The sequence below is a fragment of the Salmo salar genome, unplaced genomic scaffold (assembly GCF_905237065.1).
Source record: "Salmo salar unplaced genomic scaffold, Ssal_v3.1, whole genome shotgun sequence".
Taxonomy (NCBI): Eukaryota; Metazoa; Chordata; class Actinopteri; order Salmoniformes; family Salmonidae; genus Salmo; species Salmo salar.
In genome coordinates, this window is record NW_025548422.1 from 61,877 (window position 1) to 206,055 (window position 144,179).

The window sequence follows — 144,179 nt, forward strand, 5'->3', positions numbered from 1 at the left end:
CACAACACCCAAATGGATACTGTCATTAACGCAGTTCTTCAATAATTACACATAATACTTAATTCAGTAGCTGTTCACATGTTCAACTATCATCAGCTGATCCAGGAAATCATTTTCTGAATGTCACGTTCGTCGTTCAAGGAAGACCAAGGCGCAGCGTGTGTATCGTTCCACATTTTATTTAAACTGTGAAACTATGCAAGACATACAAATAAACTACTAAACAAAATAACAAACCGTGACGAAGAGGTGCAACATGCACTACCTCAAAATAATCTCCCACAAACCCAGGTGGAAAAAACAACTACTAAATATGATCCCCAATTAGAGACAACGATAACCAACTGCCTCTAATTGGAGATCATCACCCCAAAAAACAACATAGAAAAACAGAAACTAGAACCACACAACATAGAAAATATAAACTAGACAAAACGCCCTGTCACACCCTGACCTACTCTACCATAGAAAATAAAAGCTTTCTATGGTCAGGACGTGACACTGAATGCCAGTCAAATGTGCTTCATTCATTACACCGGTAAAGACAATAATGCCGTGCTCCACGTTGGATCCAACATCCCTAATGAATTGATGTTTATAATGTGTTGTTGTCTGCTTGATTTATAGTAGCGTCTCATTACTCTGTTTGGACACGGAGATACTTAGCTCATAATGTGTAGAGAACTGTTCCTTGATGGATAGGCTATTGTACAACACACAGAGCTATTTTCCTTCATTCAGGACATTTAGAATGACAACACATCACAGAGTAGCCTAGTGGGATTATTCACAAAATTATCTGGTGATCAGGTTATGAAATGTCATGACAGACATTTTAGTTTCCAAGTTTCACCTGAAATATTAAATGATATATAGTCCTAGGTCTATGTTATTGTTAGGTGAAGTTATGGGTCCTCCAGTAGGTCTATGTTATTGTTAGGTGAGATTATAGACCATTTTGGCATACACTTAGTTGACAAACCCTCATTGTCAGGCTGATGGAAAACTAACCAAAGAGCATTTTACTGGTTCAAGTCATTTTTAAATATAAAGTAGTACATTTTCGACAATAACATAAACATTATATTAATCAGGACATTCAAACGAGTCTTACAATTATAATCCAAAGTAGTGTGCAATGCACTCATAAGCAACATGGAAATGGAGGCTATATTTGCTGTCAGCCTATGAGAACTCCCCTGAGTTTTCCCCCACGGTGGTGAATTAGTGAATAGACACAGAGCTTAATGTGGGTTTCCTTGAGCAGCACTCCTGATCTTGCACTGATAGTGTGTTGTAATATTCAGAATACATTGTGGAAAAACTAAAATCTTTGCTCACCATTTTTGCTCCAGGCAGATATACAACATCCATAATTAGTGGTTTCCTCATTAGCAGGGAGGAGTTTCTGCAACCAAATTGCGTGTGCATCGCCCTTGTCGCAATTTTAGCAAACACAGGAAGGGGCCTATATTGGAGACCAAAAGTCATCTGGCGCAGTGCTTAGGATTTCAACAACTTTTACTTTTTCCTAGCCTAAAATCATTGATTTTACTACTAACGTGAAAACAAGACTAAATATGACTATTGTTGATCACTTGACTGTCTTAAGACAATTGTCAAGTAATTTTAACATTCATTACAGATGTCAATTGTTATACAACATCATGGCTATGCTGTTAGCATCACCTTTTACCGTGGATTTCTGCTGTTGTGGGCCTTTCACCATCTGTCTGACTTGTTGTTCACACAGGAGAGAGACGTGACTATCGTGGATCCTCTGGGGAGCCTCAACATCATGATGCTAACGAGGCAGAGAAGAGTCTCTCCAGATCATATCACCTCAAGAAACACCAGCAGAGACCCACAGGGAAGAAATCTCATTGCTGCTCTGACTGTGGGAAACGTTGCAAATCTTCATCAGAACTTAAAATACACCAGCGAGTACACACAGGAGAGAAATCTCACCACTGGTTTGAGTGTGGGAAGAGTTACTTAAGATCAGAATCGCTAAAAGTACACATGAGAATTCACACTGGAGAGAAATCTTATAGCTGTGATCAATGTGGGAAGAGTTTTACTACATCTAGCCATCGGTTTGTACACCAGAGAACACACACAGGAGAGAAATCTTATAGCTGTAATCAATGTGGGAAGAGTTTTACTCAGTCAAGCAGCCTGGTATTACACCAGAGAACACACACTGGAGAGAAGCCTCATAGCTGTGATCAATGTGACAAGAGATACTCTGATAAAAGATCTCTGATCAAACATCAGAAAATACATACATGAAGGTTTTTTTTCATGATATCAATGAAATTATGTCACAATGTAGAATGTTTTAACATTGTAGTAGGAGTATTTTAATGATGTCACAATGTAGAATATTTTAACATTGTAGTAGGAGTATTTTAATGATGTCACAATGTAGAATGTTTTAACATTGTAGTAAGAGTATTTTAATGATGCCACAATGTAGAATGTTTTAACATTGTAGTAGGAGTATTTTAATGATGTCACAATGTAGAATGTTTTAACATTGTAGTAGGAGTATTTTAATGTAGAATGTCACAATGTAGAAGCCTAATCGTTTTCCCCCTGTTCTATGAGCCTCATCAGTGGAAAAATCTTTGTACTTTGCTCCGTTCATCTTTCCCTCGATCCTGACTAGTCTGCCAGTCCCTGCCACTGAAAACCATCCCCACAGCATGATGCTGCCACCACCATGCATCACCATAGGGATGGTGCCTGGTTTCTTCCAGGTCTGAGAGTCCTTTAGGTGCGTTTTGGCAAACTCCAAGCGGTCTGTCATGAGCCTTTTACTGAGGAGTGGCTTCCGTCTGGCCACTCTACCATAAAGGCCTGATTGTTGGAGTGCTGCAGAGATGGTTGTCCTTCTGGAAGGTTCTCCCATCTACACAGAAGAACTCTGGAGCTTTGTCAGAGTGACCATCAGGTTCTTGGTCACCTCCCTGACAAAGGCCCTTCTCCCAAATGTATGTAGTTCTGTCCTTGAGCTGTTCTTGTCTATTGAGCTGTATTATGTCATGTTTTGTGTGGATCCCATGAAGAGTAGCTGCTGCTTTTGCAACAGCTAATGGGGATCCTAATAAAATACCAAAATTGCTCAGTTTGGCCGGGTGGCCAGCTCTAGGAAGAGTCTTGGTGGTTCCAAACTTTTAAATTTAAGAATGATGGACGTCACTGTGTTCTTGGGGACCTTCAATGATGCAGACATTTTTTTTGTACCTTTCCAATTCTTTCTTGGTACCTTTTCAATTCTTTCTAATTGTAGTTGTAAAGACTTAAATACAGACTCTTCTTCTTTCTAATTGTAGTTGTAAAGATTTAAATACAGACTCTTCTTCTTTCTAAGTCTAGTTGTAAAGACTTAAATACAGACTCTTCTTCTTCAGATAGATTCTCTTTCTTTAGAAAACTGTCAACCTTGCTCATCAACTCTTTTTCTCTAAGGGTCTTTAAGTGCATTAGCACTTTGGCACATTTAATGGCTACAACTCTGAATTTATATTTGAAAAATTCCCATCTACTTCCATGACCCAAGTCTTTTCTTGCAAAAATAACTTTGGCTAACGATTTGATGTTTCCAATGAGAGTAGGATCTTTAAGAAGTGTGTTGTTTAATTTCCAATATCTTTGAGTACCTTTAGATTTTGTAGTAGCTTGTAAATTCAGGGTAATCAAGTGATGATCAGAAAAGGGAGCCAACTGGTGATCTACATCTATAACAAATTGTAACAAAAAGGGGGAAATTAGGAATACATCTATTCTAGATTTACGTGACATAATTTTGTTGGTCCAGGTATAACCCTTTGCATCCGGATGGAAATAACGGCAGGCATCATCAACACAGAGATCCTTGCATAATGTAGTGATGATATTGCTATTTTGAAGGCTTTGACTCGTTTTAGGAGGAAAACGATCAACAGATGCATCAGGTGTTTCATTAAAATCCCCTGAAATAATTAGAAAAGCCTCTGAGTATTTGTTGCTTAAATCCTGTACTTTACTGGTAAATTGGGTAAAAAGGGTCTTATTTTGAGCATGTGAGTTATGTCCATATACATTACAGATGATGAAAATAGCATTGTCAAGTTTAACAGTTACTATGACCCATCTGCCATCTGGTGAAGATGTGGATTCTAGAATGTCACCTTTAAACTTGTGAATAAGTGTCAAAACAGCAGCAGAATGGTTTGATCCATGACTGAAATAGGCCATGTCTCCCCATTGTGATTGTTAAAGTTGCGTCAATTCGATCTGGTATCAGAACAAAATAGTCAGCACATAGTAACTTCTGATTTCTTTGTACTTTAATTAATGCAAACACTTGAATGGTAAATGTGTGGTTCGTATATACGGGATCTCTGTAACACCACGCAGGGCAGACAGAGAACTCTAAATGACATCATAAGTTCTTCATTAAATACTCTGACAGAGATAGTTCCTGCTCACTGCTGGCCTGTCAGAGTAGAGGCTTGGGTGTGGTTTAGACTTACTCCAGCCTATCGTTGACGTGCAGGCTGGTCCCAGCCTCCAGACGCATCTTTGTTGCCAGGCATAGTTGTCTTCTAGCTTATCTTCGTGTGTGTAACCGAGAGTCAGACACCCAAGGACAGTGCCTGTTCTTGTGCTACAGTTATCTTCCATTCTACCAGCCCCTCCCGTACACCTGTCCTTGAGCGGCCCCTCAATCGGGCATTGTGTGTGTGTGTCACTTGTCTACTCAGCCTACACTCCTACTAGCCAGCAACCCTCCAGTTAGTCATGTCTATTATATGTCGCTCAATCTATGTTAATACAATATAAACCTCTTATGTTTAGCATTAGTATTCATAAGTTATGCACCACAACTAATTTTATTATATAGGTTTAAATAGTTGTATTATATTGGTTATGCAAACAAATAGTTGGTCAAAACCTAACATGATTTACAATATTTCAAATCACTTTCACCCGAATGAGTTTCCTGAAGGACAAAATCTGCTTTACTGTGTTTACAATAGAAAAATAAGGCTTCCCTTTTTGTAGGATCTCTCAAACCCCTAGCATTCAGACTAACGATATTGAGTGAGTTGAAAAGGAACTCCTGCATTGAAAAAAGAAAGAACACAAATTAGATAACAGAAGTAGTAATGTGAACCATATTGTTTGACATACCGTATACTGACTTTGAGAAGGCATTGCGTGACGATTAGCTTAGCAACCACGTGACGTAGCATGACAACCTGAACGTGATTGGTCAACAGTCTGTTGGGAAGGGTGTTATACATTGTTTCATTATTGGATTCCTACCTCCTTTCTATAATATCTCTGGCAAAGGCACCATGCAATGCAACCTGGACTAAAGAGGCAGACAAATAGGAGAAACGTGTTAGACCCTCCGTTAAATTACCAATTTCCCAAGGCAGGAATATCACAAAAATATGAGCAATGGCTCATTTGAGAGAAGACCTCCTGAGTTATATCGTCCAGTATTGAAATCTGACGTGTATGAATAACGTTTTGGCGATCTAAAAGTCATATTCCTATTAACTACCAGTGTAGTGAGACTTTATCATGATGCTACATCATACCGGACATATTTCTGCCTGCTTGAAGGCAAATAATTCAGATACACATGAAAACATGAAATGACGCAGGGAATCGATAGAACATCACTCAGAAATGAACAAAAACAATACAATATTTAACTTTACCTGAAGGCTGCACTGCTGATTGGACAGCGCCTCCATACAGGAAGACAATGCATAGTGGGGCTCTGTGGCCTGTGGTTGAATGGACAACGTTTCTGTCTAGTAGCCAGCTACAAATATTCAGTTTGTGGGCAGTTAAACATTTTTTGGGCACAGTTGAGTAGCGTAAAATGCTTATATGGAAATAATTACAGTCACGCAGATCTTTAGAAATGGTAGGATCAATTGTAAATTGGCACTCATGAAAAACGTTGCCGAACCCCTGCTATAATGTATATGTTCATATAGTGTTTTTTGTCAAAAGAAGTACAACATTACAGATATTTTCAGAGATGTGAGATAATTAACTTGCTCTCTGTAGTATCGTATAGCTTTGGAATCGTGACAGTACGTACTTTTGATGAAAATAGGCCTTTTCTCGACATAAAGTACACTGACTTTGAGAAGGGATTACGTGACGATTGGTTTAGCAACCACGTGACGCAGCATGACAACGTGAACGTGATTGGTCGACAGTCTGCTGGGTGGGGTGTTATACAGGCACACAGATCTTTAGAAATGGGAGGATCATTTGTAAATTGAAAAACGTTGCCGCCCCCCTGCTATAATGCATATGAAGTCCTTGTGGAGCGGTTCGTATAGTGTACTATGACAATTTTATTGTCTCGTGTGCTTCCCAACAAAATTGTTGCTTTGCATTCAGAGATGTTCATTATGATGTCTGCACCCAGCTCATTATGTATCTGCCTGTCTGCATTATTCACCAGGGAAAGGAAACATTCTGTGAATACTGAAGCATTGCATCAACAAGGTGGCTCTGATAATATTGAAACATTGTATAAATGAGCGAGGCGGCTCAGAGAAACTGAAACATTTAGTATCAACAAGACAACTCTGAGAATATTCATATTGCAACATAGTAGCCAACGCGGAGGCAGCACGGGCCAGCTTGTCAGTCTGATATTATTGTGTTGCCTACGCAGCATCTGGGTGCTCATTATATACTAAAACCAGCCCTACATCCACACTATAGCTAAATAACTTAGCAATATTTAATGACGTTATGCCAGCAATATTGATCTGTTCATCTTTTAATTCAGGAAGATGGACAAGCAACACTGATGGAGTGAGAGGTGGAAATGCATTATACCAGAGGTAGGTAAACTACAGGTAGGAATTAGGATGCAGACAGAGCAACACTGATGGAGTGAGAGGTGGAAATGCATTATACCAGAGGTAGGTAGACTACAGGGAGGGATTAGGATGCAGACAGAGCAACACTGATGGAGTGAGAGGTGGAAATGCATTATACCAGAGGTAGGTAGACTACAGGGAGGGATTAGGATGCAGACAGAGCAACACTGATGGAGTGAGAGGTGGAAATGCATTATACCAGAGGTAGGTAGACTACAGGTAGGGATTAGGATGCAGACAGAGCAACACTGATGGAGTGAGAGGTGGAAATGCATTATACCAGAGGTAGGTAGACTACAGGTAGGGATTAGGATGCAGACAGAGCAACACTGATGGAGTGAGAGGTGGAAATGCATTATACCAGAGGTAGGTAGACTACAGGTAGGGATTAGGATGCAGACAGAGGATGATGATGTTGGCCTATTTTTTATTTTATTTTACTAGGCAAGTCAGGTCAGAACAAATTCTTATTCACCTCTTATAGAATATTGGCTTAACCTTCCAGCACCTAAATATAAACAGTACCAGCACCCAAAATGAGTACTGATGAGGTCTCATGTTAGAGCAGGAGAAGGGGGGATGTGGTGTAGAAGCTAGAGGTCTGTTACCCAAGTCAACTCAACAGGTCTGATGCTATATGTCAGGGTCAGGCTGGACTGGGACAAGAGAGGAACAGGTTACCGGTTATGATGACATCACTGGTGAGAAGTCAGTGATAAAAATATGAAGAGGAGAGGGGGGAGAAGAGGAGAATAGGAGAGGGGAGAGAAAAGAGGAGAGGGGGAGAAGAGGAGAGGTGGAGAGGAGAGAGAAAAGAGGAAAGGGTGAAGAAAAGAGGAGAGGGGGAGAAAAGAGGAGAGAGAGAAGAGGAGGATGGGAGAGGAGGTACAGTTTGTCTCCCACCGTTCCACTCAGAGGACTCTACCTTCTGTTATCAAGTGGGCGTTTCCAATTTATTTAGTTTACCAGTCATTTCAGTGAATGGAACAAGTTCACACTTTAGGAGAAATGAGAGATAATTGGTGCAATGCTTCTTTCTAGTCTACAGTCCTGCGTCTGTGACACCAGATTACCACCTAGTGGTCATAAGAGGAACTGTCCAGTCAGTGTGTTTTTACTGCTGGCTCAAAACAACACATGACCTGCATACATGATATGATTCATGTGTGAGTACTAAAAGCATATGAATATAGTATATTATAGTATATTTGTTATATATGTGGGTCTGATAAGTAAACACTCTTAATGTTTGCTGTTTTATCACTAAGAAGAACATTGGTCACTATGTAACCAAACACATGTGAAACCTCATGATATGAGTGATAAGAAGTGTTAAAAAAGGTGAGTTCGGAACCCTGTAGACTACTGCACTACTTCTGAAGAAGACCAGAGTCATTTCAGAATGAAGACTGCTATAGTTCTGATGGTGTTGCTGTTCTGTCTGGGGCCTGGACTCAGGGAGAGAGTGGAGGGGTGACTAGTAGTTCTGTCTGTCTGTCTGTCTGTCTGTCTGTCTGTCTGTCTGTCTGTCTGTCTGTCTGGGGCCTGGACTCAGGGAGAGAGTGGAGGGGTGAGTAGTAGTTCTGTTTGTCTGTCCGTCCGTCCGTCTGCCCTGACATTACAGAGTATTGTGTGTAGATCGTTGACAATTAAATACATTTTAATCCCACATTGCAACAATCAAATGTGAAGAAATTCAAGGGACTTTCTGTGGGCACTGTAATGTAATTTAAGCAAACGTGATTTTTTTGTTTTTTATTTATTACGGATAGCCAGGGGCTGCAACACTCAGACATAATTGACAAACAAAGCAGTTCAGTTTAATTCCTATTCTAAGTTTATCAAAATGTTTGTGAGATATAATAAGTACATTTTTTTCATTTTGTCAGGTGATGACCTTGAATTGCAGGAATTCATTACATTCATGAATTCCAGCAGTCCATTAAATGTACGTTAGTATCTGATAAAGAACATGTTTTTGGGATGTTTTGGTTAAGAAAGATGACAATGGCACACTGAGGTCTATAGAACAGAACGGATAGAAATGCCTTTCTTTATTTCAATACTTATCAATACTACACCTTCATAAACAAACGGTTCACCATATAGCCAACTCTTTCGCATTCGGTGCATTTGTGACTCTGATGAATCGTTTGATGGACATGGCAGAGATTAATGTAAACAATTCAAAACCAGAAGGTATAAAGAAGATTTATTGGACAATTGCCTAAAGAGAGTAAGACAAACTGAGCGGAATGCATTATGCATATCTCCTCGCTCTGCAACTTTACAGTCCCATTTCAATGTAGCGCTGTTCTGGTGACCATATTACCGCCACACCAGCCGGTCACGAGTCATGACGGCAGTCAAATTCCACGTGACCATTTAGTCGCTGTAATTAGGATTCTCCGAGCTCTGTTTCTGTGGATGGTCATTAGTCGCCTACCAAACCAAAACTGCCTGGTACTCAGCACTCTATTGTCCCTCTAATCACTCTGACATCAATGCAAATGTAGGAGAAAATCGAATCAAACACTTCATGAGAGCTGATGTTGTTCAACATTTCTATAGACATTTACATTTTAGTCATTTAGCAGACACCCTTATTCAGAGCAACTTACAGTAGTGAATGCATACATTTCATTTCATGCATTTTTTTTGTACTGGCCCCCCATGGGAAACAAACCCACAACCCTGGCGTTGCACACACCATGCTGGTGTTGCAAACACCATGCTCTACCAACTGAGCCACAGGGAAGGCCCTGTGGAATCACGTGAGAAAACAGAGTGATGGCCTCTACTAAAAAGAGGAGGATCACATCAGCTTTTTATAGACTACTATATTTACATCTCAACTTTTCTAATATTAAGCACATTGCTTGTCTATACAACAGAAGTATAGCCTACCTGACTGGCCTGAAAAAATGTCTTTTTTTCTGCTGCCCCTGTTTAGAGACAGGTGCATGATAATGGTCCGTTCAAAATCCAAACAAAATTCACACATATATTATTCAGTATGTAAAGACAATATTACATCAAGAATAGCCTATCGCTTGTGAGTGAGACATGATCACTTATGAATGATACCCAGTTTAAAACAAAAAATGCTTTTTTCAAATCCTAGTTGCGCACCTCATGTAGTCTAGCCCATAGGCCTGTATGTTTTGATAAGGTTTGTATCACAACTAAAGTGGCCAAATAACTTCTTAAAATTAAGCACATGAATCCGTTTTACAACTGGTGTAGAGCCCAACTGGCATACATACACAGGCATGAGTTTCAAGTTTGGGGACGATAACTTTCCCCATAAAAATGGACCTTTATAATAACAGCATTAGATGCATAATCACATTTGTGGTCACTTTTGATTATTGTGTTTTCCTGCTAATGGAACATTCACACTTATAGCCTACTACCATGTGCACATTGCTGCTCTTATAATGTGAAGAAATAGCCTATTAGTTGATCAACATTTTAAGCTAAATGTTCTCACCTGTTGCGTCAGGATCATTGATTGAAATAGTTTTTAAGATGCCAGTGGTTGTATTTTTTGGGATCTATCACATCCAGTGGAGGCTACTGAGGGGAGGACGGCTCATAATAATGACTGGAATGGAATGATATCATATAAACCATGAAAACCATGTGATATCATATAAACCATGGAAACCATGTGATATCATATAAACCATGGAAACCATGTGATATCATATAAACCATGGAAACCATGTGCTATCATATAAACCAAGGAAACCATATGATATCACATAAACCATGAAAACCATGTGATATCACATAAACCATGGAAACCATGTGATATCATATAAACCATGGAAACCATGTGATATCATATAAACCAAGGAAACCATATGATATCATATAAACCATGAAAACCATGTGATATCATGGAAACCATGTGATATCATATAAACCATGAAAACCATGTGATATCATATAAACCATGGAAACCATGTGATATCATATAAACCATGAAAACCATGTGATATCATATAAACCATGAAAACCATGTGATATCATATAAACCAAGGAAACCATGTGATATCATATAAACCATGCAAACCATGTGATATCATATAAACCATGGAAACCATGTGATATCATATAAACCATGAAAACCATGTGATATCATATAAACCATGTCTTTGATGCCATTCCATTCACTGCATTCCGGCCATTGTTATGAGCTGTCCTCCCCTCAGTAGCCTCCACTGATCGCATCCCACAACTGTCCCAGAATATGTTTGGAATATTTATTTTTTGCACAGAATAGAATAGGTTATCTTTTGTAATATGGGGAATAGTGGATTGACTTTTGCTGTTCGTTAGGCCTACTCATCTTGTTGGCTGACGAAAAGTAAATGTTGACAGTTCTTCCAATATCTTCAATATGCGTCTCAGAATTGGATAAGGACTCACGCAGTTGTGTCCCCAATATGTCTATCTTCACTTGTAGCCTGTGAGAAAGACCCGATCACGTGATGGAGAGCCATGTGAGTGAGAGGTGTTCAACATGCAGCCGGGGAAGGGAATTATAATTATTATATTCAGCCCAAGGGTACAACGGCCACTGGCCGCAAAAGGCCTGGATTTATTTAGTGGGTATTACAGCCACACAAAGGGGATGCAGCCTGGAAATTCGAAGCAGGAGCAAGTGTTTGTCAAATTGTGAATGAGAGACTGATGAAGTGTGTACAGCCTGCATAAAAAACTAAGAGCTCATATCTTATCCTTTCTATTTTGTTCAATTGTATTCTTCATACTATAAAATAATATAAAATAATGCCACTGAATTCTAAGTGAATCTTGTCTGATAAATTAACTAGTGTAGCCCACAGCCATATGGCATAGCCACATCAGGGCCAGTATGCTATTCCTTTCTTCTGAAATGGACTACATTTTCTTCATAACATGTTTCTTTAGACCTGTCTAAAATAAGTAATGGATTTAGTGTGATGGTGTAGGCAATATTACATGGATTTATTAGACTTTCTAAAATGTAGATGTTCTCAGTGGCTTGTAGGCTGTGGAAGCCAGGAGATGCTAAATGTGGCTGTCATAATGTCATGACCGCCAGATTTCAAGGTCAATCAAGGATGTGGTTAATAGACATTGGAACATATTACACTGCGACCCCAGCTTTGGTAAAGCCTTCGAATCCCCCCCAATATACCCTCAAATTGGTTTGTTTAGTAAAGTCAGCTTTGACTGAGAAAAAAGCATTGGATTTCATGTCTATCATTCCTGATGGTAGTGACCCTTGTCACAACTACATCTACTGTTATGCCATGATCAGAGAGAACTCTCTTATCCATCCCCATTCAGGTGAAAGGATAAAGGTTTGACGTAGAATAATATAACACAAAATGGGTTGTATATCTCTTTAAGTGTTCCTGTACTTGCATTATGTGGGTAAGACCTTACCTTATATGTTCATTGGATTGGTGAAGACATCACAAAGGGGAGGGGATAGGGATAAATTACCTCTCCAAAGAGAGACATATTGGGTAGAACGCTTGGTCACTCTTGTCCCAGCAGGCCTTAATGAAGAATGCTATTTTTCTTGTTTTTTTTGGAGTAGGTTCAAAATAGCCCAAACATTTAGGTAATGACATCCTAAAGACAGGTAATGATGTCATAATGACAGGAAATTACATCGTTTTGACAGGTACATCATAGTAGTATTTGTATTGTCTATAAACAGTATATTTATGTGTCCTCCACAGCGCCCTCTGCTGGGATCACTTGATAGGGCCAATACTGAATGTGAATTTCTAATTATGCCCACTGGTGTGGTATTGTTGTTGTGACATTGATTGCCATTGACTTGGATGCTGAAGAAGAGCTATTATCTGAAACATTTGTGCAGCAATAAATATGTCAATTTAAGTGTATTTACCGGAGTGCTGTCATATTTCAGTTCTTTAGTTTAGTGAGTCCACCAGATCAGAGGCAGTGGTGATGACTGCACATTCTACCAGTAAGTGCCTGAGTTGGACCATTTTTCTGTACTGCTAAGCATTCAAAATGTAGCAAGCAATTTTGGGTGTCATATAAAATGTTGCAAAGTATACAGTATATATATATATTTTAGGAATGTACTGGAGAAAAAGTTGTCAAATATAAATAGGAAAGTAAAGTACAGATGCACCAAAAATGACATAACTATTACTTCAAACATATTTTTACTTATTTACTTTACAGCACTACACACACACACACACACACACACACACACACACACACACACACACACACACACACACACACACACACACACACACACACACACACACACACACACACACACACACACACACTTAATTGAGCATGAATCATTATATGAGCTCAGCAGTTTAACAGCTTGTTAGTCTGGATCAGTTATCAGTGTTGTCATTATGTCTGCCTTCTATTGCCAATGTAGTAAAAGGTTGTGCACTATGTGATTTACGTTATAATATGTGGGCGGTTCCAATATTGGGAACCCTACTGAATGACTGGATCTGGTTCATTTGGACTCCACCCCTGAGCCACAGTAAGACATTCTATTTCCACTACCCACATCTCACCTCTAGGAGGCAGCAGACGTCACCCCAGAGCCACAGTAAGACATTCCTTTTCCCCTACCCACATCTCACCTCTAAGGGGCAGCACACTTCACCCCAGGGCCACAGTAAGACTGTCAATTTCCATTACCCACATCTTACCTCTAGCCTGGACCAGGTACTTGGACTACCAGGATGGGTTACGTTCCAAATGGCACCATATTCCCTATATAGTGTGCTACTAGTGACCAGGGCCCTATTCCCTATATAGTGAACTACTAGTGACCAGAGCCCTATTCCCTATATAGTTCACTACCGTTGACCAGGGCCCTATTCCCTATATAGTGAACTACTTTAGACCAGGGACCTATTCCCTATATAGTGAACAACTTTAGACCAGGCCCTATTCCCTATATAGTTCACTACTGTTGACTAGGGCCCTATTCCCTTTATAGTGCACTACTTTAGACCAGAACCCTGGTTGTGCACTAGATAGGGAATATGGTTATTTTTGGTCCACACCCGTGGTCAACAAGTGACTGATTGATCCCAGATATGTGGGATTGATATCAATCAATCAATCAATCAATCAATCAATCAATCAATCAATCAATCAATCAATCAATCAAATGTATTCATAAAGCCCTTTTTACATCAGCTGATGTCACAAAGTGCTATACAGAAACCCAGCCTAAAACCCGAAACAGCAGCATCGCGGAGGACCTGAGCCCTAGGACCATGCCTCAGCACTACCTGATACTAGTCTGATGACTCCTAGCTGTCCCCAGTCCACCTGGTAGTGCTGCTGCTCCAGTTTCAATTGTTCTGCCTGCAGCTATGGAACCCTAACATATTCACTGGACGTGCTACCTTGTCCCAGACCTGCTGTTTTCGACTCTCTCTCTCTCTCTCTCTCTCTCTCTCTCTCTCTCTCTCTCTCTCTCTCTCTCTCTCTCTCTCTCTCTCTCTCTCTCTCTCTCTCTCTCTCTCTCTCCTTCTCTCTCTCTCTCTCTACCCACACCTGCTGTCTTGACCTCTGAATGCTCGGCTATGAAAAACCAACTGACAATTACTCCTGACGTACTGACCTGTTGAACCAGAGAGTTGAACAGAGGCAGCTGCTGTCAGAGTGTGTGTGTTGCGGTCTTTCTCCGAGTTGTAAAAGCAAGCAGTGCAGAAACTGGCTACTCTTTAGTTGACTGATGTAGCTGGCAAGGTAACTGCTGTTTAACTTAACAAAAAAATAGAAACTATTATTTATTCCCAGTGCTGAGGTAGTATTGAGGTGAGTATTATACCCAGTATTATTCCCAGTGCTGAGGTAGTGCTGAGGTAGTATTGAGGTGAATGAATTTGCTAACAAGTATTAGCTATCACAGCCAGTTCAGCTCTAGCCTCTAGCTATCTGTCAGATAGCGATATGGTGTGTCTTAGCAGGATCAGATGGTGACAGGTGCCAACGCTGTCTTAGCAGGATCAGATGGTGACAGGTGTCTATGCTGTCTTAGCAGGATCAGAGGGTGACAGGTGTCTATGCTGTCTTAGCAGGATCAGATGGTGACAGGTGCCAACGCTGTCTTAGCAGGATCAGATGGTGACAGGTGTCTATGCTGTCTTAGCAGGATCAGATGGTGACAGGTGTCTATGCTGTCTTAGCAGGATCAGATGGTGACAGGTGTCTATGCTGTCTTAGCAGGATCAGATGGTGACAGGTGTCTATGCTGTCTTAGCAGGATCAGATGGTGACAGGTGTCTACGCTGTCTTAGCAGGATCAGATGATGACAGGTGTCAATGCTGTCTTAGCAGGATCAGATGGTGACAGGTGTCTATGCTGTCTTAGCAAGATCAGATGGTGACAGGTGTCAACGCTGTCTTAGCAGGATCAGATGGTGACAGGTGTCTATGCTGTCTTAGCAGGATCAGATGGTGACAGGTGTCTATGCTGTCTTAGCAGGATCAGATGGTGACAGGTGTCAACGCTGTCTTAGCAGGATCAGATGGTGACAGGTGTCAACGCTGTCTTAGCAGGATCAGATGGTGACAGGTGTCTAACCTGTCTTAGCAGGATCAGATGGTGACAGGTGTTTACGCTGTCTTAGTAGGATCAGATGGTGACAGGTGTCTATGCTGTCTTAGCAGGATCAGATGGTGACAGGTGTCTATGGTGACAGCATCAGAAATTAGAGCTTTAGCACAAGGAATGGGAAAGAGAATGTGCAGCCAGACAAGATATTTGGTCAAAACAAAAAAACATGTAAAAAGTGGTTGTTTTGTCTTATGAGAGACCGCCAGTGTTTACATTGGAGAATGTGATGCATTTAAGGAGTGACACATTTTAGTTGATCATGTTGTGAAATGGAAGTTGTTTTCTGTTGGTTTTGAGCAAACTTGTCCTACTAAAACATGCAATATATTTGTTGTCTTAAGGGGGGAAGGTGCTACGGGCGTTGGTTATTTCCATTTCTATTTCGAGGTTGGACATTAGCACATTTGGCACACTGATTGGTGTCACCTCGTTACTCAGTATGTGTTACATGTGTGCTGACACAGGTGATATTTAAGAGAGGCTGGCCCACTGCTCCTTTTGGCTTGAGTGATGTGGAGGGTTAACACCTTTAGTTGACTTTCCCTGTTTGATTTAAAGCAAAACAATCCTCTATCTGATATTCTGTTTTCATTTGGCTCCACTTTTTGGTTGTCATGGGGAAACTAAGCTCTCTTGAAGCATTGAGCATTTCCAGACAATTGTATCGAAAAATTGGTTAATCACTCGAGGCTTTCATCAACACAGTGTACACTAGTGACGCCTGCTGGTCAAAATAATTATAACAGACAAATTATTATAGACGACGTAGCTCGTGCACAGGGTCGCCTTGTCTTCTACCAAAACCAACATCAAACCAATCAGGTGGTTGTTCGATGATATAAAGCTTTGGACACCATTGACGTGCTTCGGATAAAGAGGAAAAAGCATAGGAATACTGCTTCCAAATAAACTTCTTAGCGATTTCAATGCCTAAGAGCTGCTCTGGTATCAAACTTAACATCACTACATTGTGTCTTGCTTCCTGTCTTTCAGTTTGGTGGGTGTTTCATTTAGTTTGGTCCTCATGGCGGGCCCTCATACTGGGCCCTCATGGTGGGCCATCATGGTGGGCCCTCATAGTGGGGGTCTTTTAGGTCCCAGTTGTTGTTAGTCAACTTTAGTGTATTTCAGAACCCCTCCTAGAACCTCATCTGTTAGTGACTCTTCGTTACTTCCCCCATTGTCACGTCCTGACCAGTAGAGGGTGTAGTTGGGTCAGGACGTGGCAGAAGGGAGTGTGTGTTTTTTATTGTTTCATTGATTTTGGCCGTGTGACTTCCAATCAGGCACAGCTGTAGAGGGTTGTGGTTGATTGGGAGTAACACATAAGTTGCCTACGTTTCCTTTGTGTTTCGTAGGTAATTGTTCTTGTCATTGTGGTTGCACCTGACTGGACTGTGTTGGCTGTCAGTTTTGTTGTTTTGTGAATTGCCTGGTGTTCGTTTAATTAAATATGACGAACCCTAACTCCGCCGCATTTTGGTCCACTTCTTCCTCAGACATCCGTTACACCCATTCTGTTTGAGCAACATTTTTGGTTTCTTGTCTGGGAACGTAACAAAACGGGAAGATTCAATGACGCCACAGATGAGCAAATATTTAAACGCAACTCTGTTTTCATGTTCGATATAAAACGGGATCATAATATCTGTTAGCACAGAGGCTTGTTGTCCAATATTCAATATTCAAATAAACCTGTTAGCAACCCATACAAAACGTCACGTGATATTCTTAAAGCAACAGCATTCAATACTCAACTTTCTTCATCCTTAAAGCTTGATAAGCCTTCCCTGTAGCTCAGTTGGTAAAGCATGGTGTTTGCAACGCCAGGGTTGTGGGTTCGATTCCCACGGGGGGCCAGCAAAAAAAAATGTATGAAATTGTATGAAATGTATGCATTCACTACTGTAAGTCGCTCTGGATAAGAGCGTCTGCTAAATGACAAAAAAATGTAAATGTAATGATTTGAATCAGCTGTCTACTGCTAGGTCAACACCAACAATGTGCACCCTTTGGGTCCCCAGGACCATGTTTAAGAAATCCTGCAGTCAAATGAATATAAAAAAACACATTACCGAACAAAAACAAAGTGGACTGGGTTCAATTTAGTTCATCTCAATAACTGCTGGTAAACCTGTCATGGCCCTGATCCAACCAGTTCCCATCACCATGACTGTCTGGGTGCGCCCACAATGGAGCCCTATTCCTTATATAAGTCACTGTTTCTAGAAGTAGTGCACTATGTAGGGAATAGAGTGCCATGTTGGACAGAGATTCAGTTTATTTAACTTGACCCTGTTCCTGCTCCCCACTCACTCCTCCCTCTCAGTTAAACAAATAGAGACGTCCGTTCACTATCAGTTCATTGGTAAACACCACCATGAGTGTCCTCAGCTACGTGTCCAGAAATACATATTCAGAACTTTGTTATTCCTCCTCCTCAGACCCCTCCCCTTATTCTGGACCACACCTTGGTCTGAACTGGTTATGATCATGTGTGTCGTCCCAGTGATTGAGAAGTGAACAGGAGTTATTTTTAACCCAAAGATCCTGATGAAATTCATTAAGTGGGAAGCAACCGAGGAGGAGGAGGAGTGAGGAGGAGGAGTGAGGCTTGACTAGTTTAGTGTTGCAACATGACTAGGGGGATGGGTGAATTCTGAATCAGTGTGTATATAAGGGTAAGCAATATTCAGACCTCCAGTTCCATTATCAAGCTGTGATTGTGATATGAAGATGCAGAAGTCTGTCTCTGTTGTTCCTCTGTTGTTGCTCCTCTGTCTGTCTGTGGTAGGGGTCACCAAAGGTCAAGGGGTAGAGGTCACCAAAGCTGTAGAGTTCAAGACGGAAAACGAGGTGGTCACAACACCAGCAGATGGAAAGACAGATGGACGGACAGACTCTGAGCCGGACCTCTGGGCTGAGCTGAGAGCGCTGAGAGACATGGTGGTGGAACAGAGAGTGGAACTGGCTGTCACTCAAAGTCAACTGGAGGATATGAAGACACAGAATTCAGGTAATAAGTGCAAAAAAATGTCAATCTTACCTAGATGTTTTGTAGTGTTTTGAGATAATGAAGTTACATGTTCTTGTTTTGAGTCGGTCTCACTTTCCCAGAAAATGTATTTACTTGTTTTGTGTTCATTTCTCTTTCCCAGACAATCAAGATGATTTGTCTTGTTTTACAATATTCTGACTTCTTTCAAGCCTTATTATGTTAAAATAAGCAAAACAATCTGCCATTGTACTAAGATAGTTTACATTGGTAAGATGTCAATGCATTCTGATGGTAAGAGAGATCTAGGTAAGGTATCACACTCAACACAGCACATTGAATATAGCACGGCAAAGGAACATACAGACACAATGTGGACACTGGAGCCAGATAGGAGACACACTGTTAAAACCAGTGGCAGAAAAAGTACCCAACTCTCATACTTGAGTAAAAGTAAAGATAAATTAATAGAAAGTTACTCAAGTAAAAGGGAAAGTCACGCAATAAAATACTACGTAAAAGTCTAAAAGTATTTGGTTTGAAATATACTTAAGTATCAAAAGTATAAATCATTTCAAGTTCCGTACATTAAGCAAATCAGACGACACAATTTTATGTTTATTTTTTTCATTGACGGATACACAGGGCCACACTCCAACACTCAGATATAATTTACAAACTATGCATTTGTGTTTAGTGAGTCGGTCAGATCAGAGGCAGTAGGAATCACCAGGGATGTTCTCTTGATAAGTGTGTGAATTGGACCATTTTCCTGTCATAATGTAACAAAAATATAAATAGTAAAGTAAAGTACACATATCTTTTTAGGTATAGGGGGCAGTATTTTCATTTTCGGATGAAAAGCGTGCCCAGAGTAAACTGCCTAATACTCGGGCCCAGAGTCAAATATTTGCATATTATTAGTATTTGGATAGAAAACACTCTGAAGTTTCTAAAACTGTTTGAATGATGTCTGTGAGTATAACAGAACTCATATGGCAGGCAAAAACCTGAGAAAAATCCAACCAGGAAGTGGAAAATCTGATACTTGTAGTCTTTTCAAGTCATTGCCTATCTAACACACAGTGACTTAGGGTTCATTTTGCACTTCCTAAGGCTTCCACTAGATGTCAACAGTCTTTAGAACCTTGTTCCAGGCTTTTGCAGTGAACAGAGAGCGAACAATAAGGCCGGGAAGTTGGTGACTCAGAAAATGACATGACTTCAGTGGTGCACTTTCACGTGATGAGGTAGCTGTGTTCAATAACATTTTTCAAGACATTGGAAACGTCCGGTTGGAATATTATTGAAGTTTTATGTTAAAAAGGCCCTAAAGATTGATGCTATACAACGTTTGACATGTTTCTACGAATGTAAATATAACTTTTTTTGACTTTTCGTCGTGAAATTTTCGGCACGCTTCCTACATTTGGAGTAGCTTACTGAACGCGTAAACAACAAGGAGGTATTTGGACATAAATTATGGACTTTATCGAACAAAACAACATTTATTGTGGACCTGGGATCCCTGAGAGTGCATTCTGATGAAGATCATCAAAGGTACGTGAATATTTATAATGCTATTTATGATTTTAGATGACTCCAAAATGGCAGGTATCTGTATTGCTGGTTTGGTTTTCTGAGCGCCTTACTCAGATTATTGCAAAGTGTGCTTTCCCCGTGAAGCTTTTTTGAAATCTGTCACAGTGGCTGCATTAACCTGTCTGGGCTAGGGGACAGTATTGTCACGGCCGGATGAAAAACGTACTCATTTTAACCTGTTAGGGCTAGGGGGCAGCATTGACACGGCTGGATAAAAAACATACCCGATTTAATCTGGTTACCACTCCTACTCAGTAACTAGAATATGCATATACTTATTACATATGGATAGAAAACACCCTAAATTTTCTAAAACTGTTTGAATGGTGTCTGTGAGTATAACAGAACTCAAATGGCAGGTCAAAACCTGAGAGATTCCTTTACAGGAAGTGGCCTGTCTGACCATTTGTTGAACTTCTTTTCCATCTCTATCATTTACTAAGGATCTCTGCTCTAACGTGACACTTCCCACGTCGTCCATAGGCGCTCAGAGCCCGGGAAAAAACAGAATGTCGTCATTCCAGCCCCAGGCTGAAACACATTATCGCCTTTCTCAAGTGGCCGATCAAGAGACACTAGTTTATGCGCGTGACCCCGACCGCCCCGCCTTTGGGATTTTTTCCTCTGTTTGCCGAAAAGGAGATTCCCTGTCGGAATATTATCGCTTTTCTACGAGAAAAATGTCGTAAAAATTGATTTTAAACAGCGGTTGACATGCTTCGAAGTACGGTAATGGAATACTTAGAATTTTATTGTCACGAATTGCGCCAAGCGCGTGACACTTCTTTACTATTTCGGATAGTGTCTGGAACGCACGAACAAAACGCCGCTATTCGGATATAACGATGGATTATTTTGGACCAAACCAACATTTGTTATTGAAGTAGCTGTCCTGGGTGTGTATTCTGACGAAGACAACAAAAGGTAATGAAATTTTTATAATAGTAAATATGATTATGGTGAGTGCTAAACTTGCCGGGTGTCTAAATAGCGAGCCCGTGATGCCTGGGCTATGTACTTAGAATATTGCAAAATGTGCTTTCACCAAAAAGCTATTTTAAAATCGGACATATCGAGTGCATAGAGGAGGTCTGTATCTATAATTCTTAAAATAATTGTTATGCTTTTTGTGAACGTTTATCGTGAGTAATTTAGTAAAATGTTAGCGAATTCCCCGGAAGTTTGCGGGGGTATGCTAGTTCTGAACGTCACATGCTAATGTAAAAAGCTGGTTTTTGATATAAATATGAACTTGATTGAACAAAACATGCATGTATTGTATAACATAATGTCCTAGGGTTGTCATCTGATGAAGATCATCAAAGGTGAGTGCTGCATTTAGCTGTCTTCTGGGTTTTGGTGACATTATATGCTGGCTTGAAAAATGGGTGTCTGATTATTTCTGGCTTGGTACTCTGCTGACATAATCTAATGTTTTGCTTTCGTTGTAAAGCCTTTTTGAAATCGGACAGTGTGGTTAGATTAACGAGAGTCTTATCTTTAAATGGCTGTAAAATAGTCATATGTTTGAGAAATTGAAGTAATAGGATTTTTAAGGTTTTGAAAATCGCGCCACAGGATAGCCGTGGCTGTTACGTAGGTGGGACGAATTCGTCCCGCCTAGCCTAGAGAGGTTAAACAGGTTACTACTCTGGGCCAGAAACTATAATATGCATATTATTAGTAGATTTGGATAGAAAACACTCTAAAGTTTCCAAAACTGTTTGAATGATGTCTGTGAGTATAACAGAACTCATATGGCAGGCAAAAACCTGAGAGAAATCCAACTAGGAAATTAAAATCTGGTTCCTGTAGTTTTCTCAAGTCCTTGCCTTTCTGACACACAGTGAGTTAGGACTCAAATAGTACTTCCTAAGGCTTCCACTAGATGTCAACAGTCTTAGTAAGTTGTTTGGGCCTTTTGCGGTGAACACAGACCGAAGGAGAACGCTGGTAAGCAGGTAACCAGAAATTCCCTTGAGTTCATAGGGCGCGTTCACGTTAGATGGGACCTAATGTTCCAAAACCTTTTTCAAGACATTGCAAACGTCCGGTTGAAATATTATTGAAGTTTGAACTTAAAATGGCCCTAAAGATTGATGCTATACAACGTTTGACATGTTTGAACGAACGTAAATAGTACTTTTTTTAAACTTTTCGTCGTAAAGTTTCCCTCGCGCTACCGTACATTTTGAGTAGCCTGCTGAACGTGCAAACAACATGGAGTTATTTGGACATAAATTATGAACTTTATCGAACAAAACAACATTTATTGTGGACCTTGGATTTTGTGGACCTATTGTGGACCTCGCATTTATTGTGGACCTTTCTTTTACTTTTCGTCGTAACATTTTCCGGCGCACATTTGGAGTAGCTGAACTGAACGCGCGAACAACAATAAGCTATTTGCACATAAATTATAGATTTTATCTAACAAAACAACATTTGTTGAGTACCTGGGATTCCTGGAAGTGCCTTCTGATGAAGATTATTAAAGGTAAGTGAATATTTCTTATACTATTTATGCGTTTAGATTACTCCAAGATGGCCGGTGTCTATAATTGTCTGCTGTTTTTTCTGAGCACAGTACTCAGATTATTGCAAAGTGTGCTCTCCCAGTAAAGTTATTTTTAAATCTGTCAACGCGATTGCATTCAGGAGATGTTAATCTATAGTTCTTTGAATAACAGTTTAATATTTTATCAACGTTTATAATGAGACATTTTGTAATTTGTTGTGCTGGTTCACCGGCATTTTTGGAGGCAAAATATTTTCTGAACATCACGCGCTAATGTAAAATGCTGTTTATGGATATAAATATGAACTTGATAGAACAAACAATGCATGTATTGTCTAACATAATGTCCTAGGAGTGTCATCTGATGAAGATTGTCAAAGGTTAGTGCATCATTTTAGCTGGTTTTGTGCTTTTGGATGAATACCGTTGCTTTGAAAATGCTAAGAAAATGGCTGTGTTGTTCTTTGGCTGTGGTGGTATCCTAACATAATCTAATGTTTTGCTTTTGCTGTAAAGCCTTTTTGAAATCGGACAACGTGGTTGGATTCAGGAGATGTTTATCTATAAAATGGTGTAAAATAGTTGATGTTTGAGAAATTTGAATTATGACAATTTAGTTGTTTTCTAATTTGGCGCTCTGATTTTTCACTGGCTGTTGAATAGTGTGTCCCGCGGGTGGGACGCTGACGTCCCACGTAGCCCATAGAAGTTAAGGAGATGTTTATCTATAATTCTTTGAAAAACAGTTTAATATTTTATCAACATTTATGATGAGTATTTTTGTAAATTGTTGTGCTCATTCACCGGAGGTTTTGGAGGCAAAATATTTTCTGAACATCATGCGCCAATGTAAAATGTGGTTTTTGGATATAAATATGAACTTTATCGAACAAAACATACATGTATTGTGTAACATTGAGTCCTAGGAGTGTCATCTGATGAAGATCGTCAAAGGTTTGTGCTTAATTTTAGCTGTATTTCTGTTTTTTGTGACGCCTCTCCTGCTTGGGAAATGGCTGTGCGGTTTTTCTTGTTGACGCTCTGTCCTAACATAATCTAACTTTATGCTTTCGCCGTAAAGCCTTTTTGAAATCGGATAATGTGGTTGGATTAAGGACAAGTGTATCTTTAAAATGGTGTAAAATAGTTGTATGTTTGAGAAATTTGAATTATGAGATTTTGTTGTTTTGAATTTGCCGCCCTGATATTTCACTGCCTGACGCTAGCGTCCCACGTAGCCCATAGAATATATCCACAAAAACGTCTTAAGTAGTACTATAAAGATTTTTACTTGAGTAATTTATACTATCAGATTGTGATCTGTTTTTCATAAACATTTAATCCAAATCAAAATGATCCTCTGTTGTGCTCAATTCTGCTCCTTCAGATGTGGTCCTTGTTTCTGGATGTAGAATTAAGTATTATGACGTTTTAAGACAAAACTGAATCAAAATTCTCACATAACACATCATACACTCCAACAAAGACATTTGGTTGAAATATTGTCTTTATCTTTGTAAAGTGAAGGGGGACTGAAATTGAATGGAGGACCATGATTGAGACAGCACAATATTATTTAAATCTGGATTTCATGTAAAAAAAAAAAAAGTCTTTAGAAATAACGTGCTATGTACAAATTCTATACTATGTAAACATTATATACTATGTAAACATTATATGCTTCGTAAACATCCTATGCTTCGTAAGCATTCTTTACTATGTAAACATTCTATACTATGTAAAGATTCTGCACTATGTAAACATTCTATGCTATGTAAACATTATATGCTATGTAAACATTCTATGCTATGTAAACATTATATACTATGCAAACATTGTACACTATGTAAACATTATACACTATGTAAACATTCTATGCTAACATTCGATGCTATGTAAACATTCAATGCTATATAAACATTATATACTATGTAAACATCCTATGCTATGTAAACATCCTATGGTATGTAAACATTCTATACTATGTAAACATTCTATACTATGTAAACTTTATATGCTATGTAAACATGCTATGCTATGTAAACATTATATACTATGTAAACATTCTATGCTATGTAAACTGTTTATACTATGTAAACATTATATACTATGCAAACATTATACACTATGTAAACATTCTATGCAATGTAAACATTATTTACTATGTAAACAGTATATACTATGTAAACATTGGGGCAAAATATACAATACTCCTTGTGTTATTTCTTTGATTTGCTTTTCCCTGCCTTATCCATGATATCTTGCAGATCTGACCAGAGCTCAAGGACGCTAGTCGGAAGCTTTAAAATGTGTCTTTGAGCTGAACAATAACTAATAACATTCATGCTAGGATTGTTTTAGGGCAACAGTGTTGAGAGCTAACTTCCGTTGATAGGAATCAAAGCACAAGACCCATATTATTACCAGGTGTAAATGGTCAATAAGAGTTGTTGTGGTTCTTATTCCAGAGATGCAGTTCAGGCTGAGAACTGCAGAGAACCAGGTGAAGCTACTGAAGGCTGAGATTCAAGGTAAAACAAGAGACTTTGGTGAATCTGTGATTTGGGTAATATATTTGAACCAATATTATGTATTTATTTATTGGTCATTCCGTATGATTTCAATCACATTCTGATTGCACCCCCTTTGATTTGAACAAACATTCCATGTTTGCCCATGGTGGAAGTGGTCAGAAAGGGACACGTTGAACCTGAATGCCAAAACATTCAGGTCATAGAGGTGTTCCAAGTTGACCCATGTTGCATACCCCACCCTACCATGAGACTTCCATGTCTTCATCACTGAAAAACAATCATGGAGGACTTTGAAATAATTTGAAAGCTGACAAACAGGGTTGTTAAACTATTTTATGATTTATTTTATTTTTATGTTTAACGTTGAATTTTAGAGAAGTTAGAGAATACAGATAGAGGAGAAGAAGAGAGAACACAGATAGAGGAGAAGAAGAGAGAGAACACAGATAGAGGAGAAGAAGAGAGAGAACAGAGGTAGAGGAGAAGAAGAGAGAGAACAGAGGTAGAGCAGAAGAAGAGAGAGAACAGAGGTAGAGGAGAAGAGAGGGGAAACGTAGAGGAGAAGAGAGAGAGAACACAGGTAGAGATGGAGGATGAGCTGAAGAGAGAGAGAAAAGGTATAGGTAGAGGAGGAACTGAGGACAGAGAACAGGTAGAGGAGGAGCTGAGGACAGAGAACAGGTAGAGGAGGAGCTGAGGACAGAGAACAGGTAGAGGAGGAGCTGAGGACAGAGAACAGGTAGAGGAGGAGCTGAGGACAGAGAACAGGTAGAGGAGGAGCTGAGGACAGAGAGCAGGTAGAGGAGGAGCTGAGGACAGAGGACAGGTAGAAGAGTGGAGGAGCTGAGGACAGAGAACAGGTAGAAGAGTGGAGGAGCTGAGGACAGAGAACAGGTAGAGGAGGAGCTGAGGATAGAGAACAGGTAGAGGAGGAGCTGAGGACAGAGGACAGGTAGAGGAGGAGATGAGGACAGAGAACATGTAGAGGAGGAGCTGAGGACAGAGAACAGGTAGAGGTAGAGGAGGAGGAGTAGCTGAGGACAGAGAACAAGTAGAGGAGGAGCTGAGGACAGAGAAAAGGTAGAGGAGGAGCTGAGGACAGAGGACAGGTAGAGGAGGAGCTGAGGACAGAGGACAGGTAGAGGAGGAGCTGAGGACAGAGAACAGGTAGAGGTAGAGGAGGAGCTGAGGACAGAGAACAGGTAGAGGAGGAGCTGAGGACAGAGAACAGGTAGAGGTAGAGGAGGAGCTGAGGACAGAGAACAGGTAAGGAGGAGCTGAGGACAGAGGACAGGTAGAGGAGGAGCTGAGGACAGAGAACAGGTAGAGGAGGAGCTGAGGACAGAGGACAGGTAGAGGAGGAGCTGAGGACAGAGGACAGGTAGAGGAGGAGCTGAGGACAGAGAACATGTAGAGGAGGAGCTGAGGACAGAGAACAGGTAGAGAAGGAGCTGAGGACAGAGAACAGGTAGAGGAGGAGGAGTAGCTGAGGACAGAGAACAGGTAGAGGAGGAGCTGAGGACAGAGAACAGGTAGAGGAGGAGCTGAGGACAGAAAACAGGTAGAGGAGGAGCTGAGGACAGAGGACAGGTAGAAGAGTGGAGGAGCTGAGGACAGAGAACAGGTAGAAGAGTGGAGGAGCTGAGGACAGAGAACAGGTAGAGGAGGAGCTGAGGACAGAGAACAGGTAGAGGTAGAGGAGGAGCTGAGGACAGAGAACAGGTAAGGAGGAGCTGAGGACAGAGAACAGGTAGAGGAGGAGCTGAGGACAGAGAACAGGTAGAGGAGGAGCTGAGGACAGAGGACAGGTAGAAGAGTGGAGGAGCTGAGGACAGAGAACAGGTAGAGGAGGAGCTGAGGACAGAGAACAGGTAGAGGAGGAGCTGAGGACAGAGGACAGGTAGAAGAGTGGAGGAGCTGAGGACAGAGAACAGGTAGAGGAGGAGCTGAGGACAGAGAACAGGTAGAGGAGGAGCTGAGGGCAGAGAACAGGTAGAGGAGGAGCTGAGGACAGAGAACAGGTAGAGGAGGAGCTGAGGACAGAGAACAGGTAGAGGAGGAGCTGAGGACAGAGAACAGGCAGAGGAGGAGCTGAGGACAGAGAACAGGTAGAGGTAGTGGAGGAGCTGAGGACAGAGAACAGGTAGAGGAGGAGCTGAGGACAGAGAACAGGTAGAGGAGGAGCTGAGGACAGAGAACTGGTAGAGGAGGAGCTGAGGACAGAGAACAGGTAGAGGAGGAGCTGAGGACAGAGGACAGGTAGAACAGTGGAGGAGCTGAGGACAGAGAACAGGTAGAGGAGGGGCTGAGGATAGAGAAAAGGTAGAGGAGGAGCTGAGGACAGAGAACAGGTAGAGGAGGAGCTGAGGACAGAGGACAGGTAGAACAGTGGAGGAGCTGAGGACAGAGAACAGGTAGAGGAGGGGCTGAGGACAGAGAACAGGTAGAGGAGGAGCTGAGGACAGAGAACAGGTAGAGGAGGAGCTGAGGACAGAGAGCAGGTAGAGGAGGAGCTGAGGACAGAGGACAGGTAGAGGAGGAGCTGAGGACAGAGAACAGGTAGAGGAGGAGCTGAGGACAGAGAACAGGTAGAGGAGGAGCTGAGGACAGAGGACAGGTAGAGGAGGAGCTGAGGACAGAGAACAGGTAGAGGTAGAGGAGGAGCTGAGGACAGAGAACAGGTAGAGAAGGAGCTGAGGACAGAGAACAGGTAGAGGTAGAGGAGGAGCTGAGGACAGAGAACAGGTAGAGGAGGAGCTGAGGACAGAGAACAGGTAGAGGTAGAGGAGGAGCTGAGGACAGAGAACAGGTAGAGGTTGAGGAGGAGCTGAGGACAGAGAACAGGTAGAGGAGGAGCTGAGGACAGAGGACAGGTAGAAGAGTGGAGGAGCTGAGGACAGAGAACATGTAGAGGAGGAGCTGAGGACAGAGAACATGTAGTGGAGGAGCTGAGGACAGAGAACAGGTAGAGGTAGAGGAGGAGCTGAGGACAGAGGACAGGTAGAGGAGGAGCTGAGGACAGAGAACAGGTAGAGGTAGAGCTGAGGGCAGAGAACAGGTAGAGGGGAGGAGCTGAGGACAGAGAACAGGTAGAGGAGGAGCTGAGGACAGAGAACAGGTAGAGGAGGAGCTGAGGACAGAGAACAGGTAGAGGTAGAGCTGAGGGCAGAGAACAGGTAGAGGAGGAGCTGAGGACAGAGAACAGGTAGAGGTAGAGGAGGAGCTGAGGACAGAGAACAGGTAGAGGAGGAGCTGAGGACAGAGGACAGGTAGAGGAGGAGCTGAGGACAGAGAACAGGTAGAGGAGGAGCTGAGGACAGAGGACAGGTAGAACAGTGGAGGAGCTGAGGACAGAGAACAGGTAGAGGAGGGGCTGAGGACAGAGAACAGGTAGAGGAGGAGCTGAGGACAGAGAACAGGTAGAGGAGGAGCTGAGGACAGAGAGCAGGTAGAGGAGGAGCTGAGGACAGAGGACAGGTAGAGGAGGAGCTGAGGACAGAGAACAGGTAGAGGAGGAGCTGAGGACAGAGAACAGGTAGAGGAGGAGCTGAGGACAGAGGACAGGTAGAGGAGGAGCTGAGGACAGAGAACAGGTAGAGGTAGAGGAGGAGCTGAGGACAGAGAACAGGTAGAGAAGGAGCTGAGGACAGAGAACAGGTAGAGGTAGAGGAGGAGCTGAGGACAGAGAACAGGTAGAGGAGGAGCTGAGGACAGAGAACAGGTAGAGGTAGAGGAGGAGCTGAGGACAGAGAACAGGTAGAGGTTGAGGAGGAGCTGAGGACAGAGAACAGGTAGAGGAGGAGCTGAGGACAGAGGACAGGTAGAAGAGTGGAGGAGCTGAGGACAGAGAACATGTAGAGGAGGAGCTGAGGACAGAGAACATGTAGTGGAGGAGCTGAGGACAGAGAACAGGTAGAGGTAGAGGAGGAGCTGAGGACAGAGGACAGGTAGAGGAGGAGCTGAGGACAGAGAACAGGTAGAGGTAGAGCTGAGGGCAGAGAACAGGTAGAGGAGGAGCTGAGGACAGAGAACAGGTAGAGGAGGAGCTGAGGACAGAGAACAGGTAGAGGAGGAGCTGAGGACAGAGAACAGGTAGAGGTAGAGCTGAGGGCAGAGAACAGGTAGAGGAGGAGCTGAGGACAGAGAACAGGTAGAGGTAGAGGAGGAGCTGAGGACAGAGAACAGGTAGAGGAGGAGCTGAGGACAGAGGACAGGTAGAGGAGGAGCTGAGGACAGAGAACAGGTAGAGGTAGAGAAGGAGTTGAGGACAGAGGACAGGTAGAGGAGGAGCTGAGGACAGAGAACAGGTAGAGGTAGAGGAGGAGCTGAGGACAGAGAACAGGTAGAGGTAGATGAGGAGCTGAGGACAGAGGACATGTAGAAGAGTGGAGGAGCTGAGGACAGAGAACAGGTAGAAGAGTGGAGGAGCTGAGGACAGAGAACATGTAGAGGAGGAGCTGAGGACAGAGGACAGGTAGAGGAGGAGCTGAGGACAGAGGACAGGTAGAGGTTGAGGAGGAGCTGAGGACAGAGAACAGGTAGAGGAGGAGCTGAGGACAGAGGACAGGTAGAGGAGGAGCTGAGGACAGAGAACAGGTAGAGGAGGAGCTGAGGACAGAGAACAGGTAGAGGAGGAGCTGAGGACAGAGGACAGGTAGAGAAGGAGCTGAGGACAGAGGACAGGTAGAGGAGGAGCTGAGGACAGAGAACAGGTAGAGGTAGAGGAGGAGTTGAGGACAGAGAACAGGTAGAGGAGGAGCTGAGGACAGAGGACAGGTAGAAGGGTGGAGGAGCTGAGGACAGAGAACAGGTAGATGAGGAGCTGAGGACAGAGAACAGGTAGAGGAGGAGCTGAGGACAGAGAACAGGTAGAGGAGGAGCTGAGGACAGAGAGCAGGTAGAGGAGGAGCTGAGGACAGAGAACAGGTAGAGGAGGAGCTGAGGACAGAGAACAGGTAGAGGAGGAGCTGAGGACAGAGAGCAGGTAGAGGAGGAGCTGAGGACAGAGATCAGGTACAGGAGTAGAGGTTAGGCTGCCGTGGTAACTAAAGCATTACACAAAGTGTCTTGTTGGTTTCTGACCAGTGTTTGTTTTTGTTTGTTTCCTCTTAGAAGGGAATGTAGCGTTCTCTGTTACTTTGGGAGTTGGGGGTTACTATGGTGGTTACTATGGACCCACATCCAATACCCTGGTCTACAAGGACATCCTGACAAACATCGGCAATCACTACAACCCAACTAATGGTGAGTTACAATGTATGCTTTGCTGCAGTTTCTTACTCTTGAACTGATCTGTGGAGAGTCTTCAACTGAACTATCTATAGAGAGTCTTCAACTGAATTATCTATGGAGAGAGATAGTTCAGTCTATCTATAGAGAGTCTTCAACTGAACTATGTATGGAGAGTCTTCAACTGAATTATCTATAGAGAGTGTTCAACTGAATTATCTATAGAGGGTCTTCAACTGAATTATCTATTGAGGGTCTTCAACTGAATTATCTATGGAGAGTCTTCAACTGATTTATCAATAGAGAGTGTTCAGCTGAATTATCTATAGAGAGTCTTCAACTGAATTATCTATGGAGAGTCTTCAACTGAATTATCTATAGAGAGTGTTCAGCTGAATTATCTATAGAGAGTCTTCAACTGAACTATGTATGGAGACAGACTCACATGTTTCATCTCTTTCCCAGGTCACTTCACAGCCCCAGTGAGGGGAGTGTACTACTTCAGAATCGCCTTGTTCGGAATCGTAGAAAGGAACAGCGGCATACATTGCAACCTCCGCACAAATGGCAATGTAACCCTGAAGGCAGGTCTTTGGGAATACATTGCAAAATCCCAGCACCATGTAGCTAATGCTGCCTCTCTGCTGCTAGAGCAGGGAGATGTAGTTGACGTTCAACTGGGTGGAACCACAATCTATGATGATCATCACAAGAGAAACACCTTCAGTGGCTTCCTGCTCTTCCCAGTGTGAGATGATAATCAGTGAACCACAATGGAAATAAGCCTTCAGCCAACGTGTGTTTATCCTCTATATTTGTTTTTATTGATTGCAATGTTGTGTCTGGCTGGAGCACCCTTCTCCTTTTGATTCTAAAATAAATTAAATCGATTGATCGATCAATAAATAAATCAACCAAGCAATCTGTCAATCACTATGAATCTTTCTGTAAGTGAAAATGAAAGATTAACAACATATTTATTCCCATGTATGTTGTGGACTCAAGATCATTCAATACTTATTTTCATTCTATATCTATCTATAGACATCCTCTGAAGTAGAGATCTGTAACGGCTGTCGGGAGAGAGAGTAGACTAAGGCGCAGCGGAGTTAGTGTTCATCATGATTTTTATTTAATAAAGAACACTACACAAAACAAAACAAGAAAACTGACAGCCAAACAGTCCTGTCTGGTTCAAAACACTCAACAGAAACAATTACCCACAAAACCCAAAGGAAAAACATGCTCCTTATGTGTGACTCCCAATCAGCAACAACGAACTTCAGCTGTGCCTGATTGGGAGCCACACACGGCCCAAAACAAAGAAATACAAAAAACCTAGAAAACGAACATAGAACGCCCACCCAACACCCTGGCCTAACCAAAATAAAGAACAAAAAACCCCTCTCTATGGCCAGGGCGTTACAAGATGTTTACTGTAAATGAGTTGATAATACTATGCTCTGCTGGTAGAGCAGTGATTCAGCTGTTAGGTATGGTAGAGCAGCTGTTAGGTATGGTAGAGCAGCTGTTGGGTATGGTAGAGCAGCTGTTAGGTATGGTAGAGCAGCTGTTAGGTATGGTAGAGCAGCTGTTAGGTATGGTAGAGCAGTTGTTAGGTATGGTAGAGCAGCTGTTAGGTATGGTAGAGCAGCTGTTGGGTATGGTAGAGCAGCTGTTAGGTATGGTAGAGCAGCTGTTAGGTATGGTAGAGCAGCTGTTAGGTATGGTAGAGCAGCTGTTAGGTATGGTAGAGCAGCTGTTAGGTATGGTAGAGCAGTTGTTAGGTATGGTAGAGCAGCTGTTAGGTATGGTAGAGCAGTGTTTCAGCTGTTAGGTATGGTAGAGTAACTGTTAGGTATGGTAGAGCAGCTGTTAGGTATGGTAGAGTAGTGATTCTGCTGTTAGGTATGGTAGAGCAGCTGTTAGGTATGGTAGAGTAGTGATTCTGCTGTTAGGTATGGTAGAGCAGCTGTTAGGTATGGTAGAACAGCTGTTAGGTATGTTAGAGCAGCTGTTAGGTATGGTAGAGTAGCTGTTAGGTATGGCAGAGCAGTGATTCAGCTGTTAGGTATGGTAGAGCAGCTGTTGGGTATGGTAGAGCAGCTGTTAGGTTATGGTAGAGCAGTTGTTAGGTATGGTAGAGCAGCTGTTAGGTATGGTAGAGCAGCTGTTAGGTATGGTAGAGCAGTGTTTCAGCTGTTAGGTATGGTAGAGTAACTGTTAGGTATGGTAGAGCAGCTGTTAGGTATGGTAGAGCAGTGTTTCAGCTGTTAGGTATGGTAGAGTAACTGTTAGGTATGGTAGAGCAGCTGTTAGGTATGGTAGAGTAGTGATTCTGCTGTTAGGTATGGTAGAGCAGCTGTTAGATATGGTAGAGTAGTGATTCTGCTGTTAGGTATGGTAGAGTAGATTTTAGGTATGGTAGAGCATTTGTTAGGTATGGTAGAGCAGCTGTTAGGTATGGTAGAGCAGCTGTTAGGTATGGTAGAGCAGCTGATAGGTATGGTAGAGTAGCTGTTAGGTATGGCAGAGCAGTGATTCAGCTGTTAGGTATGGTAGAGCAGCTGTTAGGTATGGTAGAGCAGCTGATAGGTATGGTAGAGTAGCTGTTAGGTATGGCAGAGCAGTGATTCAGCTGTTAGGTATGGTAGAGCAGCTGTTAGGTATGGTAGAGCAGCTGTTAGGTATGTTAGAGCAGTTGTTAGGTATGGTAGAGTAGCTGTTAGGTATGGCAGAGCAGTGATTCAGCTGTTAGGTTTGGTAGAGCAGCTGTTAGGTATGGTAGAGCAGCTGTTAGGTATGGTAGAGCAGCTGTTAGGTATTGTAGAGCAGCTGTTAGGAATGGTAGAGCAGCTTTTAGGAATGGTAGAGCAGCTGTTAGGTATGGAGGAGTAGTGAATCTGCTGTTAGTTATGTTAGAAAATCTGTTAGGTATGGTGGAGTAGCTGTTAGGTATGGTAGAGCAATGATTCAGTTGTTAGGTATGGTAGAGCAGCTGTTAGGTATGGTAGAGCAGCAGTTGGGCATAGTAGAGCAGCTGTTAGGTATGGTAGAGCAGCTGTTAGGTATGGTAGAGTAGTGATTCTGCTATTAGGTATGGTAGAGCAGCTGTTAGGTATGGTAGAGTAGATTTTAGGCATGGTAGAGCAGTGATTCAGCTGTTAGGTATGATAGAGCAGCTGTTAGGTATGGTACAGCAGCTGTTAGGTATGGTAGAGTAGTAATTTTGCTGTTAGGTATGATAGAGAAGCTGTTAGGTATGGTAGAGCAGCTGTTAGGTGTGGTAGAGTAGTGATTCTGCGTTTAGGTATGGTAGAGCAGTTGTTAGGTATGGTAGAGCAGCTGTTAGGTGTGGTAGAGCACCTGTTAGGTATAGTATAGTAGATTTTAGGTATGGTATAGCAGCTGTTAGGTATGGTAGAGCAGCTGTTAGGTATGGTAGAGCAGCTGTTAGGTATGGTAGAGCAACCCCACCACAATAGTACCTCACATCAACCGAACTACAATAGGACATCACATCAACACCACTACAATAGGACATCACATCAACCCCACTACAATAGCATATCACATCAACCCCACTACAATAGGACATCAAATCAACCCCACCACAATAGGACATCAAATCAACCCATCAACCCCACTACAATAGGACATCACATCAACCCATCAACCCCACTACAATAGGACATCACATCTACCCATCAACCCCACTACAATAGGACATCACATCAACCCCACTACAATAGCACATCACATCAACCCCACTACAATAGGACATCACATCAACCCCACTACAATAGGACACCACATCACCCCACTACAATAGGACATCACATCAACCCCACTACAATAGGACACCACATCAACCCCACTACAATAGGACATCACATCAACCCCACTACAATAGGACATCACATCAACCCCACTACAATAGGACTTGGGCTGACTGAAAATGGAGTCTGGAAAGAGCTCACCTTTGGCCCTTTTTAGTCAATGACTAGGCTTAATCTGTGTCCATGAAACCAGCACTAAATGCAAACACTCAGAGAGGTTTCCGACCTTTTATATTGATAAACTGTAATGCTTTCCCTAGATTGAGTCATGCAGAGGAGGAGTCAGTTTTGTGGTCCTTACCGTTTTCTATAGATTAAGCCAGGCAGAGGAATCAATATGGGAATGCTAAACATTTTCTCTAGATTAAGCCAGGCAGAGGAGTCAATATGGGAATGCTAAACGTTTTCTCTAGATTAAGCCAGGCAGAGGAGTCAATATGGGAATGCTAAACAGTTCTCTAGATTAAGCCATGCACAGGTGGAGTCAGTATGGGGTACTAAACATCTTTTGTGAAAACGCAGCTCCTGTGTTTATACTATAAAAAAATGGATATAGGTGGCATCATAGCAGAGATGTTAGAAAAATAGTTTGTATTATTGTAACGGCCGTCAGGAGAGAGAGTAGACCAAGGCGCAGCGGAGTTAGTGTTCATCATAGTTATTTAATTAACGTAAGAACACGATACAAAAAACAAGAAAACCGACAGCCAAAACAGTCCTGTCAGGTGCGAAACGAAACAGAAACAATTACCCACAAAACCCCAACGGAAAAACAGGCACTTATGTGTGACTCCCAATCAGCAACAACCAACAACGGCTGTGCCTGATTGGAAGCCACACGGCCAAAATCAATGAAACAGACAACATAGAAAATTAACATAGAACGCCCACCCAATCTAACACCCTGGCCTAACCAAAATAAAGAACAAAAACCCATCTCTATGGCCAGGGCGTTACACTTTATTCACATACATTAGATCTCCTTCACCATCTACTGTCTAACTAAACCTCTTCATCACCATCTACTGTCTAACTAAACCTCTTCATCACCATCTACTGTCTAACTAAACCTCTTCATCTACTGTCTAACTAAACCTCTTCATCACCATCTACTGTCTAACTAAACCTCTTCATCTACTGTCTAACTAAACCTCTTCATCACCATCTACTGTCTAACTAAACCTCTTCATCACCATCTACTGTCTAACTAAACCTCTTCATCACCATCTACTGTCTAACTAAACCTCTTCATCTACTGTCTAACTAAACCTCTTCATCTACTGTCTAACTAAACCTCTTCATCACCATCTACTGTCTAACTAAACCTCTTCATCACCATCTACTGTCTAACTAATCCTCTTCATCACCATCTACTGTCTAACTAATCTTCTTCATCTACTGTCTAACTAAACCTCTTCATCTACTGTCTAACTAAACCTCTTCATCTACTGTCTAACTAAACCTCTTCATCACCATCTACTGTCTAACTAAACCTCTTCATTTACTGTCTAACTAAACCTCTTCATCACCATCTACTGTCTAACTAAACCTCTTCATCTACTGTCTAACTAAACCTCTTCATCACCATCTACTGTCTAACTAAACCTCTTCATCTACTGTCTAACTAAACCTCTTCATCTACTGTCTAACTAAACCTCTTCATCACCATCTACTGTCTAACTAAACCTCTTCATCACCATCTACTGTCTAACTAATCTTCTTCATCTACTGTCTAACTAAACCTCTTCATCTACTGTCTAACTAAACCTCTTCTTCACCATCTACTGTCTAACTAAATCTCTTCATCACCATCTACTGTCTAACTAATCCTCTTCATCTACTGTCTAACTAAACCTCTTCATCTAATGTCTAACTAATCCTCTTCATCACCATCTACTGTCTAACTAATCCTCTTCATCACCATCTACTGTCTAACTAATCTTCTTCATCTACTGTCTAACTAAACCTCTTCATCTACTGTCTAACTAAACCTCTTCATCTACTGTCTAACTAAACCTCTTCATCACCATCTACTGTCTAACTAAACCTCTTCATTTACTGTCTAACTAAACCTCTTCATCACCATCTACTGTCTAACTAAACCTCTTCATCTACTGTCTAACTAAACCTCTTCATCACCATCTACTGTCTAACTAAACCTCTTCATCTACTGTCTAACTAAACCTCTTCATCTACTGTCTAACTAAACCTCTTCATCACCATCTACTGTCTAACTAAACCTCTTCATCTACTGTCTAATTAAACCTCTTCATCTAATGTCTAACTAAACCTCTTCATCTACTGTTTAACTAAACCTCTTCATCACCATCTACTGTCTAACTAATCCTCTTCATCTACTGTCTAACTAAACCTCTTCATCACCATCTACTGTCTAACTAAACCTCTTCATCACCATCTACTGTCTAACTAAACCTCTTCATCACCATCTACTGTCTAACTAATCCTCTTCATCACCATCTACTGTCTAACTAAACCTCTTCATCACCATCTACTGTCTAACTAAACCTCTTCATCTACTGTCTAACTAAACCTCTTCATCTACTGTCTAACTAAACCTCTTCATCACCATCTACTGTCTAACTAAACCTCTTCATCACCATCTACTGTCTAACTAATCTTCTTCATCTACTGTCTAACTAAACCTCTTCATCTACTGTCTAACTAAACCTCTTCATCTACTGTCTAACTAAACCTCTTCTTCACCATCTACTGTCTAACTAAATCTCTTCATCACCATCTACTGTCTAACTAATCCTCTTCATCTATTGTCTAACTAAACCTCTTCATCTAATGTCTAACTAATCCTCTTCATCACCATCTACTGTCTAACTAATCTTCTTCATCTACTGTCTAACTAATCTTCTTCATCTACTGTCTAACTAAACCTCGACATCTACTGTCTAACTAAACCTCTTCATCTACTGTCTAACTAAACCTCTTCATCACCATCTACTGTCTAACTAAACCTCTTCATCTACTGTCTAACTAAACCTCTTCATCTACTGTCTAACTAAACCTCTTCATTTACTGTCTAACTAAACCTCTTCATCACCATCTACTGTCTAACTAAACCTCTTCATCTACTGTCTAACTAAACCTCTTCATCACCATCTACTGTCTAACTAAACCTCTTCATCTACTGTCTAACTAAACCTCTTCATCTAATGTCTAACTAAACCTCTTCATCTACTGTTTAACTAAACCTCTTCATCACCATCTACTGTCTAACTAATCCTCTTCATCTACTGTCTAACTAAACCTCTTCATCACCATCTACTGTCTAACTAAACCTCTTCATCACCATCTACTGTCTAACTAAACCTCTTCATCACCATCTACTGTCTAACTAATCCTCTTCATCACCATCTACTGTCTAACTAAACCTCTTCATCACCATCTACTGTCTAACTAAACCTCTTCATCTACTGTCTAACTAAACCTCTTCATCTACTGTCTAACTAAACCTCTTCATCACCATCTACTGTCTAACTAAACCTCTTCATCACCATCTACTGTCTAACTAATCTTCTTCATCTACTGTCTAACTAAACCTCTTCATCTACTGTCTAACTAAACCTCTTCATCTACTGTCTAACTAAACCTCTTCTTCACCATCTACTGTCTAACTAAATCTCTTCATCACCATCTACTGTCTAACTAATCCTCTTCATCTATTGTATAACTAAACCTCTTCATCTAATGTCTAACTAATCCTCTTCATCACCATCTACTGTCTAACTAATCTTCTTCATCTACTGTCTAACTAATCTTCTTCATCTACTGTCTAACTAAACCTCGACATCTACTGTCTAACTAAACCTCTTCATCTACTGTCTAACTAAACCTCTTCATCACCATCTACTGTCTAACTAAACCTCTTCATCTACTGTCTAACTAAACCTCTTCATCTACTGTCTAACTAAACCTCTTCATTTACTGTCTAACTAAACCTCTTCATCACCATCTACTGTCTAACTAAACCTCTTCATCTACTGTCTAACTAAACCTCTTCATCACCATCTACTGTCTAACTAAACCTCTTCATCTACTGTCTAACTAAACCTCTTCATCTAATGTCTAACTAAACCTCTTCATCTACTGTTTAACTAAACCTCTTCATCACCATCTACTGTCTAACTAATCCTCTTCATCTACTGTCTAACTAAACCTCTTCATCACCATCTACTGTCTAACTAAACCTCTTCATCACCATCTACTGTCTAACTAAACCTCTTCATCACCATCTACTGTCTAACTAATCCTCTTCATCACCATCTACTGTCTAACTAAACCTCTTCATCACCATCTACTGTCTAACTAAACCTCTTCATCTACTGTCTAACTAAACCTCTTCATCTACTGTCTAACTAAACCTCTTCATCACCATCTACTGTCTAACTAAACCTCTTCATCACCATCTACTGTCTAACTAATCTTCTTCATCTACTGTCTAACTAAACCTCTTCATCTACTGTCTAACTAAACCTCTTCATCTACTGTCTAACTAAACCTCTTCTTCACCATCTACTGTCTAACTAAATCTCTTCATCACCATCTACTGTCTAACTAATCCTCTTCATCTATTGTATAACTAAACCTCTTCATCTAATGTCTAACTAATCCTCTTCATCACCATCTACTGTCTAACTAATCTTCTTCATCTACTGTCTAACTAATCTTCTTCATCTACTGTCTAACTAAACCTCGACATCTACTGTCTAACTAAACCTCTTCATCTACTGTCTAACTAAACCTCTTCATCACCATCTACTGACTAACTAAACCTCTTCATCTACTGTCTAACTAAACCTCTTCATCTACTGTCTAACTAAACCTCTTCATTTACTGTCTAACTAAACCTCTTCATCACCATCTACTGTCTAACTAAACCTCTTCATCTACTGTCTAACTAAACCTCTTCATCACCATCTACTGTCTAACTAAACCTCTTCATCTACTGTCTAACTAAACCTCTTCATCTAATGTCTAACTAAACCTCTTCATCTACTGTTTAACTAAACCTCTTCATCACCATCTACTGTCTAACTAATCCTCTTCATCTACTGTCTAACTAAACCTCTTCATCACCATCTACTGTCTAACTAAACCTCTTCATCACCATCTACTGTCTAACTAAACCTCTTCATCACCATCTACTGTCTAACTAATCCTCTTCATCACCATCTACTGTCTAACTAAACCTCTTCATCACCATCTACTGTCTAACTAAACCTCTTCATCTACTGTCTAAACTAAACCTCTTCATCTACTGTCTAACTAAACCTCTTCATCACCATCTACTGTCTAACTAAACCTCTTCATCACCATCTACTGTCTAACTAATCTTCTTCATCTACTGTCTAACTAAACCTCTTCATCTACTGTCTAACTAAACCTCTTCATCTACTGTCTAACTAAACCTCTTCATCACCATCTACTGTCTAACTAAACCTCTTCATTTACTGTCTAACTAAACCTCTTCATCACCATCTACTGTCTAACTAAACCTCTTCATCTACTGTCTAACTAAACCTCTTCATCACCATCTACTGTCTAACTAAACCTCTTCATCTACTGTCTAACTAAACCTCTTCATCTACTGTCTAACTAAACCTCTTCATCACCATCTACTGTCTAACTAAACCTCTTCATCACCATCTACTGTCTAACTAATCTTCTTCATCTACTGTCTAACTAAACCTCTTCATCTACTGTCTAACTAAACCTCTTCTTCACCATCTACTGTCTAACTAAATCTCTTCATCACCATCTACTGTCTAACTAATCCTCTTCATCTACTGTCTAACTAAACCTCTTCATCTACTGTCTAACTAATCCTCTTCATCACCATCTACTGTCTAACTAAACCTCTTCATCACCATCTACTGTCTAACTAATCCTCTTCATCTACTGTCTAACTAAATCATCTACTGTCTAACTAAACCTCTTCATCCATCTACTGTCTAACTAAACTTCTTCATCTACTGTCTAACTAAACCTCTTCATCTACTGTCTAACTAAACCTCTTCATCTACTGTCTAACTAAACCTCTTCATCACCATCTACTGTCTAACTAAACCTCTTCATTTACTGTCTAACTAAACCTCTTCATCACCATCTACTGTCTAACTAAACCTCTTCATTTACTGTCTAACTAAACCTCTTCATCACCATCTACTGTCTAACTAAACCTCTTCATCTACTGTCTAACTAAACCTCTTCATCACCATCTACTGTCTAACTAAACCTCTTCATCTACTGTCTAACTAAACCTCTTCATCTAATGTCTAACTAAACCTCTTCATCTACTGTCTAACTAAACCTCTTCATCACCATCTACTGTCTAACTAATCCTCTTCATCTACTGTCTAACTAAACCTCTTCAACATCTACTGTCTAACTAAACCTCTTCATCACCATCTACTGTCTAACTAAACCTCTTCATCACCATCTACTGTCTAACTAATCCTCTTCATCACCATCTACTGTCTAACTAAACCTCTTCATCACCATCTACTGTCTAACTAATCCTCTTCATCTATTGTCTAACTAAACCTCTTCATCTAATGTCTAACTAAACCTCTTCATCACCATCTACTGTCTAACTAAACCTCTTCATCACCATCTACTGTCTAACTAATCTTCTTCATCTACTGACTAAACATCTACTGTCTAACTAAACCTCTTCATCTACTGTCTAACTAAACCTCTTCATCACCATCTACTGTCTAACTAAACCTCTTCATCTACTGTCTAACTAAACCTCTTCATCACCATCTACTGTCTAACTAAACCTCTTCATCTACTGTCTAACTAAACCTCTTCATCACCATCTACTGTCTAACTAAACCTCTTCATCTACTGTCTAACTAAACCTCTTACACATCTAATGTCTAACTAAACCTCTTACATCTACTGTCTAACTAAACCTCTTCATCACCATCTACTGTCTAACTAATCCTCTTCATCTACTGTCTAACTAAACCTCTTCATCACCATCTACTGTCTAACTAAACCTCTTATCACCATCTACTGTCTAACTAAACCTCTTCCATCTACTGTCTAACTAATCCTCTTCATCACCATCTACTGTCTAACTAAACCTCTTCATCACCATCTACTGTCTAACTAAACCTCTTCATCACCATCTACTGTCTAACTAATCCTCTTCATCTATTGTCTAACTAAACCTCTTCATCTAATGTCTAACTAATCCTCTTCATCACCATCTACTGTCTAACTAATCCTCTTCATCACCATCTACTGTCTAACTAATCTTCTTCATCTACTGTCTAACTAATCCTCTTCATCTACTGTCTAACTAAACCTCTTCATCTACTGTCTAACTAAACCTCTTCATCACCATCTACTGTCTAACTAAACCTCTTCATCACCATCTACTGTCTAACTAAACCTCTTCATCTACTGTCTAACTAAACCTCTTCATCACCATCTACTGTCTAACTAAACCTCTTCATCTACTGTCTAACTAAACCTCTTCATCACCATCTACTGTCTAACTAAACCTCTTCATCTAATGTCTAACTAAACCTCTTCATCACCATCTACTGTCTAACTAATCTTCTTCATCTACTGTCTAACTAAACCTCTTCATCTAATGTCTAACTAATCCTCTTCATCACCATCTACTGTCTAACTAATCCTCTTCATCACCATCTACTGTCTAACTAATCTTCTTCATCTACTGTCTATCTAAACCTCTTCATCTACTGTCTAACTAAACCTCTTCATCACCATCTACTGTCTAACTAAACCTCTTCATCTAATGTCTAACTAAACCTCTTCATCTACTGTCTAACTAAACCTCTTCATCACCATCTACTGTCTAACTAAACCTCTTCATCACCATCTACTGTCTAACTAAACCTCTTCATCACCATCTACTGTCTAACTAATCCTCTTCATCACCATCTACTGTCTAACTAAACCTCTTCATCTACTGTCTAACTAAACCATAAAATAGAAGAAACTAAGTAACCAGTAAGGGTCAGAGAATAAGAAGAGAGGAGAGAGTCTTAACAGTTCAGTATTTTTAATGGTTGGAGTACAGCATGACAAAGCATAGGCGGACATCACTCATTCAGTCATTCACATACAGCAGTTAGTTAGTTATTTCCCTGATGTTTAAAAGATGCAGTTCTGGTTTAGTAGGGCATGCTTAGTGAGCAGAAAGTAGGAATTCCAGCAAAATTCCAGAAACTTTATTTCCCCCAAAATTCCAAGGTTTTTCCAAAAACTCAGGTTGAAAGATTCCCAGAATCTGAATGTATTAAGCAGGGAATCTGGAATCCTTCAACTGGGATTTCTAGAAAATTAACCGGAATATTGCAAGCATAGCAGAGAGGGCATAAAAACACATTTCAGCCTTTATTTTAGGATTAAAGTATAATAGAACGGAAGCAGTATGTGAACATCAACGTTGGGTTCCATTCCACTTCAATTCCAGGCAATTCATATACTACACTGAAATTCCAATTGTAATTCCAATTCTCGTCAATGCTTTTAAATGAGGAACATTTGGAATTGGAATTTGGTTTACTTTCTGAACTAACTGCAAACTGAAATTGAATTCATCACAACCCTGCTGGACAAACAGTAGTTGTGAAACTATTTTGTCTAAATTGGCTTTTGATCAGCAAACTTTTCCCCAACAGGAAATATGAATATGTAAAATAAGATATTTTTTCCCATGACAAACAGTTACCTAAACATTTAACATATAGAAATGTGCTGTATGAAATCAGGTTGCACATGAAATCAGGTAACACATGAAATTAACATATAGAAATGTGCTGTATGAAATCAGGTTGCACATGAAATCCGGTTACACGTGAAGTCAGGTTACACGTGAAGTCAGGTTACACGTGAAGTCAGGTTACACGTGAAGTCAGGTTACACGTGAAATCAGGTTACACGTGAAATCAGGTAACACATGAAATCCGGTCTCACACGAAATCCGGTATCACATGAAATCCGGTATCACGTGAAATCCGGTATCACACGTGAAATCCGGTATCACACGTGAAATCCGGTATCACACGTGAAATCAGATTACACGTGAATTCAGGTAACACGTGAAATCAGGTAACACGTGAATTCAGGTAACACATGAAATCAGGTAACACGTGAAATCAGGTAACACGTGAATTCAGGTAACACATGAAATCAGGTAAAACGTGAAATCAGGTAACACATGAAATCAGGTAACACATGTATGTGTGTAGTGTTCAAGTTGGAAACAATCCTAATTTCTGAACAGTGAACATGCAGATTGAATGAGTTTGACAGCTCTTTCCAGAAACTAAGTGTGGATAGAAAAACTGCAACTGCCTACCAACTAGTAAGCTTACTATTCCCTATGCAGTGCACTACTTTTGACAAGGGCCCATGGGGCTCTATGGGGAACAATCAAAAGTAGTTCCCTATACTGGGAATAGGCTTCCATTGGGACACAGTTTGTAAATATAAATGGCCACCATTTTTTTACAACCACATAATGGTAGGTTTGTGTGCTAATTCAAAGTGTACACTCCCCGCGTCACCCCCCCAACTCCCCCATTTAAAAAAGTAATACGCAGACATCAGCATTCAGCTACTAGGTTTATAAAATATCATACACAGTGATGAACCTTTATACGGTCCGTCTAGATAGTACAACTCTAAGGGAAGGGCACTATTCCCTACGTAGTGCACTACTTTTGACCCGAGCCCTATAAGCCCTTGTAGTGACTATGGAGGGAAAAGGCCATTTGGGATATCATTTCCCTCCTTTTTTGGTTTTGTAAACTGTTGACATTCAGAGCCCCGCCCCTCATCTGAGGGTTGGTCATGTGACCAGACCGCCTGTCACGTATTCAGAGATGTGGAGAGAGAGAGAGAGAGAGAGAGAGAGAGAGAGAGAGAGAGAGAGAGAGAGAGAGAGAGAGAGAGAGGAAAACAGAGTATTAGTAGTTGTCAGAAATCTGTATTAGAAGTATCAAATAAAACCTTCCACTGACTGATCAGCCAGCCAAATAATAACACAATCAACATGATTGTACCTTTCAGCCAACTCTGGAGTGTGTGTGTGTACCTACATGGATCCTCCTTTTGTAAACACAACCATTCCCTCGACATTCCTCTTTTTCACACCCCACACCAATACCATACAGAATCAATAATGAAAGCGATAACATCACAAATAAATAATACATCAAAACAAATAAATAATGAATGACAAGAAATAAATTATGAATGAAAACAAAAAATAATGGACTTTCAAATATAATAGTTACTTAAATGCTATATCAAAGCAAGCAGGTTGGCTTTGAGTGCGGAGATTGTCATTGCGTGAGGCTTCTTGCAGTTTGGTGATGATGCTATGTATGTCCAGTTTGTCCCTCGTTGTGTGGTTGCAGTACTTGCACAGCATACTGTAGGTTACTGTTAAAAAAACTTAACAGTCATTTGGGACCTGTTATGACATCACTCTTATGTCTTCCAGCGTGTCACACGTTCTCTGTGATGTCACACAGGCGCTTTGTGATGTCACAGAGGTTCCTTATTTATGATGCCACAGAGGCTCTCTATGATGTCACAGGAGATTAGACCCGTCTTGTTTCATCCATCTCATCTCTCTCTCCTTTCAATTGTGCTTCTACTGTTTTTTTTCACTACGTGGACTTGTTGCAGTTCACACATTCATTCCCCACTCAGCCTGGTGACTGACTGATTGGCTGGCAACCCTGTGTAGTGGGTCTAGAGGTCAGAATTGAAAGGTCAACCTATTTGTTGTTATAGGGGTCAGAGTTCGTTGGTTCAGTTCAGAGGGCGGTGAGTGTGCGGAACAGCTGTGTGAGGCAGAAGACGGAAGCAGTGAGGGCAGTACACTGCTTGGCAAGAAGCTTGGTGCTGAGGTCATGACAGCTCCGCCTCCCGCTCGCCCTCTCCGCTGCCAGCACAAACTCCCGGTACGTTCTGGCCACGTCCGCCAGCCCCGCTAGTGCCTCGGCATTCCTCCGGTCGCACCGGTCGCACCCGGAGAACCACAGGCACATGCCGGCCATGCCCACCAGGGTCCTGAAGCTGTCAGAGAGGGAGAAGAGCATCTCATCCGGGGTCTGCCCCACCCGGACCACCTTCTGACAGCCGGCCATCAGCCTCCGGGCCTCCATGTGGAGAAGACGCTTGTTTTCTGAGAAGTGGGTGGCGCAGGTCTCCCTGGGGTGCCTCCCCCCTTTCCCCCCCATCCTCCCCCCCTGCAGGAGGGTGAGAAGCTCGTCCACGTCACTCCGGATGGTCTGGAACCCTGCGGGGGGCGGTGGGAAGCGGCGGTGGCGTAGTCGGCTGATATCATCATGGAGACTTGACTGGGACAAGAAGCAGTTGGACGGGGAAAGGAGTGGGGAGAGGAGAGGGGTGAGCTCCATGGAGGAGGAGGGGGGCAGGATGGAGCGAGGAAAGGAGGGAGAGAGGAGGGGGGAGGAGGGAGGGGAGGAGGACAGGAAAGAGGAGAGAGGAGGAGAGGTCGTGAGAGGGAGGGCCAGCGCAGAGGAAGAGGGTTGGGAGGCGGGAGGAGAACTTGTCCGGCAGGAGAACTCGTAAACTGTCAACTCATCGTCGAAGCTGTCACCCCCGCTGAAACAGTTGGTACAAACCAGCGGTGGCGGACACCTGCATGCCTCCAGGGGCGTCTGCACCCCCTCCAGGACCGTCTCGCACCCTGATGCCAGCACCGAGCTACACCCAAAATCAGGCTTTGCTGGGGAATAGGATTCCATGTGGGCCTGGTTGGGCTGGGTCTCACAGGTGGAGGTGAAGACCCCACAGCCTGTAGTCAGAGTGTTCAGCAGGCCTGCCTCCTCACCTGGGGGTTTACAGAAGCTGTTGTTCCCAAATGGCCGTCCTCTCATGTTATAACCAGGGAAGCTGAGCCCCGGTCCGTTCAGACTCTGTGTGGTCACCACTATAGCAGAGGGGCAGGAAACCAATGGAGCGGACATTTTGGGGCCTGATAGGGGTTCAGGGCAAGGCTCTGGCTTGGGTTCTACTCTGATGGGGGAGGATTAGAAGAAGAGAAATTCAGACTCTGTGTGGTTACCACTAAAGCAGGGGGATAAGTAGACGACAAGGCGGCCATTTTGGAGCGTATGGATAGTGGTTCATGGTCTGGTTTGGGCTCTACGCGTATGGGCACGGGGAGAGGAAGGACAGGAAGTTAATGGGGCGGGCATTTTGTGGATAGTGGGGCCTGGGGAGAGTAGTTCAGTGACTAGTTTGAGCTCCAGACAGATAGGTGCAGGAGCCATAGGAGGGGCAGTTTCCACTGTAGCAATGGGACAGGTAGGCAACTTGACAATCATTTTGGGATGATCTGGTTTGGACTCAAGAGAGATGGGTGCTAAAGGGGGAGGAAGGGAGGATCCGTAGACCATCACAACCTTCTCGACCACCTCCTTGACCTCCGAAACCGTCAACCTCGTGATTTCCGCCCGGCCGTCTCCACAACAACCTCGCCAACCTCCGATTCTGTCAGCGTAACCTCGGAATCATCCGACTCTGCCAACGCCACCCCGGAATCTTTCAAATCCTCCACTGTCACCAATTTTGTGACATCGTCGTCCTTGGTGGTTTCGGTGGTGACCATTACCTCAGTCTTGTTGCTGGTGGTCTCCGGAGAAGGGTTCCTGTTGGGGCTTCCCACCCCAGAGAGGGTGAGGGTTTCCTGGGAGCGAGATAAATAGAGGGGCAGGTTCTGGATCTTCCCCCGTAATGTGGAGGCCGAGAGGCTTTGCCCGATGATGCCCGGTGAGCAAGGCCGGAGGAGGAAGCCTGTTGTAGGTGATATGGGAGACTCTTTGGGAATGTTAGCCATAGCTGAGTTAGTGTTAGCTGAATTAGCATTAGTCATAGCTAAGTTAGCATTACCTGTAGAATCTTTGCTAGTTGTAAGGGAATACATTATAGCATTAGCTTCACTGTTAGCCGTAGCAAAATCGGCATTAGCTATAGTGTTAGCCGGAACAGATTTGATGCTATTTGTATCTTTGTGATTAGCAGTGCCTAAATCAAAATCAGAGCTAACTGTAGTCTCAGTGTTAGCCATGACAAAATGAATGTTGGCTGTAGCTGCAATGTTAGCCGTAGCAACATCAGTGTTATCAGTAACATAATTAGTGCTAACTATAGCTTCATCATTGTCAGTTTCTGCTTGCCCTTGGCTTGTCAGGTCTTGGTGACTGATAGTGAGTTTTCTATGGACTTGAGTCAAGCAGCTAATGTCCTTCTCTCCGTCTGAGTGTGTGAAGGGTTTGGGTTGAGACCCCACATTCCCATCCTTGCTATCCCTCTCTCCCCTCTTTGTGTGGGGGGATGGAGGGGGCTGGGAAGGGTGGCAGTGGAGAGGTGGGGGAGGAGGAGCAGAAAGGGGAGTCACGCTCTCCTCACCACCAGCCACGCCTTGTTCACCCCCATGTCCCTCCCATACACACCTGGATGGGAGATACTTATTTGGGGTACGAAAGAAGCTACCTGATCCTCGTCTTTCGTTAGACACAGAGGTCGTCTACTAAACTGGGACCCCCTAACAGAGGATGGATCTTCAGAAATGAGAGAAAGCTGTCTCTCCTCTCTGTCGCTCTCCCCCTCCTCCCCTGTTTCCTCCCCCTCTGCCCCTCCTCCTCCTTAATCTCAGTCAGAAACATGTGACATGTGAATGGTCCTGCTTCTCCGCCCCCCTCCTCCTCCTCCATCTCTCCCTCCACCTCCTCCCCGTCTCCTCTCCGATCAGTGCTCTCCTTGCCGTCTGGTTCTACTCTACAGCGGACAGCCGTGATGGAGAGGGAGGCTGCCGTCACCAGGGCAGTGACCGATTTGGACTCCATCACGTCAGGCTCCGTCTCCATGGACTGCCGCCTGCTCCTGGAGCTCCTATGGAGGTTAGCCTTCGGGTTATCAGGCGCCCGTGGATCTCCTTTTGGGTTACCAGGCACACATGGCTCTCCAGGTCCCCGATGGGACCCCTCTGGGCTGGGCTTGGTGAGGATAGGCTTGGACTCGAGCTGGGACGCCTCCCCCTCGGCGTGGCTCAGAGAAGAGACAGTAGGACATGGGTTCTGGCTCTGCTCAGAGGGTTCTGGGTCCAGACTCAGCTGCTGGCTTTCATCTGAACTCTCTGTCCGGTTCTGTGCCCGGTCCGGATACTGATCAGGAATGTGATCTGGGTTCCAGTCCCTGTTCCGCTCCTGGTTTTGGTCCGGTCCAGGGTAGGAGACTGTTGAGGTGAAGTCGGTCTGCATGAAGGAACGCCGCTTCTTCGATCTTTTCCTAGAGAGCCTGGAGAACATCTCTCTCCCTCCTCCTCCTTCGTTGGTCTCTCCCTCTCTACCCTCCTCTCTTTCATGCCTCGTTCCTTCAGCCAGGCTGATTCTGATGTCACTCAGGCTCACAGTTTGCTGCGTCATTCCACTCATCATCTCGGCTGAAAAATCTGGAAAAAATGAAAACTTTATGTGACGAAAGAAATCAGAACAGACCTTACATAATTAAATGCTTTCCAGATATCTATTGACCTCAGATCATCAGGAATTAGAACCTTTCATCCATTTAATCTCATTAATCTCTCTTTATACATCACTAATTAACTGGAGAATACGCACTATGCTTCTCACAGTTTTATCTAATATGACCAGTTTCAGTTCTTCAAGTAAACACTTAAAAACTAAAGCTGTTAAGTTAACACCATAACGGACCTAGTGCAATTAAGTTCATAACCCCACCAACCTCTGGACACCTAATAGGGAACTAACTCTTACACCTTACAGTACAGTAATAACCCTGACACACCTCGGGACACAGTCCCTGATGTTGGGTCTTCAGGCGAGGCAAACCGATCCCTCGCATCAAAGAACTCCTCGTCAGAACTGCTGTCCCCGAACCCTGGAGGCGGCTGGAGGATGGGCACAGGCTCCAGGGTTAGGAGCGCCCCCTGCTCTTCCTCCTCACCACCACCCTCCTCTTCCTCAGTCTCAGGGTGAGGGTGGGTGAGGCTGCGGGTGCGGGTGCTGTCAGGGGTAACATTAGGGCAGATATTGTAGTAATGCCTTGCGTCTCTCTGCTCGAATGTAAACACACAGTCCATAAGTGAGGAGGAGGAGGAACGGGGACGTCCGGATAAGGAAAATTCCTCCTGTCCAGTTCCTTCATTACTCCTCCTCATCTCTTCCCTCTTCTCCTCCTCGTCCTCATCGTCACTCGCCTCCGGAGGACTGGGGAGGTACTCCAGCATGAGAGAGAGCTCAGCATAGTTCAGGTTCTCAGAGGGGTCAACCACGGGGGTCACAGGTTCAGAGTTCATGGAGTCAGGGGTCATGGGAGAATGGTGAGTGTTGACCCAAGCTCCGTTGCCCGATCCCCTCCCTCTTCCCCCTCCTCTGCACTCTCCTCCCCCTCCTCCTCCTCTCCACTCTCCTCCTCTCCACTCTCCTCCTACCCCTCCTCTCCACTCTCCTGACACCTCTCCACCTCCTTCTCCTCTCCACTCTCCTGCCCCTCCTTGGGGTGAGGATGCACCCCCTCGTGGGTGAGGCTGGGGATGGGGGGCTCCACTGTGAGGCGGAAGGGAGGGTGAGGGTGAGGGAGGGAGGAAGAGCAGGCGATCAGGTCATCTTCCTCCAGAGCATCCAGGGAGTCACTGGAGATGCTGGTCATGAAACGAGAGTCAGTACGACACGAGTCTGACGCCTCCTCTGATACGGACGGGTGCTCTTCTGTCGTAGCTCCCCGAACCTCCCCTCCTCCTCTCTCCTGCTCTGCTTTCCTCTCCCCTCCACCTCTCTCCTCCTCTCCTTTCCTCTCCCCTCCTCCTCTCTCCTCCTCTCCTTTCCTCTCCCATCCTCCTCTCTCCTGCTCTCCTTTCCTCTCCCCTCCACCTCTCTCCTCCTCTCCTTTCCTCTCCCCTCCACCTCTCTCCTCCTCTCCTTTCCTCTCCCCTCCACCTCTCTCCTCCTCTCCTTTCCTCTCCCATCCACCTCTCTCCTCATCTCCTTTCCTCTCCTCTCCTTCTCTTTCCTTCTTTGCGCTCTCGTCCTCTCTTTCTCTGTCGTCTTCCTGCAGTCCTCTGTTCTCTGCACCTCGTTGTTTCTCGGACTTCGCCTCTCCCCCAGTGTCTTTCTTTCTCTGGTCCCCAACTCCTCCCACCTTCTCCTCAATTCTCTCCTTCTCTCTGTTTTTTCTCAGTGGAGACATAGTTCCGTATTTCATATTTTTCTCTTGTTCTCCTTCTCCCTTCTTTTTCCTCTCCTCTCTCTCCTTCCTCTCTTTCCTCTCCTCTTCCTGCAGTCCTCTGTTCTCTGCACCTCGTTGTTTCTCGGACTTCGCCTCTCCCCCAGTGTCTTTCTTTCTCTGGTCCCCAACTCCTCCCACCTTCTCCTCAATTCTCTCCTTCTCTCTGTTTTTTCTCAGTGGAGACATAGTTCCGTATTTCATATTTTTCTCTTGTTCTCCTTCTCCCTTCTTTTTCCTCTCCTCTCTCTCCTTCCTCTCTTTCCTCTCCTCTTTCCTCTCCTCCATAATCCGGCGTAGACCGACAGGGTCTGATGTGGTTCGCTTGTTGTTATGGGATACAAGGGAGATGAGAGTGTCCATGTCCATGTCGGAGGAATCGTCCGAGTCACTGCCACACCGCGACACATAACCTATAAACACACACACATCATGACAACATGAAACCTGTAACACATAACCTATAGAAACACACCATGACAACATTAAACCTGGAACACATTACATCATGAAAAAACAGTTCCGCAACTTGATTTTCATGATAGGTTTACTTATCTATCTGCTTACAGTATATACTGCACTATCTGACACACAGATACAACCTAGTTCTACTGTCTGACACACAGATACAACCTAGTTCTACTGTCTGACACACAGATACAACCTAGTTCTACTGTCTGACACACAGATACAACCTAGTTCTACAGTCTGACACACAGATACAACCTAGTTCTACTGTCTGACACACAGATACAACCTAGTTCTACTGTCTGACACACAGATACAACCTAGTTCTACAGTCTGACACACAGATACAACCTAGTTCTACAGTCTGACACACAGATACAACCTAGTTCTACTGTCTGACACACAGATACAACCTAGTTCTACTGTCTGACACACAGATACAACCTAGTTCTACTGTCTGACACACAGATACAACCTAGTTCTACTGTCTGACACACAGATACAACCTAGTTCTACTGTCTGACACACAGATACAACCTAGTTCTACTGTCTGACACACAGATACAACCTAGTTCTACTGTCTGAAACACAGATACAACCTAGTTCTACTGTCTGACACACAGATACAACCTAGTTCTACTGTCTGACACACAGATACAACCTAGTTCTACTGTCTGACACACAGATACAACCTAGTTCTACTGTCTGAAACACAGATACAACCTAGTTCTACTGTCTGAAACACAGATACAACCTAGTTCTACTGTCTGAAACACAGATACAACCTAGTTCTACTGTCTGACACACAGATACAACCTAGTTCTACAGTCTGACACACAGATACAACCTAGTTCTACTGTCTCCTTCTTTTCTCTTCAACTATCTAATTATTTAAACATTCTAAACTGATATTATTACATTGGCAGATGTCAACTCAACAATTCAAAATCTTTATTGAAAATACATGGCACTTTTCAATTCCTTAAATGACTGAAAGGACCCTGTCCCTGTTGTGAATAGCCTGGTAGTGGGGTGGTATCGTACCTTCCTCAGCAGAGACTTGGTGTGTGTGTGTGTTTGTGTTCGTCTGTGGTAGCATACCCTCCTCGGCGGACACACGGTGCTGCTTGGCGTCCTGTGTCCAGGGGAAGATGATGAGGCTGGGGTCCACTAGGGCACGACAGTACCCTGCCACCAGACAGGACAGTTCCTTAGCTGCTACTGACTCCAACAACAGGGTGATAGGCTGGGGAGAGGAGGAGAGGAACAAGGGACAAGAGAAGAGGAGGAGAGGATAGGAGGGGGAAGAAAGAGAGGAGGGAGGGAGAAGAGAGAGAGGGGGAGGGGAGTAGAGGAGAGCAGAGCAGAGCAGAGGAGGTCAGGGGAGAGAAGACGATGCTTCAGTGATAAAAACACGTCTTTCAGTAGTAAGAAAATAGCTTTTGGGGAAATTGGCTTTGTAGCGTGTGTCTGTGTGTGTGTGTGTGTGTGTGTGTGTGTGTGTGTGTGTGTGTGTGTGTGTGTGTGTGTGTGTGTGTCTGCTAGTGCGTGCATGCATGTCTGTGTTTGTGTATCATACCATACCTTGATGTCCTGTAGATATATCTTGACCAGACTAACACGGTCAGACTCTGGCAGCAGCTCTATGCGTGTGATACTGCTGAACTCTGTGAGTGTGGTCATGATGCTCAGTTTGTGGTTCACCACCTGACTGATACCGTGCCGCGACCCCACCAACAGGGTCACCATCGACTCTCTGTCCTGGAGCTATGGAGAGAGAGAGAAAGAGGGGGAGAGAAGAGAGGGAGAAGAGAGGGAATGAAGTTCTCATAGACAGTTGAGGTCAGTTGAGCGTTTTTCTCGACTAGATCTGTGGGTAAGGGAGGTGCATCGTGTTAGTACTGAAGATCCATGTGGTTTCTCCCTTAGATCTCTGGGTAAGGGTGGTGCATTATGGGAGTACTGAAGATCCAGGTGCTGTGGCCACCTAATTCCCGCTCCAACAACCAGCACTTCCCAACTCAAGGTGTAACTTTGGCCTGAAAACATGGCACTCCCTGGCCACACCACCAGGGGGTGCCAAAATAGAATAATTAATAGCTCTGTCATGCCCACTGAAACCCATCATATCCTGTCAGTAGACAGAGATGAATAGAGAGGTACTGTAGCTCTGTCCTCCCCACTGAAACACATTATATCCTGTCAGTAGACAGAGATGAATAGAGAGAGAGAGAGAGAGAGACACCATGACAGGGATACGTTGGTAGAGATAAATAGCAGTAGAGATGAATACATCATCCCAGCACTGACAAAGAGAAATAGAGAGATAATATAATCCTTCAAATTGGTGCTAAGCAACTACCATCATGATATAGACAGAAATAACTAGAGATAGATAGAGCTAATCTCTCTCCTACCATCATGATATAGACAGAGACAACTAGAGATAGATAGAGCTAATCTCTCTCCTACCGTCATGATATAGACAGAGATAACTAGAGATAGATAGAGCTAATCTCTCTCCTACCATCATGATATAGACAGAGACAACTAGAGATAGAAGGAGCTAATCTCCTACCATCATGATATAGACAGAGATAACTAGACAGCGGTAATCTCTCCTCTACCATCATGGCAGAGTTACAGAGACAACCAGATAGAGGTAATCTCTCTCCTACCATCGTGGTAGAGATACAGAGACAACTAGATAGAGGTAATCTCTCTCCTACCATCATGGTAGAGATACAGAGATAACTAGATAGAGGTAATCTCTCTCCTACCATCATGGTAGAGATACAGAGATAACTAGATAGAGGTAATCTCTCCACTACCATCATGTCAGAGATACAGAGATAACTAGATAGAGGTAATCTCTCCACTACCATCATGGCAGAGATAGAGATAACTAGATAGAGGTAATCTCTCCTACCATCATGGTGGCGCTGAAGGACTTCCCGCCAAAGGACTTGAGGTCACACAGCTCCTCCAGGTAGTTAATCTTCGCCTGATTGGCCGACAGCACCTTCTGCTTTGGCTCCTGTGATTGGCTCTTCTTCATGTGATAGCCAATGGCCTTTCTCAGATCCTTCTCCCTCATGTTCCTCAGGAGGGTTGAAGAGATAAAGTTCTCAATGCCCCAACTTTTCCTGTAGAGAAGATAGAGGGAATATGATCAGCTGTAATGTTCAGTTCTAATAGAGGGAATATGATCAGCTGTAATGTTGTGTTCTAATAGAGGGAATATGATCAGCTGTAATGTTCTGTTCTAGTAGAGGGAATATGATCAGCTGTAATGTTGTGTTCTAATAGAGGGAATATGATCAGCTGTAATGTTCTGTTCTAATAGAGGGAATATGATCAGCTGTAATGTTGTGTTCTAATAGAGGGAATATGATCAGCTGTAATGTTGTGTTCTAGTAGAGGGAATATGATCAGCTGTAATGTTGTGTTCTAATAGAGGGAATATGATCAGCTGTAATGTTGTGTTCTAATAGAGGGAATATGATCAGCTGTAATGTTGTGTTCTAATAGAGGGAATATGATCAGCTGTAATGTTGTGTTCTAATAGAGGGAATATGATCAGCTGTAATGTTGTGTTCTAATAGAGGGAATATGATCAGCTGTAATGTTGTGTTCTAATAGAGGGAATATGATCAGCTGTAATGTTGTGTTCTAGTAGAGGGAATATGATCAGCTGTAATGTTGTGTTCTAGTAGAGGGAATATGATCAGCTGTAATGTTCTGTTCTAATAGAGGGAATATGATCAGCTGTAATGTTCTGTTCTAATAGAGGGAATATGATCAGCTGTAATGTTCTGTTCTAATAGAGGGAATATGATCAGCTGTAATGTTGTGTTCTAATAGAGGGAATATGATCAGCTGTAATGTTCTGTTCTAATAGAGGGAATATGATCAGCTGTAATGTTGTGTTCTAATAGAGGGAATATGATCAGCTGTAATGTTGTGTTCTAATAGAGGGAATATGATCAGCTGTAATGTTGTGTTCTAATAGAGGGAATATGATCAGCTGTAATGTTGTGTTCTAATAGAGGGAATATGATCAGCTGTAATGTTGTGTTCTAATAGAGGGAATATGATCAGCTGTAATGTTGTGTTCTAATAGAGGGAATATGACCAGCGGGACGTGAGGGACGTACGTGATGATCTTGAGTTTGGTCCGAGGTGACTGTCCACAGCTGGCTAGTCTCTCCTGTATGTGCAGGGCTGCCAGACGCAGGGCCGTGTTGCAACGCATCTCCACCGCAAAACGCTCCTGTAGCACATCATTTATACCCTACACACACACACACACACACACACACACACACACACACACACACACACACACACACACACACACACACACACACACACACAGTGATGTTACACACACAAACAAACACACACACACACACGGTGATGTTACACACACAAACACACAAACACACAGTGATGTTACACACATACACACACAGACACACACACACGGTGATGTTACACACACAAACACACACACACACACACACACACACACACACAAACACACAGTGATGTTACACACAGACACACACACACACACACACACAAACGGTGATGTTACAAACACACACAAACAGACACACACACACAGTTAGTGATGTTACACACACGTACTCACATATATTCACATCCATGTTATGCAACCTCCACTCCTCACTCACACACACACACACACACACACACACACACACACACACACACACACACACACACACACACACACACACACACACACACACACACACACACACACACACACACACACACACACACACACACACACACACACACACACACCTACCTGCAGGTAGAGGTACTGGAAGGCAGTGGGGTCGTCTTGTAACAGGTGCTCAGGTTCTCTGGGTATAAAACACACTCTGAACAGACACCTGTAGTCATGGACTTCCTTCTGATGAACCACCTGGAGATGGACAGAGGGAGGGGGGCGGGGTTGGATACAGGGGCGTGTGAGTATAACGGATGTATCCTGTCCTCTTTATGGAGTAACAGTAGTTTAGTGATGCTATCCTTTGCGCGTGTGTGTGTGTGTGTGTGTGTGTGTGTGTGTGTGTGTGTGTGTGTGTGTGTGTGTGTGTGTGTGTGTGTGTGTGTGTGTGTGTGTGTGTGTGTGTGTGTGTGTGTGTGTGTGTGTGTGTGTACCTGTTGTATCCTCTCCTCTTCATGTAGTAACAGTAGTTTACTGATGCTATACTTCTGTTCCAGAACCAGAGAGAAGTGTTCGATACGAGACAGAGACAGTTTCTCCTTCAGGGTCATCACTATGTCCTGGGAGGAACCAGAGAGAACAGGAGACAGGGTCATCACTATGTCCTGGGAGGAACCAGAGAGAACAGGAGACAGGGTCATCACTATGTCCTGGGAGGAACCAGAGAGAACAGGAGACAGGGTCATCACTATGTCCTGGGAGGAACCAGAGAGAACAGGAGACAGGGTCATCACTATGTCCTGGGAGGAACCAGAGAGAACAGGAGACAGGGTCATCACTATGTCCTGGGAGGAACCAGAGAGAACAGGAGACAGGGTCATCACTATGTCCTGGGAGGAACCAGAGAGAACAGGAGACAGGGTCATCACTATGTCCTGGGAGGAACCAGAGAGAACAGGAGACAGGGTCATCACTATGTCCTGGGAGGAACCAGAGAGAACAGGAGACAAGACACTGATTTGTTAGGCCAGTTAAACTATATGGTTGAGGTCAATTGGGATTTCAGTTGACTTGCTGAATGGACTACATTGAAAGGTCTGTAGAATAGGGTGTAACAGTATACAGTATGTACACAGTCAGTCAGTAAGTCTATTGTCTGAGCCAGGACGGCCTGTAGAGGAGGAGTCTATTGTCTGAGCCAGAACGGCCCATGGAGGAGTCTATTGTCTGAGCCAGGACAGCCTGTAGAGGAGGAGTCTATTGTCTGAGCCAGGACGGCCTGTAGAGGGGGAGTCTATTGTCTGAGCCAGGACGACCCGTAGAGGAGGAGTCTATTGTCTGAGCCAGGACGACCCGTAGAGGAGGAGTCTATTGTCTTAGCCAGGACGGCCTGTAGAGGAGGAGTCTATTGTCTGAGCCAGGACAGCCTGTAGAGGAGGAGTCTATTGTCTGAGCCAGGACGGCCTGTAGAGGAGGAGTCTATATGTTTCTGTAGCATGAGGCAGCTTGATGTTCATGTTCACCCCTGGACAGGACACTAATTGACAGTATTTTTAAATAGTTTTTTCTCATTTAACTAGGCAAGTCAGTTAAGAACAAATTCTTATTTACAATGACGGCCTACCGGGGAACACTGGGTTAACTGCCTTGTTCAGGGGCAGAACAACAGAGTTTTATTTTGTGAGCTCGGGGATTCGATCTAGCAACCTTTCGGTTACTGGCCCAACGCGCCCCAGTATAGTTCCTTAACAAATCAAATCAAATTTTATTGGTCACATACACAAATTTAGGAGATGTTATTTCGGGTGTAGTGAAATGCTTGTGTTCATAGCTCCAACAGTGCCGTGGTATATAACAATTCACAACTATACACACAAATCTAAAAGTAAAATAATGGAATTATATAATAAATATTTGGTTGAATATGGTGTCGAAGCAGTGTGGTATCATATAGTAAAATAAAGTTATCTTAACAAGGGTGTTGGGCCTTGGTCTGTCTATTATATTAGTAGTATCATCAGGATTATACTTATAATATGATACTGTAGTATGTGTATGATATAGTTACCTTGACAGTGGTGTTGGGTTCAAACTTGAAGGCCTTGGTCTGTCCGTTCTCCAGATACACCTTTAGAACGTTGGGGAGGAAGAGCAGCGAGTTGCCCTGGAAACCAGAATAATCAGGAAATAAGGGTGTGTTATTATTAGCTAAATACTTTACTGATATCAGATAAATATTAGAGAAGGGGGGGACAAATAAGTGTTTTGAAAGGTAAGCTACCTGAGCTTGTGGTGATGACAGCTCAGCTAACATTAAACACTCTGAATGACTCCCAAATGGCACTCAATAATGGTTCTTCTAAGTTCTTCTAAGTTCTTGGAACAACCTTAGGGTTCTTGGCACTGAAAATTGCCCCCAAAAGGTTCTTCCAAGAACCCCATAGGAGGTGGGGTTCATCGAGGAACCTCATTAGTTGGTGGGGGTTCTTGCAGGAACCTAACTGCCCAACTGAAACGTTTGGATTTGAATTTGAAAGGACAGCATGTGTAGGAACTTAATTGAACAATGTAAAGATCTCCTCAATTTAAGGTATTGATATTGTTTTATGATGATACCATCTATCTTTTCATATTTGTTTATGTCATTTTAGGATCATAATAAACACTAAAAACTAAAATATTGTGTTACTGTTGTGCGTATTATTATTAATAATAATAGTATTTTGTTGTTGTTGTTGAGGATCCATTAAAAGGGGTTATATGAAGAACCCCTAAAGGACGCTCCAGGAACCTTTACGTTTTAGAGTGGATGTCTGCCTCTCTCTCTGTCTCTCAATTTCTATTTCACATTAAGGGCTTTATTGGCATGGCAAACATATGTTTACATAGCCAAAGCAAGTGCAATAAATAATAAACAACAAAAAATGAACTGTAAACATTACACTTACAAAAGTTCCAGAAGAATAAAGACATGCATCATTTGGTGTTTTACGTTGTACATTTTAGCAGAATTCTGCATGCAGAGTGTCAATATGGTGTTTGTCCCATTTTGTGAATTCTTGTTTGGTGAGCGGACCCCAGAGCTCACAACCATAAAGGGCAAAGGGTTCTATAACTGATTCAAGTATTTTTAGCAAGATCCTTGGTATGTCGAATTTTATGTTCCTTTTGATGGCATAGTAGGCACTTCTTGCCTTGTCTCTCAGATCGTTCACAGCTTTGTAGAAGTTACCTGTGGTGCTGATGTTTAGGCCGAGATTTGTAGAGTTGAAGTCGGAAATGTACATACACTTAGGTTGGAGTCATTAAAACTCGTTTTTCAACCACCCCACAAATTTCTTGTTAAACAAAGTATAGTTTTGGCAAGTGGGTTAGGACATCTACTTTGTGCGCACGACACAAGTCATTTTCCCAACAATTGTTTACAGACAGGTTATTTCACTTCAAATTCACTGTATCACAATTCCAGTGGGTAAGAAGTCAACATACACTAAGTTGACTGTGCCTTTAAACAGCCTGAAAAATTCCAGAAAATTATGTCATGGCTTTAGAAGCTTCTGATTGGCTAATTGAAATCATTTGAGTCAATTGGAGGTGTACCTGTGGGTGTATTTCAAGGCCTACCTTCAAACTCAGTGCCTCTTTGCTTGACATGATGGGAAAATCAAAAGAAATCAGCCAAGACCTAAAAAAAATTGTAGACCTCCACAAGTCTGGTTCATCCTTGGGAGCAATTTCCAAACGCCTCAAGGTACCAAGTTAATGTGTAGCAACAATAGTAAGCAAGTATAAACACCATGGGACCACACAGCCGTCTTACCCTTCAGGAAGGAGACGCGTTCTCTCCTAGAGATGAACGTACTTTGGTGCGAAAAGTGCAAATCAATCCCAGAACAACAGCAAAGGACTTTGTGAAGATGCTGGAGGAAACAGGTACAAAAGTATCTATATCCACAGTAAAACGAGTCCTATATCAACATAATCTGAAAGGCTGCTCAGCAAGGATGAAGCCACTGCTCCAAAACCTCAATAAAAAGCCACACTACGGTTTGAAACTGCACATGGGGACAAAGATCATACTTTTTGGAGAAATGTCCTCTGTTCTGATGAAACAAAAATAGAACTGTTTGGCCATAATGACTATCTTTATGTTTGGAGGAAAAAGGGGGAGGCTTGCAAGCCGAAGAACACCATCCCAACCTTGAATCACGGGGGTGACAGCATCATGTTGTGTGGGTGCTTTGCTGCAGGAAGGACTGATGCACTTCACAAAATAGATGGCATCATGAGGATTGAAAATTATGTGGATATATTGAAGCAACATCTCAAGACATCAGTCAGGAAGTGGGTCTTCCCAATGGACAATGCCCCTTTCATTCTCTCGTTCCGCTCCCTCCCTTCACCCTTCTCTCTCTCTATATATATATACATCCACTCCACCCAACGTTGTGGCAAAATGGCTTAAGGACAAGAAAGTCAAGGTATTGGAGTGACCATCACAAAGTCCTGAGCTCCATCCTATAGAAAATTTGTGGGCAGAGCTGAAAAAGCATGTGCGAGCAAGGAGGCCTACAAACTTGACTCACTTACACCATTACACCAGCTCTGTCGGGAGGAATGGGGCGAAATTCACCCAACTTATTGTGGGAAGCTTGTTGAAGGCTACCCAAAATGTTTGACCCAAGTTAAACAATTTAAAGGCAATGATACCAAATACTAATTGAGTGTATGTAAACTTCTGACCCACTGGGAATGTGATGAAAGAAATTAATGCTGAAATAAATCATTCTCACTACTATTATTCTGACATTTCACATTCTTAAAATAAAGTGGTGATCCTAACTGACTTAAGACAAGGAATTTTTACAAGGATTAAATGTCAGGAATTGTGAAAACTGAGTTTAAATGTGTTTAGCTAAGGTGTATGTAAACTTTCGACTTCAACTGTATAGTTTTTGTGTGATCTGGGGCAACAATGTCTAGATTGAATTTGTATTCGTGGTCCTGGGACCTTTTTGATTTACAGTCAGAGTCCAGGTCTGACAGAATCTGTTCAGAAGATCTAGGTGCTGCTGTAGGCCCTCCTTGGTTGGGGACAGAAGCACCAGATCATCAGAAAACAGTAGACATTTGACTTCAGATTCTAGTAGGGTGAGGCCGGGTGCTGCAGACCCCTTGCCAATTCATTGATATATATGTTGAAGAGAGTGGGGCTTAAGCTGCATCCCTGTCTCACCCCTGGCCCTGTGGAAAGAAATGTGTGTTTTTTCCAATTTTAACCGCACACTTGTTGTTTGTGTACATGGATTTTATAATATTGTATGTTTCTCCCCCCACACAACTTTCCATCAATTTGTATAGCAGGCCTTCGTGCCAAATCGAAAGCTTTTTTGAAATCAACAAAGCATGAGAAGACTTTGCCTTTGTTTTGTTTGTTTGTCCCACTGTAGCTCAGTTGGTATAGCATGGCACTTGCAACGCCAGGGTTGTGGGTTTGATTCTCACGAGGGGCCAGTATGTAAAAATGTATGCACTCTACTGTAAGTCGCTCTGGATAAAAAAGTCTGCTAAATGACTAAAATGTGAAAAAACATTTTTGTCAATTAAGGTCTGCAGGGTGAATATGTGGTCTGTTATTTGGTAATTTGGTAAAAAGCAAATTTGACGTTTGCTCAGTACATTGTTTTTGCAGAGGAAATGTACGCGTCTGATGTTAATCATAATGCAGAGGATTTTCCCAAGGTTTCTGTTGACGCATATCCCACTGTCTCTCTCTCTCTCTTTCTCTCTCTCTCTGTCTATCTGTCTCTGTCTCTCTCAATTCAATGTAAGTGATTTATTGGCATGGGAAACGTACAGCTGAAGTCGGAAGTTTACATACACCTTAGCCAAATACATTTAAACTCAGTTTTTCACAATTCCTGACATTTAATCCTAGTAAAAATTCCCTGTTCTAGGCCAGTTAGGATCAACACTTTATTTTAAGAATGTGAAATGTCAGAATAATAGCAGAGAGAATTATTTATTTCAGCTTTTATTTCTTTCATCACATTCCCAGTGGGTCAGAAGTTTACATACACTCAATTTGTATTTGGTAGCATTACCTTTAACCTGTTGGGGCTAGGGGGCAGTATTTTCACGGCTGGATAAAAAAACGTACCCGATTTAATCTGGTTACTAATCCTACCCAGTAACTAGAATATGCATATACTTATTATATATGGATAGAAAACACCCTAAAGTTTCTAAAACTGTTTGAATGGTGTCTGTGAGTATAACAGAACTCATTTGGCAGGCAAAACCCTGAGACATTTTCTGACAGGAAGTGGATACCTGATGTGTTGAATTACCTTTAAGCCTATGCCATTGAAACACACAGGGGTTGATTAATGTTTTGGCACTTCCTATTGCTTCCACTAGATGTCACCAGCCTTTACAAAGTGTTTTGAGTCTTTTACTGTGAGATCTGACCGAACAAGAGCCATGGAACGGTGATGGCCGATTAGACTCTGGCGCGCAAGTTGATGTTGGGTACCCTCGTTCCAATACGTTATAAAAGAGAATGCATTCGTCCACCTTGAATATTATTCATGTTCTGGTTAAAAAAAGGCACTAATGATTCATGCTATACAACGTTTGACATGTTTGAACGAACGTAAATATATTTTTTTCCCTCGTTCATGACGGAAGTCCGGCTGGCTTAGATCATGTGCTAACAACACGGAGCTTTTTGGATATAAATGATGAGCTTTTTTGAACAAAACTACATTCGTTATGGACCTGGGATTCCTGGAAGTGACATCTGATGAAGAGAATCAAAGGTAATGGATTATTTACATAGTATTTTCGATTTTAGATCTCTCCAACATGGCCGTTTCTCTGTATAGCAAAGCGTATTTTTCTGGGCGCAGTGCTCAGATTATTGCAAAGTGTGATTTCCCAGTAAGGTTATTTTTAAATCTGGCAAGTTGATTGCGTTCAAGAGATGTAAATCTATAATTCTTTAAATGACAATATAATATTTTACCAATGTTTTCTAATTTTAATTATTTAATTTGTGGTGCTGACTTGACTGCCGGTTATTGGAGGGAAACAATTTCCTGAACATCAACGCCATAGTAAACCGCTGTTTTTGGATATAAATATGAACTTGATAGAACTAAAAATGCATGTATTGTCTAACATAATGTCATAGGAGTGTCATCTGATGCAGATTGTCAAAGGTTAGTGCATCATTTTAGCTGGTTTTATGGTTTTGGTGACGCCTGTCTTTGAATTGACAAAACATTACACACAGCTATTGTCAATGTACTCTCCTAACATAATCTAACTTTATGCATTCACCGTAAAACCTTTTTGAAATCGGACAACGTGGTTAGATTAAGGAGATGTTTATCTTTCAAAGGGTGTAAGATAGTTGTATGTTTGAAAAATTGAATTTTGACATTTATTTGGTTTCAAATTTGCCGCTCTTGAAATGCACCTGCTGTTGATAGGGTGCACCACGGGTGGCACGCTAGCGTCCCACATAGCCCCAAGAAGTTAAATTGTTTAACTTGGGCCAAACGTTTCGGGTAGCCTTCCACAACAAGTTGGGTGAATGTTGGCCCATTCCTCCTGACAGAGCTGGTGTAACTGAGTCAGGTGTGTAGGCCTCCTTGCTCCCACAAGATTTTTCAGTTCTGCCCACACATTTTCAATAGGATTGAGGTCAGGGTTTGTAATGGCCACTCCAATACCTTGACTTTGATGTCCTTAAGCCATTTGCCACAACTTTGGAAGCATACTTGGGGTCATTGTCCATTTGGAAGACCCATTTGCGACCAAGCTTTAACTTCCTGACTGATGTCTTGAGATGTTGCTTCAATATATCCACATAATTTTCAATCCTCATGATGCCATCTATTTTGTGAAGCGCACCAGTCCCACCTACAGCAAAGCACCCTCACAACATGATACTGCCACCCCTGTGCTTCAAGGTTGGGATGGTGATCTTCGGCTTGCAAGCCTCCTCCTGTTTCCTCCAAACATAATGATTGTCGTTATGGCCAAACAGTTACATTTTTGTTTCATCAGACCAGAGGACATTTTTCGAAGAAGTATGATCTTTGTCCCCATGTGCAGTTTCAAACCGTAGTCTGGCTTTTTTATGGAGGTTTTGGAGCACTGGCTTCTTCCTCGCTGAGTGGCCTTTCAGGTTATTTTGATATAGGACTCGTTTTACTGTGGATATAGATACTTTTGTACCTGTTTCCTCCAGCATCTTCACAAGGTCCTTTGCACTGAGTTTCAAGGTAGGCCTTGAAATACACCCACAGGTACACCTCCAATTGACTCAAATTATGTCAATTAGCCTATGAGAAGCTTCTAAAGCCATGACATAATTTTCTGGAATTTTCCAAGCTGTTTAAAGGCACAGTAAACTTAGTGTATGTTGACTTCTTACCCACTGGAATTGTGATACAGTGAATTATAAGTGAAATAATCTGTCTGTAAACAATTATTGGAAAAATTGCTTGTGTCATGCACAAGGTAGATGTCCTAACCGACTTGCCAAAACTATAGTTTGTTAACAAGAAATTTGTGGAGTGGTTGAAAAACCAGTTTTAATGACTCCAACCTAAGTGTATGTAAACTTCCGACTTCAACTGTATGTTAACATTGCCTAAGCAAGTGAAATAGATAATAAACAAAAGTGAAATTAACAACTAAAAATTAACAGTAAACATTAAACTTACACAATTCCAAAAGAATAAAGACATTTCAAATGTCATATTGTCTATAAACAATGTTGTAATGATGTGCAAACAGTCAAATAGTTAAAAATAAATAAACATAAATATAGGTTCTCTTTCTCTCTCTCTCTCTATATATATATATATATATCTGTCTTTCTCCATCTGTCTCTCTCTCTATATATATATATATGCCTCTCTGTCTTTCTCCATCTGTCTCTCTGTCTATTATACTGTGTTTTTCATGTTCCTCCTCTCACCCCCTTTCTCCTCTTCCTCCCCCCTTTCAATACATTATTCTTCTGTAATCACAGCTGTTCTGAAGGGAATCAGACTGGCATTGATCCAACCACTCAATCTCTTCCTGTTGTTCTCTCTCTCTCGCTCCACCTCCCCTCTCATCTCTCTTTCATTCTCCCTCCACCTCTCTCTCTCGCTTTCTCTCTCTCCCTCCAACCCTTTCTCTCTCTCTCTCTCTCTCTCTCTCTCTCTCTCTCTCTCTCTCTCTCTCTCTCTCTCTCTCTCTCTCTCTCTCTCTCTCTCTCTCTCTCTCTCTCTCTCTCTCTCTCTCCCTCCACCCTTCTCTCTTTCTCTCTCTCTCTCCCCCTCCACCCTTCTCTCTCTGCTCCCCTCTAATCGTTAATAGTGTGTTTACACTGAGTATACAGAACATGAACAACACCTTCCTAACATTGAGTTGCACCCTCCCTTTGCCCTCAAAACAGCCTCAATTTATCAGGTTATGGACTCTACGATGTGTTGAAAGCGTTCCACAGGGAGGCTGGTCCATGTTGACAACAATGCTTTCCACAGTTGTTTCCAGTTGGATGGATGTCCTCTGGGTGATGAACCATTCTTAATACACACGAGAAACTGTTGAGTGTGAAAAACCCAGCAGCGTTGCAGTTCTTGACACAAACTGGTGTTCCTGGCACCTACTACTAAACCCCGTTCAAAGGCACTTAAATCTGTTGTCTGGCCCATTCACCCTTTGAATGGTACACACACAATCCATGTTTCAATGGTCTCAAGGCTTGAAAATTATTCTCACCTGTCTTCTCCCGTCATCTACACTGATTGAAGTGGATTTAACAGGTGACATCAACAAGGGATCCTATCTTTCACCTGGATTCACCTGGTCAGTCTATCTCATGGAAAGAGCAAGTTTTCCTAATGTTTTGTACACTCAGCGTATTCTTCTGTAATCAGGGAATCATCCAGCCCTCGATACGACCACTCTGTCTCAGGTTGAGTCCCAAATGGAACCCTATATCCTATATGCCAAAGTTCTGGTCAACAGTAGTACACTATATAGGGAATAGGGCTCTGGTCAACAGTAGTACACTATATAGGGAATAGGGCTCTGGTCAACAGTAGTGCACTATATAGGGAATAGGGCACTGGTCAACAGTAGTGCACTATATTGGGAATAGGGCTCTGGTCAACAGTAGTGCACTATATAGGGAATAGGGCTCTGGTCAACAGTAGTGCACTATATAGGGAATAGGGCTCTGGTCAACAGTAGTGCACTATATAGGGAATAGGGCTCTGGTCAACAGTAGTGCACTATATTGGGAATAGGGCTCTGGTCAACAGTAGTGCACTATATAGGGAATAGGGCTCTGGTCAACAGTAGTGCACTATTTAGGGACTTGAGATGCAGCCTCTGTCTCTGATCACTAGCGGAAGCTTGTGGTCCACCCCCGCCCCCCTTATCTCAACCGTTCCTTTCTGTATGGAGTCCTCCAGGGAGAACCTTCCTCCTCACGTGTATTTACAGGAAAGGGACAGGACATCTAAATCACCGTGAACTGGGTTTCCAAGCCAAGCAGTGAGGATAGGGAGGAATATAGGGTTGTTACATGGCTGAGAGATAAACCACTTGTGACTAGCTACATACAGCAGTCATGTCAGCTCCATAAAGCATTTACAGACATGTCCATCTGGTGCTTTAAAAGTCACTACATAGAGTAGATTATACATGAATCCTGGACAGATATGACACAACAGCTTCATAAAGGGCTTATAACACGTCATGCATTGACAATAGGGTGTCATAAGAGTCTGACGTACCTGAGAGTGACTGTTGACTTCAACCTCCTCAGCAAAGCGAACTTTGACTGGGTTGGACCGGAGTTTAGCTCTCTTCTCTGGGGTGATGAAGGAAGACTTGGGTCCCTGAGAAACCACAGGAGGAGAAATTAGGACTTGAGTCCCTGAGAAACCACAGGAGGAGAAATTAGGACTTGGGTCCCTGAGAAACCACAGTAGGAGAAATTAGACAGAGTTTCCAAAAGGCACAAGGGTACAGACTGCAGAGCCTGTGGTTTACCTGTAATGCTCCCAGCATAGACAAATAACATACTCCTCTCCCTACCTGGGTTCACACCCCTTCTCCTTCCTTCATGTTGTGTCTGCCTCCTTCCTGTATCTCCATCTGTTTCTATACCTATCTAAATCAAGTGTCAGTAAACCCTAAAAAATCTAGATCTGAAAACTAACAGGTAGTGGATATACAACAGAACCTCAGAGACACTAATCTGACTGATCAACCCAACAGGCTGATAAACAACAGAACCTCAGAGACACTAATCTGACTGATCAACCCAACAGGCTGATATACAACAGAACCTCAGAGACACTAATCTGACTGATCAACCCAACAGGCTGATAAACAACAGAACCTCAGAGACACTAATCTGACTGATCAACCCAACAGGCTGATAAACAACAGAACCTCAGAGACACTAATCTGACTGATCAACCCAACAGGCTGATATACAACAGAACCTCAGAGACACTAATCTGACTGATCAACCCAACAGGCTGATATACAACAGAACCTCAGAGACACTAATCTGACTGATCAACCCAACAGGCTGATATACAACAGAACCTCAGAGACACTAATCTGACTGATCAACCCAACAGGCTGATATACAACAGAACCTCAGAGACACTAATCTGACTGATCAACCCAACAGGCTGATAAACAACAGAACCTCAGAGACACTAATCTCAGACAAACCTAAATGTTACTTTCATGTAAACTGAAAACTTAATCACTAATATTGTTACTGTTGTGGTTATGAAGTGGTTTCTCCACTGTAGATAACGCCAACCACTGCAACACATCCAGGGAGTGTTCCTAATGGATACAACTGTGTGGGGGTTGTTGAAAAGAGTCAGTGTTCCTAATGGATACAACTGTGTGGGGGTTGTTGAAAAGAGTCAGTGTTCCTAATGGGTAAAACTGTGTGGGGGTTGTTGAAAAGAGTCAGTGTTCCTAATGGATACAACTGTGTGGGGGTTGTTGAAAAGAGTCAGTGTTCCTAATGGGTAAAACTGTGTGGGGGTTGTTGAAAAGAGTCAGTGTTCCTAATGGATACAACTGTGTGGGGGTTGTTGAAAAGAGTCAGTGTTCCTGATGGATACAACTGTGTGGGGGTTGTTGAAAAGAGTCAGTGTTCCTGATGGATACAACTGTGTGGGGGTTGTTGAAAAGAGTCAGTGTTCCTGATGGATACAACTGTGTGGGGGTTGTTGAAAAGAGTCAGTGTTCCTGATGGATAAAACTGTGTAGGGGTTGTTGAAAAGAGTCAGTGTTCCTGATGGATACAACTGTGTGGGGGTTGTTGAAAAGAGTCAGTGTTCCTGATGGATAAAACTGTGTGGGGGTTGTTGAAAAGAGTCAGTGTTCCTGATGGATAAAGTGTGTTGTTAAAAATATCTGTAGTTGCCCATTCATCAACACGCAAGCAAGCAGACACACACACACACACGTCAAGTCCACACTACTAGGTCATAATAAAGGTTGTGACAACACTCTGCTGCCTGTGGGGAACCATGATGGAGCACCTGGGGGTGTGTGTGGTTTCTCTGTTGGTGAAGAGAGCAACTGCTAACTGAAGGAAGAATACAACATGGAAAACATAGTGACTCACCGCTGAGTTTCTGAGGACCGTTATCATCACAGAGTACTGACACTCCCTAGGGGGAGGGAGAGGAAGAGAGAGAGAGGAAGAGAGAGAGAGAGAGAGAGAGAGAGAGAGAGAGGGGGTCAATATGAGGAATAAATGCTGTTGTGTTTGTGAGTGTGTATGCATGGATGTGTGTGTGTGTTTGTGCGTGTGTGTTATTGTACCTGATGAGGTCAGCCGCTTGCTCTGGGGTCAGGTCGTCGACGGCCACATTGTTGATCTTTACGACCTGGTCGCCAGGGACTAGCCTTCCATCAGCCGGCCCCGCTACCCACACACACAAACATACACACAGATTCCTCTTCCTCATCATCTTGATCAACAGGGTATATAACAGATCATTGCTGATAAAGGCTTCCAAAGATCTATTTATTTCCAAAACACCAAGAGACCTCTCTGTCTCTCTGTCTCTCTCTCTCTCTGTCTCTCTCTTGCTCTCTCTCACTCTCTCACTCTCTCACTCTCTCTCTCTCTCTCTCTCTCTCTCTCTCTCTCTCTCTCTCTCTCTCTCTCTCTCTCTCTCTCTCTCTCTCTCTCTCTCTCTCTCTCACTCATACTCTCACCCTCACTCTCACTCTCTCTGTCTCTCTCTCTCGATCTCTCAGGGTTTATGAGTCAACAGGAGAGAGGGCAGAGCAACAGGGACAGAGAGACAGAGACAGATGGTGGTATTACTGAGATCAGTGCCAGAGAGCCCAGACTCAGGGGGCCACTCACACCCCGGCCGTTACTATCTGTAGTATGTGTGTGTCCATCTGATGTGGTGCAGATAAACAGCAAACGTGGTTTCAAAAAACAAATAAAGCAACACCTCATGGCACAACGCCTCTCCCCAATGTGACCTACTGGTTGTGTGTATGTACTGACATGTGACCTACTGGTTGTGTGTATGTACTGACGTGTGTGTAACTGATAGATGCACACACACTACATGCTAATGTTATTCAATGTATGTAAATTGTAAAGTCTTTTGTCTGTAATTTCTTTCACATTATGTGTCGGAACCCAGTAAGACTAGCTGTCCCCAGTTAGACTAGCTGTCCCCAGTTAGACTAGCTGTCCCCAGTAAGACTAGCTGTCCCCAATTAGACTAGCTGTACCCAGTTAGACTAGCTGTCCCCAGTAAGACTAGCTGTCCCCAGTTAGACTAGCTGTCCCCAGTTAGACTAGCTGTCCCCAGTAAGACTAGCTGTCCCCAGTTAGACTAGCTGTACCCAGTTAGACTAGCTGTACCCAGTTAGACTAGCTGTCCCCAGTAAGACTAGCTGTCTCCAGTTAGACTAGCTGTCCCCAGTTAGACTAGCTGTCCCTAGTAAGACTAGCTGTCCCCAGTTAGACTAGCTGTACCCAGTTAGACTAGCTGTACCCAGTTAGACTAGCTGTCCCCAGTAAGACTAGCTGTCTCCAGTTAGACTAGCTGTACCCAGTTAGACTAGCTGTCCCCAGTTAGACTAGCTGTCCCTAGTAAGACTAGCTGTCCCCAGTAAGACTAGCTGTCCCCAGTTAGACTAGCTGTCCCCAGTTAGACTAGCTGTCCCCAGTAAGACTAGCTGTCCCCAGTAAGACTAGCTGTCCCCAGTTAGACTAGCTGTCCCCAGTTAGACTAGCTGTCCCCAGTTAGACTGGCTGTCCCCAGTTAGACTAGCTGTCATCATTGGAGTGGGCTAATGGGGATCCTAATAAACTCAAATACTGTCCATTATCTGACTGATATTTTTCTCTGTTGGGCATATGATTGGCCAATATGATGTATCTAATGTCTGATATGGCTATTGTTCACAATTGCAACTATATACAGTAGGTCTGTGAGGGTAGTCTATATACAGTAGGTCTGTGTGGGTAGTCTACATACAGTTGGTCTGTGGGGGTAATCTATTTACAGTAGGCCTGTTTGGCCCTGTCCGGGAGTATCGTCGGATGGGGCCACAGTGTCTCCCGACCCCTCCTGTCTCAGCCTCCAGTATTTATGCTGCAGTAGTTTATGTGTCGAGGGGCTAGGGTCAGTCTGTTATATCTAGAGTTTTTCTCCTGTCTTATCCGGTGTCCTGTGTGAATTTAAGTATGCTCTCTCTAATTCTCTGTCTCTCTTTCTCTCTCTTTCCCGCTTTCTTTCTCTCTTTCTCTCTCTTGGAGGACCTGAGCCCTAGGACCATGCCTCAGGACTACCTGGCATGATGACTCCTTGCTGTCCCCAGTCCACCTGGCCGTTCTGCTGCTCCAGTTTCAACTGTTCTGCCTGCGGCTATGGAACCCTGACCTGTTCACCGGACGTGCTACCTGTCCCAGACCTGCAGTTTTCAACTCTCTAGAGACAGCAGGAGCGGTAGAGATACTCTGAATGATCGGCTATGAAAAGCCAACTGATATTTACTCCTGAGGTGCTGACCTGTTGCATCCTCGACAAACACTGTGATTATTATTATTTGACCCTGCTGGTCATCTATGAACATTTGAACATCTTGGCCATGTTCTGTTATAATCTCCACCTGGCACAGCCAGAAGAGGACTGGCCACCCCTCAGAGCCTGGTTCCTCTCTAGGTTTCTTCCTAGGTTCTGGGCTTTCAAGGGAGTTTTTCCTAGCCACCGTGCTACTACTCCTGCATTGCTTGCTGTTTGGGGTTTTAGGCTGGGTTTCTGTACTGCACTTTGTGACATCAGCTGATGTAAGAAGGGCTTTATAAATACATTTGATTTGAGGGTAGTCTATATACAGTAGGTCTGTAAGGGTAATCTATTTACAGTAGATATCTGAGGGTAGTCTATATACAGTAGGTCTGTGAGGGTAATCTATATACAGTAGGTTTGTGAGGGTAGTCTATATACAGTAGGTCTGTGAGGATGGTCTATATACAGTAGGTCTGTGAGGGTAGTCTATATACAGTAGGTCTGTGAGGTTAGTCTATATACAGTAGGTCTGTAAGGGTAGTCTATATAAGGTAGGTCTGTCAGGGTAGTCTATATACATCCATACACACAGGGCCCTACTGTAGGTACTATTTGCATATGACGATAAACCCTTTGTTGTCCTATTGATCTCCCATTAACCGTTCCTCTCATTACTGTAACCACCACCACACACACACCAGCGATACTTCCACTAGCTCAGCAACATTCCCCCTCCTCTCACTGCGTCCCAAATGGCACCCTATTCTCTATAGGGCACTACTAGGACTCTGGTCAAAAGTAGTACACTATATAGGGAATTGGGTGCCATTAACGACTCACCCTCAGTCTCCACCTGGGCTTAACAACACAAACCCTAATGGAGCCTATGGAACAACACAAAACCCCTCAACCCTTTTCTGTACAGCCTGTCAATGAAAATCAATCTCAATGACATCACAATCGGATTCTACAATTTGATCATAGATGTGGTAAAGGAGTCAATGGAACGTTCCATTGACCAGAATGCAGACGTTCCATTGACCAGAATGCAGACGTTCCATTGACCAGAATGCAGACGTTCCATTGCCCAGAATGCAGACGTTCCATTGCCCAGAATGCATACGTTCCATTGCCCAGAATGCAGACGTTCCATTGACCAGAATGCAGACGTTCCATTGACCAGAATGCAGACGTTCCATTGACCAGAATGCAGAAGTTCCATTGCCCAGAATGCAGACGTTCCATTGACCAGAATGCAGATGTTCCATTGACCAGAATGCAGACGTTCCATTGACCAGAATGCAGACGTTCCATTGACCAGAATGCAAACGTTCCATTGACCAGAATGCAGATGTTCCTCCCTCTTCTCTTACCCATCATTCCTAGTTTCTCCTGGCATCTTTCAGTCTTTCCTCCTCTGTGGACCCCCTCCCTCCATCAAATCCCTCCCTCGACACACTCATGCACACCAGCCCCTCAAACACAGCCCCCAGTGAGAGATGGATAGGGGGATGAGAGAAAGGAGAAGGAAGAAGAGGAGTGTCCCAGGTTTTTGGAGAGGTACATGGGGTCTGAGATGATACATGATCTCCTTAAGGCCCAATGGTCCACCTCCTCCTCCAGGGTAAAGAAGGGACACTCAGACCCCACCTTACCCAGGCTCGGGGGCACCACCCTAGGCCTTGATGCTGCCATCACCCCCTGACCCTCCAGGCCCTACAGAGCCAACTGTGCCTCTCCTGGAGGAGAGAGCTGGATGGAACCACCACCAAAGAGGCTGAGGGGACTCAGGACGGAGCAGAGTGTCTGAACAAGCCAGAGAGGCTGGACAAGCCCAGAACGGAGCATCGCAACTGGAGTTTAGATAATGATGGTGAGGGTGATGAGGACCAGGGTGAAAACCAGGGTGAGAACCAGGAGGGGGGTCTGGCTCTGAGGGTGATCCGAGCGTGAGTCAGGCTCTGGGGTGGATCAGGGAGGCGGAGGGGTACCTCATCCACCCAGACTATGATGCTCTGGAGGATGTAGTTGGATCCTGTACCTAATGGAGTAATAACTAGCAAGACTGCCAGGATCTCAGTTTTGCAAAGGGTGATTGGTCAAAAGACTGCCACGTGAATTCAACAGCATAACTAATTGGTCTGATTTCTGCCACCCAACCAACCAAATTATTAAATCAAATCTTCAAGTGACTCTGAAACCATATGTTGTTTTCTTTCCCTTGCTGTTTTTCTCATCAGATGTTGATTGTTAACCTGTTGGGTCTAGGGGGCAGCATTTGCACGTCTGGATAAAAAAAATGTACCCGATTTAATCTGGTTACTAATCCTACCCAGTAACTAGAATATGCATATACTTATTATATATGGATAGAAAACACTCTAAAGTTTCCAAAACTGTTTGAATGGTGTCTGTGAGTATAACAGAACTCATTTGGCAGGCAAAACCCTGAGACATTTTCTGACAGGAAGTGGATACCTGATGTGTTGTATTGACTTTAAACCTCTCCCATTGAAAAACACAGGGGTTTAGGAATATTTTGGCACTTCCTATTGCTTCCACTAGATGTCACCAGCCTTTACAAAGTGTTTTGAGTCTTCTGGAGGGAGATCTGACCGAACAAGAGCCATGGAACGGTGATGTCCCATTAGACACCTGGCGCGCTACTTCATGTTGGGTACCCTCGTTCCAATACGTTATAAAAGGCTATGCATTCGTCCACCTTGAATATTATTCATGTTCTGGGTTAAAAAAGGCCCTAATGATTTATGCTATACAACGTTTGACATGTTTGAACGAACGGAAATATATTTTTTCCCCTCGTTCATGACGAGAAGTCCGGCTGGCTTACATCATGTGCTAACGAGACGGAGATTTTTGGACATAAATGATGAGCTTTTTTGAACAAAACTACATTCGTTATGGACCTGTGATACCTGGAAGTGACATCTGATGAAGAGAATCAAAGGTAATGGATTATTTACATAGTATTTTCGATTTTAGATCTCCCCAACATGACGTCTAGTCTGTATCGCAACGCGTATTTTTCTGGGCACAGTGCTCAGATTATTGCAAAGTGTGATTTCCCAGTAAGGTTATTTTTAAATCTGGCAAGTTGATTGCGTTCAAAAGATGTAAATCTATAATTCTTTAAATGACAATATAATATTTTACCAATGTTTTCTAATTTTAATTATTTAATTTCTGACGCTGACTTGACTGCCGGTTATTGGAGGGAAACGATTTCCTCAACATCAATGCCATAGTAAAACGCTGTTTTTGTATATAAATATGAACTTGATAGAACTAAAAATGCATGCATTGTCTAACATAATGTCCTAGGAGTGTCATCTGATGGAGATTGTAAAAGGTTAGTGTATCATTTTAGCTGGTTTTATGGTTTTGGTGACCCTGTCTTTGACTTGACAAAACATTACACACAACTCTTGTAAATGTACTGTCCTAACATACTCTAAATTTATGCTTTCGCCGTAAAACCTTTTTGAAATCGTAAAACGTGGTTAGATTAAGGAGATGTTTATCTTTCAAATGGTGTAACATAGTTGTATTTTTGAAAAATTTGAATTTTGACATTTATTTGGATTCAAATTTGCCGCTCTTGAAATGCACCTGCTGTTGATGGAGTGCACCACAGGTGGCACGCTAGCGTCCCACCTAGCCCCAAGAGGTTAACCTGTTATGGCTAGGGGGCAAACTCATGACAATGTAGTCCTATGTCAGGGTTATGATAGCTCTATGTCATGTTTGTCCTGTTGAGGGTAGTGGGCAGTATTTGCACGGCCGGATAAAAAAACGTACCCGATTTAATCTGGTTATTACTACTGCCCAGAAATATGCATATAATTATTGTCTTTGGATAGAAAACACCCTAAAGTTTCTGAAACTGTTTGAATGGTGTCTGTGAGTATAACAGAACTCATATGGCAGGCAAAAACCTGAGAAGATTCTGTACAGGAAGTGCCCTCTCTGACCATTCCTTGGGCTTCTTGACTCTCTTTATTGAAAATTTTGGATCTTTGCTGTAACGTGACACTTCCTACGGCTCCCATAGGCTCTCAGAAGGCGGAAAAAAGCTGGATCATGTCTTTGCAGCCCCTGGCTGAAAAACATTAGCGCCTTTGGTAAGTGGTCTATCAGAGGACAATGAGACTGAGGCGTGTGCACGAGGCGACCCCATGTTTTTATTTTCTCTCTCTTTGTACTAAAACAGGGTTTCCCGGTCTGAATATTATCGCTTTTTTATGAGAAAAATGGCATAAAAATTGATTTTAAACAGCGGTTGACATGCTTCGAAGTACGGTAATGGAATATTTCGAATTTTTTTGTCACGAAACGCGTCGGGCGCGTCACCCTTCTTTACACTTCGGATAGTGTCTTGAACGCATCGAACAAAACAGAGGATATTTGAACATAACTATGGATTATTTTGAACCAAACCAACATTTGTTATTGAAGTAGAAGTCCTGGGAGTGCATTCTGATGAAGAACAGCAAAGGTAATCAAATATTTCTTATAGTAAATCTGACTTTGGTGAGGGCTAAACTTGGTGGGTGTCTAAATAGCTAGCCCCTAATGGCTGGGCTATCTACTCAGAATATTGCAAAATGTGCTTTCACCGAAAAGCTATTTTAAAATCGGACATAGCGAGTGCATAAAGGAGTTCTGTATCTATAATTCTTAATATAATTGTTATGTTTTTTGTGAACGTTTATCGTGAGTAATTTAGTCAATTCACCGGAAGTTTGCGGGGGTATGCTAGTTCTGAACGTCACATGCTAATGTAAAAGCTGTTTTTTGATATAAATATGAACTTAATTGAACAAAACATGCATGTATTGTATAACATAATGTCCTAGGATTGTCATCTGATGAAGGTCATCAAAGGTTAGTGCTGCATTTAGCTGTGGTTTGGTTTTATGTGACATTATATGCTAGCTTGAAAAATGGGTGTCTGATTATTTCTGGCTGGGTACTCTGCTGACATAATCTAATGTTTTGCTTTCGTTGTAAAGCCTTTTTGAAATCGGACAGTGTGGTTAGATTAACGAGAGTCTTGTCTTTAAAATGGTGTAAAATAGTCATATGTTTGAGAAATTGAAGTAATAGCATTTCTAAGGTATTTGAATAACGCGCCACGGGATTCCACTGGCTGTTATGTAGGTGGGACGATTTTGTCCCACCTACCCTAGAAAGGTTATGTAGCCTACCTGGGGTGACGTCCTGCACCAGTATGGGTGTCTGAGGTGTCAGGGTGAGTCCATGAGTGTTGAGGAGGGGGTCTCGTAGGATCTGGACGGTCAGTCTAACCGGGTAGTTGTTCTTCTGGTCCTGACTGCTAGACTCTCCCCCCGCAGCTGCCTTCCCATCTACCAGGATACGCTCTCTGATTGGGGTAGAGACCAGGTATTAGCCAGAATCAGAGGACAAGGTAGCAGACAATCAGAATCAGGGAACCATACAAATGGAGATGTCATCCAATCAAAGGGGAGGACAACAGAAGGCAAGGTATCAGCCAATCAAAACAAACAAGGAAACACTTCATCATAATAGTCTGCTACAGATGATGTCGAATATTGCCTTGAATAACCAAGCCTAACCCAAACAAAACCATTTAGACAAACCCATTACTAGCCCCCAGGCTAACCTAGACAAAACCATTACTAGCCCCCAGGCTAACCCAAACAAAACCATTTAGACAAACCCATTACTAGCCCCCAGGCTAACCTAGACAAAACCATTACTAGCCCCCAGGCTAACCCAAACAAAACCATTTAGACAAACCCATTACTAGCCCCCAGGCTAACCTAGACAAAACCATTACTAGCCCCCAGGCTAACCTAGACAAAACCATTACTAGCCCCCAGGCTAACCTAGACAAAACCATTACTACCCCCAGATCTAACCCAGACAAACCCATTACTAGCTCCCTGGCTAACCCAGTCAAACCCAAACTAGTCGGGCATAATGCCAAAGCTAACCCTGTTACGTGGCCGGCCTGGTTAGTACTAACCTGCTGCTGGAATCCCTGGAGCGTCGTAGCCATCGCCCCACCACCTGCTCCACCCGACTGGTCCTGCGGGACGGGGAGCGGCTTCTGTCCCGCTCCTCCATTTAACTACAGACAGGGGTTAAAGGTCAGAGGCCAAGGATGAGAGCAGGGGTTCAAATATAGATTAACATTGTGACTATTGTTCCATTGCCTGTATTAGAGGTATGCACGTAGACATGTCATAACTTTCAATGAGCAACATTTCCTATATGACCTAGGGATGTATGATTGGGAGGGTGTGTCTTCTATCTCTGATTCAGATCTTTAAATGTTTTACCTCTCAGTTTAACTCTGTTGCAGATCAGCATGCCCCACATAAAAAACCAAGGGTTAAAGACAGCTCTAATCCATGGTTCACGCATTAATTGTCTGAAAGATTTCATGAAAGAAACTTAGCTTGGGCTAAAGCTAAATTGACTGATTCTACCTCTTGACTGGCTTCTTCAGACATTTGAGAAAAGTTTGTCTTACTTTGGTTAACTTGTTATGGATAGGGGGCAGTATTTTCACGGCCGGATAAAAAATGTACCCGATTTAATCTGATTATTACTCCTGCCCAGAAACTAGAATATGCATATAATTATTAGCTTTGGATAGAAAACACTCCAAAGTTTCTAAAACTGTTTGAATGGTGTCTGTGAGTATAACAGAACTCATTTGGCAGGCCAAAACCTGAGAAGATTCCGAACAGGAAGCGCCCTCTCTGACCATATCTTGGCCTTCTTGATCATCTCTATCCAAAACAGGGGATCTCTGCTGTAACGTGACATTTTCTAATGCTCCCATAGGCTCTCAGAAGGCGCCAGAACGTTGAATGATGACTTTGCAGACCATGGCTGAAAAACAGTAGCGCATTTTGATAGTGGTCGATCTGAGAACAATGAGACTGGCGTGCGCGTGCACGAGAAGAGTCCATTTTACTTACTTCGTCTTTGACTGAAAACAACGACTCCCGGTCGGAATATTATCACTTTTTTACGAGAAAAATCGCATAAAAATTGATTTTAAACAGCGTTTGACATGCTTCAAGTACGGTAATGGAATATTTTGACATTTTTTGTCAAGAAACGCGCCGGGCGCATCACCCTTCGTTACCCTTCGGATAGTGTCTTCAACGCACAACAAAACGCCGCTATTTGGATATAACTATGGATTATTTGGAACCAAACCAACATTTGTTATTGAAGTAGAAGTCCTGGGAGTGCATTCTGATGAAGAACAGCAAAGGTAATCCAATTTTTCTTATAGTAAATCTGAGTTTGGTGAGTACCAAACTTGGTGGGTGTCAAAATAGCTAGCCATGATGGCCGGGCTATCTACTCAGAATATTGCAAAATGTGCTTTCACCGAAAAGCTATTTTAAAGTTGGACACCGCGATTGCATTAAGGAGTTCTGTATCTATAATTCTTAAAATAATTGTTATGTTTTTTGTGAACGTTTATCGTGAGTAATTTAGTAAATTCACCGGAAGTGTTCGGTGGGAATGCTAGTTCTGAATGTCACATGCTAATGTAAAAGCTGTTTTTTGATATAAATATGAACTTGATTGAACAAAACATGCATGTATTGTATAACATAATGTCCTAGGAGTGTCATCTGATGAAGATCATCAAAGGTTAGTGCTGCATTTAGCTGTGGTTTTGTTTTTTGTGACATTATATGCTAGCTTGAAAAATGGGTGTCTGATTATTTCTGGCTGGGTACTCTGCTGACATAATCTAACGTTTTGATTTCGCTGTAAAGCCTATCTGGTTATTCTATCTTGTTGTTATATGTTGTTATTCTATCTTGTTATTCTATCTTGTTATTCTATCTTGTTATTCTATCTTGTTATTCTATCTAGTTATTCTATCTAGTTATTCTATCTTGTTATTCTATCTTGTTATTCTATCTTGTTATTCTATCTTGTTATTCTATCTGGTTGTTCTATCTTGTTATTCTATCTGGTTATTATATCTTGTTATTCTATCTTGTTATTCTATCTGGTTATTCTATCTAGTTATTCTATCTAGTTATTCTATCTGGTTATTCTATCTAGTTATTCTATCTGGTTATTCTATCTTGTTATTCTATCTGGTTATTCTATCTGGTTATTCTATCTGGTTATTCTATCTAGTTATTCTATCTTGTTATTCTATCTTGTTATTCTATCTGGTTATTCTATCTAGTTATTCTATCTTGTTATTCTATCTGGTTATTCTATCTAGTTATTCTATCTTGTTATTCTATCTTGTTATTCTATCTGGTTATTCTATCTTGTTATTCTATCTTGTTATTCTATCTTGTTATTCTATCTAGTTATTCTATCTAGTTATTCTATCTGGTTATTCTATCTTGTTATTCTATCTTGTTATTCTATCTTGTTATTCTATCTGGTTATTCTATCTAGTTATTCTATCTTGTTATTCTATCTGGTTATTCTATCTAGTTATTCTATCTTGTTATTCTATCTTGTTATTCTATCTGGTTATTCTATCTGGTTATTCTATCTAGTTATTCTATCTGGTTATTCTATCTAGTTATTCTATCTTGTTATTCTATCTGGTTATTCTATCTAGTTATTCTATCTTGTTATTCTATCTAGTTATTCTATCTTGATATTCTATCTAGTTATTCTATCTAGTTATTCTATCTGGTTATTCTATCTAGTTATTCTATCTGGTTGTTCTATCTGGTTGTTCTATCTTGTTATTCTATCTGGTTATTATATCTTGTTATTCTATCTAGTTATTCTATCTTGTTATTCTATCTGGTTATTCTATCTAGTTATTATATCTTGTTGTTCTATCTTGTTATTCTATCTGGTTATTCTATCTAGTTATTCTATCTTGTTATTCTATCTGGTTATTCTATCTAGTTATTCTATCTAGTTATTCTATCTAGTTATTCTATCTTGTTATTCTATCTTGTTATTCTATCTGGTTATTCTATCTAGTTATTCTATCTTGTTATTCTATCTGGTTATTCTATCTAGTTATTCTATCTTGTTATTCTATCTTGTTATTCTATCTGGTTATTCTATCTAGTTATTCTATCTTGTTATTCTATCTGGTTATTCTATCTAGTTATTCTATCTTGTTATTCTATCTGGTTATTCTATCTAGTTATTCTATCTTGTTATTCTATCTGGTTATTCTATCTAGTTATTCTATCTTGTTATTCTATCTTGTTATTCTATCTAGTTATTCTATCTAGTTATTCTATCTTGTTATTCTATCTTGTTATTCTATCTGGTTATTCTATCTTGTTATTCTATCTAGTTATTCCATCTTGTTATTCCATCTGGTTATTCTATCTGGTTATTCTATCTGGTTATTCTATCTGGTTAGTCTATCTGGTTATTCTATCTGGTTATTCTATCTTGTTGTTCTATCTGGTTGTTCTATATGGTTATTCCATCTGGTTGTTCTATCTTGTTATTCTATCTGGTTGTTCTATCTGGTTATTCTATCTTGTTATTCTATCTGGTTGTTCTATCTTGTAGATTTATATTTTATTAATTTGATTTATTTTCTGTCCTCAGGGCACCATTGGAAATGAAACCTTGGTCTCAATTGGGCTCGCCTGAATAAATAAAAGTTCACAAACACGCACACACACGCGCGCACGCACACACACACTTATATATTATTCAGTAGAGTGCTGTATGTGCTTTTGGGGGACCAGAGATGATGTCACTAGGGATTGTGATGCTCTAATTGGTCTGTAGACCAGACAGGCTGCGATTGGCTGATAATCTACATGTGGTGCGCATAATGTCAATTGATCTCAAATAATACGGCTCCTAATTGTCAATCTCAGCTGTGGTGTCTCTTTTAATGGGTCTCCAATGGTTCAGTTGTGTGAGGAGGGGATCATCTCAAATGGATCCTGACAGACCATGTTGGACATGTGGTTGTAATGGATAGTGGTTCCGTCCCAAATGGCACCCTATCCCAATGGTTGGCCTGGCAACTCTTAACCCTCCCGGCCACAGAAAGAAAACATGGGTGGGTGAGTGGGTGAGTGAGTGAATCAAAAATAGATAGATGGATGGTTGGATGAATTATGAAGACAGTAGCATGTTTCTAAGGCCCTGGTGATAAATAGTGCACTATATATATGGTGCCATTTGGGACACAATCTAGGTCTGAGACTCCCATCTGGTAGGAAACAACAGACATTACTGATGATGGAACACACATTACTGATGATGGGGCATTAACACCATCCATTAGACTAGAGAGAGAGGGAGGGAGGGTGTGGGAGAGAGGGGGTGAGAGAGAGAGAGAGAGAGAGAGAGAGAGAGAGAGAGCTAGGGTTGATACTATAAGGTACTGTAGATCAGAAGAAGAGGAGTGAGACAGAGGTTAAAAGAGAGAGAGAGATCAAAGCAGAGAGAAAAAGTGGAGGAGGAAGAGGACCGGCAGAGAGTGATATATGAAGAGAGATGTATGAAAAGTGATATATGAAGAGAGAGATATGAAGAGAGAGAGAGAGTGAATGACAGAGAGATATCGTCACACCCTGATCTGTTTCACTTGTCTTTGTGATTGTCTCCACCCCTCTCCAGGTGTCGTCCATCTTCCCCATTGTCTCCTGTGTATTTATACCTGTTTTCTCTGTTTGTCTGTTGCCAGTTTATTTTGTTTCGACAAGCCTACCAGCATTTCTCCCTCTGTTCCTGTCTCTCGATTGTTCCTGTTTTCTAGTTTTCCCGGTATTGACCTTTTCTGCCTGCCTTGACCCTGAGCCTGCCTGCCGTCCTGTACCTTTGCCCATCTATCTGGATTACTGACCTCTGTCTGCCCTGAGCCTGCCTGCCGTCCTGTACCTTTGCCCATCTATCTGGATTACTGACCTCTGTCTGCCCTGAGCCTACCTGCCGTCCTGTACCTTTGCCCCATCTATCTGGATTACTGACCCCTGCCTGCATTGACCAGTCTTTTGCCTGCCCCTGTTGGATTAATAAACTGTTGTTATTTCGACGTTGTCTGCATCTGGGTCTTACCTGAAATGTGATAGATATATGAAGAGAGATAGTGAATGACAGAGAGAGATATATGAAGAGAGATAGTGAATGACAGAGAGAGATATATGAAGAGAGATAGTGAATGACAGAGAGAGATATATGAAGAGAGATAGTGAACGACAGAGAGAGATGTATGAAGAGAGATAGTGAACGACAGAGAGATATATATGAAGAGAGATAGTGAATGACAGAGAGAGATATATGAAGAGGGATAGTGAATGACAGAGAGAGACGTATGAAGAGATATAGTGAATGACAGAGAGAGATATATGAAGAGGGATAGTGAATGACAGAGAGAGATATATGAAGAGAGATAATGAACGACAGAGAGAGATGTATGAAGAGAGATAGTGAACGACAGAGAGATATATATGAAGAGGGATAGTGAATGACAGAGAGAGACGTATGAAGAGATATAGTGAATGACAGAGAGAGATATATGAAGAGGGATAGTGAATGACAGAGAGAGATATATGAAGAGAGATAATGAACGACAGAGAGAGATGTATGAAGAGAGATAGTGAACGACAGAGAGATATATATGAAGAGGGATAGTGAATGACAGAGAGAGACGTATGAAGAGATATAGTGAATGACAGAGAGAGATATATGAAGAGGGATAGTGAATGACAGAGAGAGATATATGAAGAGAGATAATGAACGACAGAGAGAGATGTATGAAGAGAGATAGTGAACGACAGAGAGATATATATGAAGAGGGATAGTGAATGACAGAGAGAGACGTATGAAGAGATATAGTGAATGACAGAGAGAGATATATGAAGAGGGATAGTGAATGACAGAGAGAGATATATGAAGAGGGATATTGAATGACAGTGAAATATATATTAAGAGAGAGAGCGAGAGAGAGAGAGAGAGAGAGAGAGAGTTGGAGGGTGAGAGTGTAATGTTTATTGTTCATTTTTTTATTGTTTATTTTACTTTTGTTTTTTATCTATTTCACTTGCTTTGGCAATGTTAACATATGTTTCCCAGGCCATTAAAGCCCCTTGAATTGAATTGAAAGAGAGAGAGAAAGACAGAGAGAGTATCCTCCGTGTACAACGTAAAACACAAAATAATGCATGCAGAGCAGGGTTAGGCCGATACTGACTAATTATCAAAATCCAGAAAAGAGACGTTAAATTCTACAACCACCTAAAAGGAAGTGATTCCCAAACCATCCATAACAAAGCCATCACCTACAGAGAGATGAACCTGGAGAAGAGTGCCCTAAGAAACTGGTCCTGGGGCTCTGTTCACCAACACAAACAGACCCCACAGAGCCCCAGGACAGCAACACAATTAGACCCAACCAAAACATGAGAAAACAAAAAGATAATTCCTTTACACATTGGAAAGAAATAACAAAACAACAGAGCAAACTAGAATGCTATTTGGCCCTAAACAGAGAGTACACAGTGGCAGAATACCTGACCACTGTGACTGACCCAAATTTAAGGAAAGCTTTGACTATGTACAGACTCAGTGAGCACAGCCTTGCTATTGAGAAATGCAGCTGTAGGCAGACCTGGCTCTCAAGAGAAGACAGGCTATGTGCACACTGCCCACAAAATGAGTTGGAAACTGAGCTACACTTCTTAACTTGTATGACCATATTAGAGATACATATTTCCCTCAGATTACACAACACACAAAGAATTTGAAAACAAATCAAATTTTGATAAACTCCCATATCTATTGGGTGAAATACCAGTGTGCCATCACAGCAGCAAGATGTGTGACCTGTTGTCACAAGAAAAGGGCAACCAGTGAAGAACAAATGCAATTGTAAATAAAACAGATATTTATTTATTTTCCCTTTTGTACTTGAACTATTTGCACATCATTACAACACTGTATATAGACGTAACATGATATTTGAAATGGGTTTATTCTTTTGGAACTTGTGTATTCGTAATATCTACTGTTCACTTTTTATTGTTTATTTCACTTTTGTTAATTATCTATTTCACTTGCTTTGGCAACATAAACATATGTTTATCATGCCAATAAAGCCCTTTGAATTGAATTGACAGAGACAGAGACAGAGACAGAGACAGAGAGACATAGTAGGAGAGATATAGATAGATGGAGAGAGAAAGAGACAGAGAGAGACAGAGACAGAGAGAGAGAGAGAGAGAATAACAGAGAGAGAGAGATAGAGAATGACAGAGAGACAGAGAGATGGAGAGTGGGAGAGCGAGAGAGAGATAGAGAGAGAGGGAGAGAGAGAGATGGAGAGTGGGAGAGCGAGAGAGAGAGAGGGAGAGAGATATAGAGAGAATGACAGAGAGAGAATGACAGAGAGAGAGAGAGAATAACAGAGAGAGAGAGAGATGGAGAGCGAGAGAGAGATAGAGAGAGAGGGAGAGAGAGAGAGCAAGAGAGAGAGAGAGAGAGAGAGAGAGAGAGGGAGAGAGAGAGAATGACACAGACAGACAGAGAGAAAGCGGTGTCTCCGGAGACTGTGTTGTCTATCTATGAGTCATGGTCACATTAGCCCTCAATCTGTCCGTCTGTCTGTTTTGTTTGTCCATCTCAAATTACACACACGCACACAAACACACACACACACACACACACACACACACACACACACACACACACACACACACACACACACACACACACACACACACACACACACACACACACACACACACACAGGAAGGGGGGAAAGATCTCTACAGGTGCAGGAACCAATCCAGACCAGAGTAAACTTTACTGAATCACACCTGTCATCACAAAGCATTTCAGAGTAGGAGTGTTGACCTAGGATCAGGTCTCCCCTGTCCATGTTGTAATCTCATTCATTATGATCTAGGATCAGGTCTCCCCTGTCCATGTTGTAATCTCATTCATTATGATCTAGGATCAGGTCTCCCCTGTCCATGTTGTAATTTCATTCATTATGATCTAGGATCAGGTCTCTCCTGTTCATGTTGTAATCTCATTCATTATGATCTAGGATCAGGTCTCCCCTTCCATGTTATAACCTCATTCATTATGATCTAGGATCAGGTCTCCCCTGTCCATGTTGTAATTTCATTCATTATGATCTAGGATCAGGTCTCCCCTTCCATGTTATAACCTCATTCATTATGATCTAGGATCAGGTCTCCCCTGTCCATGTTGTAATCTCATTCATTATGATCTAGGATCAGGTCTCCCCTGTCCATGTTGTAATTTCATTCATTATGATCTAGGATCAGGTCTCCCCTTCCATGTTATAACCTCATTCATTATGATCTAGGATCAGGTCTCCCCTGTCCATGTTGTAATCTCATTCATTATGATCTAGGATCAGGTCTCCCCTGTCCATGTTGTAATCTCATTCATTATGATCTAGGATCAGGTCTCCCCTGTCCATGTTGTAATCTCATTCATTATGATCTAGGATCAGGTCTCCCCTGTCCATGTTGTAATCTCATTCATTATGATCTAGGATCAGGTCTCCTCTGTCCATGTTGTAATCTCATTCATTATGATCTAAGATCAGGTCCCCCCGTCCATGTTGTAACCTCATTCACTATAATTAACAAGTCAAACTGATCCTAGATCAAAACTCCTACTCTGAGACTTTGTGATTACAGGCTCAGACCTAAACAGAACCGTACTAGGCTAGACCAGACTAGCAGAACCAGACCAGGCTAGACTAGACTAACAGAACAAGACCAGGCCCAGACCTAACAGAACCTTACCAGGCTAGACCAGACTAGCAGAACCAGACCAGGCTAGACCAGGATAAACCTGAAACAATTACACTTTCGCACCCTGATCTGTTTCACCTGTCTTTGTGTTTGTTTCCACCCCCACCAGGTGTCTCCCATCTCCCCTCATTATCCCCAGTGTATTTATGCCTGTGTTTTCTGTTTGTCTGTTGTCAGTTTGTCTTATGATGTCAGGTCTTACCAGTGTGTGTTCCCATTTTCCTGTTTCTCAAGTGTTTGTTTCCTTGTTTTCCTGGTTCTGACCATTCCGCCTTCCCTGACCGACTGGGCTACTGGTTTTATCATGGGTTGGAGCCCATTCTGCCATGGTCATTGTCTTTAGTCGGCCCAGCCTGGCCTGGGACGTCTTCTTGCAGGCTTGAGAAGCTCTCTCCGCCATTCCCGCGAAGTACCTTGACCTCCGGGAAGTCTTTAACAAGGCCTGCGCTACGGCTCTCCCTCCGCATCGACCCTACGACTGCGCCATTGACCTTCTCCTGGGCGCTACACCCCCTCGGGGGATTTACTCCTGGAGACCAAGGCTATAGAGGAGTACATTCAGAACTCTCTCGCTGCAGGGAGTATTCGTCCATCGGCCTCTCCCGCCGGCGCAGGGTTGTTCTTTGTGGAGAAGGACAAAACCCTGTATCGGCTACAGGGACCTTAATGACATCACGGTTAAAAAACGTCACCCTCTACCACTCATCTCCTCGGCTTTCAAACCTCTTCATGGAGCGACCATCTTCTCTAAGTTGGACCTTCGGAACGGCCTACCATCTTGTTTAGGTACGGGAGGGAGATTAGTGTAAAACAGCCTTTAACACAGCTAGCGGGCACTATGAGTATTTAGTTATGCCATTTGGATAAAAATTGTTAAAAACGCTTTTGGTGGCCTTCCAACTGCCCATTTTATTCCCCTCCCAAGTTACCCTCAGCCAAGGAGACGACTCAGCTCATGGTGCAGCACGTCATCCGGATCCATGGACTTCCGGTTGCCATGATCTCCGATCGTGGTCCCCACTTCTGGTTCTGGAAGGCGTTCTGCACCCTCATTGGGTTGCCAGCCAGTCTGTCTTCTGGTTTCCACCCCAATCTAATGGCCAGTCGGGGCGAGCCAATCAGGACCTGGCGACAGCCCTTCATTGCCTGGTCTCCGCCAACCCCACCACATGGAGCCAGCAACTTGAACTTGAACTGCACTGTTGGTTAAGGGCTTGTAAAGTAAGCATTTCACGGTAAGGTCCACACTTGTTGTATTCGGTGCATGTGACAAATAAAGTTTGATTTGTTTGGGTGGAATACGCCCACAACAGCCTTCACTGCTCGGCCACTGGCCTCTCACCCTTCGAGTGTCCCTTGGGATATCAACCCCCGCTCTTCCCCGAGCAAGAGGAGGAAGTCAGCCATCGCTCTGCCCAGATGTTCATCCGCTGCTGTCTCCGTACCTGGAAGAGACCCCGGGCCGAGCTGTTGAAGACCACTTCCAGGTATCGGCAACAAGCGGATCGCCACCGGACCCCTGCTCCCTGCTATCGGCTCAGTCAGAGGGTATGGCTGTCCACTCGAGACCTGCCCCTCCGGGTGGAGTCCGGTAAACTTTCCCCCCGTTTCATCAGCCCTTCTCCATCTCTAAAGTACTTAGCCCCTCTGCTGTTCATCTTCTGTTGCACCGCACCCTCCGAATACATCCCACTTTTCATGTGTCTAGGATTAAACCTCTGTCTCACAGCCCTTTGTCTCCTGTTTCTGTTTGTCTGTTGCCAGTTTGTCTTGTCAGTTTTTACCAGCGTGCTTTCCCGTTTTCTTGTTTCTCAAGTGTTTTTTCCAAAGTTTTCTCGGTCCTGACTATTCTGCCTGCCTTGAGCTTTCTGCCGTCCTGTACCTGCCTGAATCTGACCTGACTACGAACCTCTGCCTGTCCTTGACCTGCCCTTTGTGTTATAATAAATTGAGAACTGTACTATCTGGGTCATATCCTGAGTTGTGATTGACACCAGGCAAATGTGATGCTAACTATCCACCATATGATTAATAGATATTTACATGGCATTTGTCTTCTTCAAAAGTAGATTATGAAAAACACTGAGTGAGGTTTCAGCTCATGCCAAACACTAAAACCACTCAATAATATATTTATTCCAATACATTCTAGTCCCTTCTCATTAATAACATATCTCTAATGAACGTTTTTGTCGTTTGGACTTCCAAAGTGGATTGTTGTCTATTTATCAGAATGTATAACAGAACACTGGTATCTAAGCTCTATTGTTGTCTATTTATCAGAATGTACAGCAGAACACCGGTATCTAAGCTCTATTGTTGTCTATTTATCAGAATGTATAACAGAACACTGGTATCTAAGCTCTATTGTTGTCTATTTATCAGAATGTACAGCAGAACACCGGTATCTAAGCTCTATTGTTGTCTATTTATCAGAATGTATAACAGAACACTGGTATCTAAGCTCTATTGTTGTCTATTTATCAGAATGTACAGCAGAACACCGGTATCTAATCTCTATTGTTGTCTATTTATCAGAATGTACAGCAGAACACTGGTATCTAAGCTCTATTGTTGTCTATTTATCAGAATGTACAGCAGAACACCGGTATCTAAGCTCATTGTCTACTACAGTGTTGTGAGGGAGGAGCCATTAGAACAATAGACACAGCGTAGCAAAGCATTTCACTGTCAAGAAACAAGGGGGTGGAGTCATGTGAACACTTTTATTGCAGAGTACTGTCTCACTGTCTCTCCCTGCCTTCATGTCTGTCAGTCTCATCCACCTAGCTCTTATTTCCCCAGTCTTTTCTTGATCAATCGTTCAACCAACCATCACTCACACTCTTTCTATTTATATTTCTCTCTCTCTCTCTCTCTCTCTCTCTCTCTCTCTGTGTCGCTCTCTCTCTCTGTCGCTCTCTCGCTCTCTCTCTCATTCTCTCTCTCTCTCTCTCGGTTTATTAGATAAGTAGAAACAATGGGAGGAGTCAGATTTCCTCTGACAGGGTAATACTGACACTCACACACACACACACACACACACACACTAGAGGGTAATGGGGCTACAGCAGCACATGTGCCCTACTCAACCATTCACTTTCTCCCTGCCTCCCTCTTCCCATCTTCTCCTCCTCTACCTCTCTCTTTTACTCTTTCATTTCACCTCGTTCAACTTCTTCTTCATAGTTCTTTCACTTACAGCACGTTTATACATTCAAACTAAAATAAAACACACATCAGACAAATGGCATGTGCTTACACAAACACACACACAGATAATGAGATTACTGTGAGTGTGTGTGTGTGTTACTGCGTCACCCCACTGAGCCAGATTAGAGACAATCACCTCAGACCAACGTACAGCCATATACACTAAGACAGAGACCCCTCCACTCTGTCTGTCTCTCTCTGTCTCTGTCTCTCTCTGTCTGTTGTTTCTTCCTTGGTCTCTCTCCTTCATTATTTCTCTCTCTCTCTCTCTCTCCTCTCTCTCTCTCTCTCTCTCTCTCTCTCTCCCCCTCCACAAACACAGTTTCCCTCCTCCCCCTCCACAAACACAGTTACCCTCCTCCCCTCCACAAACACAGTTACCCTCCTCCCCTCCACAAACACAGTTACCCTCCTCCCCCTGCACAAACACAGTTACCCTCCTCCCCTCCACAAACACAGTTACCCTCCTCCCCCTGCACAAACACAGTTACCCCCTCCCCCTCCACAAACACTGTTACACTCCTCCCTCTCCACAAACACAGTTACCCCCCCCCTCCACAAACACTGTTACACTCCTCCCTCTCCACAAACACAGTTACCCTCCTCCCCTCCACAAACACAGTTACCCTCCTCCCCCTCCAAACACAGTTACCCTCCTCCCCCTCCACAAACACAGTTTCCCTCCTCCCCCTCCACAAACACAGTTACCCTCCTCCCCTCCACAAACACAGTTACCCTCCTCCCCTCCACAAACACAGTTACCCTCCTCCCTCTCCACAAACACAGTTACCCTCCTCCCCTCCACAAACACAGTTACCCTCCTCCCCCTGCACAAACACAGTTACCCTCCTCCCCTCCACAAACACAGTTACCCTCCTCCCCCTCCACAAACACAGTTACCCTCCTCCCCCTCCACAAACACAGTTACCCTCCTCCCCTCCACAAACACAGTTACCCTCCTCCCCCTCCACAAACACAGTTACCCTCCTCCCCCCTCCACAAACACAGTTACCCTCCTCCCCTTCCAAACACAGTTACCCTCCTCCCCCTCCACAAACACAGTTACCCTCCTCCCCTTCCAAACACAGTTACCCTCCTCCCCCTCCACAAACACAGTTACCCTCCTCCCCCCTCCACAAACACAGTTACCCTCCTCCCCTTCCAAACACAGTTACCCTCCTCCCCTTCCAAACACAGTTACCCTCCTCCCTCTCCACAAACACAGTTACCCTCCTCCCCCTCCACAAACACAGTTACCCTCCTCCCCCTCCACAAACACAGTTACCCTCCTCCCCTTCCAAACACAGTTACCCTCCTCCCCTTCCAAACACAGTTACCCTCCTCCCTCTCCACAAACACAGTTACCCTCCTCCCCTCCACAAACACAGTTACCCTCCTCCCCTCCACAAACACAGTTACCCTCCTCCCCCTGCACAAACACAGTTACCCTCCTCCCCTCCACAAACACAGTTACCCTCCTCCCCCTGCACAAACACAGTTACCCCCCTCCCCCTCCACAAACACTGTTACACTCCTCCCTCTCCACAAACACAGTTACCCCCCCCTCCACAAACACTGTTACACTCCTCCCTCTCCACAAACACAGTTACCCTCCTCCCCTCCACAAACACAGTTACCCTCCTCCCCCTCCAAACACAGTTACCCTCCTCCCCTCCACAAACACAGTTTCCCTCCTCCCCCTCCACAAACACAGTTACCCTCCTCCCCTCCACAAACACAGTTACCCTCCTCCCCTCCACAAACACAGTTACCCTCCTCCCCCTGCACAAACACAGTTACCCTCCTCCCCTCCACAAACACAGTTACCCTCCTCCCCCTCCACAAACACAGTTACCCTCCTCCCCCTCCACAAACACAGTTACCCTCCTCCCCTCCACAAACACAGTTACCCTCCTCCCCCTCCACAAACACAGTTACCCTCCTCCCCCTCCACAAACACAGTTACCCTCCTCCCCTTCCAAACACAGTTACCCTCCTCCCCCTCCACAAACACAGTTACCCTCCTCCCCTTCCAAACACAGTTACCCTCCTCCCCTTCCAAACACAGTTACCCTCCTCCCTCTCCACAAACACAGTTACCCTCCTCCCCCTCCACAAACACAGTTACCCTCCTCCCCCTCCACAAACACAGTTACCCTCCTCCCCTTCCAAACACAGTTACCCTCCTCCCTCTCAACAAACACAGTTACCCTCCTCCCTCTCCACAAACACAGTTACCCTCCTCCCCTCCACAAACACAGTTACCCTCCTCCCCCTGCACAAACACAGTTCCCCTCCTCCCCTCTCACCTGTGCTTTGTCCTCTGTATCAGGGCTCCATCATAGTGTAATCCCCATTTACTCCCCCTCTCTGATCTCTCTCTGGACATCCTGGTGAGGAAGAGGAAGGTGCTGCTTCTTCATCTCCTGCTGATACAACACAACATGAATGATCGCCAGATAAATATTGAACAAACTATCAACTACAAATGTGTTGATATGTAACCTGTTGCTAGGGTTACAGTAAAGTTTAGAGTCAGAGTAAATGTGTTGATATGTAACCTGTTGCTAGGGTTACAGTAAAGTTTAGAGTCAGAGTAAATGTGTTGATATGTAACCTGTTGCTAGGGTTACAGTAAGGTTTAGGGTCAGAGTAAATGTGTTGATATGTAACCTGTTGCTAGGATTACAGTAAATTTTAGAGTCAGAGTAAATGTGTTGATATGTAACCTGTTGCTAGGGTTACAGTAAAGTTTAGAGTCAGAGTAAATGTGTTGATATGTAACCTGTTGCTAGGGTTACAGTAAGGTTTAGGGTCAGAGTAAATGTGTTGATATGTAACCTGTTGCTAGGGTTACAGTAAGGTTTAGAGTCAGAGTAAATGTGTTGATATGTAACCTGTTGCTAGGGTTACAGTAAAGTTTAGAGTCAGAGTAAATGTGTTGATATGTAACCTGTTGCTAGGGTTACAGTAAGGTTTAGGGTCAGAGTAAATGTGTTGATATGTAACCTGTTGCTAGGGTTACAGTAAAGTTTAGAGTCAGAGTAAATGTGTTGATATGTAACCTGTTGCTAGGGTTACAGTAAAGTTTAGAGTCAGAGTAAATGTGTTGATATGTAACCTGTTGCTAGGGTTACAGTAAGGTTTAGGGTCAGAGTAAATATGTTGATATGTAACCTGTTGCTAGGGTTACAGTAAGGTTTAGGGTCAGAGTAAATATGTTGATATGTAACCTGTTGCTAGGGTTACGGGAAGGTTTAGGGTCAGAGTAAATGTGTTAATATGTAACCTGTTGCTAGGGTTACAGTAAGGTTTAGGGTCAGAGTAAATGTGTTGATATGAAACCTGTTGCTAGGGTTACAGTAAGGTTTAGAGTCAGAGTAAATGTGTTGATAGGGTTACACCTGATATGAAACCTGTTGCTAGGGTTACAGTAAGGTTTAGAACAGGGTATATGTTAGGGTAAAGGTTAAGGTTAGGGTTAATATAGTATTCTTATTATATTATAGCTAGTATAAAAGTCAGCTCTGGATAAATACTGTATATTCAGACAGAAGAAACTCTAAAACTTCTTTAAATGTGCTTTCCTCACCATCGTAAATAAGCATGCCCCTTTAAAAAAAAATGAAATAAGAACAGACATAGCCCTTGGTTCACTCCAGACTTGACTGCCCTTGCACAAAATCACCCTGTGGCGTACTGCATTAGCTTTGAATAGTCCCCGTGATATGCAACTTTTCAGAGAAGCCAGGAACCAATACACACAGTCAGTTAGGATGGCAAAGGCTAGCTTTTTCAAACAGAAATTTGCATCCTGCAGCTCTAATTCCAAAAGTTTTGGGACACTGTAAAGTCCATGGATAATAACAGCACCTCCTCCCAGCTGCCCACTGCACTGAGGCTAGGAAACACTGTCACCACTGATAATTCCACGATAATCGAGAATTTCAATAAGCATTTCTCTACGGCTGGCCATGCTTTCCACCTGGCTACCCCAACCCCGGCCAACAGCTCTGCACAACCTGCAGCAACTTACCCAAGCCTCCCCTAGCTTCTCCTTCACCCAAATCCAGACAGCTGCAAAATCTGGATCCCTACAAATCAGCTGGGCTAGACAATCTGGACCCTCTCTTTCTCAAATTATCCGCCACCATTGTTGCAACCACTATTACTAGTCTGTTCAACCTCTCCTTCATATCGTATGAGATCCCCAAAGATTGAAAGCTGCCGCGGTCATCCCCCTCTTCAAAGAGGCTGACACTCTTAGACCCAAACTGTTATAGACCTATATTCATCCTGCCCTGCCTTTCTAAAGTCTTTGAAAGCCAAGTGAACAAACAGATCACCGACCATTTTGAATCCCACCGTACCTTCTACTACAAATACCTAGGTGTCTGGCTAGACTGTAAACTCTCCTTCCAGACTCACATTAAGCATCTCCAATCCAAAGTTAAATCTAGAATCGGCTTCCTATTTCACAACAAAGCCTCCTTCACTCATGCTGCCAAACTTACCCTCGTAAAACTGACCATCCTACCAATCCTTGTCTTTGGCGATGTCATTTATAAAATAGCCTCCAACACTCTACTCAGCAAATTGGATGCAGTCTATCACAGTGTCATCCATTTTGTCACCAATGCCCCAAATACTACCCACCACTGCGACCTGTATGCTCTCGTTGGCTGGTCCTCGCTTCATATTCGTCGCCAAACCCACTGGCTCCAGGTCATCTATAAGTCTTTGCTAGGTAAAGCTCCGCCTTATCGCAGCTCACTGGTCACCATAGCTACACCCACCCGTAGCACGTGGTCCAGCATGTATATTTCACTGGTCATCCCCAAAGTCAACACCTACTTTGGCAGCCTTTCCTTACGGTTCTCTGCTGCCAATGACTGGAACGATTTGCAAAAATCACTGAAGTTGGAGACTTATATCTCCCTCACTAACTTTAAGCGTCAGCTGTCAGAGCAGCTTACCGATCGCTGCAGCTGTACACAGCCCATCTGTAAATAGCCCATCCAACCAAATACCTACCTCATCCCCATATTTGTTTTGGTTTTTCTGCTCTTGTCACATCCTGACCAGTAGAGGGGTCTTTTGTCATTTGTAGTTGGTCAGGGCGTGGCAGGGGGTGATTGTTTTGTGGGTTTTTTGTTCTAGGGGATTTTGGTTCTAGTTTTCATTTTCTATGTTTCGTTTTCCAGGTTTGGCCGAGTGTGGTTTCCAATCAGAGGCAGGTGTCTTTCGTTGTCTCTGATTGGAAGCCATACTTAGGCAGCCTGTTTTCCTTTGGGTTTTGTGGGTGGTTGTTTTCGGTATAGCCTATGTGCCTTACGGAACTGTTGATTGTCGGTTTGTTATTGTTTAAGTGTTCACTTTATTAAATAATAAAAGAAGATGAGCACTTTACCCGCTGCACTTTGGTCCCCTTTCATCGACGCTTGTGACAGAACCACCCACCAAAGAAGGACCAAGCAACGGAAGAAGAAGCAGGAGAGGAGGTATCTCGAGTCATGGACGCGGGAGGAGATCCTCGATGGAAAGGGTCCATGGAGCCAGGCTGGGGAGTACCAGCGCCTGAAGGAGGAGCTGGAGGAAGGAAAGAGGGAACTACGGAGGTACGATGCGTTGTATCCTCCTATTCAGGAGGTGAAGAGGCAGCCCCCCAAAAAAATTGTGAGGGGGGGGGGCATAAGGGGAGTTTTGCTAGGTCAGGGGGGAACCCTGACCTAACTTTCCGCGGGCATTTCGGAGGGAGCCATGGAGGAGACCAGAGCCGGTCGAGGAGTCAAGAGCGGATGACGACGCTAGATTCCGGAGAAAGGGACTGGTGGAAAGCGCATGACAGAGCAGACGCACAGAGGGAGGAGCTAGGCAGTATGGAAGAAAGCGCACTATGTCGCCCATACGCACTCAGAGCCCGGTGCGGTCGATACAGGCTCCTCAAGGTTGTCGTGCGACAGCTAGCCGGCAGCCAGGGAAAAGTGCGCTGGCTCAGCGTATCTGGCCTCCAGTGCGGCTCCTCGGCCCAGGATATCCTTCGCCTGCTCCACGCACAATACCCTGCATTCCCCAGCACAGCCCAGTTCATCCTGTGCCAGCGCCCGCCCTTGCCGGGCTAGAGTGAGCATTGAGCCAGGATGGGTTATGCTAGCTGTAGGTGTCAGACCTCCAGTGAGAATCCTGGGCCCAGGATATCCTATGCCTGCTCCATGTACGGTGCCCCGCATTCCCCAGCACAGCCCAGTTCGTCCTGTGCCAGCTCTCCGCCCTTGCCGGGCTATAGTCAGCATCGGGCAAGGACGGGTTGTGCCAGCCCTGAGCGCCAGACCTCCAGTGCGCCTCCAAGGACCAGTACGTCCTGTGCCTGCTCCGTGCACTCTCCTTCCAGCGACGCTCCCCAGTCAGGAGCCTCCAGCGACGCTCCCCAGCCCGGAGCCTCCAGCAACGCTCCCCAGTCAGGAGCCTCCAGCAACATTCCCCAGACAGGAGCCTCCAGCGACGCTCCTCAGCCCGGAGCCTCCAGCGACGCTCCCCAGACAGGAGCCTCCAGCGACGCTCCTCAGCCCGGAGCCTCCAGCGACGCTCTCCAGTCAGGAGCCTCCAGCGACGCTCCTCAGCCCGGAGCCTCCAGCGACGCTCTCCAGTCAGGAGCCTCCAGCGACGCTCCTCAGCCCGGAGCCTCCAGCGACGCTCCTCAGCCCGGAGCCTCCAGCGACGCTCCCCAGTCAGGAGCCTCCAGCGACGCTCCCCAGTCAGGAGCCTCCAGCGACGCTCCCCAGGCAGAAGCCTCCAGCGACACTCCCCAGACAGGAGCCTCCAGCGATGCTCCTCAGCCCGGAGCCTCCAGCGACACTCCCCAGACAGGAGCCTCCAGCGATGCTCCTCAGCCCGGAGCCTCCAGCGACGCTCCCCAGTCAGGAGCCTCCAGCGACGCTCCCCAGTCAGGAGCCTCCAGCGATGCTCCCCAGTCAGGAGCCTCCAGCGATGCTCCTCAGCCCGGAGCCTCCAGCGACGCTCCTCAGCCCGGGGCCTCCAGCGACGCTCCTCAGCCCGGGGCCTCCAGCGACACCTCTCAGCCCGGGGCCTCCAGCGACGCCTCTCAGCCCGGGGCCTCCAGCGACGCCTCTCAGCCCCGGGCCTCCAACGACGCCTCTCAGCCCGTGGCCTCCAGCGACGCCTCTCAGCCCAGAGTCTGCTGAACGGGAGCTACGCCCAGAGCCACCTCCGTAGTGGGAGGATTGGCGAAGGGGGGGTGTAGCAGGAACCGTCGTTGACGGTGGCCACCCTCCCTTCCCTCCCTTTAGGTTTGGGGTTGGTTTTGTGGGTTTTTTTGTTTTGAGGTGCAGTCGGGGTCTGCACCTTTGGGGGGGTACTGTCACGTCCTGACCAGTAGAGGGGTCTTTTGTCATTTGTCATTTGTCATTTGTAGTTGGTCCAGCATGTATATTTCACTGGTCATCCCCAAAGTCAACACCTACTTTGGCAGCCTTTCCTTACGGTTCTCTGCTGCCAATGACTGGAACGATTTGCAAAAATCACTGAAGTTGGAGACTTATATCTCCCTCACTAACTTTAAGCGTCAGCTGTCAGAGCAGTTTACCGATCGCTGCAGCTGTACACAGCCCATCTGTAAATAGCCCATCCAACCAAATACCTACCTCATCCCCATATTTGTTTTGGTTTTTCTGCTCTTGTCACATCCTGACCAGTAGAGGGGTCTTTTGTCATTTGTAGTTGGTCACGGCGTGGCAGGGGGTGATTGTTTTGTGTGTTTTGGGTTTTTTGTTCTTGGGGATTTTGGTTCTAGTTTTCATTTTCTATGTTTCGTTTTCAAGGTTTGGCCGAGTGTGGTTTTTAATCAGAGGCAAGTGTCTATCGTTGTCTCTGATTGGAAGCCATACTTAGGCAGCCTGTTTTCCTTTGGGTTTTGTGGGTGGTTGTTTTCGGTATAGCCTATGTGCCTTACGGAACTGTTGATTGTCGGTTTGTTATTGTTTAAGTGTTCACTTTATTAAATAATAAAAGAAGATGAGCACTTTACCCGCTGCGCTTAAGTCCCCTTTCATCGACGCCTGTGACAGGTCTTTTGCACACCAGTATTTCTACTTGCACATCCTCATCTGCACATCTATCACTCCAGTGTAAATTGCTAAATTGTAATTACTTCGCCACTATTGGCCTATTTATTGCCTTACCTCCTTACTTCATTTGCACACACTGTACACAGATTTTTCTATTGTGTTATTGACTGTATGTTTGTTTATCCCATGTGTAACTTTGTGTGGTTGTTTTTGTCACACTGCTTTGCTTTATCTTGGCCAGGTCACAGTAGTAAATGAGAACGTGTTCTCAGCTGGCCTACCTGGTTAAATAAATAAATGTGAAATAAAAATAATTACAAAAACAAAAATATTCCACAGACACAGACAGACAAACAGACTTCACTAATCGGTAATGCAAGCTGCAACTCCCTAAACATTTTGAGAACGTATTCAGACAAATAGGTTTCTTAAGGAACTCTAAATGCTGAATTATACAGTAGAAACAGACAGAGACAGATAATAGACAGATAAGAGAGATAAAAGAAAGCTAGAGACAGAGAGAGAGACAGAGAGAGAGAGAGAGACGGAGAGAGACAGAGAGAGATAGAGAAAGAGAAAGAGACAGAGAGTGTTTAGTGGGCGGTGTTGAAATCCCAGGTGTCCAGTAGAGTATGCAGGTCCTTTATCAATGGATAAGTCCCATATGGCAACCTATTCCCTTCATACTGTAGTACAGAACTGTCTATAGGGCTCTGTCCATCATAAATAGTACACTACTGTCTATAGGGCTCTGATCCATCATACTGTAGTACAAATCAAATCAAATCAAATGTATTTATATAGCCCTTCGTACATCAGCTGAAATCTCAAAATGCTGTACAGAAACCCAGCCTAAAACCCCAAACAGCAAGCAATGCATGTGAAAGAAGCACGGTGGCTAGGAAAAACTCCCTAGGAAAAACTCCCTGAAAGGCCAAAAACCTAGGAAGAAACCTAGAGAGGAACCAGGCTATGACGGGTGGCCAGTCCTCTTCTGGCTGTGCCGGGTGGATATTATAACAGAACATGGTCAAGATGTTAAAATGTTCATAAATGACCAGCATGGTCAAATAATAATAATCATAGTAGTTGTCGAGGGTGCAACAAGCACGGTGAACAGGTCCATAGCTGCAGAGGGAACAGTTGAAATTGGAGCAGCAGCATGGCCAGGTGGACTGGGGACAGTACACTACTGTCTATAGGGCTCTGATCCTTCATTCTGTAGTACACTACTGTCTATAGGGCTCTGATCCATCATAAATAGTACACTACTGTCTATAGGGCTCTGATCCATCATAAATAGTACACTACTGTCTATAGGGCTCTGATCCATCATTAAAAGTACACTACTGTCTATAGGGCTCTGATCCATCATACTGTAGTACACTACCATCTATAGGGCTCTGATCCATCATACTGTAGTACCCTACTGTCTATGGGGCTCTGATCCATCATACTGTAGTACACTACTGTCTATAGGGCTCTGATCCATCATAAATAGTACACTACTGTCTATAGGGCTCTGGTCCATCATAAATAGTACACTACTGTCTAAAGGGCTCTGATCCATCATACTGTAGTACACTACTGTCTATAGGGCTCTGATCCATCATACTGTAGTACACTACTGTCTATAGGGCTCTGATCCTTCATTCTGTAGTACACTACTGTCTATAGGGCTCTGATCCATCATAAATAGTACACTACTGTCTATAGGGCTCTGATCCATCATAAATAGTACACTACTGTCTATAGGGCTCTGATCCATCATTAAAAGTACACTACTGTCTATAGGGCTCTGATCCATCATACTGTAGTACACTACCATCTATAGGGCTCTGATCCATCATACTGTAGTACCCTACTGTCTATGGGGCTCTGATCCATCATACTGTAGTACACTACTGTCTATAGGGCTCTGGTCCATCATAAATAGTACACTACTGTCTATAGGGCTCTGGTCCATCATAAATAGTACACTACTGTCTAAAGGGCTCTGATCCATCATACTGTAGTACACTACTGTCTATAGGGCTCTGATCCATCATACTGTAGTACACTACTGTCTATAGGGCTCTGGTCCATCATAAATAGTACACTACTGTCTATAGGGCTCTGGTTCATCATAAATAGTACACTACTGTCTATAGGGCTCTGGTCCTTCATTCTGTAGTACACTACTGTCTATAGGGCTCTGATCCATCATAAATAGTACACTACTGTCTATAGGGCTCTGATCCATCATACTGTAGTAAACTACTGTCTATAGGGCTCTGATCCATCATACTGTAGTACACTACTGTCTATAGGGCTCTGGTTCTTCATAAATAGTACACTACTGTGTATAGGGCTCTGATCCATCATAAATAGTACACTACTGTCTATAGGGCTCTGGTTCTTCATAAATAGTACACTACTGTGTATAGGGCTCTGATCCATCATAAATAGTATACTACTGTCTATAGTGCTCTGATCCATTATACTGTAGTACCCTACTGTCTATAGGGCTCTGATCCATCATACTGTAGTACACTACTGTCTATAGGGCTCTGATCCTTCATTCTGTAGTACACTACTGTCTATAGGGCTCTGATCCATCATAAATAGTACACTACTGTCTATAGGGCTCTGATCCATCATAAATAGTACACTACTGTCTATAGGGCTCTGATCCATCATTAAAAGTACACTACTGTCTATAGGGCTCTGATCCATCATAAATAGTACACTACTGTCTATATGGCTCTGATCCATCATACTGTAGTACACTACTGTCTATAGGGCTCTGATCCATCATACTGTAGTACACTACCATCTATAGGGCTCTGATCCATCATACTGTAGTACCCTACTGTCTATGGGGCTCTGATCCATCATAAATAGTATACTACTGTCTATAGGGCTCTGATCCATCATACTGTAGTACACTACTGTCTATAGGGCTCTGATCCATCATACTGTAGTACCCTACTGTCTATAGGGCTCTGATCCTTCATACTGTAGTACCCTACTGTCTATGGGGCTCTGATCCATCATACTGTAGTACACTACTGTCTATAGGGCTCTGGTCCATCATAAATAGTACACTACTGTCTAAAGGGCTCTGGTCCATCATAAATAGTACACTACTGTCTAAAGGGCTCTGATCCATCATACTGTAGTACACTACTGTCTATAGGGCTCTGATCCATCATACTGTAGTACACTACTGTCTATAGGGCTCTGGTCCATCATAAATAGTACACTACTGTCTATAGGGCTCTGGTCCTTCATTCTGTAGTACACTACTGTCTATAGGGCTCTGATCCATCATAAATAGTACACTACTGTCTATAGGGCTCTGATCCATCATACTGTAGTAAACTACTGTCTATAGGGCTCTGATCCATCATAAATAGTATACTACTGTCTATAGGGCTCTGATCCATCATACTGTAGTACACTACTGTCTATATGGCTCTGATCTATCATACTGTAGTAAACTACTGTCTATAGGGCTCTGATCCATCATAAATAGTACACTACTGTCTATAGGGCTCTGATCCATCATACTGTAGTAAACTACTGTCTATAGGGCTCTGATCCATCATACTGTAGTAAACTACTGTCTATAGGGCTCTGATCCATCATAAATAGTACACTACTGTCTATAGGGCTCTGATCCATCATAAATCGTACACTACTGTCTATAGGGCTCTGATCCATCATACTGTAGTAAACTACTGTCTATAGGGCTCTGATCCATCATAAATAGTACACTAATGTCTATAGGGCTCTGATCCATCATACTGTAGTAAACTACTGTCTATTGGGCTCTGATCCATCATAAATAGTACACTACTGTCTATAGGGCTCTGATCCATCATAAATAGTACACTACTGTCTATAGGGCTCTGATCCATCATAAATAGTACACTACTGTCTATAGGGCTCTGATCCATCATACTGTAGTAAACTACTGTCTATAGGGCTCTGATCCATCATACTGTAGTACACTACTGTCTATAGGGCTCTGATCCATCATAAATAGTACACTACTGTCTATAGGGCTCTGATCCATCATACTGTAGTACACTACTGTGTCTAGGGCTCTGATCCATCATAAATAGTACACTACTGTCTATAGGGCTCTGATCTATCATAAATAGTACACTACTGTCTATAGGGCTCTGATCCATCATAAGTAGTACACTACTGTCTATAGTGCTCTGATCCATTATACTGTAGTACCCTACTGTCTATAGGGCTCTGATCCATCATACTGTAGTACCCTACTGTCTATAGGGCTCTGATCCATCATAAATAGTATACTACTGTCTATAGTGCTCTGATCCATTATACTGTAGTACCCTACTGTCTATAGTGCTCTGATCCATTATACTGTAGTACCCTACTGTCTATAGGGCTCTGATCCATCATACTGTAGTACACTACTGTCTATAGGGTATAAGTAGTGCACTATATAGGGAATAGGGTGTCATTCTTGACGTGTGCAATGTCTGTATTCTGAATGATTTACAAGCAACATGATTTTCCATATGAAAAGAGAAATGGCTGGAACGAGACAATGAAAGAGAGGCATCCGTTTCCCCCCTCACTCTAATCAAAGACCGCGGCTGTACTCAGAGAGAGAGAGGGGGGAGATGGAGGGAGAGAGAGAGAGGGGAAGGAGAGGAAAGAGGCAAGAAACAGAGGAGGGAGGGAAGACAGATATTGAGAGAGTGAGCACAGAAGGAAAATAGAGAGGAGACAATTGGAGGGAGCTACAGTATCAGAACAGAGAGAGGAGACAGGTGGAGGGAGCTACAGTATCAGAACAGAGAGAGGAGACAGGTGGAGGGAGCTACAGTATCAGAACAGAGAGAGGAGACAGGTGGAGGGAGCTACAGTATCAGAACAGAGAGAGGAGACAGGTGGAGGGAGCTACAGTATCAGAACAGAGAGAGGAGACAGGTGGAGGGAGCTACAGTATCAGAACAGAGAGAGGAGACAGGTGGAGGGAGCTACAGTATCAGAACAGAGAGAGGAGACAGGTGGAGGGAGCTACAGTATCAGAACAGAGAGAGGAGACAGGTGGAGGGAGCTACAGTATCAGAACAGAGAGAACAGATGGCGATAGAGAGAGAAGACAGAAAATACTGCATGAGACAGTCAGACAACAGAGAGACAGAGGGAGAATAGTGCAGAACAGTACAGAACTCTATGTCAGTTAGAAAGGTTGTGCTGCTCTGTGCTGCTCTGATTACTGGAGTAATCCTCTCCTCTCCTCTCCTCTGCTAAAACATCATCCATTAATAATATAGAATCCACAAAGAGTCTGGGACTTCCTCTGTTTCCCTCTTCCTGTTTTAATTTGTCTTTATATTCCTCCCTCCCTCCCTCTCCATCCCTCTCCCTACAACCCCTCTCCCTTTCCCTCCCTCCCTCCCTCTCCCTGTCTTTCTTTCCCTCTCCTGAGTCCTTACCCAAACCATCCTCCCTTTCTCTCTCTGCCTCTCTTTCCCTATCCTGAGTCAATACCAACACCATCCTTCCCTTCTCTCTCTACCTCTCTCTTTCCCTCTCCTGAGTCAATACCCACACCATCCTTCCCCTTCAATCTCATCTCTCTCACTATCTCTCTTCCTCTCCTTCTAATAAAGAGGGGGTTAAAGCTGAGGAGAGACAGGCTTCCCCCATCACTTTCTTTTTTGCTGTGTTTTCAGAACCTCAGCCTTGTTGAACCTACAGTGACCATGGCAATGAGATGAGGTAACCTCAGCCTTGTTGAACCTACAGTGACCATGGCAATGAGATGAGGTAACCTCAGCCTTGTTGAACCTACAGTGACCATGGCAATGAGATGAGGTAACCTCAGCCTTGTTGAACCTACAGTGACCATGGCAATGAGATGAGGTAACCTCAGCCTTGTTGAACCTACAGTGACCATGGCAATGAGATGAGGTAACCTCAGCCTTGTTGAACCTACAGTGACCATGGTACTGAGATGAGGTAACCTCAGCCTTGTTGAACCTACAGTGACCATGGTAATGAGATGAGGTAACATCAGCCTTGTTGAACCTACAGTGGCCATGGCAAAGAGATGAGGTAACCTCAGCCTTGTTGAACCTACAGTGACCATGGCAATGAGATGAGGTAACCTCAGCCTTGTTGAACCTACAGTGACCATGGCAATGAGATGAGGTAACCTCAGCCTTGTTGAACCTACAGTGACCATGGCAATGAGATGAGGTAACCTTAGCCTTGTTGAACCTACAGTGACCATGGTAATGAGATGAGGTCTATTCTGGAGACAACATGAGATCTGAACATCTACTGTAGATGGGGACTAGTGTGTGTGACAGTCTAGTGTGCCTCATCTCACACACACACACACACACACACACACACACACACACACCACTGTAGTCAACTATGCAGGACAGTTATGGCAGCTAATGTGGAAATGTCCTTTGTGCTTTTTCATTTTGTTTGTGTGTGGAGGGGTGTGTTTGCATTCATGGGTGTGTGTGTGTAAGTCTGCACTTACATGTGCGGGAAAGTGTGTGTGTGTGTGTGTGTGTGTGTGTGTGTGTGTGTGTGTGTGTGTGTGTGTGTGTGTGTGTGTGTGTGTGTGTGTGTGTGTGTGTGTGTGTGTGTGTGTGTAACTAGCAGAGTGCTGCTTCCATCAATAATATATCTAGATAATGCAGCTGCTCCGCCCAGCCAACAACTACTACCTAACACTCTAACTCCCTCTCTCTCTCTACCTCTCTCTCTCTAGCTCTCTCTCTCTACCTCTATCTCTCTACCTCTCTCTCTCTACCTCTCTCTCTACCTCTCTCTCTGCCTCTACCTCTCTCTCTCTGCCTCTACCTCTCTCTCTACCTCTCTCTACCTCTCTCTCTCTACCTCTCTCTCTACCTCTACCTCTCTCTCTCTACCTCTCTCTAACACACAGCTGTCTTTCTCTGTGAGGGAGAGAGAGAGAAAGAGACTGTCTGAAAGAATGGATGAGAATAGATGAATTCGTTTAGAAAAAAGGTGAAAATGTGTGTGTGTGTGTGTTTATGTGTGTGTGTTTGTGTGTTCATGTGTGTGTTGATGGGTGTGTGTGTGTACTTACAAAAGTGTGTGTTACAGATGAAATTTTACTTTCCAACCACCCACCAAGCCTCATCTCCTTCTGCTCTCCTGCCTCAAGTGCCTCCTTCCCTCGCTCCCTCCTGTCTCAAGTCCCCCCCTCTCTCTCTCCTGCCTCAAGTCCCTCCTTCCCTCTCTCTCTTCTGAATCAAGTCCCTCATTCTCTCTCTCTCTCCTGCCTCAAGTCCCTCTCTCTCCCTCTCTTGCCTCAATTCCATCCTTCCCTCTCTCTCTCCTGCCTCAAGTCCCTCCTTCCCCCATTCTCTCTCCTGCCTCAAGTCCCTCCTTCTCTCTCTCTGTACAGGAGAGAATTGGTTCTGTATTCAGACATGAGACTCAATCTATCTCTCTCTTTCGCTGCCTCCCTTGCCCCCTCCCTCACCTAGCCCCTTTCTCCCTCACTTTCCCCCCTCCCTCCCTTCCCTCTCTCCCTCTCTTCAGAAGGATTAAGTCATTATGTGAGACATGGGACTCAATCCAATTATGTCCTCCACAATCCCACAATCCTTGTAACCCGCCCGCGCACTTTACTGCACACACATAAACTAACACACACACAAAGAATCTAAACACAAACACACAGAAACTAAACACAAACACACATAAACTAACACACACACACATAAACTAACACACACACACAGAAACTAAACACAAACACACAAACTAACACACACACACAGAAACTAACACACACACACAGAAACTAACACACACACACATAAACTAACACACACACACATAAACTAAACACAAACACACATAAACTAACACACACACACAGAAACTAACACACACACACACAGAAACTAACACACACACACAGAAACTAAACACAAACACACATAAACTAACACACACACACAGAAACTAACACACACACACATAAACTAACACACACACACAGAAACTAACACACACACACAGAAACTAAACACAAACACACAGAAACTAACACACACACACAGAAACTAAACACAAACACACATAAACTAACACACACACACAGAAACTAACACACACACACAGAAACTAACACACACACACATAAACTAACACACACACACACACACAGAAACTAACACACACACACAGAAACTAACACACACACACAGAAACTAACACACACACACAGAAACTAACACACACACACACAGAAACTAACACACACACACACAGAAACTAACACACACACACACAGAAACTAACACACACACACACAGAAACTAAACACACACACACACAGAAACTAAACACACACACACAGAAACTAAACACACACACACACACACAGAAACTAAACACACACACACATAAACTAAACACGCACACACATAAACTAAACACACACACACACACAGAAACTAACACACACAGAGAAACTAAACACACACACACACACACACACACACACACACACACACACACACACACACACACACACACACACACACACACACACACACACACATAAACAGCGTACGTTGACATGCAGACGTCAATCAGAACTATGAACGTGTGTGTGTGTGTGTGTGTGTGTGTGTGTGTGTGTGTGTGTGTGTGTGTGTGTGTGTGTGTGTGTGTGTGTGTGTGTGTGTGTGTGTGTGTGTGTGTGTGTGTGTAGCTGTATTTAGGAGGACTACCAGGCAGTTACGTACATGGAGGTCGACAGACAAACACACACAAACAGAGGTTGACAGAGTATTAAACTTGAAAAACACGTGGCATCAAAATGGAGCGTCTCCTAAAATAACATCCTCCATTAGTAATGATGGGAGGTCCTTTAGAATGAAGCATGGTGATATTCCTTCTGCTACAGCAACTACCATGTTGTTCACACACACACACACACACACACACACACACACACACACACACACACACACACACACACACACACACACACACAGGCAGGCAGGCAAACATGCACACATGCACACACACTGGTTGATGCTTATTTATAAAACCCTCTTAGGCCTCACTCCCCCTATCTGAGATATCTACTGCAGCCCTCATCCTCCACATACAACACCCGTTCTGCCAGTCACATTCTGTTAAAGGTCCCCAAAGCACACACATCCCTGGGTCACTCCTCTTTTCAGTTCGCTGCAGCTAGCGACTGGAATGAGCTGCAAAAAACACTCAAACTGGACAGTTTTATCTCAATCTCTTCATTCAAAGACTCGATCATGGACACTCTTACTGACAGTTGTGGCTGCTTCGCGTGATGTATTGTTGTGTCTACCTTCTTGCCATTTGTACCCTGTTTTGTGCTGCTACCATGTTGTTGTTATGTGGTGTTGCTGCCATGCTGTGTTGTTGTCTTAGGTCTCTCTTTATGTCGTGTTGTGGTGTCTCTCTTGTTGTGATGTGTTTTGTTGTGACGTATTGCCACGGTAGTGCTGCTCACTCCGTTCACCAGCTCCAGATGTCTACGTCACCGGCCTTCTGGGCGTCACTGAACAGTTTCATTACCGACACCTGGTACCCATTCCCCAGATTAGATATTGTAGAAATGTGCCCTCTGTTCACCATTGTCTTGGTAGGTTATTGTTCCCATGTCCTTTTGTCTTGTGAGTACCTGTGCTTTGTGGTCTCTGCTTTCTTGCACTTGTTATTACGGGTCTCGCCCCGTGTATTGTTATTATGGGTCTCGTCCCGTGTATTGTCATTACGGGTCTCGTCCCGTGTATTGTTATTATGGGTCTCGTCCCGTGTATTGTTATTACGGGTCTCGTCCCGTGTATTGTTATTATGGGTCTCGTCCCGTGTATTGTTATTACGGGTCTCGTCCCGTGTATTGTTATTATGGGTCTCTCCCCGTGTATTGTTATTATGGGTCTCGCCCCGTGTATTGTTATTATGGGTCTAGTCCCGTGTATTGTTATTATGGGTCTCATACCGTGTATTGTTATTACGGGTCTCGTCCCGTGTATTGTTATTATGGGTCTCTCCCCGTGTATTGTTATTATGGGTCTAGTCCCGTGTATTGTTATTATGGGTCTCGTCCCGTGTATTGTTATTATGGGTCTCTCCCCGTGTATTGTTATTATGGGTCTCATACCGTGTATTGTTATTACGGGTCTCTCCCCGTGTATTGTCATTACGGGTCTCTCCCCGTGTATTGTTATTATGGGTCTCTCCCCGTGTATTGTTATTATGGGTCTCTCCCCGTGTATTGTTATTATGGGTCTAGTCCCGTGTATTGTTATTATGGGTCTAGTCCCGTGTATTGTTATTATGGGTCTCTCCCGTGTATTGTTATTACGGGTCTCTCCCGTGTATTGTTATTACGGGTCTCGTCCCGTGTATTGTTATTACGGGTCTCTCCCGTGTATTGTCATTACGGGTCTCTCCCGTGTATTGTTATTATGGGTCTCTCCCGTGTATTGTTATTACGGGTCTCTCCCGTGTATTGTCATTACGGGTCTCTCCCGTGTATTGTTATTATGGGTCTCTCCCGTGTATTGTTATTATGGGTCTCTCCCCGTGTATTGTTATTATGGGTCTAGTCCCGTGTATTGTTATTATGGGTCTAGTCCGTGTATTGTTATTATGGGTCTCTCCCCGTGTATTGTTATTACGGGTCTCTCCCCGTGTATTGTTATTACGGGTCTCGTCCCGTGTATTGTTATTACGGGTCTCTCCCGTGTATTGTCATTACGGGTCTCTCCCGTGTATTGTTATTATGGGTCTCTCCCGTGTATTGTTATTACGGGTCTCTCCCCGTGTATTGTTATTACGGGTCTCTCCCCGTGTATTGTCATTACGGGTCTCGCCCCGTGTATTGTTATTATGGGTCTCTCCCGTGTATTGTTATTAGGTCTCGCCCGTGTATTGTTATTATGGGTCTCATACCGTGTATTGTTATTACGGGTCTCGTCCGTGTATTGTTATTATGGGTCTCTCCCGTGTATTGTTATTATGGGTCTCTCCCGTGTATTGTTATTACGGGTCTAGTCCCGTGTATTGTTATTACGGGTCTCTCCCCGTGTATTGTTATTATGGGTCTCTCCCGTGTATTGTTATTACTGGTCTCTCCCGTGTATTGTTATTACGGGTCTAGTCCCGTGTATTGTTATTATGGGTCTCTCCCGTGTATTGTTATTATGGGTCTCTCCCCGTGTATTGTTATTACGGGTCTCTCCCCGTGTATTGTTATTATGGCTCTCTCCCGTGTATTGTTATTATGGGTCTAGTCCCGTGTATTGTTATTATGGGTCTCTCCCCGTGTATTGTTATTATGGGTCTCTCCCCGTGTATTGTTATTACGGGTCTCTCCCCGTGTATTGTTATTACGGGTCTCGTCCCGTGTATTGTTATTACGGGTCTCTCCCCGTGTATTGTTATTATGGGTCTAGTCCCGTGTATTGTTATTACGGGTCTCTCCCCGTGTATTGTTATTACGGGTCTCGTCCCGTGTATTGTCATTACGGGTCTCGTCCCGTGTATTGTTATTACGGGTCTCTCCCCGTGTATTGTTATTATGGGTCTCTCCCCGTGTATTGTTATTACGGGTCTAGTCCCGTGTATTGTTATTACTGGTCTCTCCCCGTGTATTGTTATTATGGGTCTCGTCCCGTGTATTGTTATTATGGGTCTCTCCCCGTGTATTGTTATTATGGGTCTCGTCCCGTGTATTGTTATTATGGGTCTAGTCCCGTGTATTGTCATTACGGGTCTCGTCCCGTGTATTGTTATTATGGGTCTCTCCCCGTGTATTGTTATTATGGGTCTAGTCCCGTGTATTGTCATTACGGGTCTCGTCCCGTGTATTGTTATTATGGGTCTCTCCCCGTGTATTGTTATTATGGGTCTAGTCCCGTGTATTGTTATTACGGGTCTCGTCCCGTGTATTGTTATTATGGGTCTCGTCCCGTGTATTGTTATTATGGGTCTCTGCCCGTGTATTGTTATTACGGGTCTCTCCCGTGTATTGTTATTATGGGTCTCGTCCCGTGTATTGTTATTACGGGTCTCGTCCCGTGTATTGTTATTACGGGTCTCGTCCCGTGTATTGTTATTACGGGTCTCGCCCCGTGTATTGTTATTATGGGTCTCTCCCCGTGTATTGTTATTACGGGTCTCGTCCCGTGTATTGTTATTACGGGTCTCGCCCCGTGTATTGTTATTATGGGTCTCTCCCCGTGTATTGTTATTATGGGTCTCGTCCCGTGTATTGTTATTACGGGTCTCGCCCCGTGTATTGTTATTATGGGTCTCTCCCCGTGTATTGTTATTACGGGTCTCGTCCCGTGTATTGTCATTACGGGTCTCGTCCCGTGTATTGTTATTATGGGTCTCTCCCCGTGTATTGTTATTACGGGTCTAGTCCCGTGTATTGTTACTACGGGTCTCGTCCCGTGTATTGTTATTATGGGTCTCGTCCCGTTTATTGTTATTACTGGTCTCGTCCCGTTTATTGTTATTACGGGTAAACACACACACAGAAACTAACACACACACACACAGAAACTAACACACACACACACAGAAACTAAACACACACACACATAAACTAAACACACACACACACACACACACACACAGAAACTAACACACACACACACACACACACAGAAACTAAACACACAGAAACTAACACACACACAGAAACTAACACACACACACACACACACACAGAAACTAAACACACACACACACAGAAACTAAACACACACACACAGAAACTAAACACACACACACAGAAACTAAACACACACACACACACACAGAAACTAAACACACACACACAGAAGATAAAATCACACACACATAAACTAACACACACCCACACAGAAACTAACACACACACACACACGCAGAAACTAAACACACACACACACAGAAACTAAACACACACACACACACACACACATAAACTAACACACACACACACACACAGAGAGAAACTAACATACACACAGAGAGAAACTAAACACACACACACAGTAACTAAAACACACACACACAGAAACGAACAACACACACACACACACAGTAACTAAACACACACACACAAACTTACAACTATCTAACAACCGTCCTCACAACCGCAGACCACATGTAACCATGCCAGCCCAGGACCTCCACATCCGGCTTCTTCACCTCTGGGATCGTTTGAGACCAGCCACCAGGACAAAGAATACAACAATGGGTTTGCAAAAACAAAGAACCGACTTCAGTGTGCAATTGATCCCCTTCGATGGCCACTGGCACGCTGGAGAAGTGTGAATCCCAGTTTCAATTGTTCCGGGCAGATGGCAGACGCATGTATGGTGTTGTGTGAGTGAGCGGTTTGCACTAATATATAGAGTGCCCCGTGGTGGCGGTGGAGTTATGGTATGAGCAGGCATAAACTACAGACAATGAACACAATTGCATTTTATCGATGGCAATTTGAATGCACAGAGATACCGTGACAACATCCTGAGGCCCATTGTCGTGCCATTCATCAGCCTCCATCACCTCATGTTTCAGCATGATAACGCACGGACACATGTCGCAAGGATCTGTACACAATTCCTGGAAGCTGAAAATGTCCCAGTTCTTCCATGGCCTGCATACTCACCAGACATGTCATCCATTGAGCATGTTTGGGATGCTCTGGACCGATGTGTACGACAGCGTGTTTCAATTCCAGCCAATATCCAGAAACTTCACACAGCCATTGAAGAGGAGTGGGACAACATTCCACAGGCTACAACCAACAACCTGATCAACTCTATGTGAAGGAGATGTGTCACGCTGCATGAGGCAAATGGTGGTCACACCAGATACTGACTGGTTTTCTGATCCACACCCCTACCTGGTGCATCGGTACCACTTGCCGTGCGGTACCAGAGACAACAGTCTTTAACTTGTGTGGCTGGAGTCTTTGACCATTTTTAGGGCCTTCCACTGACACCGCCTGGTACAGAGGTCCTGGATGGCAGGGAGCTTGGCCCCAGTGATGTACTGGGCCGTACGCACTACCCTCTGTAGTGCTTTGCACTCAGATGATAAGCAGTTGCCATACCAAGCGGTGATGCAACCAATCAAAATGCTCTCAATGGTGCAGCTGTAGAACTTTGAGGATCTGAGGGCCCATGTCAAATATGTTCAGCCTCCTGAGGGGGGAGAGGTGGTGTCGTGCCCTCTTCATGACCGTGTTGGTGTGTGTGGACCATGACAGATCTTTAGTAATGTGTAGGCCAGGAACTTGAAGGTCTCCACTAAAGCCCTCTTATATGTGTGTGTGTGTGTGTGTGTGTGTGTGTGTGTGTGTGTGTGTGTGTGTGTGTGTGTGTGTGTGTGTGTGTGTGTGTGTGTGTGTGTGTGTGTGTGTGTGTGTGTGTGTGTGTGTGTGTGTGTGTGTGTGTGTGTGTGTGTGTATTCTACAGCCCTGCTGTGGGGATGGATCCTCAGTAGAGGAAATGTGATTTCCCACTAAAAGCTACAATAAACTATCAGTCAACTCATGAATTGTTAGGGCACTACTTCTGACCAGGATTCATAGGGCTGTGGTCAGAGATAGGGCACTACCTCTGACCAGGATTCATAGGGCTGTGGTCAGATATAGGGAACTACTTCTGACCAGGATTCATAGGGCTGTGGTCAGATATAGGGCACTACTTCTGACCAGGATTCATAGGGCTGTGGTCAGATATAGGGCACTACTTCTGACCAGTGTTCACAGGGCTGTGGTCAGATATAGGGCACTACTTCTGACCAGGATTCATAGGGCTGTGGTCAGATATAGGGCACTACTTCTGACCAGGATTCATAGGGCTGTGATCAGATATAGGGCACTACTTCTTACCAGGATTCATAGGGCTGTGGTCAGATATAGGGCACTACTTCTGACCAGGATTCATAGGGCTGTGGTCAGAGATAGGGCACTACCTCTGACCAGGATTCATAGGGCTGTGGTCAGATATAGGGCACTACTTCTGACCAGGGTTCACAGGGCTGTGGTCAGATATAGGGCAGTACTTCTGACCAGGGTTCACAGGGCTATGGTCAGATATAGGGCACTACTTCTGACCAGGATTCATAGGGCTGTGGTCAGGCCTTACTGAATTCTTGCAGCGGGGCAGGAATAGTCTGCTGACTAGGGAGGCACGACGGAAAAACATTGTATCTTATTTTGTTTCATGTATCCTGTAGTTAGGCTATACACTGAGTGTACAAAACATTAAGAACGCATGCTCATTCCATGACTTAGATTGACCAGGTGAATCCAGGAGAAAGCTATGATCCCTTATTGATGCCACTTGTTAAATCCACTTCAATCAGTGTAGATGAAGGGGAGGAGACAGGTTAAAGAAGGATGTTTAAGCCTTGAGACAAATGAGACATGGATCGTGTATGTCATTCAGAGGGTGAATGGGCAAGACATGAAATGTAAGTGACATTGAACAGGGTATGGTAGTAGGTGCCAGGAGCACCGGTTTGTGTCAAGACCTGCAACTCTGCTGGGATTTTCATGCTCAACTGTTTCCCGTGTGTACCAGAATGGACCATGCGAAGGACATCCAGCCAACTTGACACAACTGTAGGAAGCATCGCAGTCAACATGGGCCAGCATCCGTGTGAAACGCTTTTGAGTCCATGCCTGGACAAATTGAGGCTGTTCTGATGCTAGCCTGGCCTACTGGTGTGACAAATGGATAATGTCTTTGTTTATTCGTTTGCCAACTTAAAAGAAATGCGTTTAGGACATGGAAATAGGCTAGCAGACCAGTAATTTCGTGTTTATTATATGACCCAGCCCGGAATTACTATTTTGTCGTCACACTGACAGAATACGTTTCACGGTATGTTAGGCTGTAAAATAATATGCACACTAGGCTACTTTTAGAGCCTAATATTCTAAACTGTTGTCTGTTGTCTGTCTCTCGCCTGGTCAGTTCGTGATTCATTCCGACCTTACTTACCGGTTACCGTTAACCCCTGTCTAATCCGGTGTCTTGCGCTCAGGGCGGGCCGTCCCAACTCCCAACCGTCTTTGACAACACGAAATTTCCATTTCCACCACAAACCAAAACAGGGTAAAGAAAAATAAACACTCACCTCCGACATGGGAAAGGGGCGTTCTTAGATCTCTAATCCATTCCGTTAATCCAGATATAGCGAGACGCGCAAGGTTTCCAGTTCAAACGCGAGGCAGCTCTGGTGGAGTCTAGTCCCAAGGCAGGTGCGTGCACGGGATGCTGACGGCAAAAGCGCACGACATTAATCTTCACTCACTCAACAAGGCTACCTCCCTCCCTTTTTCTCTCTTTCTTTCTTTCTCTCTCTCCTCCCTCTCTCTCTCTCGCTCTCTCTCTCTCTCTCTCTCTCTCTGTCTCTCTCTTTATCTGTCTCTCTGTCTTTCTCTCTCACACACAATAACAAACAAACAGAAAGAGAAAAGATAAGACATCAATTTAGTTATTTTGCCTCCAAATAGACTATGCTCTAGTCTTGTCCGTGTGTGTGGTGATTGATGGTGATAGGTGGGTTTTCTGTGAGTGTAAATGCAGAGCCAACTACTCCATGTCTGGTCAGGGTCCAGCAGTCACCCACCAACCCTGGAGAGATACAATCACCCACCAACCCTGGAGAGATACAGTCACCCACCAACCCTGGAGAGATACAGTCACCCACCAACCCTGGAGAGATACAGTCACCCACCAACCCTGGAGAGATACAGTCACCCACCAACCCTGGAGAGAGATACAGTCACCCACCAACCCTGGAGGGCTACAGTCACCCACCAACCCTGGAGAGATACAGTCACCCACCAACCCTGGAGAGATACAGTCACCCACCAACCCTGGAGAGATACAGTCACCCACCAACCCTGGAGAGATACAGTCACCCACCAACCCTGGAGAGATACAGGCCTTGCAGGATTTTGTTCCAGACCACCACTGAAATGCCTGAAGTAAAATTGGCTAATCATAAAGCATTTGATTATATATTGATTGATTGGTATTTGTTGAAGTGGTACTGGGCTGGGGAAACGTCTGCATACCTGGGCTGTGCCCCAATAATCTCTCCTTCCTCCCAAAGTGTGCACTTGTTCTCTTCCCTTCATGGACAGGATTTGACAGGAATTGATTAGTATGGAAACTCATGCTATAACCTACTCCTACACCAATCCAATGCTTTTACACTTTATGGGGAGTAGTGAACGAGTGCACACTTCAGGAAGCAGGAAAGACTTTTGGGACACACCCCTTGGCCCAGGCTGGAGGATCTCCAAATTGACCACCTGGCAAAGGGAGCCTATAAATTCTGTGGTGCTCTATTCTGGAATATTAACTGGCGTTTGTCGCCCCCTTGTGGAAATAACTTCTTATTGATCTGGCTCTCGATAGAGATCTCTGAAGTTTGTACCTCGCAGCACACTGTACAAATATTCTAGGTTAAATGCAATATTACCGTTCTGCTAGCAGCAGGATAATATGCAGGCAGCAAAAGTTCTGATTATTTTCTTCTAAATAAGAGTCCCCCTGCAAAGACGAGTTCAACTTTGAGAATATCACTTATTTTTGCACTGTAGTGCAGTACAACTGTTTTTCAAAGCATTGCAACCACTTTAGAAAAAAATGTATAATTTGACATATTTTAATATTGTATTATTTATACCAGCATTTCTTTTGAAAGTTTCCAAACTAAATACTGGTATGTTGAAAGCTGTTGTGTCGGCCAGTGGTGTAGTGGTGCCTGGAGAAGTGGGTATACAGTACTCTAATTTAGCAAAACATTTTCCAAACGGCCCACCCAGTGAAGGAAAGGCCCCCTGTGTGAAAAATGATATGAGAAACAGTGACATAAACTCTGAATGACCTAAAATGATGAATCCCATATTGGTCTTTCACAGTCAGACCAACCCAAGCTGTACTGTTCAGTAGGATAATAGTAGACCAACCCAAGCTGTACTGTTCAGTAGGATAATAGTAGACCTACCCAAGCTGTACTGTTCAGTAGGATAATAGTAGACCAACCCAAGCTGTACTGTTCAGTAGGATAATAGTAGACCAACCCAAGCTGTACTGTTCAGTAGGATAATAGTAGACCAACCCAAGCTGTACTGTTCAGTAGGATAATAGTGGACCAACCCAAGCTGTACTGTTCAGTAGGATAATAGTAGACCAACCCAAGCTGTACTGTTCAGTAGGATAATAGTAGACCAACCCAAGCTGTACTGGTCAGTAGGATAATAGTAGACCAACCCAAGCTGTACTGTTCAGTAGGATAATAGTAGACCAACCCAAGCTGTACTGTTCAGTAGGATAATAGTAGACCAACCCAAGCTGTACTGTTCAGTAGGATAATAGTAGACCAACCCAAGCTGTACTGTTCAGTAGGATAATAGTAGACCAACCCAAGCTGTACTGTTCAGTAGGATAATAGTAGAACCAACCAAGCTGTACTTTTCAGTAGGATAATAGTAGGATAATAGTAGGCCTTTTATTGAAACAGAGAAACTGAGTCAGAAATTCACAGGTTTCATGGGTGAATAGGGCCTCCGCGGTCTGTAGGGCCGTAGGAAGACCGGGCAACGGGAGCAGACGGCAGGACTTCGAGAACCGATCCACAACAACCAGGATCGTTGTGTTCCCCTGAGATGGCGGGAGATCCGTTAGGAAATCCACCGAGAGGTGAGACCAAGGCCGCTGTGGAACGGGGAGGGGCTGTAGTTTCCCTCGAGGCAGGTGCCTAGGAGCCTTGCACTGGGCGCACTCCGAACAGGAAGAGACATAGTGTCTTACATCCTCAGCCAAGGTGGGCCACCAGTACTTCCCCTTCAGGCCCCGCACTGTCCGTTCCACCCCAGGATGACCCGAGGAGGGTAACGTGTGGGCCCATCGGATCAGGCGATCGCGAACACCAAGCGGAACGAACCTCAGACCCGCGGGACATTGAGGCGGAATGGGTTCTGACTGAACCGCCCGCTCGATGTCCGCATCCACCTCCCATACTACCGGCGCCACTAGAAAGGACGCAGGGAGTATGGGAGTGGGATCGATGGTCCCTCTCCTCGGTGTCATAGAGACGCGACAGTGCGTCGGCCTTCCGGTTCCGAGAACCCAGAATGTATGAAAGGGTGAACTGGAACCTAGTAAAGAACCTAGCCCACCTGGCTTGATGAGGATTCAGTCTCCTCGCTGCCCGGATGTACTCCAGGTTACGGTGGTTGGTCCAGATGAGAAAAGGGTGACGTGCCCCCTCAAGCCAATGTCTCCACACTGTCAAAGCCTTGACCATGGCTAACAACTCCCTGTCCCCCACATCGTAGTTGCGCTCCGCCGGGCTTAGCTTCCTAGAAAAGAAAGTGCAGGGGCGGAGCTTCAGAGGAGCGCCCGAACGTTGTGACAGAACTGCTCGTACCCCAGCTTCGGACGCGTCCACCTCCACTACGAATGGCAAAGAGGGATCCGGATGCGCCAGCACCGGAGCGTCAGTAAACAGAACCTTCAGATGACGGAAGGCCCTGTCTGCCTCCGCCCGACCACCGCAGCCGCACCGGACCCCCTTCAGCAGTGAGGTAATGGGAGCTGCCACCTGACCAAAACCCCAGATAAACCTCCGGTAATAATTGGCGAACGCCAAAAACCGTTGCACCTCCTTCACCGTGGTAGGGGTTGGCCAATTACACACAGCCGTAACGCGGTCACATTCCATCACCACCCCTGTGGTGGAAATGCGATATCCTAGGAAAGAGACGGCTCGTTTGGAGAACTCACATTTCTCAGCCTTGACGTATAGGTTATTCTCCAGCAGCCGCCCAAGCACTCTGCGCACCAAAGCCACATGCTCGGGCGCGGGTGGCGGAGTAGATCAAGATGTCAAGATGTCTCGGAGAACCTTGTCCACAAAGGATTGGAAGACTGCGGGAGCATTTTTTAACCCATACGGCATGACGAGGTACTCATAATGGCCAGATGTGGTACTAAATGCGGTTTTCCACTCGTCTCCCATTCGCATACGCACCAGATTATACGCACTCCTGAGATCTAGTTTGGTGAAGAAGCGCCCCGTGGAATGACTCCACTGCCGTAGCAATGAGAGGTAGTGGGTAACTGAACCCCACTGTGATGGAATTTAGACCTCTATAGTCAATGCACGGGCTCAGGCCTCCCTCCTTCTTCTTCACAAAAAGAAACTCGAGGAGACGGGTGATTTAGATGGCCGTATGCATCCCTGTCTCAAGGACTCCGCGACGTATGTCTCCATAGCCACCGTCTCCTCCTGAGACAGAGGATACACATGACTCCTAGGAAGGACCGCGTCAGCTTGGAGGTTTATCGCACAATCCCCCTGTCGATGGGGTGGTAATTGAGTCGCCTTCGTTTTACTGAAGGCGATAGCCAAATCGGCATATTCAGAAGGAATGTGCACGGTAGAGACTTGGTCTGGACTCTCCACCGTGGTTGCACCGATGGAAACTCCTACACACCTACCTTAGCACTCCCTCGACCACCCCTTAAGAGCCCTCTGTCTCCACGAAATCTGAGGGTTGTGAGTGGCTAGCTAGGGGAGTCCCAGTACCACCGAAACGCAGGGGAGTCGATGAGGTATAGGCTGATACGTTCCACATGACCCCCCATGTCGTCATAACCAGTGGCACAGTAACCTCCCCCACTTGGCCAGACCCTAGCGGTTGACTATCTAGGGCGTGCACAGGGAAGGGGTGGTCCAGCTGAACCAGGGGAATCCCTAACCTATTAGCGACCCCACAGTCCATAAAACTCCCAGCTGCACCTGAATCGACTAGTGCCTTATACTGGGAGTGAGGGGAAAATCGGGAAAACAAACAGAAGTCTACATGTGGTCAACAGGGGGCTCTGGGTGTGTCTGGTGCTGACTCACCTGGGGGGTCGATGTAGTGCTCTGCCTGCCCTCCGGACTCCTGGGGGACCCCTCCAGCACCGGTCCGCAGTGTGTCCTCTGCGTCCACAGTGGGTGCACGAGAGGCCCCCCCTCCGGTCTTCCTCGGAGCAGCTCCTCCTATCTCCATGGGCAGTGGAGCAGGAGGGCTGGGAGGTGGAATGAACAGACCCCGACTAGAACGTCCCCGGGTAGCCAGTAGGTGGTCCAGCCTGATGGATAGATCCACCAGCTGGTCGAGGGTGATGGCGTGGTCCCTACAAGCCAGCTCCCCGACGGACATCCTCATTTAGGCTGCAGCGATAGTGATCCATCAGGGCCCGCTCATTCCACCCCGATCCTGCGGCGAGAGTCCGGAACTCCAAGGCGAAGTCCTGAGCGCTCCTCGTCCCCTGTCTCAAATGAAACAGTCTCTCACCCGCCGCCTTGCCCTCCGGGGATGATCAACTCCGGGTAGTCGCCCCGAGCCGAGTCTGGGCCCTCCCAAACCGCGTTGGCCCATTCCAGGGCTCTACCCGTAAGACAGGAGACGAGGACGCTCACTTTCTCCTCGTCGGAGGGAGAGGGGCGGACGGTCGCCAGGTACAGTTCGATCTGGAGTATGAACCCCTTACACCCAGCGGCCGTCCCATCAAATTCCCTCGGTAGCGTAATCCGAATCCCACTCGAGCCCACTTCAGGGGGTGTCGGTAGGGGCGCCAGCTGAGCCACTGGAGCTGGTCTGGTGGAGGAGGTACCTCTCTCCCAGCTCTCCAGTCGGGTCAGTACTTGGTCCATCGCCGAGCCTAGGCGGTGGAGGAGGCTGGCGTGCTGCGACACCTGTTCAGCTACTGAAGTTGCTTCGGGTCCTGCTGACTCCATAATAATTTGTGGTGCGGGATTCTGTCACGGGCAGCCCGGCGAGAAAATAAATCCTCCAATATAAAAACGATAGAGAAGACACGGCCACAGCGTAAACCCGCTGACAAACAAACAATCCCGCACAACCCCAAAGGAACAAACTAAATACCCCCCACTAATGACAGAACTGACAACAGGTGCGGACCTAGACAGACAAAACACAACGAACACAGAACATAGATCGGCGGCAGCTAGTAGACCGGCGACGACGACCGCCAAGCGCCGCCCGGCCGAGGAGGGGCACCATTTTCTGTGGATACTGTGACTTTCTCTGGCGTCCCGTTGGACATTGATGATCAATATCTGAGACATTAAATTCCAGGAGTAGTTAATGCACGTCTCTTGACCCGTATGGAGAATGGGGAAAAGGAGCAAAGTGTATCTGTATTATTGACCCCTATGGAGAATGTAGCTGTTTATCTGTATTATTGACCCCTATGGAGAATGTAGCTGTTTATCTGTATTATTGACCCTTATGGAGAATATAGCTGTTTATCTGTAATATTGACCCCTATGGAGAATGGGGGAAAAGGAGCAGAGTTTGTCTGTATTATTGGTGTTTGATGAGTATTTACCACCCTATGATAAAGTTGGGATATATAAGATACGCTATAAGAACGTTTGTGTAAAAAGTGAAAGAAGATTGGTCTGTGTCAAGTGTTTTCAGACTGAAGGAATATGTTCTAGAAGTGTCTGTGAATGTAAAATGTTGTAACTGTGGTAGGGATCATCTTTCTGAATTCCCAGAATGCCCTGTTAGGGTGAAAGAGGTTGAGGAGTCAAGGATCAGGGCTGCACAGCAAGTCTCCTATGTGGAGGTGGTGAAGAGAGTTGAAGGGAACGAGGCCACAGTTCTGAAGAAGATATGGAGGTGAATGTACCACAACCAGTTGTAAATGTTATACGTCAATCAAGTGATCTGGATACACTTATTGTGGAAAAGGTGGATTTTGTAGCATTTACAGCCACAGTTATTCATTGTACTGTACATTATTATAACTGCAGCTGAGAAGTTTTTGGGCCTCCAAGACTTACGGCAGAAGCACTTCAAGGACTACTGTCACCAGGAAATGTCCCTCCATCACAGGATCCCTCTGAGCCTGTGTAGGGACCTGATTAAAATAGAAAAGCAGGCTGATTTAGTTTAATTAACATGATACTTTGTATGGAATTTGTTATTTTATTTATATGATTACATGTTTATCCTTTTTGGAGACGTATTATCCACCTGAACAGTAGGTGGCGGAATGCACATATAATTGTTGCGAACGTAATTATACCATAGAAGAAGAAGCTCGCGTCCTTATTCCAGCAAACCCGGAAGTTACAGAGACGGAGAGGGACAGAAACAATCAAACAGCGCTACTCCACAACATTACTAAGTACAATATACATCACATGAATCAAACATGAATGCTTGTCTGCCTATTCCTTATACCATATTGTTACTGAAGGAAGGTAATAATAATGTGTGTATTGTATGAACTGAGATGTTAAATGAACTGTGTCGACACATTGCTAACGGAGCTGAAAACGGAGCAGGGAGGAGGTGTGTTAGTTTACCAAATGCTGTCCGCGGCCAGTGACTGACTTCTCCGGCAGACGGTGACAGTCAGGTAAATAGCTTTTTTTGTCTTAAAGGGACAGTGTTGTATTTTGGGACACACTTGCGTAAGCTTGCATCAAACACAACAGCATTTTCAGTCACCTCCTTGCCTGAAGGAGAAGTGGATAAACAAGTTAATGTCAAGCCCTGCATGTTTCTTTCAGAAGTCTCATGGAATGTAGGCCTATATTAAACACCACACATTGGCTGCTACTGTAGGCTGAATGATAGAACAACTGTTTCCATGTTAAAATGTTATGGGAAGCATTTTCTCCATTGTTTTTGATGGTAGGTCACTCTGGTAGATCTACATTATGATCAAATAGCCACAGTAGCCTACTTGTCCACTGTTAACTGTAACTTAAAGGGGGTACAGCCTCAGTGTTCACAGTAAACGCACACTGGAAGTTGCACAGAATTTTCACAATGTTCAAGTTTGAGCTCAGCACACCTGAAATCTGCTCAGTCCCGGAAAAAGTTAGAGGAACATTGGTGATGGTGTCATGCATCTGACGGTTGTATATTCAGTGTGTCAATGATTGATTGTATCTGTCTCTATGTAAATGAATGAGAGTATATATTATATATTATATTGGTGTTATGTTAGAGTAGGAGAAGGGAGGGGTGTAGAAGCTAGAGGTCTGTGATCTGAGTCAAGATCAACAGGTCCTCAACACTATATGTCAGGAAGAGAGAGAGAGAGAGAATGAGAGAGAGAGAGAGAGGGAGATGGAAGAGAGAATGAGAGAGAGGGAGATGGAAGAGAGAGAGATGAGCAGAGGGACAGGGAGGAGAGGAGGGGTGGGGAGGGTGAGAGATAAAGGGAGGGAGGTGTCAAAAGAGATAGGGCTGACATAGTAACATACAGTCAACTGAATATAGTCAACCAGTAACGTCTTCCACTATTTGCCCAGCTCATCTTGACCCTGACCTATGGAACTGAATGATTGAGAAAACAAAAATAGATGAAAGCAAATATATTAAATTATACACTGCTCAAAAAAATAAAGGGAACACTTAAACAACACATCCTAGATCTAAATGAAAGAAATAATCTTATTAAATACTTTTTTCTTTACATAGTTGAATGTGCTGATGTAACAGTGTAGGTTCCGTCCCTCTCTTCGCCCCAACCCGGGCTCGAACCAGGGACCCTTGCACACATCAACAACTGACACCCCACGAAGCATCGTTACCCATCGCGCCACAAAAGCCGCGGCCCTTGCGACGCAAGCGGAAACCCTACTTCAAGTCTCAGAGCGAGTGACGTGACCGATTGAAATGCTACTAGCGCGCACCACCGCTAACTAACTAGCCATTTCACATCGGTTACACTGACAACAAAATCACACAAAAATAATCAATGGAAATCCAATTTTTCAACCCATGGAGGTCTGGATTTGGAGTCACACTCAAAATTAAAGTGGAAAACCACACTACAGGCTGATCCAACTTTGATGTAATGTCCTTAAAACAAGTCAAAATGAGGCTCAGTAGTGTGTGTGGCCTCCACGTGCCTGTATGACCTCCCTACAACGCCTGGGCATGCTCCTGATGAGGTGGCGGATGGTCTCCTGAGGGATCTCCTCCTAGACCTGGACTAAAGCATCCGCCAACTCCTGGACAGTCTGTGGTGCAACGTGGCGTTGGTGGATGGAGCGAGACATGATGTCCCAGATGTGCTCAATTGGATTCAGGTCTGGGGAACGGGCGGGCCAGTCCATAGCATCAATGCCTTCCTCTTGCAGGAACTGCTGACACACTCCAGCCACATGAGGTCTAGCATTGTCTTGCATTAGGAGGAACCCAGGGCCAACCGCACCAGCATATGGTCTCACAAGGGGTCTGAGGATCTCATCTCGGTACCTAATGGCAGTCAGGCTACCTCTGGCGAGCACATGGAGGGCTGTGCGGCCCCCCAAAGAAATGCCACCCCACACCATGACTGACCCACCGCCAAACCGGTCATGCTGGAGGATGTTGCAGGCAGCAGAATGTTCTCCACGGCTCTCAGACTCTGTCACGTCTGAACCTGCTTTCATCTGTGAAGAGCACAGGGCGCCAGCGGCGAATTTGCCAATCTTGGTGTTCTCTGGCAAATGCCAAATGTCCTGCACGGTGTTGGGCTGTAAGCACAACCCCCACCTGTGGACATCGGGCCCTCATACCACCCTCATGGAGTCTGTTTCTGACCGTTTGAGCAGACACATGTACATTTGTGGCCTGCTGGAGGTTATTTTGCAGGGCTCTGGCAGTGCTCCTCCTGCTCCTCCTTGCACAAAGGCGGAGGTAGCGGTCCTGCTGCTGGGTTGTTGCCCTCCTACAGCCTCCTCCACGTCTCCTGATGTACTGGCCTGTCTCCTGGTAGCGCCTCCATGCTCTGGACACTACGCTGACAGACACAGCAAACCTTCTTGCCACAGCTCGCATTGATGTGACATCCTGGATGAGCTGCACTACCTGAGCCACTTGTGTGGGTTGTAGACTCCGTCTCATGCTACCACTAGAGTGAAAGCACTGCCAGCATTCAAAAGTGACCAAAACATCAGCCAGGAAGCATAGGAACTGAGAAGTGGTCTGTGGTCACCACCTGCAGAACCACTCCTTTATTGGGGGTGTCTTGCTAATTGCCTATAATTTCCACCTGTTGTCTATTCCATTTGCACAACAGCATGTGAAATTTATTGTCAATCAGTGTTGCTTCCTAAGTGGACAGTTTGATTTCACAGAAGTGTGATTGACTTGGAGTTACATTGTGTTGTTTAAGTGTTCCCTTTATTTTTTTGAGCAGTATATATAAACTCATCTGTAAAGAGATGTTCATCTTTCCACATTGTAACTTTTGTGGTGAGGTCTTGTTGAGAAATGTCACACCATTTCTCAGTGCTCAATGTCTCAACAGTGTTTTTCAAAGGAACCACAACCATTTGTCCTGTTCATCTCTCACAGCTTAGTTCAGTCTACTGCTAAATAACAGGATATGGAGAAACAGCATTTGGCTGTGAGTCCAGAACGATGAGTCAGTCATGTAGACAAAGGGGAAGTGTTCTAGCAGAGGGAGCAAGCCTCATCAGTACATCATGTGACTTTAGTTAAATACATAGATACACCGGATAAACATTTTTACAGACTTTAATTAAATGTATAGATACATTAATCCACATTTAGTTAAATGCATAGATACACTGGATAAATATTATAACAGCAATATTGCGACCATACACCCTCTCAGCCAGCCAGCTCCACTAGGGCCCTCTCAGCCAGCCAGCTCCACTAGGGCCCTCTCAGCCAGCCAGCTCCACTAGGGCCCTCTCAGCCAGCCAGCTCCACTAGGGCCCTCTCAGCCAGCCAGCTCCACTAGGGCCCTCTCAGCCAGCCGGCTGAGAGGGGCCATAGCGGAGCAGAGGGGCCGTAGTGGAGCAGAGGGGCCGTAGTGGAGCAGAGGGGCCGTAGTGGAGCAGAGGGCCCGTAGTGGAGCAGAGGGGCCATAGCGGAGCGGTTAATAACAATCACTCAAAAGGTGCAGAGTTAAGAGCCCAACGAAATAGAGTTTGGTTTCAGCCAAAGGACTATGGAACTGAGAGGCTGCTGTTGGTTTGTGGTGAGGTCTTGTTGAGAAATGTCACGCCATTTCTCAGTGCTCATTGTCACAACACTGTTTTTCAAATGAATGTTGAGGGTGGTGCAGTTGCCGTACCACGCAGTGATACAGCCCGACAGGATGCTCTCGATTGTGCGTTTGTGAGGGTTTTAGGTGACAAGCCACATTTATTCAGTCTCCTGAGGTTGAAGAGGCGCTGTTACGCCTTTGTCACCACGCTGTCTGTGTGGGTGGATCTTTCAGTTTATCCGTGATGTGTACGCTGAGGAACTTTCTCCACTACTGTCCCGTCGATGTGGATAGTGGGGTGCTCTCTGCTGTTTCTCGAAGTCCACGGTCATCTCCTTTGTTTTGTTGACGTTGAGTTAGAGGTTGTTTTCTTGACACCACACTCCGAGCGCTCTCACCTCCTCCCTGTAGGCTGTCTCGTCGTTGTTTGTAATCAAGCCCACTACTGTTGTATCGTCTGCAAACTTGATGATCGAGTTGGAGGCGTGCATGGTCACGCAGTCATGGGTGAACAGGGAGTACAGGAGGGGGCTGAGCACGCACCCTTGTAGGGCCACAGTGTTGAGGATCAGCGAAGTGGAGATGTTGTTTCCTACCTTGGGGGCAGCCCGTCAGAAAGTCCAGGACCCAATTGCACAAGGCGGGGTTGAGACCCAGGGCCTTAAGCTTAATGATGAGCTTGGAGGGTACTATAGTGTTGAATGCTGAGCTGTAGTCAATGAACAGGTATTCCTCTTGTCCAGATGGGATTGGGCAGTGTGCAGTGTGATGGCGATTGCATCGTCTGTGGACCTGTTGGGGCGATATGCAAACTGAAGTGGGTCAAGGGTGGCAGGTAAGGTGGAGGTGATATGATCCTTGACTAGTCACTCAAAGCACTTCATGGTGACAGAAGTGAGTGTTACGGTGTGATAGTCATTTAGTTCAGTTACCTTAGCTTTCTTGGGAACAGGAACAATGGTGGCCATCTTGAAGCATGTGGGGACAGCAGACTGGGATAGGGATTGATTGAATATGTCCGTAAATACCCCAGCCAGCTGGTCTGTGCATGCTCTGAGGACGGGGCTAGGGATGCCATCTGGGCCAGCAGCCTTGTGAGGGTTAACACGTGTAAATGTCTTACTCACGTCGGCCATGGAGAAGGAGAGGGGGGCTATGATCCATCTTGGACTTCACATTTTCCAGAAGAAAGCAGGTGGCCGTTTCTGTGGAGTGTTTTGCTCTGAAGCCAAACTGCATGGAGTGTAATGTGAAGGGGCTGTTGTTGAGGTGGGAAATCAGTTGTTCTGCTACACACTTTTCAACAACCTTCGACACTACAGGTAGTATACTAATGGGCCTGTAGTTACTCACATCAGCAGGGTCGCCCGATTTAAAGATGGACGTTATTATGGCTGACTTCCATACCCTTGGAAACACCCCCAGACCAATAGATGTGTTGGTGACCTTAGTAATGGGGCCAATGAGTGACTCTTTGTAGTTTTTAAGAAAGGTAGAGTCCAGCCCAAACGCATCTTTGGATTTAGAGTTCTTTAGTGAGCTAATCACCTTGTTCACCTTTGACTCAGAAACCTCCCTTATGATGAAGACAGGTTGAGCGTCATTCACTAGCACTGAGCCCAAGAAACCAGTGGAGGGGTTCTGTGTCAGTACTGTCATGACGTTGGCCTCTCCCTTTTGCACACAATCCACCCTGTGTGTAAAGGGTAGAAAAACTCTAAAATTCCAGGAAAGTCTCTGGCCACATTGGCCCATAGAGAGACAAAGGAAATTCTTCCAACTCATAGAATTGAAGAATCCAGCTACGAACTGATCCGCTGGTACCATTTTGTGATACTCAGAAGAGACAATATAGCCATATTACCATAAAACTGTTTATATAATAGACTCAGTTTAAGACTTGCCTCATATGGGTGTATGGAATGTATTGATAAGGATAAAGCTTTTGTAAGACATTGAGATGCTATGTACTGATGTAATGTGATAGAATTGTATTTCTGTAACCAAACCTAACTCAGTCATAGGCACGCCCCAGGGACATATACAGGACCAGGCGTCATTTGACCAGCCTGTTCGATGGGCACTATAAATCACTCCCTGATTTACATTTCTCTAGACCAGGCCTAAACTCTATGGCCAGAGGTTTTACCATCCAATTCCTCTACTGAAAGTGAACCATACCACGTGGTTAACTTTTAGACGATTGATATCGACAGAATAAGAACAAGTCTTTGATATTAATTATTAGTCTGCAGCTAAGTAAATTATATCATCGAACGCGAAGACCAACGAAACCACCATTCTATGACGACATTAATGAATGTCGCTCTGACACTTCCATTCTAACCGAGAGAGAGAGAGAGAGAGAACGCGGACAAAACTCTCCAACAGAACCGAACTCTCCAACAAAGAACGACGACACACTGAGCGTAAATATATATTGATTGCAATTGTTCCCGAATGAGTGAGCGTTCAATTGTTAATATTAAATCACCCTGTGTAACTTCTCAGCCGACCTTTTATGACCCATTGTTCAACAGGCCGACCTGACTGCTTAGCCCACAAGGGCAAATTCCGATACCAATCCTTTGTGACAATAATTACTGTTTGTATGTTTTTCTGTTAATTACTTAGTGTAGTAAATAAATGATTTTAAGACAATTGATGTATGGATGATTTTAGTAAAGACTGGGTTCGTGCAGATACAACAATTTACGACGTTTTGGAATGAGACTGAACGAGGTAAATACACCATTTTAAACTTAGAAGATAATCGACCTATACTATAATAGAATAGAATATTATAGTACAGGAAAGTTATATTAGGAAAATTATAGCTTTGTAATCTGAATATTCTCCTTGGTGCCCCGACCTCCTAGTTAATTACAATTAAACGATTAATCAGTTTAATCGGCGTGATAATAATTACAGGGAGCTAATTGATAAACATATCTTCCGTTTAATGGTACCCCCAAAGACACGACAGTACTTTGACAGAGTCAATAAAGTAGAAATTGAAGGCTATTGCTATTTCGACAGCATCCTGTGTTAGATTGTTATTCACCAGGATTTCTAGTCTTTTTGCATTATTACTATGGTCTTTCCCTGTTAACTTTTTTAGATTCTCCCAGATCAATTTAGAATTTCCCTTTGCCTCACCAATTATGTTAATAAAAAAGTTTGCCTTGGCCTGTCTGATTTCTTTCGTCACCTTATTTCTCAACATGGTAAACCTACGTCTGTCATGCTCTAATTTGGATTTTAGGGCTGTTTTTAGAGCATAATCTCGTTCTTTCATCAATTTCCAAATTTCTCCATTTAGCCAAGGAAGAGTGCTGTTTTGGCCAGGTTTGGATTTGATTTTCTTTAGGAAACCATTTATTGTAGTCTGGATTGTGGAAAGATAGAAAAACCTCACTATCAGCTTCCACGTCTGTATAGGACAAGAGATCATTCCAGTTAATTCCATTAATTGCGTTTTCAAAATAGTTTAATTCACTCTTAGGTATTCTTAGCTGATCCGGCTTTCTAACAATGTAGCCTTGTGACCAGCTAGTAGTTGGTTGATATGGTGCAGTAGGTTACAGTACAACATTACTAAATGATAACAACGTAGCCTTGTGACCAGATAGTAGTTGGTTGATATGGTGCAGTAGGTTACAGTACAACATTACTAAATGATAACAACGTAGCCTTGTGACCAGATAGTAGTTGGTTGATATGGTGCAGTAGACTACAGTACAACATTACTAAATGATAACAACGTAGCCTTGTGACCAGATAGTAGTTGGTTGATATGGGGTGCAGTAGACTTGTAAATAAAATGAGAGAATGGTGCAGTAGGTTACAGTACAACATTACTAAATGATAACAACGTAGCCTTGTGACCAGCTAGTAGTTGGTTGATATGGTGCAGTAGGTTACAGTACAACATTACTAAATGATAACAACGTAGCCTTGTGACCAGATAGTAGTTGGTTGATATGGTGCAGTAGACTACAGTACAACATTACTAAATGATAACAACGTAGCCTTGTGACCAGATAGTAGTTGGTTGATATGGTGCAGTAGACTATAGTACAACATTACTAAATGATAACAACGTAGCCTTGTGACCAGATAGTAGTTGGTTGATATGGTGCAGTAGGTTACAGTACAACATTACTAAATGATAACAATGTAGCCTTGTGACCAGATAGTAGTTGGTTGATATGGTGCAGTAGACTACAGTACAACATTACTAAATGATAACAACGTAGCCTTGTGACCAGATAGTAGTTGGTTGATATGGGGTGCAGTTAACTAGCGTCGTTGTTATTCGTTGGGTCCCTTGACAAAATTATGTTATTTTTGACTTGGTAAAATAAGCTAATGGTTGTGTACACTCTCACTAGATAGAATTATGTGGTGAGGTCTTGTTGAGAAATGTCACACCATTTCTCAGTGCTCAATGTCTCAACACTGTTTCTCAAAAGAACCACAACCATTTGTCCTGTTCATCTCTCACAGCTTAGTTCAGTCTACTGCTAAATAACAGGATATGGAGAAACAGCATTTGGCTGTGAGTCCAGAACCATGAGTCAGTCATGTAGACAAAGGGGAAGTGTTCTAGCAGAGGGAGCAGGTCTCATCAGTACATCATGTGACTTTAGTTAAATACATAGATACACTGGATAAACATTATAACAGACTTTAATTAAATACATAGATACACTGGATAAACATTATAACAGACTAATTAAATACATAGATACACTGGATAAACATTATAACAGACTAATTAAATACATAGATACACTGGATAAACATTATTACAGACTTTAATTAAATATATAGATACACTGGATAAACATTATAACAGACTTTAATTAAATACATAGATACACTGGATAAACATTATAACAGACTTTAATTAAATACATAGATACACTGGATAAACATTATAACAGACTTTAATTAAATACATAGATACACTGGATAAACATTATAACAGACTTTAATTAAATACATAGATACACTGGATAAACATTATAACAGACTAATTAAATACATAGATACACTGGATAAACATTATAACAGACTAATTAAATACATAGATACACTGGATAAACATTATAACAGACTAATTAAATACATAGATACACTGGATAAACATTATAACAGACTAATTAAATACATAGATACACTGGATAAACATTATTACAGACTAATTAAATACATAGATACACTGGATAAACATTATAACAGACTTGAATGAAATACATAGATACACTGGATAATCATTATAACAGACTAATTAAATACATAGATACACTGGATAAACATTATAACAGACTAATTAAATACATAGATACACTGGATAAACATTATTACAGACTAATTGCAGTAGACTACAGTACAACATTACTAAATGATAACAACGTAGCCTTGTGACCAGCTAGTAGTTGGTTGATATGGGGTGCAGTTAACTAGCGTCGTTGTTATTTGTTGGGTCCCTTGACTAAATCATGTTATTTTTGACTTGGTAAAATAAGCTAATGGTTTTGTACTCTCTCACTAGATAGAATTATGTGGTTTGGTGGCAGATTTTCAACAGAAAATAGACAGATACAGTATATCATCAGCAATTGTCAATCAGATGAGATGCACAGCGAACCCATATTGAATTTCATTCATTTATAAATGTGTAGACTAATTATTGTTAATATTCCAGGTTTCAGGCCGTCCAATCACAACCCTGAAGCCCCCTGTCCCCAGCAGGAAAGACCAGGAAAAAGTGTTAGCTGAAGGTACAACTTCCTATTGAGGAAATGTAAGACAACTCAATGTCATATTTAGAGTTACTGACATGAATAGAAGCATATACAAACAATCTATCACATGTATTTTATAAAGCCCCTTTTACATCAGCAGTTGTCACAAAGAGCTTATACAGATACCCAGCCTATAACCCCAAAGAGCAAGCAATGCAGACGTAGAAGCACAGTGGCTAGGAAAGTCTCCCTAGAAAGGCAGGAACCTAGGAAGAAACCTAGAGAGGAACCAGGCTCTGAGGGGTGGACAGTCCTCTTCTGGCTGTGCTGGTGGAGATGATAAAAGACTACAGCCATTTAGACAGATGACCAGCAGTGTCAAATAATAGAGGTTTATAGAGGGTGCAATAGTTCAGCACCTCAGGAGTAAATGCCAGTTGGCTCTTCATAGCTGAGCGTTTAGAGGTTGAGACAGTAGGTCAGGTAGCGAGAGACAGGATCAAACAGCGGGTCTGGGACAAGGTAGTACCTCTGGTGAGCCTTGAGCAGGTCAGGGTTCCATAGCTGCAGACAGAAACAGCAGAGACTGGATCAGCAGCACGACCAGGTGGACTGGAGACAGGGACAGACAGGAGTCATCAGGCCAGGTAGTCCTGAGGCAGGGTCCTAGATCTCATGTCATTCAGTAATACATGTCCTTTGATCTCCTTTTTACTGGACACTGTTGATAGCCAATTTTCCCAAGCTAATCACTGATTGGCCGACTACAAGGATGTGGTCAGGTTGAGACTTCTGAGTCATAATAACACAGAACACACACATCAGATTGCAAGGGCAAGTACAATACGTGAGTTACTTGATGTGGAATAGAGTTCCATGTAGTCATGGCTCTATGTAGTACTGTGCTCCTCCCATAGTCTGTTCTGTTTAGGTTGGTGTGTAGTCAAGGCTTTGTCATTAAAATGATATTGTGCCTATTTTTCAGATCTGCCCACCTGCTCAGTGGGTGACAGGTCTTTCCACCAAGCTGTTCCAGGCCTGGAGTGGCATGCTGGAACTTCCAGAGGCTTCTACACCTGAAGCATTGTGATGTGGTCCAGGTAATTATCAAACACACGTTTACACACTCACTCAATCACTCACTCTGTTTTGTTATATAATTATTTTAACTTTTGAAAATTGTTCCTCTCTCTCTTAGATCTGACAGCACTATTAGCTCAACCACAGTCTTCACAGCTGCAGTCGTCTGCCCCTGCACCTGCTACACCGGCCACGACAGCTGATACAGGTCATTATCACATCCATGTATACACACATGCACCCTCTCCCTCACTTGGGGCTCTATTCAATCGCTTCCTCTTCAGCCGACATCCACATAGAGGTTGTTTTGGTGGTGTCTGAGGTGGAACTGTGTTAGAGATGTCAAATCCACAAGCTGCTCCTGACATTATACCTAAAGGGGACGTTGCCATTGGCTGCACGGATTCACATTAACAGAAATCTCATGCAGCCCAGTTTAGAAGTTTCAACACTGGAATGTGAGATGTAATCTACACCTCCATTAGGCTGATAGAAATCCTCATGATTTAGAATGTGAGATGTAATCTGCACCTCCATTAGGCTGATAGAAATCCTCATGATTTAGTTTCATGATTTAGAATGTGAGCGTCATTATTTCTATATGACCTACACTTTCTCCTTCTGAACTTGTAACGTGAGTAGGACGGCTGTAGTTTTGTGACTTTGATCAAGAGCTGCTGCTCACTGATTGGACAGATCCAACACAGTTACACCTCTGACACGGCCAAAACATCAGCTATGTGGTGTCAGATATCACCGGTTAACACTTGATCTGATTGGATCTAGGCCTTACACTCATTCAGTCTGTTTAGTTTATGATTATTGTCAGTTCAGAAAATTGTGCCTCTCTCTTTTAGATCTGCCAGCCCCAGCAGTTCAGCTGCAGTCTCAGCAGTCCTCTGCTGTGGTCTTTCATTTACCGGCTGCACCAGTTCCTACTACACTGGCCGTGAAGGGAGGAACTGTTGAGGAGACCCAGATGGATACAGGTCATTCAGAATTCTATTGCATATGCTCAGTCACACCAACAGATGTACACACACATGTTGTTCACCTGTATACTTACTGTCACTTTGTGTGTCTCTCTTTCAGATCTGCCTGACAGCCTCACCCAGAAGACACTGGGCCTATCAAGACTGACAAAGCAGAGATGGGTGGCTGACAAGGAAAAATAAAACACACACACACATTATCCACAATGTAAACACATTGTAATTACTTGTTTATTTAATGTTTTGCTGCATTTTATTTGAGGATTGGAGAGATCTACTCCTTCATATCCATTCTCAATATCTACATAATTACTCTCCATATCTATCAAATCAAAGGGTGATTGATAATATTGTAAAAGACTATGGCTTAATGTTTACAGTTTGAGGAAATTCTGTGTGCTTTTTTCTGAGTTGAAAACATGTGTTGGTTCCACTTTTCTGGGCTCCGTTATTTACAAATAAGGAATACTTAAAATGTGAATATATAAAATGAAGATATTAGAATACAGCCGTAGACAGAAGTCAAAGATCAACATACAACTGATGTCTCTCCTGAGTTCTGCCCCGAACAAAAGAAAGACAGGATCTTATATAGATCACCCCTTATGGTGTCAAACCCTGTATGTGCAGCTAAAAGAACAAGTTATTCTTAACACAAGGTTTCTGAGAACCGGTCTCAGCAGTATGTAAATCTGCCCTTGTTTCAGAGAAAAACAGAAGCTGTCTCTCTGTGTCTCTCTGTGTCTCGCTGTCATCCACAGTCCCTTTTCTCACCTCTTCTCACAGACGCAGGGCTGCGGGTTTTGGCAGAGAGCTACACACAGAGAGGCCTCAATATTCAGCTATACAGTGAGTATAAGTACAATGGCACGTCAGCAAATGAATAACAACATAATCAATGGTGGGGGTCTTTAGAAGACCCCCAAATCAACTTTAACCCTTCACATGCCTCCCTCTCACACACACATTAGACCCAATGTAAATAAATTGTAATAACTTGTTTATTTTATTTGAGGAAAATATCTGCAATAAAGTACATTCACAGTTAAAGCAATGTCTTTGGTTTATTGGATATTTCTCTGAATACAAAGTGTGACCAGAAGGAAGTCGGCAGACCTGCAACCCCTGGACTGTGTAGGTTTTGTCATCTGGAGCTGAAAAATAGAGAGATGGGAGGAAGAGTGGAGTTTAAAGGTTTATCATTAATAACAGACACAATTCTAGAATGAATTCATATTAGAATATATTACATAATGTTTCTGGAACATGCTTAATCCTGACATTGTCAAGGCCATACAAATATTGTATACCAAACAATTTAAAATTTTAAATTTTACATGACATATCCATTTATATGATATCCACATTTGTGGCTATTGATGATATCTGTGTTTTCTGTGAAAAAGAAGGTGAGAATCTGTCCCACTTGTTCTTTAATGTAAATTTGTGTCAGAATTCTGGGAAAACTTTGCAAAATACTTATTTACCATTATGAACACGACCCATGTTTTTGACATGAAAGATATATGTTCCTATTGCAATGATAACAAGACCATTGAAATGATTGTGAATTTTTGTATTCTTGTTGCCAAATAGTTTATACACAGACAAAAATTCTATACCAAAATTACAAATTTTTCTGATTGAATTTAACTATCTTATTAAAACATTAACCCCAGTGAATAACAACAAGAATAACATTTTCCTGAATCATTATAGATTTTTTCAGAGTGATTACAATGGCACTAGAATTGTTTATTTTTTTATTACTTCATTGATATTGTTTGTATGTTTTAGTATTTTCTCGTTAATACCTGCGTTCTGTTTTATATGATGTGTCGTGTCTTTGGGGTACGATTAAACTGAAGACAGGTTTATCAATTAACTCTCTGTAATTATTATCACGCAATTAAACTGATTAATCGTTTAATTGTAATTAACTAGGAGATCGGGGCACCAAGGACAATATTCAGATAACAAAGTTATAATTTTCCTAATATAACTTTCCTGTATTATAATATTATATTCTATTATAGTATAGGCCGATTATCTTCTGGTTTAAATGGTGTATTTTACCTCGAGTCCAGTCTCATTCCAAACGTCGTAAATTGTTGTATCTGCACGAACCCAGTCTTTACTAAAATCATCCATACATCAATTGTCTTAAAATCATTTATTTACTACACTAAGTAATTAACAGAAAACATACAAACAGTAATTATTGTCACAAAGGATTGGTATAGTAATGTGCCCTAATGGCTAACAGGCATGGCAGGTCTGTTAGACAATGGGTCATAAACGGTCAGCTGAGAAGGTACACAGAGTTCATTAATATTAACAATTGACAATTGAAGGCTCGCTCATTCGGGAACAATTGCAATCAATATATATTTACGCTCATGTGTCGTCGTTCTTTGTTGGAACGTCGTTCTGTGGAGAGTTTTGTCTCTCTCTCTCTCTCTCTCGGTTAGAATGGATCTTTCAGAGCGACATTCATTAATGTGGTCATAGAATGGATGTTTCGTTGGTCTTCGCGTTCGATGATATAATTTACTTAGCTGCAGACTAATAATTAATATCAAAGACTTGTTCTTATTCTGTCGGTCTCGATAGTCTAAAAGTTAACCATGTGGTGTAGTTCACTTTCAGTAGAGGAATTGGATGGTAAAACCTATTGGCCATGGAGTGGAGGCCTGGTCTAAAGAAATGTAAATCAGGGAGTGTTTTATAGTGCCCATAGAACAGCTTGTCAAATGACGCCTGGTCCTGTATGTGTCCCTGGGGGCGTGCCTATGACTGAGTTAGACTTGGTTACAGAAATACAATTCTATCACATTAACATCAGTACATAGCATCTCAATGTATTACAAAAGCTTTATCCTTATTAATACATTCTATACAACCATTATGATGCAAGTCTCAAGCTGAGGCTATTATATAAACAGTTTTATGGTAATATGGCTATATTGTCTCTTCTGAGTATCACAAAATTGTACCAAGCGGACCAGTTCATAGCTGGATTCTTCACCAATCTTCCACACCTTCTCCAGAACACAAATGTCGCTTGGCTCCCCAATTCTGTGCGTTGGAAGAATTTCCTGTGTCTCTCTATGGGCCATGTGGCCAGAGACTCTCCTGGAATTTTACCACTCCTTCACACAGGGAATGGGTGGGGGAAGGTAGGTTGGGAGATGGTGCAAAAGGGGAGGGGGTCAACTGTCCTCCCTGTACCAAAAGAGGCCAACGTCATGACATACCACCCCTGGTGGTTTGGATCTTGTTTATCCTGCAAGTTACAAATCAACATAAAATCATGACCACGTGATGTCCCATTGGTAGATCATCGTTGCAGTCCTCTCTGGTAGTTGAACTTGGTAGGCTCTCTGAAAGCGGAGCCGTCCACCACAAGGATGGGCAGTTGATGTCCGGTTGGTGATCGCCGTTGCGGTCTCCTCTAGTGGTGTACCTTGGTAGGTTCCCTGGAAGCTGTAAAGTACCCCAGGAAGGGCCAGGGGATGTCCTGGTTGGTGGTCGCCGTTACGGTCCCCCCCTCTGGTGGTTTACCTTGGTAGTCTCTCTGACAGCGGGCATGCCGCCACAAGGATAGGCTGTGGGTGGCCGGATTTGGGGTCACCGTTGCGGACCCGTCGTCCAGACTGGAAGATCTGGGCAGTAACTTAGGTAGATGTTAACAACGCACACACACTCATGAACTATATATAATTACATTCATTCCCCAATGAGCGGCGTTGTGGCACTAAGTGATGGTTGTATGGGGACTTTGTTTAACCTCTATGGGCTAGGTGGGACGCAAGCGTCCCACCCGTGGTGCACTCCATCAACAGCAGGTGCATTTCAAGAGCGGCAAATTTGAATCCAAATAAATGTCAAAATTCAAATTTTTCAAACATACAACTATTTTACACCCTTTGAAAGATAAACATCTCCTTAATCTAACCACGTTTTACGATTTCAAAAAGGTTTTACGGCGAAAGCATAAATTTAGAGTATGTTAGGACAGTACATTTACAAGAGTTGTGTGTAATGTTTTGTCAATTCAAAGACAGGGTCACCAAAACCATAAAACCAGCTAAAATGATGCACTAACCTTTTACAATCTCCATCAGATGACACTCCTAGGACATTATGTTAGACAATGCATGAATTTTTAGTTCTATCAAGTTCATATTTATATCCAAAAAGAGCGTTTTACTATGGCATTGATGTTGAGGAAATCGTTTCCCTCCAATAACCGGCAGTCAAGTCAGCACCACAAATTAAATAATTAAAATTAGAAAACATTGGTAAAATATTATATTGTCATTTAAAGAATTATAGATTTACATCTCTTGAACGCAATCAACTTGCCAGATTTAAAAATAACCTTACTGGGAAATCACACTTTGCAATAATCTGAGCACTGCGCCCAGAAAAATACGCGTTGCGATACAGACTAGCCGTCATGTTGGGGAGATCTAAAATCGAAAATACTATGTAAATAATCCATTACCTTTGATTCTCTTCATCAGATGTCACTTCCAGGTATCACAGGTCCATAACGAATGTAGTTTTGTTCAAAAAAGCTCATCATTTATGTCCAAAAATCTCCGTCTTGTTAGCACATGATCTAAGCCAGCCGGACTTCTCGTCATGAACGAGGGGAAAAAATATATTTACGTTCGTTCAAACATGTCAAACGTTGTATAGCATAAATCATTAGGGCCTTTTTTAACCAGAACATGAATAATATTCAAGGTGGACGAATGCATTCTCTTTTATAACGTATTGGAACGAGGGTACCCAACATGAACTCGCGCGCCAGGTGTCTAATGGGCCATCATCGTTCCATGGCTCTTGTTCGGTCAGATCTCCCTCCAGAAGACTCAAAACACTTTGTAAAGGCTGGTGACATCTAGTGGAAGCAATAGGAAGTGCCAAAATATTCCTCAGCCCCTGTGTTTTTCAATGGCATAGGTTTAAAGGTAATACAACACATCAGGTATCCACTTCCTGTCAGAAAATGTCTCAGGGTTTTGCCTGCCAAATGAGTTCTGTTATACTCACAGACACCATTCAAACAGTTTTAGAAACTTTAGAGTGTTTTCTATCCATATATAATAAGTATATGCATATTCTAGTTACTGGGTAGGATTAGTAACCAGATTAAATCGGGTACATTTTTTTATCCAGCCGTGCAAATACTGCCCCCTAGCCCCAACAGGTTAAGGCTCTATCACTTCCTAAGTGTCAAAGGAACTGAACCGAAAAGGAATGAAAGCATAAACAAAAATTATACAAAATATAGTTCTCACACAAGAAAAATCATCTAATTGGACTGTATTCTATATACGTCCAATGTTCTGGCAAAATGATTATCATGGCATTGTCTCTAATGCCATATCTAGGGTTTTTCCTACTTAGTGTGTTGCTTAGGCGCTATCCTAAGTTTAACTATATGATAAGTCTACAGCTGTAATGCATTAGTTTTGGGCAGTCTACAGGGATGACCTATGGACTTCTGGGAAGAAAACTGGTGAGTGCTGTAGAGTCAAAGGCCTAGAAGTAAATGTTCAACTTTACTAAGGCTGGTATATTGCTTGGGCCCTTAAGTGGTCCTAGCATAAATCCTAATTGGATGTTCCGTTGTGCATGTGCGCTTATGCTTACACAAGCGCGCATGTCAAGGGAAGAAAACCAAGTATCCGGGCAGATTACAACTTGTTCAGAATGAGTCTGACGTAGTCAGGTAATTTTCAGGTCAATGCCTGGAGGTCAGTCAGAATTGGTGTCAAGGGAGTCTGTAGTAGTTTTTCTACAAGTCACTGTCTTCCACTATTGTAGTGGCGATAGGTATGAAGCCTATTTCATAGCTATGTTATCCACGGAGGAGCTAACCTCACGACGGAAGTACTCTTTAAGTATTGGACCAGTCATACGTGGTGTGATCATGGTTCATGACTTCTAATAATTTTCCTCCTGAATGGAGGATCCTATTTATTAGTGACATGTGTCTTAACCATTGGAAGAGTGCACTGGAGATTCCCCTCCACGTGTTGCACTCTGAGTGACTCCTATGTCGCTGTTGTCAATGGTAATTTGATTGGTTAAGTCTCTAACCTTCTTACTGATTGTAGCTGGACTGACTGTTGCTAGTATTGGTACTGGTACTCAAGGGGACCAGTTATCCTACCGATTTATTCGGAAATATTATCTACCGGAACACATGATTGGAGCATTTTACTAGTTGTATTGTAGTTGAACCTACGCATGGCAAAGAATGATTATTGATGCCATTAGTTTTGGAGGTGGACAAGTCCACTGGACTTCCTTTACGACCAGTGTGGTACACCTCAGTACTATCTTAGATGTCTTCTAAGATAATCCCCGTCTAGGGGCCTGTCTGCTCCTCACTGTTCTCATAGGAGAGTTTACAACTAGATTTGATTTATGCTCTGGCGGCCTCGTACGGTGTTGTCCGTAGTCTTGACCCCCCCCACCGGCCTCGATGAAGCTCATCATGGGTCTGGGCTACTATTCCCCCCCTTTGTGCCTCGGGACCCCCCCACCAGCGGGTGGTGTTGGTGTCCGATGCGCAAATGAAAAGGTCGGACCCTATGTACGAGTTGTCAGCGGCCGCGTTGTTATGAGAATGGCTGTAACCTTTCAACCAAATCTCCTGGTGTTTGTGCTTCAAAACGTTCAGTGGCTGTCGAGGCATGTCAGTCACCACCGCGTCCGCGTGTGGCAACCTCTTCAGTACCTGCGAACTGAGACGAGGATATCGGTCTGTGATATCGCAAAGTGTTTCACCAGTGGGAGTCATCGGGTCAGTTGCTGGACTGACGCCATTAGTGTCATTGTAAGGGGTGACAGTCCCCAACAAAGCGGAAGGTGTATCATCGGAAGCAGAGTATACTCTGCGCATCAATGTTTTTCTTGCTGGGACGGCCGCAGTGCTTGCGGAAGTGTCCAAAGGGAAAGAGAAGTTCATCTCAACTACCGTATTGCATGACTGCAAGGAGGAGGGAAGTTGCTCATTCACAGAGACAGCTGGCTCGAAATCATGAAAAGAATGGTCAATCAGGTTGGCTGATGGAATGTGTCGAGATATCGTACTCTCTCCGTGGATCGGATTTTGTACCAAGAGGTTTCTAAACGTCTTTTTCCCAAGGGGTGCTTTCGACAGATACCCCTCGTGAATGACTGCGTTGCAGCTAGCATTAGGGGAGACAGTGTGTTCAGTGGAGAAGGCACTGTGGCCTGTGACCATACCTGGTTGGTTTTCCAATCCATCAATGGGAGTAACCGATCCATCAAGTCTGCTCCAAGTAGCAGGGTTACAGTTTCGAGGCTGGTAACATACACAGGGTGAACGAGCGATACGTCCTGGAAATTGTAGTTTCAGCATGACTCTCAATGTGAAAGGCGAGGTAGTCTGAGTGACCCCTCGAAGTTTATTGTCGCATCGTTCCACTTTTAACCAACGTTTAGTTGGCTTCAAAGCCCTTTTGAGATCATCAAACAATGTTTGAGAGATGAGTGATATTGTCGCACCCAAATCAATTAGCGCATGACAAGCTAAGCAGTCCTCCAGGACTGTTTCCAGGTATGGCCGTTTAGATTCGTGGTTAGTGGACATATTCCCCACAAAGTGGAGTGGTCGTTCGCAACGACGTGATGTGCCATGTCTGTTCAAGATGGAAGCAGATTGACTTTTCCGATTTTGAGTGGGCTTGGCTTTAACGAAGCGCTTGACCTTTTTCTTCGCAACTTTTGTATCAGAGTCTATAGACAAAGCCCGGGGGCTTGTTTCTTGATCAAGCGGGCCCTGGATAGGGTCTTGAATGAGAGCGGGAGAAATTTGAACTTTAACCTCTATGGGCTAGGTGGGACGTCCCACCTGCTCAACAGCCAGTTGAATCCTGTGGCGCGTTATTCAAATCCTTAGATATGCTATTACTTCAATTTTTCAAAAATATGACTATTTTACACCATTTTAAAGATAAGACTCTCGTTAATCTAACCACACTGTCCGATTTGAAAAAAGGCTTTACAACGAAAGCAAAACATTAGATTATGTCAGCAGACTACCCAGCCAGAAATAATCAGACACCCATTTTTCAAGCTAGCATATAATGTCACATAAACCCAAACCACAGCTAAATGTAGAACTAACCTTTGATGATCTTCATCAGATGACAACCCTAGGACATTATGTTATACAATACATGCATGTTTTGTTCAATCAAGTTCATATTTATATCAAAAACCAGCTTTTTACATTAGCATGTGACTAGCATGTGACTAGCATTCCCACCGAACACTGCCTGTGAATTTACTAAATTACTCACGATAAACGTTCACAAAAAGCATAACAATTATTTTAAGAATTATAGATAGAGAACTCCTCTATGCACTCGATATGTCCGATTTTAAAATAGCTTTTCGGTGAATGCACATTTTGCAATATTCTCAGTAGATAGCCCGGCATCACAGGGCTAGCTATTTAGACACCCAGCAGGTTTAGCACTCATCAAAGTCAGATTTACTATAAGAAAAATGTTCTTACCTTTGTTGTCTTCGTCAGAATGCACTCCCAGGACTTCTACTTCAATAACAAATGTTGGTTTGGTCCAAAATAATCCATCGTTATATCCAAACAGCGCCGTTTTGTTTGTGCGTTCTAGACACTATCCTAAAGGCTAAATAAGGGTGACGAGCATGGTGCAATTCGTGACAAAAGAATTCTAAATATTCCATTACCGTACTTCGAAGCATGTCAACCGCTGTTTAAAATCAATTTTTATGCCATTTTTCTCATAAAAAAGTGATAATATTCCGACCGGGAATCTGCGTTTAGATAAACAGACAAAGGAAAAGAAACCATTCGGTCGAAGTGGGCACGCGCCTAAGCCCATAGTACTCTGAGTGGCCACTTGCCAAAAGCGATAAAGTGTTTCAGCCAGAGCCTGCCTCGATATCGTTCAACGTTTTCCCAGGCTCTGAGACCCTATGGACGACGTAGGAAGTGTCACGTTATTGCACAGATCCTGAGTCTTCAATAAAAAGAGCCAAGATGAAACACTACTTCTCAGACAGGCCACTTCCTGCTTGAAATCTTCTCAGGTTTTGGCCTGCCATAGGAATTCTGTTATACTCACAGACACCATTCAAACAGTTTTAGAAACTTTAGGGTGTTTTCTATCCAAAGCCAATAATTATATGCATATTCTAGTTACTGGGCAGGTGTAGTAACCAGATTAAATCGGGTACGTTTTTTATCCAGCCGTGCAAATACTGCCCCCTATCCCCAACAGGTTAATGTCCTTGCTATGGGTGTTAATTCCTGCGGACCTGGTGTCCGGTAATTCCCCGTCTAGTCCTTGTGACTTATCTTTTACCCTTTTCTCAAATTGTTCTCGCTTAAGTTCTTCCCGTAGTGGGACTTCTGGAGAACATCGGTCTATGTTTTGATCGTCCTTGAACCCTTTGTTACTCTTGTGCTCTGACACTTTTTGTGGGTTGGGTGCAGGAACGTAGCGAACGAGTCGATTGTAGCGGTAGTCATGTTGATGGCTACGTACTTTACAGTTATTTCGACCGCGGAGGTTATTGGAATCATGGTTTCGTGGTAGAAACTGTTGTTGTGCGTCATCTCTCGACGCTCCAATACCTGATAATGTACCCTTTAACTGGAGTGAGTGCTCCTGGTCAAACTTCAAAACTGAGTGGTCAGGGATCTTAGCATTGTGAACTTTTGATGCCTCAAAAGCTGTGCTTGCAAGCTCTCTGAGTTGTAAGATAGGCAAACCAACGTGGGCGGCAGGGCCCAAGTAGGTAATGAAGGTGGGATACATGTTCGACAGAAACATTTGTTTGAATGGTAACAGCTCTTCCATTCCTGTTTCAGTGAGTAGGCCAAAGTAAGCTGAACGAAGCCTATGATCGTAAGCTTGTGGGTGTTCGTTCCGAGCTTGTTTGACGGTGTTAGCCAGTGAGCAATCGTGTTTGCGAGTCGCCGAACCACTGAATTCTAATTTCAAAGCTGTGGCAAGTTTAGCGTAGTCATTTAGCACGTGTTCCTGTTGTAGGCGAATGAACCTTGTCACGTGTCTATTCGACGTTCGCTTCAACAGGTAAACCCTGTCAGAACCCGTAGCGTTCGAGTAGCCATCCAACGCGTCCTCTATGTCAGCTAGGAACGTCTCCGTATCGTTTGGCTGACCTGGAACGGGGTCAAAGGTGGGGAAATTCTTGACGAGTTTGTCAAGGTATTCCGCGCCAAGCGGGCGGAGAGGGTTGGCTTCATCCTGTGGAGAAATTGGGGCCGAAAGGCCAAGAGAGGAAGCCAAGCCTTGTTGTTGTTGGCCAAGAGGCGCCATATTACTCAGTGCCGAAGGGCAAAGAGGAGAAGACTGAGGGGACACATGAGGGAGGCAAGGTCTGAAACCTATTGTCTTCACTCCTGTGAGTACAGGGCTCCGGTTGCTTGGATGGGTAGTCGCGCTGTAGAGCGTGACCATTCTGGATTTCCTCCAGATGGTACCTAATGGTGGAATTCTGCTGCATTGCAGAGTCCACTTGAGCGCTTAGAGTACCGATTTTGGACACGTGAGTGTCACACCTGCTCCTTTCGATCTCAAAATTATCTGTCATGTTTTGCAGATAGAGGTCCTGAGTACGGAGCGAGAGATTCAGTGATGAGATTTCCTCTGCTTGCTTAGAAATCAATATTTCCAACCTCATCACCTGAGTTCTCTCATCATTCATTTGGTCAGCGACTTCAATAAGTTCTGCTGATTTATCATCCAACTTTGTCACTGTGTTCATTAACTGATCGTCTTTGGTCTGCAGCGTTTTGAGGAGAACCGTGTTATTTTGAGTAACATTCAACAAAACAGCATGCATGTTGTCAAGTTGAGCGCTCCTGTTTGTAGATAACTCTTCAGATTTATCTAGTTTGGCGTGGACATCATCGTATTTAGTTTTGGCTAAATCGAGTTGTTCCTGTAGCATATGATTTTGTTCCTGTAGAAAACAATTTTGTTGAAGAGCTTGTGCTTGTTCATCGTCAGTACGTTTTTGCAATTACATTTAATTGTTCAGTTTTCGAACGCAGTTCCATAGCTAGCAGAATTTTTCCCTTGTCTGCATTGGTCATTGGTTTCCCGGTTCTCTCCACCTGTCCCTTTATGTCTACCGTTACCTGCTCGTGCTTCAGCTGTGCACTGCGATATTGGACAGATGGCAATCTCGGATGGCAAGACATCAGAGCTAGACTGGAGAGAACCTTTACGAGGCCTGCGCCCGATGGTTGATTTTGGAAAACATTGTTGTCTGCTTTTCCACTAATGGCATAATTAGGGTTGTTATCGCTGCTGAGGTCAGAGATCAATCCATTTACAGGTGGAGGTTCACTAATTACCGGGCGAGTGGGGACCACCCCCTCTGATAGCTTGCACATTATTAGAACATTTGAAAGGAAAAAATATTTTTCCTAATTTTCCAAAATTTGGTTTTGGAATGTGGAAAACTGCAAAGACGATTTTAATCTATTTATAGACGTTAATGAACCATCAGTACTGTACAGTACTGTGGAAGTTGGACGTGAATGAATTTGCCAAAGCAAATTGAATTAATCAATGCCAATGATTAGTCCTACCTGGGTAGGCTATCTGGGTATTGAACTTGAATTACCTGAGAGGTTGCTTCATCCAGGTTAATATGCAAAGTTTAAGTTGTCTCATTTAATTGGAAGAACCTAGAAAGGTATGTTCAACAATTTAACTTATTAAATTGAATGAGACGATAATCCATACAATCACCATTGATTGGATATCATAAGTGTAAACCGTAGGTCAAATGTTGGGACCCTTCACCACTAGGGTACGCTCCTCCCTGGGGCTGAAGCCACATGGGATTCACTCCCGTCAGTAATGGGTTTGGTGAATGTGCTTTGCTAAAGCAGATTTTACTGATTAATCTATTTATGATATATCAAACCTGTATAGGCTATCTGGGAATTAACTTTGAATTACCTGAGAGGTTGCTTCATCAAGGTTAATATGCAAAGTTTAAGTTGTCTCATTTAGTTGGAAGAACCTAGAAAGGTATGTTCGACAATTTAACTAAATAAATTGAATGAGGCAATGATACCCAAGCAATTCAGATTGTGGGGTTATCATAACAGTAATGTAGTTTAAATGTTTAGGGTACATTCACCACTATACTTTCCCTTAAGGCCGAAGCCACATGGGGTTCACTCCCGTGAGTAATGGGTTTTACTGATTAATCTATTTATGATATA

General features: G+C 43.5%; 3 protein-coding genes across 4 annotated transcripts in view; 2 read left to right on the plus strand and 1 right to left on the minus strand.

Annotated features, from left to right (window-relative positions):
• The first annotated feature begins 18,239 nt into the window (after nt 1-18,239).
• LOC106599027 (complement C1q-like protein 2) lies at nt 18,240-31,358 on the plus strand. 2 transcript variants are annotated; one of them, XM_045712375.1, is made up of 4 exons: nt 18,249-18,577; nt 25,145-25,207; nt 30,323-30,454; nt 30,905-31,358. In XM_045712375.1, exons 1-4 carry the CDS (start codon nt 18,292-18,294, stop codon nt 31,189-31,191), a joined length of 768 nt encoding a protein of 255 aa, XP_045568331.1. In that variant the 5' UTR covers nt 18,249-18,291; the 3' UTR covers nt 31,192-31,358. The 2 variants fall into 2 exon arrangements, with proteins under 2 accessions (XP_045568332.1, XP_045568331.1); XM_045712376.1 differs by lacking the exon at nt 25,145-25,207 and having other exon boundaries at nt 18,240-18,577.
• A 13,219-nt stretch (nt 31,359-44,577) lies between these two features.
• LOC106594451 (FERM and PDZ domain-containing protein 1) lies at nt 44,578-113,321 on the minus strand. Its single transcript, XM_045712372.1, has 22 exons — nt 113,123-113,321; nt 91,172-91,288; nt 76,886-76,990; nt 76,083-76,258; nt 68,633-68,735; nt 68,433-68,478; nt 66,562-66,666; nt 57,822-57,917; nt 56,248-56,373; nt 55,889-56,008; nt 55,206-55,342; nt 53,978-54,194; nt 52,633-52,815; nt 52,150-52,294; nt 50,332-50,993; nt 49,822-50,043; nt 49,556-49,612; nt 49,144-49,411; nt 48,008-48,571; nt 46,777-47,130; nt 45,881-46,345; nt 44,578-45,766 (listed from the first exon to the last, which is right to left on the minus strand). The coding sequence occupies exons 3-22, from the start codon at nt 76,984-76,986 to the stop codon at nt 45,123-45,125; spliced, it is 4,791 nt and encodes a 1,596-aa protein (XP_045568328.1). The 5' UTR covers nt 76,987-76,990; nt 91,172-91,288; nt 113,123-113,321; the 3' UTR covers nt 44,578-45,122.
• Nucleotides 113,322-132,525: 19,204 nt separating this feature from the next.
• Nucleotides 132,526-144,179, plus strand: part of LOC123723778 (scavenger receptor cysteine-rich type 1 protein M130-like) — a 42,355-nt gene continuing 30,701 nt past the window's right edge. Inside the window, exon 1 of the mRNA XM_045712373.1 lies at nt 132,526-132,721. The gene's annotated coding sequence lies outside the window, so the exon portion shown is untranslated. The remainder of the gene's footprint in view (nt 132,722-144,179) is intronic.

Bases quoted from the DNA above. Each gene is read 5' to 3' on its own strand.
- LOC106599027 (XM_045712375.1), top strand. From the start codon at position 18,292: ATGAAGATGCAGAAGTCTGTCTCTGTTGTTCCTCTGTTGTTGCTCCTC. The intron at 25,208-30,322 runs GTAAAACAAGAG...GTTTCCTCTTAG, and splicing joins ACTGAAGGCTGAGATTCAAG to AAGGGAATGTAGCGTTCTCT. The intron at 30,455-30,904 runs GTGAGTTACAAT...TCTCTTTCCCAG, and splicing joins TCACTACAACCCAACTAATG to GTCACTTCACAGCCCCAGTG.
- LOC106594451 (XM_045712372.1), bottom strand. From the start codon at position 76,986: ATGGAGGAGCGGGACAGAAGCCGCTCCCCGTCCCGCAGGACCAGTCGG. The intron at 66,667-68,432 runs GTGAGTCACTAT...GTGGTTTCTCAG, and splicing joins CGGTCCTCAGAAACTCAGCG to GGACCCAAGTCTTCCTTCAT. The intron at 55,343-55,888 runs GTAGGTGTGTGT...GTGTGTGTGTAG, and splicing joins TCCAGTACCTCTACCTGCAG to GGTATAAATGATGTGCTACA.